At 33.7% G+C, this 136,461-nt stretch overlaps 7 protein-coding genes, 3 long non-coding RNA genes, 1 other non-coding gene and 1 pseudogene across 13 annotated transcripts; 4 read left to right on the forward strand and 8 right to left on the reverse strand.

Annotated features, from left to right (window-relative positions):
- Positions 1 to 3,487: 3,487 nt before the first annotated feature.
- LOC121210959 (equilibrative nucleotide transporter 1) lies at positions 3,488 to 5,786 on the forward strand. The gene is made up of 2 exons (XM_041083016.1): positions 3,488 to 4,071; positions 4,832 to 5,786. Exons 1-2 carry the CDS (start codon positions 3,540 to 3,542, stop codon positions 5,560 to 5,562), a joined length of 1,263 nt encoding a protein of 420 aa, XP_040938950.1. The 5' UTR covers positions 3,488 to 3,539; the 3' UTR covers positions 5,563 to 5,786.
- A 20,887-nt stretch (positions 5,787 to 26,673) lies between these two features.
- LOC121210960 (uncharacterized) lies at positions 26,674 to 28,079 on the forward strand. Its single transcript, XR_005906272.1, has 2 exons — positions 26,674 to 27,406; positions 27,606 to 28,079. It is a non-coding gene; the product is annotated as an uncharacterized lncRNA (long non-coding RNA).
- A 7,512-nt stretch (positions 28,080 to 35,591) lies between these two features.
- Positions 35,592 to 36,456, reverse strand: LOC121210961 (uncharacterized). Its single transcript, XR_005906273.1, has 2 exons — positions 36,311 to 36,456; positions 35,592 to 35,985 (listed from the first exon to the last, which is right to left on the reverse strand). It is a non-coding gene; the product is annotated as an uncharacterized lncRNA (long non-coding RNA).
- Positions 36,457 to 49,349: 12,893 nt separating this feature from the next.
- LOC121210962 (uncharacterized) lies at positions 49,350 to 50,457 on the forward strand. Its single transcript, XR_005906274.1, has 2 exons — positions 49,350 to 49,891; positions 50,222 to 50,457. It is a non-coding gene; the product is annotated as an uncharacterized lncRNA (long non-coding RNA).
- Positions 50,458 to 52,360: 1,903 nt separating this feature from the next.
- Positions 52,361 to 55,939, reverse strand: LOC121210963 (dual-specificity RNA methyltransferase RlmN). The gene is made up of 8 exons (XM_041083017.1): positions 55,550 to 55,939; positions 55,358 to 55,460; positions 55,082 to 55,179; positions 54,777 to 54,907; positions 54,566 to 54,674; positions 53,664 to 53,855; positions 53,333 to 53,469; positions 52,361 to 52,847 (listed from the first exon to the last, which is right to left on the reverse strand). The coding sequence occupies exons 1-8, from the start codon at positions 55,889 to 55,891 to the stop codon at positions 52,559 to 52,561; spliced, it is 1,401 nt and encodes a 466-aa protein (XP_040938951.1). The 5' UTR covers positions 55,892 to 55,939; the 3' UTR covers positions 52,361 to 52,558.
- A 1,537-nt stretch (positions 55,940 to 57,476) lies between these two features.
- Positions 57,477 to 60,298, reverse strand: LOC107946222 (uncharacterized protein At4g28440). The gene is made up of 3 exons (XM_016880455.2): positions 60,120 to 60,298; positions 59,316 to 59,546; positions 57,477 to 58,090 (listed from the first exon to the last, which is right to left on the reverse strand). Exons 2-3 carry the CDS (start codon positions 59,533 to 59,535, stop codon positions 57,900 to 57,902), a joined length of 411 nt encoding a protein of 136 aa, XP_016735944.1. The 5' UTR covers positions 59,536 to 59,546; positions 60,120 to 60,298; the 3' UTR covers positions 57,477 to 57,899.
- Positions 60,299 to 67,921: 7,623 nt separating this feature from the next.
- On the forward strand, positions 67,922 to 67,996 carry TRNAT-AGU (transfer RNA threonine (anticodon AGU)). Its single transcript has one exon. It is a non-coding gene; the product is annotated as a tRNA-Thr (tRNA).
- A 447-nt stretch (positions 67,997 to 68,443) lies between these two features.
- Positions 68,444 to 86,555, reverse strand: LOC121211434 (carbonic anhydrase 2-like; annotated as a pseudogene).
- A 20,341-nt stretch (positions 86,556 to 106,896) lies between these two features.
- On the reverse strand, positions 106,897 to 108,992 carry LOC121210964 (probable inactive poly [ADP-ribose] polymerase SRO2). Of its 2 annotated transcripts, XM_041083019.1 has the most exons (5): positions 108,399 to 108,991; positions 108,074 to 108,318; positions 107,841 to 107,968; positions 107,664 to 107,759; positions 106,897 to 107,165 (listed from the first exon to the last, which is right to left on the reverse strand). In XM_041083019.1, the coding sequence occupies exons 1-5, from the start codon at positions 108,836 to 108,838 to the stop codon at positions 107,157 to 107,159; spliced, it is 918 nt and encodes a 305-aa protein (XP_040938953.1). In that variant the 5' UTR covers positions 108,839 to 108,991; the 3' UTR covers positions 106,897 to 107,156. The 2 variants fall into 2 exon arrangements, with proteins under 2 accessions (XP_040938953.1, XP_040938952.1); XM_041083018.1 differs by lacking the exon at positions 106,897 to 107,165 and having other exon boundaries at positions 107,172 to 107,759; positions 108,399 to 108,992.
- A 1,106-nt stretch (positions 108,993 to 110,098) lies between these two features.
- Positions 110,099 to 113,016, reverse strand: LOC107946224 (transcription factor bHLH90). 2 transcript variants are annotated; one of them, XM_016880458.2, is made up of 8 exons: positions 112,688 to 113,016; positions 112,437 to 112,613; positions 112,253 to 112,340; positions 111,938 to 112,006; positions 111,343 to 111,843; positions 111,031 to 111,255; positions 110,779 to 110,955; positions 110,099 to 110,375 (listed from the first exon to the last, which is right to left on the reverse strand). In XM_016880458.2, exons 1-8 carry the CDS (start codon positions 112,786 to 112,788, stop codon positions 110,301 to 110,303), a joined length of 1,413 nt encoding a protein of 470 aa, XP_016735947.2. In that variant the 5' UTR covers positions 112,789 to 113,016; the 3' UTR covers positions 110,099 to 110,300. The 2 variants fall into 2 exon arrangements, with proteins under 2 accessions (XP_016735947.2, XP_016735948.2); XM_016880459.2 differs by having other exon boundaries at positions 110,099 to 110,383; positions 112,688 to 113,014.
- Positions 113,017 to 120,251: 7,235 nt separating this feature from the next.
- On the reverse strand, positions 120,252 to 123,782 carry LOC121210965 (uncharacterized). The gene is made up of 3 exons (XM_041083020.1): positions 121,905 to 123,782; positions 120,725 to 121,810; positions 120,252 to 120,546 (listed from the first exon to the last, which is right to left on the reverse strand). The coding sequence occupies exon 1, from the start codon at positions 123,184 to 123,186 to the stop codon at positions 122,074 to 122,076; it is 1,113 nt and encodes a 370-aa protein (XP_040938954.1). The 5' UTR covers positions 123,187 to 123,782; the 3' UTR covers positions 120,252 to 120,546; positions 120,725 to 121,810; positions 121,905 to 122,073.
- LOC121211435 (uncharacterized) lies at positions 121,304 to 121,958 on the reverse strand. Its single transcript, XM_041084202.1, has 2 exons — positions 121,905 to 121,958; positions 121,304 to 121,810 (listed from the first exon to the last, which is right to left on the reverse strand). The coding sequence occupies exons 1-2, from the start codon at positions 121,956 to 121,958 to the stop codon at positions 121,304 to 121,306; spliced, it is 561 nt and encodes a 186-aa protein (XP_040940136.1).
- Positions 123,783 to 136,461: the final 12,679 nt, after the last annotated feature.

Here is a 136,461-nt window from a genome sequence, read left to right on the forward strand (position 1 = left end):
ATCGTGCTGGGTTGTGATTTCTCGTTTGCTCAAAACAATCAAATATTCCTTTAGATTTTCACTCATGTTTATTAAAATCCTTTAAAATGAAGACAATATTCGGTGTTTGACAATTCGGGAATCATGCCCTATCGTGCTGGGTTGTGATTTCTCGTTTGCTCAAAACAATCGAATATTCCTTTAGATTTTCACTCATGTTTATTAAAAACCTTTCAAAACGAAGGCGATGTTCGATGTTTGGTGATTTGAGAATCGTGCCCTATCGTGCTGGGTTGCGCTTTTTCATTTGTCCAAAATAATCGAAGATCCCTTCGGAATTTCACTCGTATTTTCTAAGGCGAGGCAATGTTCAATGTTTGGAAATTCGAGAAATCGTGCTCTACTATGCTGGGTTTCAGTTTTTCGTAGGACCAAATAGTTAGGCATCCTTTTGTAATTTTCGAATTATAAACTTTCGGACGTCGAAACAAGAAGATTTTGGCAACCAACTCGGGTTACTCGAATGTTATTAAAAAAGAACCACATTCCAAAAACATTTTTTTTTTATTTTAGACATAATGACAGTATCTAATCGATTTGGTACCAATTTTGGGCGTAGTGAGAGTGCTAATCCTTTCTCATACGTAACCGACTCCCGAGCCCGTTTTCTCGTATTTTCGTAGACTAGGATCGTCGTTTTAGTAAACTAAAATGTTTTATTGAAATAACCAAATTCTTAGGTGACCCGATCACACCAAAACAAAATATCGGTGGCGATTCCATGTTTTCGTTTTTCAAAAAGTCGATTCCCCATTTTTTTTATTAAACGTAAAATTTCAAAAAAGAATGGGATGGTTTCGACACACCGAATATAATATACATACATATATAGTTATATAAAAATACCAGTTATTTTTACCTTTTTGGGCGACCGGAAGCAAGGAAACCGAAAGGTTTTCTCGATTTCTTTCAACGGTCGTGGGTTTTTTTGAGCGTTTGAGACTCAGATCTAAGGTGTGGAGAGCAAAAGGATTAAATTGGGCCATTTTTGCACCACCGGCCGCCGTGCACGGCGGTCGCCAGCGACGGACGGACGGTGGTACGATCGCTGAAAACGGATTGCCGAGAGAGAAATCCTCCCCCCTTTCTTTTTTTTCAAAAAGTATGAATAAATAAGGATTTTAAAATTTTTTCGGGGTTTTATAGCATGTACAATACGGTGTCGTTTTGGATCCGAACTTTAATGGCCAAAACGACACCGTGTTATGCCATACCCGATGACCCGACCCAGATACCCTCAGGATCTGCGCGTTTTTGCGGTGAAGGGATATTTGCGCTCTTAGTCCCTATATTTCACGCTGTCATTTGATTAAGCGCTGTTTCTGTTTTTTTGTATTTTTAATTTTTCCTTGGGATTTACAGACTATTTCAAATTAGTCCGCATTTAAACGTTTTGTTTCGAGATTTGGTTCATTTGTATTTTTAGTCCTCTTTGATTTGTGCGCATTGTGTTTTATCCTTAATTCTGTTTCAAGGGTTTATTTTATTTATTAATTACCCCTTCTAGTTTGTATTTATCTCAATGGAGTTTGTTTATTTTAGTTTATGTAATTCTTTATTTCTTTTAATTTATTTATTATTTAGTTTTTTAAAATTGTTTTAATATATAATTTTGAATTATGTTATCAATTCTACATTGTTTTAGTATGTTATTTTTATACTTGCATTTGTATATATTTTTTATTTGTTTTATTATATAGATATTTATTTTAAAATTCTCTTTTATATTTCTTTGTTTTAAAAATTTATATAATATTCATTTAAATGCTTTTATACATTATTATTTTTATATATTATTTATATTAAACTATTTTTAATTCATGTATATTATTTATTTAAATTAATGTATATTATTTTGTATATTACTTACTTTAATTTTCTTCTTTTGATATTTGTTTTAAAATTCATTTATACATTACTACTTCCTATATTATTTATTTTATTTATTTTATCTTTTTGATCTATTTCAAACTTTAACGTTTATTACTTATTTTAAAATTATATATAAATTAATTTTAAATTATTGTATGTATTATAATTTCAAATGTCTTATTTTTCACATTATTAATTTCAAATTCATTTATCATTGTTTTAAAACTTGTTGCATTTTATTTGTGTTAATTGGCTTTATATTTCTTTTAAAATCGTTTCTTTCATTCATAAGTCCTTGAATGTTAACGTTAGTTTTTGCATAATGTATGATGTGAGCTTATTGCTAATGTGTGTATCTTAATTTGCTTTTTTTATTTTTTTTATTTTCATACTATTGTCATTCATTTGTATAGTATTTTATCCATGTATATTATTCCATGTTTGTAACTTTACCTTTCATTTCCGAGTATCGCATTATATTTGAAATTTCCAACTTATTGGTTCAAAATTGGTCATTTCATTTTTACTTCAAACAAACAGAATAAATGCATTTTGAGTCGATTTTATAATCGCTTATTTGAAAACTTCTCAAAACAAGGCAATATTTTGTGTTTGGAAATTCGAGAAATCGTGCCCTAACGTGTTGGGTTTCGATTCGCCGTTTGACCAAATAACCGAATATCCTTTTAAAATTTCAATGCATGAGTTTTGGAAACCATGAGATGATCTTGGTTTCGAGGGTTTAAATTGTCGTATCCTAACGTACTGGATGTGATATTTTATTCCTTTGAAGCAATAGAATCTTAATATCCAATTCAAGTATATTAAAACATTTTTAAATGGGATTATATTTTAAAATATTTTCAAATTTTCGATATTAGGACATTAATTAATCAATTAGGCACCAATTTTGGGCGTTGCGAGGGTGCTAATCTTTCCTCGTACGTAACCGACTCCCGAACCCGTTTTCTTGAATTTCGTAGGCCAAAATCAATACTTTAATAAAATAAAATGTTTTATTAGGTGATCAGATTACACCTAAACAAAAAGAATAGGTGGCGACTCCATATTTCATTTTAAAGTCAATCTCCGTTTTTCAAATTAAAAATGGTTTCGACAGAAAACATAGAAAAACTATGATAAAAGAAATGAAGAAATAAAGAAAATGGAGAGAGAAGTAGAAGATAATGAATTTTTTTTAAAGAATATAAAAGGAAAAAATTAAATTGCTCAAAATAAAAAAATATAGGAACCAATTGTAGAATTTAAGCTAAAATTTTCGTTTGAAACGATAATTTAACTTACCACATCAGCTTACCATTACACCGTTAACGATAATTAATGGTTCAGTGACTAAAATGTTACAACACGATAACGTAGGTGACTAAAACGTAATATTTCAAACATAAGTGACTAAAATATAATTTGAGACAAATAAAAGTGATTATTTTAATAATCTATCAAAAGAAAAAGAAAGAAAAACGACATCATATTTGCCACTTAAGAAAAATCTCCGCCAACCAACATATCAAACCAAACCTGTTTCTTGGGAATAAGGGTAATTCGACGTTCCAATTTTAGTTGCATTTTAAGAAAAACAAAAAAAACAAAACCAAACAAAAACAGAAATGGGTTTCTCCGATGGATCTGCAATCGGCGGAGACCCAGAACCCGACTCTGAATCCGTCCTCCTCCTCCGCACATCCCTAAAACCAGAAGACAAATTCAATTTGGGCTACATCATCTACTTCACTTTGGGCGTTGGCTTTCTCCTCCCATGGAATAGCTTCATCACTACCGTCGATTACTTTTCCTACCTCTACCCAGAAGCTTCCGTCGACCGTGTTTTCGCCGTCGTTTACATGGTCGTCGGCCTCGCTTGCCTCTTGGTCATTGTATTTTATGCTCACAAGAGTGAAGCTTACATGCGGATCAATCTTGGTTTGGGCATTTTCGTGGTTTCCCTGATCGTCGTGCCTGTTATGGATGCGGTTTATATTAAGGGTCGGGTCGGATTGTATGACGGATTCTACGTCACGGTCGGTCTTCTCGCTCTGGCGGGTATAGGCGATGCACTTGTTCAAGGTGGGCTCATTGGAGCGGCTGGGGAATTGCCTGAACGCTACATGCAGGCTATCGTTGCGGGATCCGGCGGTTCTGGTAATTTAACGAACAAATTTTTGACTAACTGTAGATATGGATGTTAATTTAATTTTGTTGATCCATGAATTCTTGAAAGTTGGTGAAGTTTATTAGATTGGTACTTAAAGGAGTCATTGGTCTATTTCTAAGGAACTTGTTCTTCATTATTTGAAGTCTCAGAAATTTAGCTGTTTAGTAATTGTTTTGGTCTGTTTCCTTCGGTTTCCGGTACCAACAAGAGCCTCGGCTAAGTCCAGAGTTGACCCAGGTCTGACTCCATTTTTGGGAGTAAGCTCGCTCTATGCGGTTTTCTCCATACATAAGATTCAAATTCAAGACTTTGCTTAAGGGCATCGAGCTGTTCAGTAATTACTAATTATTATAGCTGAAGTAGCCCAACCTGTGGTTTGACTTAAGGATAGCTTAATTATATGTTAGTTGTTTTCAAGGTATGTTTTGCTTTAACAGCTTGAAAGTTGCCTTGATTCGCCAGGTACGTAATAAAGCTCTTGATGACACTATGAACTCTGAATCTTGAACGACATGTAACATTTTTCCTCTACCACATATGGTCTATGGCTATGCTTTTTATATGGTGTAATAGAAATTAAACCTTAGTTACTATTAGTACCCATGTGGTCAGTAGTTTCACTTGAATATTCCTGGATACAAAATTCATTTCTTTCATTTTTTATCTTTTGTATTGATCCTATTATATGAAGAACTGTGCTGCTTCCTCGTCTGATGAAATTTTAATTTGTCAAATTGTTGGGCGCAGGGGTCCTTGTTTCAATGCTAAGGATCCTAACCAAAGCTGTATTTCCACAAGATGCTGATGGCCTAAGAAAGAGTGCCTACTTTTACTTTTTTACTAGCATTGTGTTTATGGTCATATGCATAGTCTTGTACAATGTGGCACACAAACTTCCGATTATGCAGTACTATGAGGAGTTAAAGGCTGAGGCTGTAAAGGAGGAAAAAGCAGAGAAAGGTCCCATGACCGGGCCTGTTTGGAGAGCAACCTTGTGGAATATAGTAGGAACAGTCAAGTGGTATGGATTTGGGATCGTCCTCATATATGTTGTGACTTTATCAATATTTCCAGGATACATCACAGAGGATGTGCACTCATTGGTTCTCAAGGACTGGTATCCGGTCCTCCTTATAACAGGCTACAATGTGTTTGACCTGGTTGGCAAATCGTTGACTGCAGTCTATCTCCTTGAAAATGCAACGGTTGCGATTTCTGCTTGTGTTGTGAGGTTACTGTTCTTTCCTCTCTTCATAGGTTGCTTGCACGGTCCTCAGCTCTTCCGAACAGAGTTTCCAGTCTCGTTACTGACTTGCCTTCTAGGGCTAACTAATGGCTACTTGACAAGTGTGTTAATGATCATGGCTCCCAAATCTGTCCAGATACAACACGCAGAGACTTCTGGCATCGTTATGGTGTTGTTTCTAGTAGTTGGTCTGGCATCAGGATCAGTCATAGCTTGGTTCTGGGTCATCTGACCATTAGTCAAGATCTCTCCAACAGGTGGCGGCTATGAATTTGTGCTAATGATGTTTTTACCTTTGTAAAGTTTATCTAAAAGTCGTTTGTAGCAGTGTTTTTCTTCAACTTGTATGATGAATACTGTGCCTGAAGTGTGCATATCTGCTCTCAATGTATGCCTGTATCTTACAAACATGAAAAAGAAAAAATGGAAACATTTGGCTATTATCTGCTTTTAGTCTAGTTTGCTTCCATTGAATTTCTATGATGTTGCAGCAAATATAGTTGTAGAGTTTAAATTGGAAAATCGGAGTGAGCTACGATATTGGTATTCAATTTTATTGTTGGGTTCTTTTTGGGCTACTAACTTTTTATAGATTTTTTTGGAATTACAATATATTTGGCATTTCGTTGCTAACTTTCTGTGCATGTCATGTAATAAACTTAATTTTACGTTTTTAAGTGAAGCAAGAAATAGAACGTAAACTTATAAAATTTTGAAAAAAAATAAATTCTTTTGTAAAATATAACAACAGTCTCTCTCTCTCTCTCTCTCTCCTCTTTTCTTAGTTTTCCGGAATGAGTTGTTCAGGCTTCATTGTTCTTTCGGGTGGTGTTTTGTCATGGAGTTGGATTCCAGTAATCTTTCCGTGGCTGAGAAGGAGGACACGAAATTAGTGGTAGAGTTGGACGTCGATCTTGAGGATGATATCATCTATGAGCTTTGTCCGGTGAGGAAGTTTCTCAAGGAGCGGACCATTAATTTCCCGGCAAGGGAAAGAACTTTGTTGTCACTATGGAGACTGCTTTAAGGGGCAATGATCAAACCGATTGGGGATACGGGCCTGTACTTGATACAGTTTTACCATGCGGTGGATCTGGGAAGATGGTTTCGGGAGTTCGTTGTCTTTTAACAACTGTTTCTTTTTTATACATCAACTATCCAAGGGGAGAATCCAGAGCATATTGAGTTCCGTCATGCCGATTTTTGGGTACATGTACATGACTTGCCTCCTGGTTTCGCATCAGAGAGCTTGGCGTGTAATGGGCAACCTTATGGGTAAGTTCCTCAATTATGACACTACCAACTGATGCAACTATATGAATAACTATACACGGATCCAAGTTCGTTTGAACATTCTTACTCCTTTTATGCGGCAGAAAAAGCTTGGAAAGGCTGGTGGTGAACCTCCTGAAGCCTCATTTAGTTATGAGCAGCTACCGCTTATTTGTTATATTTGCGAGACCATTGGCCATGGCAAGTCGAATAGCAACAAGCTTATTGAGCTTCCGAAGTAAAAAATCTAGCAGGGTTGGCCGGAGGAAATTTGGGCGGAAGCTCGACGTCAAGCTCGGTCAAACTCGGTGCTGTGGAGGAGGGAGGTGGTAGTTTCATGAGAGAGGGCTCTATCTCGATCAACATTATTCAAAATTTAGCATATGAGGGAAGAAACAAACGGATAGATAATGCTTAGATTGTAACAACTTGATTTTCAATAGTGTCGGAAAAGGTGATTTCAGAATTTCATTTTCGTAAACCAAACCTGTAAATATTAAATATGAATATTTATGGGGTTGATATGAAAGAATATTGATGTTTGGCGCATCAATTTTGTCTATTAATTACTTAATTAGGTTACAAGGACTAAATTGTAAAAGTTCAATTGTTATAGGGTTTTAATTGACCAAAAAGGCTTGAAGCCTTAAATGGTAATTAACCATAGGTTCTAAATGGTAAATAAACCATTTTATAACATGATATAGTGGAAGATGTTAGCATATTAATTAAGCATTTTAATGATTAGTTAATTAAGCTAAACATGATTATTAACTTAATTAAGTTTTAATTATCATATAAATAGTTGAAATAGTGGAAGGAAAGAGAAACATTCATCTTTTTCATCCTTCCTTGGCCGAAAACTCATATGAAGGAAAGGAGAAAATTTTTTTAAAGCTTCCATCATTCGGTTATTATTAGCTAAATAAATTTAAGTAATTTTCATGTAATTTTTATATTTTTGAGGTCATAGGGTCTTGATTTAGTTAGCTCATGTACTAATTTGTAAAATTGTTAAAGTTTTTCAAAGTTTTCATTTTTTATTTCTTGAAGAATTTGGTGTGAACTCGAAAGATTTTAACCTTAGATTATGAAAAAGAACTAGATTGTAATATTAAATTGTTAGTTTTGTATATAAGGACTAATGCAACAATTTGATTTCCAGTAGTGTTGGAAAATGTGATTTTGGGACCCCATTTCTGTAAAATAAGTTCGTAAATATTTAATAAAATATTTACGGAATTATTATATAGGTGAATTGAAATTTGGATAGTTAATTTAATCGAAATTATGTTTAATTAGGATTCAGAGATTAAAGTGTAAAAGCCCAATCGCTATAGATTTTTAATTAAGAAATAAATTGAGGACTTAATTTGTAATTAACCTGAGGTCTAAAACAACAATTAGACCATACTAATATTCATGCTAGTGGACGGTATGAATTATGGGCTTATTAAATTGATTAAATAAAATTTGTTAATGTGAAAATTCTAGCTAAAAAAAGACAAGTACTTAAAAGATTTCTTGTTATTTTTTAAAGGACTAAACTGAACTATTTTATAAGTTAAGTGTATTGATATGTTATAAAAAGAATGGACTAAAGTGGTAATGATTAATACTTAGTTCTAGATGTCGAAACCATCCTTTTTTCAAAATTTTAAATTTAATGAAAAATAGGGGAATCGACTTTTGAAAAACAGAAATATGGAGTCGCCACCGATCCTTTTGTTTTGGTGTGATCGGGTCACCTAAAAATTTGGTTATTTTAATAAAACATTTTGGTTTACTAAAACAACGATCCTGGTTTACGAAAATATTAGAAAACAGGCTCGGGAGTCGGTTACGTATGAGGAAGGATTAGCACCCTCACTACGCCCAAAATTGGTACCAAATCGCTTAGATATTGTCCTTATGTCTAAAATTAAAAAATGTTTTTAAAATGTGGTTCTTTTTTAATAACATTTGAGTAACCCGAGTTGGTTGCCAAAATCTTCTTGTTTCGACGTCTGAAAGTTTATAGTTTGAAAATTACAAAAGGATGTCCAATTATTTGGTCCAACGAAAAATCGAAACCCAGCACAGTAGGGCACGATTTTTCGAATTTCCAAACATTGAACATTGCCTCACTTTAGAAAATACGAGTGAAATCCCGAAGGGATATTCGATTATTTGATACAAACGGGAAATTGCAACCCAGCACGATAGGGCACTACTCCCCGAATTGCCAAACGTCGAGTATTTCCCTTGTTTTAAAGAGTTTTAGAAAGCGTGAGTGAAATTCCGAAGGAATCTTCGATTGTTTTGAACAAATGAAAAAGCGCAATCCAGCACAATAGGGCTCGATTCTCAAATCACCAAACATCGAATATCGCCTTCGTTTTGAAGGGTTTTTAATAAACATGAGTGAAATTTTGAAGGGATATTTGATTATTTTAAGCAAACGATAAATTGTAACCCAACACGTTAGGGCACGATTCCACGAATTGCCAAATATCAAATCACATTCGTTTAAGGGATTTTAAAAGACATGAGTGAAATTTTGAAGTGATATTCGATTATTTTGAGCAAACACGAAATTGCAACCTAGCACGTTAGGGCACGATTCCGCGAATTGTCAAATGTCAAATCTAGTCTTCGTTTTAAAGAATTTTTGAATGAATGATTATAAAACTAGCTTAAAACGTATTAATGCTAAGACGAAATTAATCATAAAAATTTAGATTTTATAAAACCACATTTCATAAACCAAGTGGAAAAACGATGATATGGGGTAACATGTATATGCATAAAATACGACAATGGAGGAGTGGAGGCAATATGATTTATTTAACCAACTAACAAACACTTACAACTAGGTATAACTAACTTGTAAATATAGTTCAATTTCAATCATGTATGGAGAATAATTAACATGACAATATGAAACAAATAAATAGATAATATGCAACGAAAACATACATGGCATAAATAAAATGATTACTATTAGATGCACAAAACAAAATACAGATCAAATGAGCAATATGGTGTAAAACTATTTTAAAACAATGATAAGTACATGACACATACTATGTGAATTGATGAATTGATAAGTAAAAAAAACATTTGTTAATGGCAAGCTTAATAAACACACGCAATCATTAAAATATATATAATATAAAATAATAATAATGAAGATATATGACAAGATATAATACACAAAATAGATTTATAAAACATATGTACATGTAAGTTTATAAAAGAAAAGTTGAGAACATATATACGTAAAAAAAATTAATAGATGTTATAAAAACGTTTGGATCAAATAAAATACTAAATATTTAGCCATAAAACATTTACTTAAGGTTGGTAATATCCCTACCATGAGAATAATCTATATAATATATAAGATGTGAAAGGATAATGGATATAAAGCATGTGGCTACATATATATACACAAGCATGAGTAAATCTTGAAGTAATTTATATAAAGATAACATGGAATTAAAATATGAATTATCAATATAAAATAAAATAAAATTGATTTTATCATAAATTATATATATATGTATATAAATAAACTAGAAATAATTACTTGTAAAAAATGCCATAGAAACGTCCTTAAGATTGAATTATTTTTATTATAAATTTTGATGGACTTAAAAGTATACTTTTGTATAAAGAAGACTATGTATATAAAATGTAGGTTTAATAATGTATGTAAATTGAAAATATGTATTAATGTAAATGAATGTAAAATAACTTAAATTTTATGCAAAACATATATACAAAGCATATTCGAATAGCAAAATTATATATTAAAATATATGGATTTAATAATATGTAGATCAAAGGTAGATATCGATATATATATATACACTTGCATAATGATGATTTAAAAGATATATTATAAGAATTATGTAATATAATATAAGAATATATTTGAAGGAAATTATATGTATATAAAATAATACAATATTAATAATATGCATGAAATAAAAATAACTTTGATGTAAAATACATAGGTTTAGTAGTGTATAGATTAAATGTGGGTGTTCACAAATGTATGCACATATAATGATAGTAGCTGAAAAGAATATTACATAGGGTTACATAATGTGCATAAAATAACTTGAATTTTATTATAAAACATATATATAAAATAGTAATATATATACAAGGATATTTATGAAGCATTATGCAAAATGTTGTAATAATATGGCATAAATAAGCAAACAATACAATAATGATTCAAGAAAAGAGAAATAAAATAAAAGCATTAAAATAACCTAAAATATAAATCGTGAAACAAAAATAAAAATGTTGAATGTGCATTTGAAACAAAAATGAATCATGAAATGAAAAGTAAAAATAAAAGGGACTTAATTAAAATAGAATTAAAATAAGAGAGACAAATTATAAACAAAATCAACTAACAAAATACAAAGAGGATCGGCGTGTAACATGCACGAATTCGCAGGGACCGAATCTGGAAATAGTCCAGACCCCAAAACACAATGCTGAGGCATAGACCAAAGTGCAAGCACGCTCAAACAAACGGGCCGAATTAAAAAAACGAGATACGAATAAAAACTGATTAAAAATGCAGCGTAAAGGGAATGACTGATATTGCAAATTCCCCATTTGAGGCGTAGAGCCGGATCCAGGTCCTAGGACGGGTCAACGCGCGGAGCCCCAACCATCTAAACGACGCCGTTTTTGGAGCCACTGAATCAGGCCCAAAACGACGCCGTATTCAGACCTTTAAAAGACCCGAAATTTGGCTATTCAGCCATTCAAAACCCTAGCCCCCATTTTGGTTTTCCAGCCGACCTTCAGCCAAATCATTTGGCTCTCGCCTCCATCGTCACCAACAGCAGGCATACTCGCCTTTTGAAAACCGTTTTCAGCCTCGAGACCCCTCCGCCACCCTCGATTTCGACGAAGCAAGGAGGAGTCCAAGGCGGACTCGCGAGGTAAGCCTCTGTTTTACTTCGTAATGCTAAAAACAAAACAAAAAAAAGATGGAACTGATTCAAAGAAAAGGAATACAAGACGCTTCAAATCACCTTTTGATTGTTTTTTTCTTTGTATTTGGTATGCCAAATGTGTGTCTGTATAGCGTGTGTTCGTAAGGGAACCCTCTTACAATTGAAAAAAAATAGGCTTTATAGCTGAAAAGAAAAGAGAGAAAGCAAAAAAGGAAAATAAAAATAAAAATACAATTTTCCTTCCTCTCCATTTGCTGTTCTGCTATTTTTTGTTTGTATTTGCTGTCGCGTTCGTCCTTCTTGCAGGTACGGGGTGCGTTGTCATCGTATGGAGGCTGTGCTGGCGTACGAGGGCTGTTGACGTAGAGGCATGAGCGTTGTACAGCGCCTGGAGGCTGCTGGGGTTGCTGCGGCGCAAGCAGAGGCTGCTAGGGTTTCTGCCTTGGCTCTTGTTTTAGGCATTGGGCCTATTGGGCCGTCCGGGTTTTGGGTTAAGGTTTTACACTTAGGCTGGTTAGTTTGTATTGGGTCTGGGCTTAGCTATTGGACTTTAAACATTTAATAGACTGTTATAATTATGTATTTGGACTTTTGGGTTTGGGTTTAAGTTTGGGCCATTGGGTTTGGTTTTAGGATATTTGTAAATGGACATTTATTTAATTATTGGGTTTCTTACTATTTGGCTTGAGGTTAATGGGCCGGGCAGATTTGGCCCACTACAGCTGCCCCTCTTTGCTCATTGTCGTGTAATGAGAATAGAGCAAATACTATAAATGGGCCAATTTTGCCAGGACCTGCTGAGTCTCGATTTATTTTGGCGCTTCTTTTCTTCAAGTAACTTCAATATGCCCCACTGCAACTTCAGGGAGACCTGGTTCACGTGTTTTTATCCTGCTCTACTGCAACTTCAAAGAGATGAGGATTGTGACTTCGACCTGCTCCACTGCGACGTCAGGAAGACAAGATCTTGCAATTTTCGGCCTATTGCCCTACTACTTAGGGGGTTAAGGCTTGTTTTCTTCGATCTGCTCTACTGGAGACGAAATCTGCAATCTTCGGCCTACTCCGTTACAACCTTAGGGCGCTAGGATAGTGGCTTGAATCTTGCTTCACTACAATTTCAGGAAGACTAGATTCACCGTCTTTGATCTGCTCTACTGCAACCTCAAGGAGACAAGATCTAAAATTTCAGCCTACTCCGCTACAACTTTAGGAAGCTAGGTTGGTGGCTTAAATCTGCTTCACTATAACTTCAGGAAGCCAAGATTCGCCGTCTTCGATCTACTTCACTGCAACTTCAGGGGAACAAGATCTAAAATTTCAGCCTACTCCACTACAACTTTAGGGAGCTAGGTAGTGGTTTAAATCTGCTTCACTGTAACTTCAGGAAGCCAAGATTCACCGTCTTCGATCTGCTTCACTGTAACTTTAGGGAAACAAGATTTGTAGGATTCGCCAATATCACTACACTTTCTTCTAAAGACATGATTTCTAAAATTGGTTTCCTGTATCTCTGTATGTCTAATAATTAGGATGCTATGATCAAGATGAATCAAATGTCCCTAACTAGATGTGGTGTTTATGTCAAGTAATTAGAATGCTATGACAAAATGAATCAAGTGCTCCTAACTAAATGAATGATTATGAATGTAGAAATGTCATGAGAGTGATTCCTTTTTAAACGCTTAAGGTATCATTGCTCATAATTCATCAGGGTTCTATCATTGATGTGTTGTCACGCCCTCTTGCTTAGTCGTTATCTCTGACAGAAAATTTGAAGAAATAGCCATAATTTGGACTACTCTTTTTCCAATGTTTTCCACTTTCGAGTCTGGTTAATTCTGGATAGTGGCCCTGTTTCAGGTCCTTGTACTATTTAGAGACTTTCCAGAGTAATATGCATAACTTCTTTTATATGAATATTATAAGTCCAAAAATCATAATTTCAACAAAATGCTCGAAAGAGAGTATCATAATGGACAAGATAGAATTTATTGAGTAAAACTCGAAGTGAATACATTAGGATAGCAAATCTGATAAGGTGCAAAATAAAATAAGAAAAAGGTGCCCCACATATTGCAGCACGAGCTTCACTATTCTAATTTCTCAAAGGCTCTTTTGAACTAAATGTGTGTTCAGGAGATCCCGCGTATTTTGTTGATGCTCCAAGGTGTAATGTTCTTCCCTCTTGTTGATTTTGGGAGGATAAGACTACCACATACCCCATATTCAAAATTTGAGCCGCCCGTTCTCGGGTTTTCAACTCAGAACCCCTTTTGGTCTCAAAGTGCTATTTACGGGTTTTCACCTTGGCCTCTCCATCTATTTTCCCTTTTTTTCAGATTTCAAAACGCCCTTTGCAGGTTTTCACTCTGGCCTCTCTTTCTTCAGGTGAAATACTTCTTGACCGAATCCAAGTTTATAGGATTGGGCAAGTTTTTACCATCCATCTCGGCTAGAATCAATGCTCCTTCGGAGAAAGCTTTCTTCACCACGTAAGGCCCTTCCCAATTATGCATCCATTTTCCTCTAAAATCTTTCCGTATGGGAAGGATCTTTTTCAAGACTAGGTCTCTCTCATGGAATTTTCTAGGGCGAACCTTTTTGTCATATGCCCGCATTATTCATTTTTGGTACATCTAACCATGACGGATAACTCTTAGCCTCTTTTCCTCAATTAAGTTCAATTCATCATATCGAGACTGGATACATTCTGCTTCATCCAACTTTAGTTCCAACAACGTTTGAAAGGACGGGATCTCGACTTCGACTGGCAAGACCGCTTCCATTCCGTAGACCAAAGAGAAAGGCATTGCCCCAATCGAGGTTCTAACTGATGTTCGATAAGCAAAGAGGGCAAACGGTAATTTCTCATGCCAATCTTTGTAGGTCTCAATCATCTTCCCCACAATCTTCTTAATGTTTGTATTGGCCGCTTCCACTGCCTCATTCATTTTCGGGTGATACGGTGACGAGTTGTGGTGTCTGATCTTGAATTGACTGCAAACTTTCGCTATCGTACTGTTGTTCAATTTTAATGTGTTGTCAGATATGATCATCTTCGGTATTCCATGTCGACATATGATCTCTTTTTTCAAGAATTTGCTCACTGCCGAATTTGTCACACTAGCATACAAAGCAGCTTCTACCCATTTGGTGAAGTAGTCAATAACCACAAAGATAAACCGATGCCCATTGGAAGCCTTTGGCGATATTGGTCCAACCACATTCATACCCTACATAGAGAAAGACCATGGTGAAGTCATGACATGCAGCGGTGAATGAGGCACATGAATTTTGTCTCCGTAGATTTGGCATTTATGACATCTCTTGGCGTAATTGACACAGTCTCCTTCTATAGTGGACTAATAATACACGAATCTCATAATTTGCCTGGCCATTGTGAAGCCATTAGCGTGCGTCCCACAGACGCCTTCATGGACTTCTTCCAAGATTTTATTAGCTTCTACAGCGTCTACGCATCTTAATAGCACCTGATTCTTTCTCCTTTTGTATAGGATCTCCCCATCTAAGACGTAATTGATGGCCAAGCTTCTCAGCGTTCTTTTGTCATTCTCGCTTGCCTGGTCCGAGTATTCATGATTCTTCACATATTTCAATATATCGTGATACCAAAGGTGATCATCTTTTTCTTCGTCTTCTTCAATACTATAACAGTGGGCCAGAGTTTCATAAATGCTCATCCGGATGGGTTTGACATCTTCTTGTTTGTTCACCTTGATCATAGAAGCTAAGGTAGCCAAAGCATCGGCCATCTGATTTTCATCACGTGGTAGGTAGCGGAAGGTAATGTCATCGAACTCTTTGACCAATTCAAGGACCAGTTTCCGATAATCGATCAATTTGGGATCTCTGGTCTCCCATTCGCCCTTGCGTTGATAAATTACTAGTGCAGAATCCCTATACATCTCTAGCACTTTAATCTTGCGTTCTATGGCTGCGCGAATACCCATGATACACGCTTCGTATTCCGCCATGTTATTCGTACAATCAAAATCCAATTTACTAGTGAATGGATAATGGTCTCTATTTGGGGAAACCAAGACTGCCCCGATTCCATTACCCACTGCATTTGATGCCCCATCGAAGTTTAGTTTCCAAGGAAGTTCTTCCAGAGCACCTTCTTCAGTGGTAGCAACACACATCAGGTCTTCGTTCGGGAAATCGAAGGTTCAAAGGCTCGTATCTTCCAAAGATTTACTGGCCAGAAAATCTGCTATTGCACTCCCTTTTACCTCTTTCTGGTTTACATAAACTATGTCGAATTCAGAGAGCAGAATCTGCCATCGGGCCATCCTTCAATTTAAAGCGGTTGACTCCGTCATGTACTTTAAAGGGTCCAATCTTGATATGAGCCAAGTGGTGTGATACAACATATACTGCCTCAGCCTTCGGGTTGTCCAAATTAGGGCACAACACAGCTTCTCTATCGGCGACTACCTTGTTTCACATTCCGTGAACTTTTTACTGAGATAGTAAATAGCTTTTTCTTTCCTTCCTGACTCATCATGCTGTCCCAATACGCATCCCATGGAATTTTAAAATACTGCTAAATATAGTATTAATGGTTTATCGGGGTTAGGTGGCATCAACACCGGAGCGTTGGATAAGTACTGTTTGACCCTGTCGAAAACCCTTTGGCATTCTTCATCTCATACACCTAGGTTGTGTTTCTTGAAGAGGCGAAAGACAGGGTCACATTTCTCGGTCAGTTGTACAATGAACCGAGCAATATAATTTAATCTTCCCAGAAAGTCTCGAACCTCTTTTGGGGTACATGGCGAAGATAGCTCTAGTATGGCTTTGACTTTGTCTGGATCGATCTCGATCCCTTTCTCACTGACCACGAATCCGAGAAGCTTTCCAGACTTGGCTCCGAAGGTACATTTGGCTGGGTTGAGTTTTAGCTGAAACTTTCTCAACCTCAAGAACAATTTCTCCAGGACTTGTATGTGCTCCTTCTCTGTTCGAGACTTTGTGATCATATCATCGACATAAACCTCGATTTCTTTATGTACCATGTCGTGAAAAAGGGTTACCATGGCTCTTTGATAAGTTGCCCCCGCATTTTTCAGTCCAAACACATCACTTTGTAGCAGAACGTGCCCCACATGGTTACAAATGTGGTCTTTTCCATATCTTTAAGATGCATCTTGATCTGGTTATATCCGTAGAAACTGTCTATGAATGAAAATAGTGAGTGTCCTGCCGTGTTGTCCACTAGGGTGTCGATATGAGGCAGTGGGAAATTGTCTTTCTGGCTAGCTTTATTCAAATCTCTATAGTCTACACACATTCGCACTTTTCCATCTTTCTTAGGGACGAGGACGATATTGGCTACCCAATCTGAGTATTTTACCACCTTTAGGAATCCGGAGTCGAACTGCTTTCGAACCTCTTCTTTTATTTTTAGTAAGACGTCGGGCCTCATTCTTCGGAGTTTTTGCTGAACTGGCTTACATTATTCTTTTATGAAAAGTCGATGCATCATGATGTCAGTGTCCAACCCGGGCATATCTTGGTATGACCATGCGAAGACATCTTTAAATTCTTGAAGTAATTCAATCAGGTCTCGCTTCATCTCTATGGTGATACAAGTTCCGATCCGCACCTCTTGTGCTTCTCCTAAGCTCACAATTTCTACTGATTCCTTGTGAGGCAGGATTTGTTTCTCGTCTTGCTTTACCATTCTCAACAAATCAGGAGATAGGTTACAGCCTTGGTCATCTTCAAAATCCTGAGAATCCTCCATACACACATCTTGCTCAAAAGGAAATTCTGAGTCGCTAGTAGTGTCACTCGTATCATTGATATCTGGGGACCTGTTATGAAGATGAAGGCAGATACAAAGAATTAAAAGAATTCAAAACATTTATTTGTATGGTATGATTATGAATGATGAATAAAAGAATATTTAGAATGTTTCAAGAATAAAAGAATCCGAAAATAATCATTTGTATGGTTATGAATGAAATTGAAAGGATGAGAGAACATTTGCTCAAAAATGATAATAACCATGCATTTTATTGAAATAATGTTTTTAAACATCAGCCTATTTCACAAAAGATTCTTATTACTCCTAGGCCTAGAGCAATAAGTGTATTTTGGACATTACTCTGAATCCGTTCTAAAAACTACAGGAATCTCTTCCGCAGTCTAGTTGTCCAGAACACTTCCAGGTGCGTAGGGGCAAATGCCCGACAAATTTTCTCTTCCAGTCTCCTCTTCGTACATGGCGTTGATGTCCAAGCTTTCTAGCCTTTCTTCTATGGCTCCCTTCATTGGCGTGCCTCTCTCGGGATGAATGATTCCCCTCGGACACAAAAGTTTTCGATATGTGAAGGAATATCATTGGCTCCCACTTTATTTCCTCCCCCATTAACCGTGCTCTCCTTCTTTCTTGCTTCCTTTCTAGCTCCCTTCTCCTTTGTTTCGCATCTGGCTTAAATCCTAAGCCGAAGCGGTCTCTCTTGTCCTTTAGCATTGGCGTTTCTATCCTTCCTTGTAGATGTCTCCCAAGGGTAGGGCCCCTTTTCCAATCGTCAACTGGAGGCTCATCCTCGTATTTTTATACAATTTCGGCACCGGAATTTTGCTTCCCTCGGCGATGAACGTCGCATTAACAAATTTCAAAGATTGAAATGAGCATTCGATTGCTTCGTCATCTGTCTCCAAATAGGGTGCATTATTGCTCATAGTTGCGATGATGTCTTCCTCAACATTGATTGTTATCAACCTCCCCTCTGATACTAGTTTCAACTTTTGATGCAACGAGGAAGGCACTGCCCAGCTGAATGTATCTAGGGCCTCCCCAATAAGCAATTATATGAGGGCTTGATATCCATTACTAGGAAATCCACCTCATATGTGTTTGGCCCGATCTGAAGAGGTACCTCGATTCTGCCCATCACCTTTCTCTCTGTGCCGTTAAATGCTTTCACTATATTCTGGCACTCCTTCATGTGAGAGCTGTCTATAGGTAATCTGTTAAGTGTAGTCAAGGGCAAGACGATCAAGGCCGAACCATTGTCAATCAATACGCCTGGCAGCGTATACCCTTTACAGCATGTGGTGATATGCAAAACTTTAGTCGACCCCATGTCACTAGGTGGTATCTCATCATCATTGAAGAAGATATAGTTGTCGGCACTGATGTTGCTAACCAACCGGTCCAACTTGTTAACGGAGATATCATTGGCAACATATGTTTCATACAAGACCTTCATTAGCGCGCTGCGATGGACTTTCGAGCTTAGAAGTAAGGCCAACATCGAGATACGAGTCGGTTGTTTACGTAGCTATTCCACCACACTGTATTCGTTATGCTTTAGGAATTTTAAAAATTCATTGGCATCTTCTTCGTTAACTGGCTCGTTAATAGGTTTGGTTACTTTTTCTTTCGTTTTCTCAACCACTGGGCTTTTCCTTTTACGGGTTGTACCTCCTCATTTGCTATATCGTAACATCTCTCGCTACGTGTATAGGAGCCCCTATCTTGACCCTCTTTTGAAGCGTCCACCCGGATTTCCTTCCTTGGAATCGTCACGTTGCAATCATAATTCCATGGAAACTTTTTACTGCCTTTGTAGGGGAAGACAGCAGGTCTTTAGATTATGACCCTTGGTGGCATTTGTACTCTGGCTTCTTTATTTTTGGGTCTCGATATAATAACTATGGGATAGTTAGCTGTTTGATTCTGTACTATCGATTCTCCTTCCGATGCACATATATCTCCCCCTATGGGGTCTTCGGTCTCTTCATAAAACTCCATTTCCTTATTATCCATCATGTTCTGTACTAGGGCCCTGAATTCCACACACTCTTGGATTTCATGCCCCACCTCATTGTGGAACTTGCAGCAGTTCCTCTCTTCTTCAGATTCATCCCTCGAATCCAACGCGATCAATCCTCACTTGGCGATCTCCTTCTATACCCGCCTCAACGGGGTCCTGACTTCTGCCACATCATTCTTGATTTTCTTGTTCCTATCTTCACTTATCTCATTCACTTCTTGGTCGGTATGATTGGGGAGTGGGTTTCCTGCTACATTGTCTCACGATCCCCATCTTAATGAGTCTTTCAACTACTTTCTTGAACGCAGTGTAGTTTTCAATTGAGTGCCCAGTGATTCCCGCGTGGTATTCACATTGGGCGTTTATGTCATACCATTTAGGATATGGGGGCTGTAGTGGCTTTAGGTAGAAAAGGGACACCACATGAGCATTAAACAGGTTCTGGTACAACTCCCTATACGTCATGGGTATAGGGATGAATTATGGCCTTTCCGTGTTCTCCCTTGCATTGGATTCCTGTCTTACAAAGCTTTGTTGATTAGTGGTTACTGTCTTGGGTTGATTCACAGTGAATGACTTGGATTGACTCTTGTTGAATGTGCTCGTGTTGTTCACTTCATTGTCTCTTTTCCTCGGGGCCGACTTCCTGGCACTCTCTCCTGATTCTATCTTACCACTCCTCACAGCATTTTCGATCATTTCCCCCATCATCACTATGTCAGAGAAACTCTTGGTGGCGCTTCCTAACATATGAGTGATAAAAGGGGCCTTCAAGGTGTTGATAAAGAGCATCGTCGTTTCCTTTTCTAGAAGCGGCGGCTGAACTTGTATGGCCACCTCTCTCCATCTTTGTGCGTACTGTCTGAAGCTTTCATTTGATTTCTTCTCTATGTTCTGGAGAGTGATTCTGTCGGGGGTCATGTCCGTCACGTGATTGTATTACTTCATAAAGGCCTAAGCCAGGTCTTTCCACGAGTTAATTTTAGAGCGGCTTAATTGGTTGTACCACTTAGACGCCGCCCTGACCAGACTATCTTGAAAGCAGTGGATTAATAGCTGGTCATTGTTAACATACCCCATCATTCGCCTGCAAAACATAGTGATGTGGGCTTCAGGGCAGCTTGTTCCATTGTATTTCTCAAATTTGGGCATTTTGAATTTAAGGGGAAGGACTAAATCTGGGACCAGACTCAGGTCCTTTGCATCAATCCCTTGATGATGATCCGTGCTTTCCATGTATTTAAATTTCTCCTCGAGCCATTTACACCGTTCTTCCAATTGTTTTTGTGAATCCATCCTCGCATTTTCTTCTTCAGCAACTTCATCCAAATCGGGAATGGGCGGATAGTTCGGGTTGTTGACAAAATTAGAGCCTGAGCCAGTTTGGAAGTTCATTGGTATTGAAGCTCTAGCCTGAACCTGGTGGGGCATGATTGTGACAGATGGTTTCGGTAGATCAATCTCAGGCTTCATCAGTACATGTGTCGGAGTGAAGCCAGAGGGGTATTGAGGATCTTCATTAGTTTCTTCAACTTTGTCCATGGGGCCCTTTCCCTTATCCGTTCCTCCCAACAACAATTGAGATGACTAACTCATCATTTCTCTCTGAGATTCCATCATTTGCTCCTTCATCTCTCGCTGAATCTTGGCTAGCTGCTCTTGCATCTGAGACTGCATTTGTTCCTGCATGTCCTTTTGCATTTGCTCCAATTTCTCCAGTCTCTTATCCATTGATTTTTTTCTTGTACCGTAGGGGTGCGTAGTTGGTTGGTTTTCGTTGGTTTCCAGGTTACTGAAATGATTTTTAATTAATTAATTAGAAACCTCTTATGGCCTTTAATGCATAATGATATGATGTAATGCAAATGCATGAATGCAAAGGAGACATCAATTTTGATTCAATTGCTTTTAGAAAATTTCACTTGAAAATAAAATCTTTTACATAAAGTTGAGTTACAGATAAAATTTCGCTCTAACACTCAAAGTCTTAATTTTTCTAAGCAACGAGGCCAGCTCTTGTCCGTGATCCGACTCCAACTCATACTTCATGCTCAATGTGTCTGCCTGTACCGCTAAAGCTTGCAAGTAGTTAGCTACCTCCCGAATCTGGGTTATGGCCTCCCCCATAAGGTAATCTCTGTTTCTAACTTGGTTTTGCGTATGGTGAAGCTGCTCTTTCCAACGATCCTCGTTTGCCTTGAAAAATTGAATCCTCATCTCACAGTTTTGTAGTGACGCCTCTAACTCTTATATTCTTCCTTTCATTTCTTTTATCTTGCTCAAGCTCACCCTCAATTCCATTGCGGTGTTGCAGTTTCGGTACTGATACAGAGATTTCTCGAGTTCTGCCACTCTAGCCCTTAATTCACCTTGCTCATTTTTGCTTCCTGACAGGCTCTTCTCTAAATCTTCGTTTCGTGCCTGAGCTTCTCAGAATTTCCTTTCCCACCAGTCGGCATTGGTCTTTTCTTCTCGAATTTCATGGCGCCATTGTTCGGAAGTCTTACTTAACCCCGCAGTCCTCATAGATAGTCAGTCTTCAAGCTGTCTAGATCTTCTTCAGCCTTAGTTTTCCCTTTTCTCCACTTTTCAGCCTCTGACCTCTAGACATCAGCGTCTAATCTTAGGTACATCTTTTCTTCCTCCAATTGTTCGATCTTCTTCCCAAGCTCCGAATTCTTCTTTTCGAAATATTGCCTTATAATTTCCAATTCTGATGGGGCGACTTGTAATTGTTCTCCCATAGGTCGAGCATTCTCCGAGCTTGGACTAGGAATGTTATCATTAACCCTCTTTTTAAACCATCCCTCATACTCGGGCGTTACCATGGAACTGACTGCCAATCTCTTCATCGAACAAGTTTGCTTCCAAGCATCCGATAGCTCCCGAACTTTCTTCTTATAGTGAGCACCTTTAAAAGATAATTCACTCTGAGCAAGCCCGTAGGTCGTGGGTACAAACTGCCTCGACTTATATTGCCTCAATGCAAGTAATGGAGTATACCCGGTAGCTCCCCAAATTCCTAACAACGGCACCTAATTAAAGTTACCGCACCGGTGCATGATCTCATCAGGAACCATCCAAGAAGCTCTCCACTCGATATCCCCCTCCTTGAGGTTTTAAAGAATTTCCATCCACTTCTACTCTGAGATATCTTCTCTCCTTTGTATATCTGCCTCCTTTTTCAGCGGGGAGTAACCTTCAGAAAAGACCCGATAAGAAACCTTGTCTACCTTCCAAAAGTTCCCATGAAACCATACTATCAGTAATTGTGCACATCCAATAAACCGCCCCTCGCCTGTCTTCCGACATAAGCTCAAAGATCTGAACGTTTCTGCCAATATCACCGGTACCGGTGTAATTCCTTTCTCAAGGCGTTCGAATAGGTCAACGACTGCCTCATCCACGTGCCTTAACGCCTTAGGAAAAATTACCAATCTGTAGATGCTTAGGGCGAAGATGTCGACCCTCTTTCTTTCATCCGGATGCGTCAAAATCAAGTCTCGCAAATTCTCCCAAGGGATACACTTACTATCTCCTTTTTGCTGAATCCGAGCAGTGACCCAAGTCTCACTCATCCCAAAAATGCTCATCAATTTCTTCACGAAAGTCTGGCTACTAAAAACCCGGGCATAAGTTTTCCGGACCTGAATTTTCAGACACCTGAGTAGAGTAGTGTATTCCTCTATGGTAGGTACTAAATCCACTTCTCCAAAAGTGAAACACTTGTACGCAGAATTCTAAAACAGAACTATAATTCGGAATAGATGCTTATCCACTCTAATGTCTAGCGAGTAGGATATGTCTTTGTAGCTTTGATAAAACAACTGCTTGGTCCCTTCATCCCAACTAGCCCAAATGTCTCTCAACTCTTGCAGCTCATTCTGTATTACATTGACGCGAGTGAAATCCTGTAACTCCGATATATACCCTTCTGCCAAGCTATCCCCTCCCTCTGATTGTAGCTTTTTCGACCATGCACGAACGACCGTATTATCCTCGACTTTACTAAGAAATTCATTCTCAATGACAAACTTCCTAACTTAGTAATTGAATACGGATTAACACCTCCTGTAGTATGCAATGTCATACAAAAGAGACAATCAAAACAAAACACAGGTTAGTCTCAAATAATGGCGATAAAATACAAGCACATGAACGATAATTACAACGTATATACAGGTAAGTACTAAGGCTCGACGCGGCTCCACTCAAGGATGGCTCCTAAGGTTCACTATATGTGGTTTAGTTCTAGGGATAAGGTACCCGAACCAGCAGATTCCTCAATCCTCACCCATTATAGGCTCATATAGATCGAGTCTGATTCAGGGGGATACATTTCCCTATGACCATGCGGAGATGAAAATCTTACGAAATCATAGGTACGGATGTACCCCGGAAGCAATCCACTAGCCCATGCGGAGGTGAAAACTTCACGAAAGCGTAGTTTCTTACTCCCATTTAGAAGGTGCGACCACGACGGTCATGTAATGAAATACAGTACTATTCTACGAGATCCGAATCGTAACAACCATACAACAAATGCATTTGAAAGACACGTGATTTTTAAAATAAGTTTTTGATTTTTTGACAAAAGGACAGCAGACAATCGATTTTATGGCTTAACTCTCAAGTCCCCAGTGGAGTCGCCAAGCTGTCGAAACCATCTTTTTCTCAAAATTTTAAATTTAATAAAAAATAGGGGAATCGACTTTTGAAAAATAGAAATATGGAGTCGCCACCGATCCTTTTGTTTTGGTGTGATCAGTTCACCTAAAAATTTGGTTATTTTAATAAAACATTTTGGTTTAGTAAAACAACGATCCTGGTTTATGAAAATATGAGAAAACAGGCTCGGGAGTCAGTTACGTATGAGAAAGGATTAGCACCCTCACTACGCCCAAAATTGGTACCAAATCAATTAGATACTGTCCTTATGTCTAAAATTAAAAAATTTTTTTGAAATGTGGTTCTTTTTTAATAACATTTGAGTAACCCGAGTTGGTTGCCAAAATCTTCTTGTTTCAACGTCTGAAAGTTTATAGTTCGAAAATTACAACACTTTAGAAAATGCGAGAGAAATCCCGAAGGGATATTCGATTATTTGATATAAACGGGAAATTGCAACCCAGCACGATAGGGCACTACTCCCCGAATTTCCAAACGTCGAGTATTTCCTTTGTTTTAAAGCGTTTTAAAAAGCGTGAGTGAAATTCCGAAGGAATCTTCAATTGTTTTGAACAAATGAAAAAGCGCAATCCAGCACGATAGGGCACGATTCTCAAATCACCAAACATCGAACATCGCCTTCGTTTTGAAGGGTTTTTAATAAACATGAGTGAAATTTTGAAGGGATATTTGATTATTTTAAGCAAACGAGAAATTGCAACCCAACACGTTAGGGCACGATTCCACGAATTGCCAAATATCAAATCACCTTCGTTTAAGGGATTTTAAAAGACATGAGTGAAATTTTGAAGTGATATTCGATTATTTTGAGCAAACACGAAATTGCAACCTAGCACGTTAGGGCACAATTCCGCGAATTGCCAAATATCAAATCTCATCTTCGTTTAAAAGAATTTATGAATGAATGATTATAAAACTAGCTTAAAACGTATTAATGCGACTCGAAATAAGACGAAATTAATCATAAAAATTTAGATTTTATAAAACCACATTTCATAAACCAAGTGGAAAAACGATGATATGGGGTAACATGTATATGCATAAAATACGAAAATGGAGGAGTGGAGGCAATATGATTTATTTAACCAACTAACAAACACTTACAACTAGGTATAACTAACTTGTAAATATAGTTCAATTTCAATCATGTATGGAGAGTAATTAACATGACAATATGAAACAAATGAATAGATAATATGCAATGAAAACATACATGGCATAAATAAAATGATTACTATTAGATGCACAAAACAAAATACAAATCAAATGAGCAATATGGTGTAAAACTATTTTAAAACAATGATAAGTACATGACACATACTATGTGAATTGATGAATTGATAAGTAAAAAAAACATTTGTTAATGGCAAGCTTAATAAACACAGGCAATCATTAATATATATATATATATAATATAAAAGAATAATAATGAAGATATATGACAAGATATAATACACAAAATAGATTTATAAAACATATGTACATGTAAGTTTATAAAAGAAAAGTTGAGAACATATATACATAAAAAAAATTAATAGATGTTATAAAAACGTTTGGATCAAATAAATACTAAATATTTAGCCATAAAGCATTTACTTAAGGTTGGTAATATCCCTACCATGAGAATAATCTATATAATATATAAGATGTGAAAGGATAATGGATATAAAGCATGTGGCTACATATATATACACAAGCATGAGTAAATCTTGAAGTAATTTATATAAAGATAACATGGAATTAAAATATGAATTATCAATATAAAATAAAATAAAATTGATTTTATCATAAATTATATATATATGTATATAAATAAACTAGAAATAATTACTTGTAAAAAATGCCATAGAAACGTCCTTAAGATTGAATTATTTTTATTATAAATTTTGATGGACTTAAAAGTATACTTTTGTATAAAGAAGACTATGTATATAAAATGTAGGTTTAATAATGTATGTAAATTGAAAATATGTATTAATGTAAATGAATGTAAAATAACTTAAATTTTATGCAAAACATATATACAAAGCATATTCGAATAGCAAAATTATATATTAAAATATATGGATTTAATAATATGTAGATCAAAGGTAGATATCGATATATATATATACACTTGCATAATGATGATTTAAAAGATATATTATAAGAATTATGTAATATAATATAAGAATATATTTGAAGGAAATTATATGTATATAAAATAATACAATATTAATAATATGCATGAAATAAAAATAACTTTGATGTAAAATACATAGGTTTAGTAGTGTATAGATTAAATGTGGGTGTTCACAAATGTATGCACATATAATGATAGTAGCTGAAAAGAATATTACATAGGGTTACATAATGTGCATAAAATAACTTGAATTTTATTATAAAACATATATATAAAATAGTAATATATATACAAGGATATTTATGAAGCATTATGCAAAATGTTGTAATAATATGGCATAAATAAGCAAACAATACAATAATGATTCAAGAAAAGAGAAATAAAATAAAAGCATTAAAATAACCTAAAATATAAATCGTGAAACAAAAATAAAAATGTTGAATGTGCATTTGAAACAAAAATGAATCATGAAATGAAAAGTAAAAATAAAAGGGACTTAATTAAAATAGAATTAAAATAAGAGAGACAAATTATAAACAAAATCAACTAACAAAATACAAAGAGGATCGGCGTGTAACATGCACGAATTCGCAGGGACCGAATCTGGAAATAGTCCAGACCCCAAAACACAATGCTGAGGCATAGACCAAAGTGCAAGCACGCTCAAACAAACGGGCCGAATTAAAAAAACGAGATACGAATAAAAACTGATTAAAAATGCAGCGTAAAGGGAATGACTGATATTGCAAATTCCCCATTTGAGGCGTAGAGCCGGATCCAGGTCCTAGGACGGGTCAACGCGCGGAGCCCCAACCATCTAAACGACGCCGTTTTTGGAGCCACTGAATCAGGCCCAAAACGACGCCGTATTCAGACCTTTAAAAGACCCGAAATTTGGCTATTCAGCCATTCAAAACCCTAGCCCCCATTTTGGTTTTCCAGCCGACCTTCAGCCAAATCATTTGGCTCTCGCCTCCATCGTCACCAACAGCAGGCATACTCGCCTTTTGAAAACCGTTTTCAGCCTCGAGACCTCTCCTCCACCCTCGATTTCGATGAAGCAAGGAGGAGTCCAAGGCGGACTCGCGAGGCAAGCCTCTGTTTTACTTCGTAATGCTAAAAACAAAACAAAAAAAAAGATGGAACCGATTCAAAGAAAAGGAATACAAGATGCTTCAAATCACCTTTTGATTGTTTTTTTCTTTGTATTTGGTATGCCAAATGTGTGTCTGTATAGCGTGTGTTCGTAAGGGAACCCTCTTACAATTGAAAAAAATAGGCTTTATAGCTGAAAAGAAAAGAGAGAAAGCAAAAAAGGAAAATCAAAATCAAAATACAATTTTTCTTCCTCTCCATTTGCTGTTCTGCTATTTTTTGTTTGTATTTACTGTCACGTTCGTCCTTCTTGCAGGTACGAGGTGCATTGTCATCGTACGGAGGCTGTGCTGGCGTATGAGGGCTGTTGACATGGAGGCATGAGCATTGTACGGCGCCTGGAGGCTGCTGGGGTTGTTGCGACACAAGCAGAGGCTGCTAGGGTTTTTGCCTTGGCTCTTGTTTTATGCATTGGGCCTATTGGGCCATCTGGGTTTTGGGTTAGGGTTTTACACTTAGGCTGGTTAGTTTGTATTGGGTCTGGGCTTAGCTATTGGACTTTAAACATTTAATGGACTGTTATAATTATGTATTTGGACTTTTGGGTTTGGGTTTAAGTTTGGGCCATTGGGTTTGGTTTTAAGTTTGGGCCATTGGGTTTGGTTTTAGGATATTTGTAAATGGACATTTATTAATTATTGGGTTTCTTACTATTTGGTTTGAGGTTAATGGGCTGGGCAGATTTGGCCCACTACACTAGAAATTGGAAAAACAATTTTTTTTAAGAATATGTATAAGTTGTTTGAAAAAAAAATAGTGACTGTGTCTCAATTTTGAAAATTCACAAAAAAATATATAAATTGAGTTAGAGCTTGAGTCGAATATTAAATTGAAGCTTACTGAGTCTAGTTTTGTATAGAAGAAATGATGTAAGTAATGAAAATGTATATTATGAGATAAATAAATTTAAGTAAGACAAGGTCAAATTGTAAAAATAAAATCATTAAAAATCAATTTAAGCCTAGTGAGTCCGGTTCTCCTGTTCTGACTTTAAAAAGTCATTAAAAATAGTAAAAAAATATTTAGGAGATGAAATATATATTTCTAAAAGCTTAATGATCCTATTTTCAAAATAAACAAACGATAACATTAACGAATTCTATACTGAAAGATAAAAAAATTTTAGTGGAGAAGGGTCAAAGCTAACTATCAGCAGAACAATTGAAGATTTAAAGAAAATATTGTGTTAATTGATTTCTGTGAAAATTTTGAAATTTTTATGATAAAAAGTTCATTTATTTTAGTTTCAAAAAGCGAATCTTAATTTTGAATTCTATAGGTTAAGGTATAAATAATTTAGGGATTGTTACTTATGTAAACAGTCTTGTTAAGAGTATAAATGTAAGTAATGAAAGAATAATTAATATTACATATAGGCATGCTATGCTAAAAGCCAAAGGTTCTCATATATATATATACATGTACATATAAGATGTGGAATGAAGAGGAGGAGGAGGAAAGATAGTTAAAGAATATTAAGTTAAGTTTCATGGACAAATCATGAAACAAATGAGAAAGTAAGAACCTAATGTAACAACCTAATTTTCAGTGGTGTCGAAAATAGTGATTCGAGATCACTAAATTCGACAAGTGAGTTTCAAAATTTAAATAAATTAACATTTATGAGTCAAGTATGGCATTAGAAGTATTTTTGAAATAGTGAATTCTATGAATTAAAAGAATTTATTGGGTAATTAATCAAAAAAGACTAAATTGTAAAAGGTGAAAAGTTCAATTAAATGATTAAATTGATCAAATAATAAATAGGAAGGATTTAAAGAGCAATTTGGCCTAAACTTAAATAGGTTGGATGACAGGGACAAGAAAATTAGCAAAGGAACAATGTGAAAAAAGGGCAAAATTGGAAATTTTGTAAAATTAAGCTTAAAAATTTAATTTTCATGAGAAATCTAGACATTTCTTCATATTTCATCAGCCAAAATGCCATAGGAGAGTTCTCAAGTTGTTTTTTCATATTTTTGCACCATATAAAGAAATAGAAGATAAATGAGGAAAATAAAAAGTAGCAGAATAGTCTCTGAATTTTTACAAATTCTACCGAGTGGTCCAGTTAAGTTCATATGGTTGAATTTTATGATTGATTGTTAAAAATTAGAGATTATATAATGTATTATTTCATATCTTTGTTATGGAATTATAATTATGGTGATAAAATGAAAATCGAAGTCAAAGTTCAAATTGAGTAGAAGGTTGGATTGAGTACAATCGTATAGTGACAAGTGATGAATTGACGGATAAAGTCATGGTATAACCATGGCAAAGTGTAAATTTAAGACCATAGATGGGCTATGGCATTTCAGTGAAAAGTCTATAACTAAGTTATGGCACAGTGACGTAAGACCATGGTTGGACCATGGCAGTAAGTTTACATGTATAAGACCATAATCAGGTTATGGCATCATGAGTGAAAGATCATGGTAGGGCCATGGCAATATTCGTGTAACACCATAGTTGGACTATGGCATCAAATCAACGGTATACTCAAATCCGTAAGGCGTTCACTAATTTGAAAAAGTCTGGTAAGTGTTACATGAATTAATATGATAGAACTTTAATAATTATTGGAATTGAGCTCAATAAAGTGAATTCGTCATTTGGAATTGTAAATGACAGGAAATGTTAGCGAAATGTTAGTTAAATGATTTATTAAAGTATGATCTGTAAGATTCACGTTTTATGCCTATGAACTTATTAAGCTTTCATAACCTTACTCTTGTGTGTTTAATGTTTTGTGTAGATTAACAAGAGTTCAGAGGATCGGATCAACACATCGTGCCACACTATCCAGATTTTCTCTGGTAGATTTTGCAAAGTACCTTATGGTTTATATGGTATGTATAGGATGGAATGAAAAGAAAGTAAACTTGTAGTATGGTTATGAAAGGCTTATATACATATATGTGCATATATTTAATAGTATCTATTAGTAGTCCATGAATGGAAATTATATAGTAAGTTTATACAAATGAGTAGTGTAATGACATTTTAGGTTTGAAACTTGAATTTTTGACTTGAATTGGTTTCTTGGTTGAGATATTTTGGTGTGTAAAAATGTTATATGCAGGTAAATTTTGAAAAGGGTGAGAAAAATGGCCTTGAAGTGGCCTATTTTTGTCCACACGGGTAGACACACAGATGTGTGTCTTGACCGTGTGTGACACATGGCTTGGCACATGGGCATGTGGTTTAGCCGTGTGTCCCCTGCACCTTAAATTTGAGATACAGAATGCTCAGGATTGGGCACACGGGCGTGTGTCTCAGCGTGTGTGCTACACGGCCTAGAACACGGGCGTGTGTCTTGGCTGTGTGAAAACTGCACCTTAATGTTTTACAAGTCAGAGAGTTATACGGGTTGGGAACACAGCCATGTGACTTGTGTCACTTGGCCGTGTGAGCCACACGGCCTACCCACACGGGCGTGTGACCCCTGCACATGAGAAAAATTTTGAAATTTTCGTGAAAAATTCCCTGAGATCTCGGTTTAGTCCCAACTTACTTCTAATGTATAATTTGGGCCTCGGTCCATTTGGAGGACAATATGATTAATTATGTTTAATTTCAGATATGAATAGTAAATGTTAAGAATTAATTGTAAATGTTCTGAAAAGCTCTAGTAATGCTCCGTAACCCTGTACCAGCGACGGATACGGGTTAGGGGTGTTACACCTAAAGACATAAGAAAGTGATTTCTAATATAGAATTTAATTATGTTTTAATGTGTTCATTGTAACACCCCGATACCCAACCTGATCGTCGAGTCTAAGCTACAGTGTCACATTCATTTGCAGAAGCAACTATGATCAATTCACGATTAAACTATGCACTTTAATGCTAAAATCAAACAATTATATATATTCAACGTGAAATATAATCATTATCGAGTTTTATACAAGCTTACTAAAGCTCTAAAGTTAAAATTAAATCACTAAAAGACTAAAATGAAAAGTTTCAAAATTTCAAGGTTGACACCGTGACATGAGGGAGTTCCTCGTCACGATATGATTCACTGTCTTAGTCTTGTCACGGCAACAGGGTTCCTCACTACACCATGACTTGGAGCACAATCTCATCTCGATGACTCATATTTGACATCGCAACGAGGCCTTCTCATTGTGACGACATTCGAACGACGTCACCTGTTGCTTTGGTAAAAAGGTGTATGAAAAGGGTACTCAATACTATTCCACATTCCAATTACAATTTCATGCCTAAGTCAAGACTGATTACCTACATTAAACACTTCAAACATTGTCCAAACATGGATATATGATTCACATTCATTCTCTAAACACTTACCAATCCATATTTATCAAGTTTAAACCATATTCATGTTAGCATAAACATACCAAATGCATATCCATTTCACTTCCATCAATTATATGTAATTTATTAACCTATTTCAATCATCATTGTCATACCTATGTACCTTTTAACATTACCAAAACATTTCAACTCAACTAACACATACCTATTCATTTGGCAAGAATTTATTTGTCACAAGCACAACTCAATTAGTAAGCAATTAGCAATCCAGGTCATGTTCAACTTTAATGTCCAAACTAGTAAAGCTATTTTCATGCTTTAACATTTCATTGGGCATTTCCTTGAATAGGCCATTCAACATTTCCATTCCATCCAACTACCAAATTCCAATCACATACTACCTACTAGCATTTTACTTGCATTTGACCAAAAGCATATATCATTAGTGAAACATGTTTTCAAACACATAAATCATACCAAAATGACACAACTTAGGTACATGCCCTTTTTAATACAAAGTAGACATTGAACAAAATTTATTGAGTTCGGGATTGATGTTTGGATATTGATCTGCAGTCTGAAAGCACGAACAAAACCTAAATTGCACACGAAGAATAAAATTGCACGCTAAGTATAACTCAGTGGTATTTCTATAGTTGAACATTATAACATAATATAAATCATGTAAATATATGAATCATCAGTCAAATGTTCAAATATATATCGATATGTCATGTTTTACCACTTTCTCATAAATAATTATTTCATTCATATTCAATTTACTAGCATAAGAACGTAGTCCATTTCATAACATATTTAAAAACTCACAATGGTTGATTGCCACATTATTCATTTTAATTTCCCGACCTTATAATCTAATGAACATAACCAATCATCATTTTATTTCATCTCATGTGCTATTATACTATTTTACATTTTAATTCCCTATTAACCTAACTCAGACTTACACAGATACTCAGATTCAACCAACAAACCAAGTTTGGCACTAAGTGCCTTATCGAACAATTCCGAATATAGCTCAATTTCAAATTCAACATTTTCATTTCATCAACCAATTACCAATATATATAATTACTAGCATAAATCATCCCAATATGAAGTCAATTTTACACTTACATCAATATATGGTATTTCCAAATCTATTCAATTTAGTCATTTATCTCAAATAACAATCAAACCGCATCAATTCACTCGAGTTATCAAATTCAGTTTACCTCATAATCTTAACATGCAAAACATAATATATATATACATGCAACAAATGAAGTGGTTCGAAGTATAGAAATAAAAACTGAAACCTTGTGTCACTCGTTGTCGACCTTCGCCTTCTCTTTTCCTTTCAATGATCCTGCATCATTTTTAGCTACTAATAATAATCTAGTAATAGTATAATATCAATCCAAATCACATTCAATTACAAAACCATGCATATTTTTAACATTATTCAATTTAGTCTCTAAAACCGATATAATCATATCTTTCAAATTTGAGTTTTGATCTTAAAACTGATCTCAATTACATCCTTCTATAGCCCTCTGTTATCTATAATTTCATACATATTACACCAATTTTTAAATTTATGCACTTTAGTCCCTATGTTCAAAAACTAACAGTTTAACTTTATAATATAGTCTTTCTTTTTTCACTTCTAAGCTTAAAATCTAACAATCTAGTACCAATTTCGTCAAGCATTCATCAATGGAAAGTTTTAGAAACTTTAATAGTTCAGTAAAATAGTACACCGGTTAGCTAAATCAATCTCCCACAATCTCAAAAATATAAAATTTACAAGAAAAAGACTTGAAATACCTTAGCAATTGAAGACTGGATGGCGAAAGTTTTCTAAGGATTTCTTTCCTTCAAGTTTAGGCCATGGGAGGTGAATGAATGAGTACGATGATAACTTTTTCTTCCATTCCACTACCTTTTAAACTTTATACCATACTTAAAATTAAATTAATCTTAAATTACTAGTTTAATCTTAATTAACTAACCTTTACCTTAATTAATTAACATTAGTGGATGAAAACATTCAATTCCACTATCTCATAATTAAAATTGGTTAAATTTCTCTTTTGGTCCTAAATCAATTTAAAAATCTATAACAATTTAACTTTAATGATTTAGTCATTATATCTTAATTAACTATCAGTTCGACAAAATTACTATACCAAATGTAAGGCCCAATTTAGCCTAGGCCCGTACAAACACAAAACACAAAAAGAAAAAATTATTATAATAAAAATATTATAACAGTCCAAATTTAAAGCTCTATTTACAGATTTTCGAGCCTAAACCAAGCCAAACCCAAGCATTAAATACCAAACTAACCCCTAACCCAATAAACCTGACCCGAATAACCTAATAATCCTAACCCAAGGAACCCAAAAGCCCAAATGCAGAAATGGCCCAATGGCCCAAATGACCCAAATTCTTGTTTCAGAAAGGGGAACCCTAGCAACAAGGAGCGCCGCAGCCCCCAGCCCATAGCACCGTACGACCGCCACAAGTGACCTTCGTACGCCCTACGCCGAGTGCCACGCACACCTCCATACGCCCCACAGCTAGCCCTGTAGCCCGTACTTGCACACCAAATGCAATAGGACAACAGCAAATACAAAAATAGAAAAAATTGTATTTTTATTTGATTTTTCTTTTCGGCTATAAAGCCAAGAGATTTCATTTTTGTAAGGGGTTACGCACACTGAAATAAAAATACTGAGTAAAAAGCAACGAAATTATCGAAAGGTGATTTCGAGCACCTTATATTTCTTTTTTTGAATCTGTTTTATCTTCTTTCTTTTTGTTTTGTATGTGTTTTAGTATATTGAAACAAAATAGAGGGACTCATCTTGACATTGACCCTTGAATCCTTGCTGGCTTCGTAATAGTCGAAGTATAAGTGAGGATTCCGATGCTCAAGAACAATAAAACCTTCGAGTACGTCTTCAAATAAGGCAAACCATGCCTTTATTTGGTGCGATTCACTGGAATATAGAAGCAAAACAGTGGTGGGGCAAAGAACCATCTAGCTCGGCCGCATGAGAGGAATGAGAAACTTAAGTTTTTGTTTTAATTTTGTTTAAAATAGGGGTTTATTTTTAGGGTTTCCTTTGGTTTGTATGGAGCATAGGGAGTGACGTCGTTTTGAGCCAATCTCAATGGCTTTGAAATGACACCGTCTAGAAACCTTAAACTCGATGACCCGACCCATGCCAAGTTGAGATCTGCGCACTGGGTCCTTGAGGGTTAATTGTGCGTTTGGTCTTCCCTATTCGTACAGTTGTTCAATTGCCTGCTATTTGTTTTATTTCATTTTTTTTAATTCAGTCTTGAAATGTGCACATATTTTCATTTTAGTCCATGCCTTAATGCAGCGTTTCGAGATCGGGGATATTTACATCATTGGTCCCTGTAAATTCGCGCGCATTGCGCATAGGTCCCTATTTCAATCCCAATAGTTTATTCTATTTTTAAATTATCCCTTTTATTTTAATTCAATTTTAATTTAGTTTTCCATTTGTATAACTCACCATTTTAAAATACATTTAATATTTTTTTTGTATATATATATATGTTTATCTATTTCAATATTTTTTTCTTGTGTTTTTTATTTGTAATTAGGTTGAAGTTCTTTTTATATTATATAATTTTAACATTTTGCATAAGTATTTAATTAAAATCTTTTTATATACTTGTACCTATATTATTTTAATCGAGTCTTCTATTTATTATGATTTTGAAAATCCATTTAGTTTTTTATGTGTGTTAAATCATTTTGATAACTTTACTTTATTTTATATAATCTTTGTTTTGAAGTTTATTTTATCTCATATTATTTTAATCATTTATACAAAATTTTGTTTAAATATTTTTGTTATATTTGTGTAATAGCCCAAATTCGCTCGAGCCTTAAACTAAAATAATAAATAATAAATAATAAAGTCCAGTTATTTTATAAACAGTCCGTTTACAGTGCTAAAGCCAAATCCAAACCACTTAAGTTTACTGGACCCATTTATACCCCAAAAATAACCCAACACCTGGACCCAGGTTTACACGGGGCCGAAAAGGCCCAAAGTTGCAAAAGAACAGGCAAGGAAACTCTAGGGTTTCCTGAGAACTTAGCGCCGCAATGAAATTCTGGAAGCTTCGGGCACTCTAAGCGACTCGACCTTTCATTTCGCCCAAATTCAATGGCCCAATCATCACCACCAAGCGAGTCGTGATCAGATGTTGCGCCACCATCGATGCGCAAGTCACGCCAGAATTCAGCGTTGGCTCCATCAGCGCGCAAGCATTAGTGATCGAGTGAGATTCTCGTGGATTACCTGCGAACAAAAGAGGAGACAATGACAGAAAACCAAGGCAAACATGGAAAGAAATCTTTGATTTCTTTCCTAAACCATAACAATCTAAGGCTATAAAGCCTTTCTTCAAATCTGTAAAAAAGTACTTACGATACACACATACAGAGAGAAAAATACCACAAAGATATTGTACATCAAATATTTTGCAATAATATATTAGAGATATTTCACAAGAAACGAAGGTGATTTTTTTATCTCATATTTCGTTTTTTTTCTCTTTTCTTAGACAAATATACAAACTGTTTTTTTTAAAGAAACTAGTAACATTCAAAAGAAAAGGAGTTACCTGTGGAACGATGAAGGTTTTTAAACCCTCAGACCACCGCGTATGACGGCGCGTGAGGCGCGTGTGCAGGCACTGCACTGTAGTTGGAGACCGAAGGCTGGACTACCCCTTCTCTCCTTTTCAGAGAATTTTCAAGTTTTTTTTAAAGTGGGGTACTAAAATGAATTTTGGGTTAAGGTTTTAACATTTATAGTCCTACGTGTCGTTTTGGCTTAGCTTGATAAGCACTAAAACGACATCGTTTCAACAGAGAGGATCCGCGTGTTGACCCGATTACCTGGGGAGGATCCGCGTGTTTTTTGTGAATTGGGTAAATTTCCCAATTGATCCTTCCTCCTTTTTAATATTTACAATTTCATTTTATGTTTATTCAAATTAGCCCTAATTTCTTACATTTAATTCAATTTAGTCCCAATGGCCAGTAAAACTTATTCTGGGAAACGACGTCGTTTTTTAGGATTAGGACTAATTGCCCAGTGAGTCCTCTGAATTTAACGCGCATTTGGAACGAGGCCCAGAATTTTTACTATTTTGCATATTAACCTTAGATTTTCTAATTAAATTCAATTTTAATCCTTTTTATATTTTAATTTACTTTAAATACTTTATATATTTTTATAAATATTAAGTTATATATTATTGTTATTATCCAATACATTATTTTATCATATATTTTATCTATAAATTATATTATATTATATATTTTATTTTATATATTTCTTTATATATTTTTATAAAATTGTATTACTATTTACTAAATTTGTAAATGGCAAATAAATTTTAAAAAAGTTATTAATAAATAATAGTATATATTATCCTTATTTATAACAGTATTCATATTCCATTTATATATATTAAACCTTTTCTTTATTTATATATTTTATATATGTATATTATTTATTTTATAATATTCTTATGAAAATTACTCATATCCTATTTATTTTATAATATACGTATACCATATTATATTTCATTATAATTGTTTATGAATTTTTTATTACATACTATATTTTATTATTTAATATTCCTTATAATATCTATCTTTCTTATATTTTTATATATTATTTTTTTATACTATTTATTTTACTATATTTTATATGCAAATTACTTATTATATTTTTATTATTTTATATTATATTTCCTTATATTTTATTCATATTATATTATTATATATAACTTATTTTAAACATTTTTTAATTTATATTTTAGGTTTTTTTATCAATAATTACTCACTTTATTTTATATTTTAATATATATATTGAACCTTTCTTTATATATGTCAATACATTAGATGTTGGTCTCATAATTTTATTAAATGTTGAGTGCTTGACATATTATTATTTTTATTGTATTTTTTTATATATATGTGTCAAATTGTATATCATGCATCATTTTTATTATCAATATGTTTAAATATACAATGAATTACATGTTTATGTGTTTTTACCTATTCTTCTTAAATATATATCGTGTTTTATGTATATTTTACTTATTTAAAATTTTCCATGTTTCTTATATGTATATGTTAGTTAATGTATGATATTTATTCTATTGTGCTTTTATTTACCTATTACTATAACATGTTATCCCGTATGTTATGTTAATATGCTCCTTTATGCATCGATCTAAAAAACGAGACTTTAAAGCTTTCAAAAATAAAGGCAATACTTAGTGTTTGGAAATTTCGAGAAAAGTAGTGCCCTAACTTATTGGGTTGCAACTTTTCTCGTTGAGTTCGAATAGTCAAGCACCCTTCTAAGTTTTTAAGGTTTTCTAAGTGCAAGCAACTGTCTCAGAACTTCAAGGCATTGTGTCCTAGCTTACTGGATATGGCGTTTCATTGTTTCGAGATAGGGATTTCCAACAACGCTAACTTAGTGTCAGATATCTTAAAAATATTATATCCTAACTTATTGGATGTAATATTTTGATTTATTTGATAGAAGTGAACCCTAATTTTCAAAATCAAAAATATTAAAAGAGGATTGCATCTTAAAATTTTTAAATTTCCGACATTAAAGACACTTGATAATCAATTAGGTACCAATTTTTGGGCGTTACGAGGGTGCTAACCCTTCCTCGTACGTAACCGACCCCGAATCTGTTTTCTCGATTTTCGTAGACCAAAATTAATGTTTTAAAACAAAACATTTTATAAGGTGATCCAATCACACCTAAAAGATTGGTGGCGACTCCCGTTTTCGTTTTTCTTAAAGTCGATTCCCATTTTCCAAAACTCGATTTAAAAATGGTTTTAAAAATTACTATACCAAATGTAAGACCCAATTTTAGCTTAGGCCCGTACAAACACAAAACACAAAAAGAAAAAATTATTATAATAAAAATATTATAACAGTCCAAATTTAAAGGTCTATTTACAGATTTTCGAGCCTAAACCAAGCCAAACCCAAGCATTAAATACCAAACTAACCCCTAACCCAATAAACCTAACCCGAATAACCTAATAATCCTAACCCAAGGAACCCAAAAGCCCAAATGCAGAAATGGCCCAATGGCCCAAATGACCCAAATTCTTGTTTCAGAAAGGGGAACCCTAGCAACAAGGAGCGCCGCAGCCCCCAGCCCATAGCACCGTACGACCGCCACAAGTGACCTTCGTACGCCCTACGCCGAGTGCCACGCACACCTCCGTACGCCCCATAGCTGGCCCCGTAGCCCGTACTTGCACACCAAATGCAATAGGCCAACAGCAAATACAAAAATAGAAAAATTTGTATTTTTATTTGATTTTTCTTTTCGGCTATAAAGCCAAGAGATTTCATTTTTGTAAGGGGTTACACACACTGAAATAAAAATACTGAGTAAAAAGCAACGAAATTATCGAAAGGTGATTTCGAGCACCTTATATTTCTTTCTTTGAATCTGTTTTATCTTCTTTCTTTTCATTTTGTATGTGTTTTAGTATATTGAAACAAAATAGAGGGACTCATCTTGACATTGACCATTGAATCCTTGCTGGCTTCGTAATAGTCGAAGTATAAGTGAGGATTCTGATGCTCAAGAATAGTAAAACCTTCGAGTACGTCTTCAAATAAGGCAAACCATGCCTTCATTTGGTGCGATTCACTGGAATATAGAAGCAAAACAGTGGTGGGGCAAAGAACCATCTAGCTCGGCCGCATGAGAGGAATGGGAAACTTAAGTTTTTGTTTTAATTTTGTTTAAAATAGGGGTTCATTTTTAGGGTTTCCTTTGGTTTGTATGGAGCATAGGGAGTGACGTCGTTTTGAGCCAATCTCAATGGCTTTGAAACGACACCGTCTAGAAACCTTAAACCCGATGACCCGACCCGTGCCAAGTTAAGATCTGCGCACTGGGTCCTTGAGGGTTAATTGTGCGTTTGGTCCTCCCTATTCGCACAGTTGTTCAATTGCCTGCTATTTGTTTTATTTCATTTTTTTAATTCAGTCTTGAAATGTGCGCATATTTTCATTTTAGTCCATGCCTTAATGCAGTGTTTCGGGATCGGGGATATTTACATCATTGGTCCCTGTAAATTCGCGCGCATTGCGCATAGGTCCCTATTTCAATCCCAATAGTTTATTCTATTTTTAAATTATCCCTTTTATTTTAATTCAATTTTAATTTAGTTTTCCATTTGTATAACTCACCATTTTAAAATACATTTAATATTTTTTTGTATATATATATGTTTATCTATTTCAATATTTTTTTTCTTGTGTTTTTTATTTGTAATTAGGTTGAAGTTCTTTTTACATTATATAATTTTAACATTTTGCATAAGTATTTAATTAAAATCTTTTTATATACTTGTACCTATATTATTTTAATCGAGTCTTCTATTTATTATGATTTTGAAAATCCATTTAGTTTTTTATGTGTGTTAAATCATTTTGATAACTTTACTTTATTTTATATAATCTTTGTTTTGAAGTTTATTTTATCTCATATTATTTTAATCATTTATACAAAATTTTGTTTAACTATTTTTGTTATATTTGTACATATATTATTTTAATGGAGTTTTCTATTTAAAACACCTATTGTTTCAAAATTTACTTAATATTTTTACTTATATATGTAGCTATTCTAAAAACTTTGTTTTTGTGTATAAAATTATTATTTTAGAACCCTTCTTTATAATAAGCTATTTTAAAATTTTATATAGTATCACATTTAAATGCTTTGACATATATTTGCACATATATAATTTATAGCATAATTGAGTTAATCTCATAATTCATTTTTTTTAATTCCATGTTATTTTTGCATATAATTGTTTCTAAAATTTATTCACATGTACATATATTTAGTTTCATATTTTATACCCATGCTATTCTTTCATATTTTATGTATTTTTTTAATTATCTTTATTGTATAGATATTGTCAATTTTAAATAAATATTTTATTTCTAAATATTTGGCATTTTATTTGATTCAAATGTTTTTGCAACGTAAATGTTAAAAATTATATATTTATATTCTTAGTTTTTTTTCTTTCATAACTTATTTCAAATCCTAGTATATTTTGCTCGTTAGTCCATCATTTTTAGAAATTATTTTAGTATCATAATGGTTTTATATTGTTTGGTATTTCATTAGTTAATTGTCCTCACGTTATTTCATGTATATTTGCTATATCGCGTTTACTTGTTTTTATGTATTATTAAATCAATTGTTGTTCACCCATGCTTGTAAATTTTGTTGTTTTAAAATAATTATTTGTTTGATTTGATTGGTTAAATAAGGTTATATTATCTTCATTCATCAACTGTTATATTTCATGCATGCATATTATCTCATGTTTTCATTTTTTTTCTCTTGGTTTACAAATGTCGCTTTATAATATCCAACTCTTTAAAATTAATTATTCTATTTTATTTCAAGTCAATACATTTTGAGCTAGTTCTACCATTGTTTATTTGAAAATTTACTAAAACAAAGGTAATGATTGATGTTTGGAAACTCGAGGAATCGTGCCCTACCGTGTTGGGTTTCGATTTTTTGTTCGCCCAAAATAATCAAATATTCCTTTGAAATTTCATCCGTATTTTTTAAATTCTAAAACAAGGCAATGTTCAATGTTTGGAAGTTCGAGAAATCGTGCCCTACCGTGTTGGGTTTCTTTTTTTTTTTCGTTGGACCAAATAAGCGAACATCCTTTTGTAATCTTCAAGTGTATGGGCTTTTAGAAATCGGAATTGATCGTAGTTTTGAGGGTTTAAAGGACCATGTCCTAACGTGCTGGATGTGATACTCTATTCCTTTGAAACAAGCGAATCTTGACGTCCAATTTGAGCCCTTCAAGTGTTTCAAAAGAAATCGTGTTTCAAAATTTTTTTTTAGACATAAGGACATTATTTAATCAAATTCGGTACCAATTTTGGGCGTGGCGAGGGTGCTAATCCTTCCTCGTACGTAACCGGCTCCTGAACCCGTTTTCTCAAATTTCATAGGCCAAAATGGATTTAAATGGAATAAAATATTTTATTAAAGTGATCCAATCACACCAAAATAAAAGATTGGTGGCAACTCCACATTTGGTTTTAAAAAGTCGATCCTCGTTTTTTAAAAAATCAAAAAAATGGTTTTGACAGCAAAATTTAATATATTTCTATTTAACCTCATAAATATTAACATTTAATATTTATTTTCTCGATTTATGGAAACAGGATTCTGAAATTATATTTTCGATACTACTAACTTCCGAGTCATTACAATTTACTTAACTTTAATTTATTTAATCAATCCACTACTAACATCACCAGCCACTAACACCCACTTTGACATGGCCTAATTGCTATTTTAGACCTTAAGTCATTTTCTAATTAAAAATCTATAGCGATTGGATTTTATAATTTAGTCCATAAACCTTAATTAATCGCTAATTTGCCTAAGTTACCTATACAAATTCAAATCACCTATATGATAAGTTTGTAATTACCTTTATTTAATATTTACAGACTTGATTTATGAAAATGGGGTCTCAAACCCATAATTTCTTGTACCACTAGAAATCGGGTCGTTACAATTATGAAGTGAGAGTGAAAAGAAAGTAGTGGAAATATTGTAAACCATATAGAGAAAGTGATATGATTTATAGTATGTGAAGAGAAGCTGCAAGTAAATTCATTTGTAATCTTTAAGGACTAAATTGAATAATAAATAAAGTGTATTGATATGTATGATCAAATGATCTTGTATATAGGGTCCGTTAGTTAAGTGTCAAATGATGGATGAGTGATAAGAGAAAGAATAAGTACAATGAAAGAAATAATTAGTGTTTAAATTGAGGAAATTAATTAATTTCATGGCTAGTTTATGAAATGCATGAGAAGTGAAATTCAAGGAACTAAAATGAATAAATGAAGTCCATACACATCTATAACATGTGCAAATGATTATGAATAATGATTGATTAAAATTTTATGATAATGATAAGTTTAATGTTAATAAATTTGCATTCAAATTAGTTTGAATTGCTCCGACAATGGATTTCTCATATTCAAGTCTGTCTACGGACTGAGTGTGGGGTGTCACAATTTGGGCATCATGGGATAGACTTTGTGTGTAAAAAAAATATGATGGTATGGGCTTTCAGAACCTCTATTGTTTTAAGTTGGAGGATTCTCTCCATTTTAGATTCTCTTCCCAATCACATCCTCAAAGCAAGATATTTTTCGAGGGAAGAGTTGTTATATGCTTCAGAGGGTACTAATCTCTCACTGGTCTGGCGAAGAATCTATAAAGCCAAGGACTTGATGGTTCAAGGTATCCAGTGGAGGTTTGGGGATAGTCGTTATATTCGTATTTTCACGAACCAATGGTTGACGATACATCTAACTTTTTCATTGAACCCACTTCTTTGTTGGGCTTGGATATGCTGCGAGCTTGTGATCTTCTGAATGTGACAGGCATAATTTAGGACAAGGAGCTCATCGACAGTTTTTTGGCTCCTGTAGGTGTCGCCCACATTCTCCAACTCCCGGATGTCCCTTCCAACGCCCGGACAAATTAATTTAGCCTCATGGAAAATCGTGGATATATACTATTAAATTCGCCTATCAGGTTGTATTCAATTTGATAAATAGTACTAAAATATTATTTTAACTTTGAGGGACCATAGCTGAGCATTTGGAATGTTTCCCTATCTCCGAAAGTAAAGGATTTTCTTTGGCAGTGTAAGAGGAACTTTGTTCCGACACATTGTTGACTAGCTAAGAAAGGGTGTTTAGTCCTAACCAATTGCGTTCGTTGTAGGGATTTGAAGGGGTTGGGTCATATGTTGTTGTCGTGCATGGTGGCGATAGGTGTTTGGGACAAGGCCGGGATTGTGCCCCCGTTGTCAATAGTACTTGGCTGGCTCACTTTGCTGCTATAGGATGGTGAAGAAGGGATGATATCTATAGTGGGAGTGTTGTTGTGGAACTTATGCTATTTCCGGAATCTGTCCATTTAGAAGAACGAGCAAGCTACACCGACACAAATTTATGACTTTTTTATCAATACCTCCAAGGTTGCATGCCTCTCATTCAACTTATCGTCTAGTGCAGTAGCATACTCCTCCTCGACCTGAAGCTACTACTGGTTGGTCACCTCCTCCAGTTGGTATCTGCAAATGTAACATCGATGCAATCCCTTTGGGTCGCCAGACCATTCACTTTGTTGTGGTGGTTTGGAACAAGCATGGGGCGTTGTACAAGCTTTATCGGGCTTCATCCTTACTTCTTATTATGATTCTCATCTCGCGAAAGTCATGTTTATTCAGGAAGCCTTTTCATGGCTTAAAGACCAGGGCATGGACAATATGTGGAAACCAATTGTAGGGAAGTTGTGCTTGCCCTTCGTTCAAACAATGAAAACCTCTCGTAATTCAGCCTTGTGGTTAATGATTGTCGAGTGCTGCAAGCTTCATTTTAACATGTCAGTTTCTCTTGGGTCAAGCGAGTCATTAATCAGGTTGCTCATCAGTTGGGTTGGGTGACTTCCTTCTATGCTAACTCGCTTGTGCACGCAACTATTCCTCTGTGCTTATGTGATCTTGTTATGGATGATATCACAATGTAACCACTGTAGAAGGGCTCTAAGGCTTGGGTGTGCGGGGTTTAGCCTGTTAGTTAGGGTAAGTTTGGTCTTTATATGTAGTATTTGTTTATATCGATAGATGAATGTTGTTTTCTTAAAAAAACAATATATCATATATATCATTATAATTTAAAGATGAAGTTTTAAATAAATAACTTTTATTTTAATAAATTTATATTTTAAATTGAAATTTATTCTTAATTAATTAAAAAATCCACAACCTCGTAGAAGCAATCTCGAATTGATTCTTAAGCTTCAATCTGATTTTCTATTTTATTTTATTTTATTTTTTAGAATATTTTAATTTTTTATCAAAGTAATTGAAACAGTTAAATAATACTGTTAATTTTTTGAGGGATTATTTTAGCAATTTAATAAGTAAAAACTTGAATTAGGCACAATGTACACTAGCATTAGGGTATGGTATTTTTCAAACTAAGGCAATAAATAGAAACCCTTCTTTAGTGATTTGAAGAGAAGATTTAAGTCAAATGCAAAGCAAAATAAGGATCAACAAGTGGAAAAGAAGTTCAAACAAATATATGTATAAAAACAACTACGGGAGTGAAAAGAATTAGAAAATTAACAACAATTTATTTATTTATAGTTAATATTGGTTTAACATTTTTTGAGGGCTTTTTCCTCTAGTCCCCTTCTCATGGAAGGTATTTTCATATTTATAAAGCAAAGTTTCTTGATGGGACATGTTAGGGTACAACTAGGTGTCATGCACAATGATATGTTATCCTTCTAGGTTTGATACATAACCTGAGAGGTATCTCTGAAGAGGCCTTCTCGTGAGCAGTCGAGTTAAGAGGTGGAGCTAGAGAATGGTGAACAGACTAGCCGACAAACAGGGAGGTGACTAATTGCAAATCAGCTAGCTGGCAAACATGCGAGTTGGGGAAGGTGGCGAGTTGGAAGCAGAGTGGCGAGCAAACAGAGTGGCAAATTAACGGGGTGGCGAGATAGCGGAATGGTAAATCAGATGACATCCCTTCTTTGATTAGGTCAAGATCTAAATCACCCGGAAGGTGTAACACCCCTCACCCATCTCTGTCGCTGGAATCAGATTATGAGATGCTCTAGTAATAAACAAAACAGGAACATGTGAATTTGATTCAAAACTTCAACATAACATTCATCATATCTTAATCATTCGACAAACATGTTTTGCATACAATTCCGAACTTAAATTGAGCCATGTGATAAACCGTATGTGCAAATATATACCTTATTATGTAAGCTACCAAACCAAATCTTTAACTATATCATGAGTATGCACTTAACCATTCCTTATAACTATTCAAAATGCACAAAACCATTTCCTACTTCTAACCAATATGCCTCAAGGCATCATTGTACAACATTAACCAATTCCAAAGTATATTCCCATTTCATGCCAAATTAGAACGTAGCCATTCATGTGTCTTATATGTAATCAACAAACCAATTTTCTATCATCTAAAAGTTGCAATGTAATAACATATCATTTGACAACAAGCATAAGCTCACTTGTAATACTAATAACATATAATTTGACCATCAAAATGTTATACCATAGCCACCAACAAAATCTCACATTTTCTATCATTCCATATCATCATCAAACCTACCAAAACCCTAATGATAATATATACATCTTTTCACATACTTAACAATTACATTCAAAATTACAATTTCCAAGCCATAAGATATCATATCCACATGCCAACATGCACACATAGTTTATACAATACTATTAAACACTTAACTTTCAATCCAAAAACACGTAAATAAAATTCAACTCTTATTTACATGCCACATAACTAAGTTGAATGATTAAATGTCTACCAAAACGAGGGTTGGATAGTGTGATATTCAGGATAATTCAATTTTTCCAATTTCGCAAAATATCAACTACAAAAAATAGAAAATGAAACAGGGTAAACTTTAAATAAGCTTAGTAAGTTCATAGGATTAAAATGATAATTTACCTCAAATCACATTAATGTATACTGAATTTAACTAATTTATCTATATATCTGTCACAACATATCACATTTACAATGTGAGCATTTCGTACATATAAACTATTAACTATCCATTCATTTCGATATCATTTCTAAGTAACTGTTAAACATATTACTCATCATTTGTTCAATTCAATCATATATCATTTCAATAACCATGTAAACATATCCATTTTCCATGCATTTCAAACATATCAATTTCCATGTATCTCATGGAATCAATCAATACTCTTTCTTTTAAACAATTAGTCCAATGAACTAAATAATAAGATATAGATACGCAGGTAACTCCCCCAGACCAGATAGCTCAATAGAGTGATAACTACACCACACCCAAAGACCGTAATGCAAAGCCCGTAGGCACAAATATCCTATCATGTAATATATTTCATCCCTCCATTACACCAAATGGCTCAAAAAAGAGTTAACTACACCACATCAAGGCATCATAGTGCAAAGCTCGTATGCACAAATATCCTATCATGTAATATATTTCATCCCTTCACCATACCAAATGGCTTAAAAAAGTGTTAACTACACCACACCAAAGCACCATAGTACAAAGCTCGGTAATCCATAACAAATGCAGGATTCCGGCATAAATTGTGATGTCTCCGTCAAATCTTTTACTCCACATCATCTTTTACACATATCCCTTACTGGCGCACAATCAACCCTATTGGCATGCCAATTGTATCTTATCCTACATTCATCCGGACTCTATCAACATATTAAGACATTTTTTTAAAGTTTCGTTCTTTTCTTACATTTGCACAATTCAAATACCATTTCAAAATATAATCAATATGCTATAAGCTATTAAATTAAATCCATTCAACACATTTATAAACATGATTACCCCATATGAACTTATCAAGTATAAATAGCAGTAGAAAAAAGGTCAGGGACTAATCGTAATTTTTTTCTTTTCCTCGGTTATCTACCGGTTGCTTCGATTCTTGATCTATATAATAATTAAGTTCAAGATATCAATTCCATATACTTTATAGTACTCAAATAAAAGCATATGAATCTTTAATTTCATTTTATACAAATTTTCTAAACTTTTACATTTTCTTCAATTTAGTCCCTAAAATCGAAACTATTATATCTTTCAAATTCAAGCTTTATTTTACAATTAAATTTCAATTACATCCCGGTAAAACCCTCTAAATATTAGAAATTTCATATCAAAGTTTACATTATTACATTTTAGTCCTTAAACTTAAAACTAACCAAAAACTACTTTACAAATTAGTCATTAAACACATCTAAGCTTATAATCAAGCTATTAAACATCATAAGCTTCCAATTTCATCAATGAAAACTTTTAAAATATTTAATAGTTTTGAAAACAGAGGTACAAGTTAGCTGAACCTAATTGCAACGATCTCAAAAATATAAAATTTACAAAAAAAAAGGATGGTCGAAGGACTTACATGCATAAGGAAAGGCTTGACCAAACCTTTGTTTTCTCTAATGGTGAAAACCGCAATGAAGGAAGAAGAAAGATGATATGATTTTTTTCGAAACCATTTTTTTGAAAATAGGAATCGACTTTGTTTGAAAGCAAAGATTAAAATGGGAGTCGCCACCGATCTTTATTAGGTGTGATCAGATCACCTTTTTTTTAATAAAACATTTTAGTTTACTAAAACGATGTTTTTTGGTCTATGAAACTTGAAAGAACGGGTTCGGGAGTCGGTTACGTGTGAGGAAGGATTAGCACTTTCGTCACGCTCAAAATTGGTACCGAATTGATTAGTTAGTGTCTTAATGTCGAAAATTGAAAATTGGGAATAGATTTAAGATACGATCCTTTTTTGTCAATGTCGATTTTGAAAACACTTGAATTAGCTCAAAATGATTGCTAAAGATTTCCTTGTCTCGAGATATCGGAGTATCACATCCCGTAAGTTAGGACGCGATACCATGAACTCCCGAGCGCAGGTTTGTCTTTAATTTTAATTGAAATTTCATGTGTTTTGAAACTTAAAAGGATATTTGGCCATTTAGGTATAACGAGAAAACCGAAACCCCGTAAGTTAGGGCACGATTCCTCGAATTTCCTAAAATGCGAAATATTACTTTATTTAGAAAATTTTCTTTTTGAAATATAGCGAGTACGATATTTAACAGCGTACATTTATTTTGTTTGAAATAAAATAAAGCGATCTAAGTTGGATAACTGTGTTGGGGTTTAATTCATGAGGCGATGATATGAAATAAAATATAGTAATGAGTGTGGACAATAATACATGAGTTCAATATTACACAAGCGAACGACAATAATATGAACAAGAATAAACAAATTAGAGAACACACAATGGCAATAGCCTCACGACATACATCATTTAAATACTAGTATTAATAATTAAAGACAAGTGAATTAAATAATACAATTTAAAAATAAATAGTTGAAAGCAAACTAAAATAAAACAATTGCAAAATAAACTTTAAAATGACAATGCATGAATTTAAAACAAATATTGTAATAGGAAAGAAAGTTAAAATCAACAATATACAAAACGGTTCTTTTTTTTTTAGAAAGAATGATATATATATATGGAGAACTTTAAAATAGATAATATGTATATATAAAAATTGTTTGAAATAAATAATGTATAAAATATCTAAAATAAATAATATGTAAAAGAAATTTGAAATAAATAATGTATAAACCGTTTAAATAGAAAATTATGTATATGAATGATCCAAAATGAATAATTTATAAAAGCTTAAAGTAAGAAGATATATATAAATAATCTCAAAATAAATGAGGTGTTATAGCTTGAAATAAATAAAATATGTAGAATTCAAAATGAGTAATAGTTTAGGTATATATACTATGTAAAAAATGATTTGAAATAAATAATATATAAACTTAAAGTGAATAATAAATAATAGTCTTTTTTTTAAATAGAAAAATAAATAAAATAATCAATTAAACAGACTAAGGATTAGGCTGAAATAGAATTAAAATTTAAGGTAAAAACTGTAAATAATGAAAATAAGGCCATCAAGGACCGAAATGAATCATGCTGAAACGGCGAGGGACTGGACAGGAAATATTTCCAGCCTTTATGCGCATAATTTCAGTAGGGACTCAAATGAAATCAGAAGAAAATTATGCGGCCAGATTTATAAAAAATAAATAAATGAATGAAGGGACCAAACTGTGACACGCACAAAGGCAGAAGGACCTCGCGCATAAATATCCCAATAACGGGAAACACGCAGATCCCCCTGGGTACCGGTCGGGTCGCTCACGGGTCACCTTAAACGGCACCGTTTTGGCGCTGGTGACCTAGGTGCAAAATGGCACCGTTTTGTGCCTTCTATAAAAGCAATTTTTTTTTAACCTCATTTCTGCACTTCTTTTTAAAAAAAAACAGGGAGTTCTTTCTTTTCTTTTTTTTTTGCTCTCTCCCTCTCCCTTTTAAAACTCCCCTCCACATCCAGCCTATAAGGCCGCTCGGTACGGCGGTGGAGCGCAACCCAGGTACGCCCTTTTCCTTCTTCTTTTTTAAATCTATGCCTTTTTATTAAAATAGATTTTTTAAAAGAAGGAAATAAATGAATAAACATAAAAAACAAAGATAAACAGAAAATGAAAGAAAGAAAAAAGAAAAAAGAACAAAGCAAAACCTTTTAAAACTTCCGTTTTATTTCTTTTCTGATCTTTGTGTGCGTAAAAAATTACAAAGATGAAGTTTCGGGCTTTATGGCCAGATACAAGATTAGTTTTTGTCCATTTTCATTTTGTTTTCTGCTTTTTTTTTGTCTTTTTCTTCGTTGTTTTTCTTGCTTGCGTGTTCCTCTTGCTTTGCAGGTGACAGAGAAACGCCAGGCACGTGGAGGTGGCGTGCACGGGGGAGCGGTGTGCAAGACAGTCTGCTGATCGTGCGACGGCTAAAGGCAGATGGGGGCAAGGGTTTTTTGTGTTGTAATGTTTTGAGTGGGCTAAGGTTTAGTTTGGGCCTTGTAAATGGGTTTGGGTAGTTTTTTTTTATTGTTTGTTGACTTGGGCCAAAATTTTCTATTACAATTTTCTTGGTTTTCTTTTTCTTTAATGTTTAATACACATATAACTTTAATTAATAAAATTTTAACATATAAAAATAAATAAAATTCAAGCCTTAACCGTCCATGTTATAGGATTATTATCTAAATACTATATAAGTCCTCCCACATTTATTAAATAAGCTATTTAATTAATAAAATCAATAGTGATTAACTTTTACAGTTTTTATGATTTAGTTTTTTTCCTTAATTAACTATCAAATTATCAAAATTTTCGGGCCAAACTTCAATCCACTTATAAAAATATTTACGAGCTCGGTTTATGAAAACGAAATTCCGATACATTATTTTCCAAAACCATTAACCTTCAGTATAAACCACTTGTACTTTAACTAACTGACCAATTAATAAAATCTATCAAATCAAAACTCACAATAACACTATATTTAACTCGTAAATATTAAATAATAATATTTACGAACTAACTCATCGAAATTATGATCCCAAAATCACTGAAAAATGGGTTATTACAGGCAGACCGAATTTTGGGTTTGTAAAGTATTATATAACAACATTATTTTCATATACATTATGATATAATTAAAAATAAACAAATTGTCCTTACCCAAAAAAAAAAAAGTTTAAACTGGCTTCGTCTCTTAATTCATCTTTTGTATCTTCACTTTATCATCAAGTAATGATACCCTTTTCCAAATGGTGAATATTGTTATAATCAAATTTATGGCTTGATGTCTGGTAATAATGAATACTCTTCTTCTCTAGGAAGGGATGAAGAAATCCTTCTACAATTTGTTAATATTGTTCAAAGCCGAGTGTTGAGCTAGGAGATTTATAATAGGTTTCTTGTATATGCTCGAGGAGGAAGTCTACTAGGCTTGATGAATGTATGGTGGTAAAACACTAAGAATGGATGTAAAGTTCTACATCTAGGTGATACTTGAAGGGCTTATTCATCACAAAAAGGCTCGTTCATTTGATCTAAACATGGTATTGGTTTAGCTCCTCTAAAGATTGTCAATTTTGGATTAATTAAACAATATGAGATAAAAGATACAGGTTTGGGTTTTTGAGGTACAAGATATTACATGTCTCTTGAATCAATTGTCAGGAAAGTTAGTGGTGCATTGAATGTATAGAGAGGATTTAAAGAGACTAACTTTTGAGGGAAGAGTCACTAAACATTTAGGAAGACATGCCAATGTTAGAGAAGAATTTTTGATGGAATGCTTTTTATTGATCCAAACCAAAGGTGTTGCTACTATGTCACCCCTATCTTCTTCTCCCAAACCACATGCTTCCTGCAACTCATCCCATTCTTTACCATATCTCCAACAGCAAAAAGTATATTTCAGTCTCGATCTCCAGCAGGTTTTATCATGTTTAATAGATTCTCACTTAAAACGAGAAAGTCTTTCGAGGAAACAAGGATAAGAAAGCGAAGAGCAAAAAGGAGCCACGGGTACTTGTGGGCCTAGTTATGCTTAAAACAATCAATCTAGCAGGAGTATATATGTGGACATGGTCGCACATGCTTCCCTTTTACTTTAGGTTTTATGTCGATGCTTGCCGTGCAGGCTCCCCAGCAAACAATGATCTTATAATCTGAGCTCTTTGTCTACTTCATGGACCTTTTCATTGAAGAAGACCCTCAAGGATTGAAAACAATCTTATGTTCCTCTTCGATCTTCAAAACGCTCTTCTTTTAATTGGTTTTTTTCTTGGTCGTCGATAGAATTAGATTTTTTTTTTTACACCAACTAAGATATTAGCATTTAGCATTATTGTCTAAACCCAACAATTCTTATAATCCCATATCATGCTCATATATTTTAGGTCAAAGTACTTGAAAAATGTCTAATCTAGCTTTACCTGTTCAATCCACCATTAGAATACTACCAAAGAAAATGTAAATTTAGATTTAACCCCATAAAGAAAAAGCACATTTTATTAAACCAATCCACTTCGTATACGACGAGAAGAAGAGTAGAAAAAATACAACAGGCTCTAACATGCCTTCGTTCCTACTCCCCTAATCTGAGGCTTGAGAAATGATTACCATCCCCTCATTTTTGTTTCATCTTTGAAGAAAGATTAAGCAAATCCAGATTGTTTATAATCCAAGAAATCACACGCCCAAGTTTAGAGCCACCCGGAATGGCTCCGGAACACGGAGCAATGGTGCTTGACTTGATCCGGGATTCCCCAGCTGACCACAGGCAGCCATCTGATCATCACCTCTACTGAAGCGCATAAAAACAATGCAACCACCTTCTGCTAAAATATTTCTAAACTCGATCATCTTCTCATCGTTGCTCGGTCTAAATTGAGAACCACAATGAGGATTAAATGAAATAAGATTGATTTTGCATGGAATACCCTCCACAAGATCGATTAACCTCTTTGCATCTTCAATGCTGCAGATAGAAATTAAATCAAAGTCCCATTGGCGGTTAGAATTATATCAATTCAAACTAAAATTGTGAAAACTAATAAACACCTTAGTGGTTTCAGAATATGGCAATCAACGATTCAAAAACAACAGAGATATTATGATAGCTTGACTAGAGTTCTACAATAGACCAACAGGTAGGATATTGAGGTTACATCACTGCAGAGACAAACGGATTGAGACCCACTGAAATTCAATCTGTAGACCGAATATCTATACTTCAGGTCTAAGATAAAGCAAAATGTTTGAGACACAATGTGTTATGTATAATCATATTGTCCAAATCTCAGTTGCACTTGAACTGGCCCTTGAAATTGATACACACACATTAATCGACAGTCCACAAGTTTCAATATTTTAGGGGAAAGGGTGATTGCATACAATCTAACTCTGCATACCCAAACACTTAAACAATATGAAATATTGCTCAAAAGGGAAAGGTTATCTAACCTGTCATTGATTCCCGCTAGCATCACATATTCAAATAGAACTTTGTAGTTATTTTTGAACTTTAGTTCCTCCCTAAGGGTCTCAAGAAGAAAGCTTAATTTATACTTCCGATTAATTGGCATGATCCAATTTCTGACCTGCATGATTTGTCAAAAAAATGTCAGTCTCCCACTTTCTAGATCTCCCCCTCTACATTTATTTGTGCCTTCCTTTAGTGTGCGAGTGTCCACACAAGTGCACTCCTCTCTCCCTTATGTGTATGTGCATGTCTGCATATATTTATGCAAAAGAAAGAGGAGCAGCAATAAGAATATATATGATAATAAAGTACCTCATCAGTTGTAGCATTTAAACTAACAGCTAATGCACATTTTGATTCATGGAGAAAACGTTTCAGCTGAGGGACAAGTCCGCTTGTAGAAACAGTGACCTTGCGAGGGCTAAAGTGAAGGCCTTGTTCATCCACCATGATATCAGCAGCTCTTATGACATTTTCAATATTATGAAATGGTTCACCCATTCCCTACAAATTCACATAGCAACAATAGGATTAGAGTTTCACTGAAAAATCATTGAATACCCATCTCCCAGATAATCTAAGACGACCCTGTTGAACCCACTAGTATTCTGTAGAAAGAGGATTAAATTCCCACAATATTTTCATTTATTACGACCAAAACAGGTAAGCTGGAAACCATTGACTACTCAACTACCATATAATCTAACAAAACCCATTGAGTTTACTACAGCAAAAACAGGATTAAATACCCACAAGATTTACATTGTTCCCCACAAGAATAATTGAAAGAAGCTGATGTGGAAAAGAAAATTGAAACAACAATAGTTCATTTAAAGGGAAATTCTTTTGAGTGTCTATACACAATATAAAGGGTTGACAACTCTACTTGCCATATATAATTAAAACACGCAATAACAGAAGGTCAAAACAGAATTCTTGCAATTATTCCTTAAAGAAATGAAATTTTTTGCTCAAAAACTGACTTTCAAATAACTAGCACTTTATGACTACAGACCAGTTTGATGCTGTTTGCGTAATCATTTCCAGAACAACAAAACTCCATCTAGTAGACACACAACATGCCAAATTATTAATATAAGTACACATTCTAATAGATATAAGAAAAAAGTATGCAGATCCCAACGGGCAAGAGAGCAATTATATTTTCTCAAGCATTACACTCAATGAACACTAGAAACCTACAATAAACATACCATAAATACAACATTCGTAATAGAACCAACATCACCAGAGAGCAATCGCCTTGCATATACTGCTTGCTCTACGATCTCGGCTGCTGTTAAATGCCTCCTCAGACCCATCCTACAATATGGATCCATGAATCAAAGGAATGCACCTTATTGACAAAAGATTTCTAAGAGTCTGAAATTATCTAAATTGCCAATTGAGGAAAATATAATTTACCTGCCAGTATAGCAGAATTGGCAATTCATGGCACAGCCCACTTGACTTGAAACGCAAACAGTTGTCCTGCCCCTATCGCAAGGTATCACAACTGTTTCTATTACCAACCCGTCATCCAGCGCAAACAATATCTGCAACCTCCTGTGTGAGTTTCAAAATCAATGAGAAGATTCTCAAAGTAACGCAAGCAACTGACCCAAGGTGGACATACAAATTTAAGGTTTTACAGAGATGAAAAGCATCCGAGTCAAAACAAATAGTCTAATCACATTGCCAGAGATTGCACATGATTAGATTATGCGTACCTTTCTAGTGCCATCAGATGCAGTGAGAATATCTTTCAAGGACAAGGCCCTAAGTTCAGCATGCTCACTCAGCATTTTCTTGAAATCTTTGTTTAATCCTAAAAGCCACGATTGCACATCAGTTCAATCAGTACAAAAGAAAAGTTACAGGAATAACACGGGAACTAAATCAGTTCGCTCATTAGCAAGATTACAAAAGCAAAAATAAAACAAAAAAAAAGGAAAAACATGGTTCTCTAATGGATGAAGTAAGCTTGATAGAAAGAAAAAAAAAACCTTTTAGTTCATCAATATCATGTGCCCAGATATTGTCTCCATAGAGACGCTTCCATAACATTAAAGCCTGACCAGGCCTGAATCCATGTGATTGAACCCATTCCTGAAAAAGAAACCCCCAATAAGATTAGACACACGGATTCAAAATACAAACTTCAGAACATAAATTGTTCAAATAAAATAAAGACCCACTTGAAACTCGGCATAATTCAGCCCTTTGAGAAGCACCTTGGAGCCCTTGGACAGATGTGTATAGGTTTGGCCACGTTCACCATCAGGGAAATCATGGTTTTCTGGGAGGGAAAGTAGTGAGGAAGCAGAAGAGCAGCAAGAGGGGGTGGAAATAGAAATGGAGCGAGGGCCATAGGAAGAAGGTAAGGAAATGAGGTGAGGCGGTTTGAAACAAGTGAAGGAAAAGAGAGGGTGAGGGGGAAAACAAGGAAGTGTAGTAGCAGAGGAGGAATAAGCCATAGCGAGGGGGAGAGGGTTAACTCCGAATCGGACTCGCCTCATCCACATATAACCCGTCTCCATTTTGTGTTTTGTTGTTTACTGAAAATCCCAGGTTTTTATCAGGGTTTCGTTTCCGATACTATCATCTTACACGACGTCGTAGCTCTTTTTGTTAGCGGAAAAAACCAATGGAAATTAGAATAGAAATGAAAAAAGTAAGATACGTTTTATGGTGAACCATTTTTAATTTTCTTTTCCTTAATAATTAGAATGTATCTCAGACTTTGGACTAATCACCTGGAAGAAATTTATAATAATTTTATTTCTTGCAAAAGTAAGATATTACAAAATCAAATAATATTAAATTTTAGATTATAATCACTATTGCTAGTAAATTTGAAATAAATATATTATTACTTCTTAAATTATTGTTATTTAAGTTTGTTTTACTTTACGAAATAAGGAGTTCAAACATTCGATTTTATCATCTAAAGTTATTTTACTTTAATAAATAATGGATTCATTTATTCTATGTTGCTTGAATTTTTTTTTTAAAAGGAGGTCGATTTGGTTAAAATAAATTTGTGAAGTGGCTACAAAGGTAATAGATTCACAAAATAAGTACTCCATCAAGTATTTGATAATGCAAACCATACACTTTGCGCATAATCACTCGTCAAGGAAATCTCATACTTGCGCTTGACAGGATTTGAACTCAATTATTATATGAAATTCCCCCATTAAAAATAATATCAAACCATCGTCTACTCAAAGCCAATGAACCCCTTAACACATCCGATATCATTGTCAATGAAGAGTGTCTCCCAACTCTAATGAGAGCCTAAATGTCTCAAGAGACGGCGGGTTCACAAAGTGAAAGTGTGCTCATAGGGTATCTGAGAAGGTGAACTATATAGGTTGTGAATGGACAAACATCAAGGAAATCTCCCATTTGCATTTGATGAAATTTGAACCCATATTTTTGAGCAAATCACGCTACAACTTGCTACCATGCGCAAATATAAGATTTTATTGATGGGTAACTATATCCATACTCATGATTCACCTATTTAGGCACCCGATGAAACATTTTTATTCTGTGAACCCATCACATTTTCAAATACCCAAACCTTCGTCAAAGTTAAGAAACTGACACTTTACAAACTTCTCCGGATTGAATCAATCTCCCCTCAGCAAACATAACCAAATACTTAAGAATAAGATTTGAATTTAATACATATTGTTTTGAAGGTAGAAACTAAATGCATATTAGATTTAAATTTTGAAGTAATTATATAAATTCAAATATTAAAAAAATACAAATAAGCAACACTACAAACCCTAAATCTGCTGCGGTTAGGGTTGAAATTCAAGATCTTAAGTAAACATTTTTCCTTTATTTTAAATTATTATTTGAGATTAATAAGTCAATTTTTTTTCCTTCATCAAGAAAAACCACTAGTTTTAGTTAACACATGAATATTTATTAGTTTGATGGGCAGTGAATACAGCAGGTATTGACATGAGCATTTAATAGTCTAGTGACATTAAAGCATTTAGTTCTGCCATTAAATAAAACGATGCTAACAAAGAAAATGAATGGTATTGCCATGAGTATATGACTCAATCGCATGCAACTATTTCCCCTAAATTAACAAAAAGAAGATTAAAAAAAAAGGCCATATCATATCACTTCATTATAACTTGAAAAGATACGACCAGCAAGAAATATATGATTATGAAGTACTTCAGGCCTACATAATATTAAACTTCTCATGTCTAATCTAAACGCAATAAACAGTTGCTACCCAGAATAGAAGAAATAAGTAAACAGGTAAAAGCAAGTACCAAAAGCTAGCTGTTTTTAGCTCTAAAATGTCTGTTTGGAGGTCCAACCAAATGGTTCTGCTGGATTTACAGCAACCATGAGAAACAACTCTGAGCACTACACTAGTTTCCAGATTTCTTCTTCCTAAAATTGCACTTCCATTACCCTTTTGAAGATTGAGATGTAGCATAAGATTAGGGCAACAAGTGCACTGGACTTTATTCTTGGTTCAGAAGTAAAGCAAACACTGCCCACAAAATATCACTCTTCAACAACATTCACCAGCTCATACTCTATCAGTGACAGATTGTTATCTTCCTTCACATTGAAACTGGCAGGTTCATCAACTTCAACACGACCCCACTTGTCCACTGCAAGCCTCATTGATCCTTTAAACATGTCTATTTTCGCGTTGCGGAGTGTTACAGTGGCACCCTCTTTCATTAAGTCCACTACAAAATAAAGATTGTCTTAGCTCTAAGAAACACTGTAATCTTCCAACAAAAAAGCATGTATTATTGTCTTCACCATCAAACAACTCCAAGTAATGAAAACATAATCTTGAAATGATCAAGTAAACATATTCATAATCAATAATCTCATAAGATCTCATATAAAAGAGATATCAATGCTCATATTGGTGAATTTGGTTACATGTGTAAAGTTTTCTTTAATAGTCTGGTCCGTGAACTCCACTACTTGCATTCTTTGTAATGAGTGTATGGAATTGTTGTTCTTTCGTGTAGTTATGGCAGAGCATTTTACATACTAATACAGCAAGGACATGATAGCTGGTCAACTGAGCTTAATTGAGTGATCAACAATTTCAAAGGGAAAAGACCTTAGTCAATCTTATTACACTTGCATGGACAGCACAGAATGCAATCCTAGACGACACTCAGGACAACCAAACTCTCAAGGAACTAGAGACTAGCAGCTACTCGAGCTTTTTTTTTTTTACCATACCTCTTAAATGTATTATTAATCAGTTCATAATGTTCTATTCGAACTATCTGTAGTTCTTCTGTTATATTCCCTAATGATATAAGGGTTCAATTCAGCCAAATTACTAAATTAGTCTTTTAAAGGCCATGACTAGCATTTATTTCATTCTTGCGATTCAAATGAACAACTAGCATTCATTTTATTCCAATTCATGTTTAGCAACAGAAAGCCGAGATCAAACATACAGTAATCAAATAATCATTATGCATAGAAAACCTTCTGTTGTTAAAATTCATAAAATCGGAAGATGCACAATGTTTAAAAGTGTGTGAATTTACATCAGTCATGACATCTGAACACTCAATTTACCAATACGCTAATAGTTTGTAATCATAAGAGCCACAACTAGCATTTATTTCACTCGGCAACACTATCAGCAACCTAAAGATAGACCAGACCTTTCAAGATAAACCGTGTTAAAGGAATCTTGCCAACCACAAATGCTATCACTACTAAAACGAAAAATACTATCACGTCATAGGAAACCAATATTGCAGTAATTGTCTAAAAGAATAAGAGACCTAAATATAAAATGCCGGAAAGATAAAACAATAAAACATAAAACTAACCAAATGCAGTAAGAAGCATGACAAGTAAAACCTCTAGCTATAACAAAAGTAAAACTATTGCCCAATTAAAACCTCCATCCGGAGAAAAATATGAAGAACATACCTTGTTCATTTCTAGCGGTAAAGATAATCATTCCTGTCTCGTCTCCTACCAGGCATTCCGCAATTCGCATTTGACGAACTTGAGGACCATCAGCACGACCCTTCTGCAATACCATCTTTGTGCTGACAACCTTGACAGTAAGAGTGTGACCACTAGTGCCAGGGCGAAGTTGGTCCACCTTGGTGAAAACAGGTTTCCTCAATGACTTCGATTCTGCCATTTCAATAACTTCTGCAAGAACGCCGAGAGAAATAGATGGTGAAAACTAAAAGAAAACCAGCGTTGACCAAAAAAATAAACCACATAGAACTAGCGTCTTAACCATGGGACAAATTACAGCAGATTATTCCACATTTAAAATGTTTTCGAATCTAAATAAAGCTAAATCGTTTTTTTGAAAAAAAAAACCTGCGATATTCCAATTGATGTCAAAACAAAATTAATGATGAAAACAGCCAGATTTAACATCCAAAGGCAATACTTCGATCATTGTAACTTGAAATTCTATCCAACAAGAAAGCATAACTCTAATCATAATCAATAACTTCAGATAGAACAGTAAAATCCCAGACTTTCCCCGGAATAATTACATTTTGGTAGGAAAACAGGCATACGAGAGAATAAGTTGAATCAAATCTAAGGAATCAGAGTCCGATTATCCTGGTTCCTGATCATCTAACAGAATGGTGACGAACGATACTAAAATTTTAAGATGAAATACAAACGAGAAAGAAGTGCAAACTGAAAAGATGATAAATTTAAAGATTAACAGGAAAAAAAACAGAAGAAAGGTTTGAATGTTACCTGGGGAGATCTGGAGAGCGAAGTGGAATCGAGGATTTGAGAGAGAGAGAGTTAAAAAAATAAAAGAAGATTTGTTTGAGAAGAAACACTCCACTTCAAGTCGGCTGAATCTAAGAGGTTTTAGCCGTAGATTTCCGATTGTATTTGTGTATACCTAAATTACCTATTCCTATTCTCTAACGGTGTCGTTTCACTTTTTGGCTTTCCTTCTTTTATGGGTCTCTACTTTGGATTGAAGTTTTGATTAGAGCCTTAGACTCGTGTGGCTCGAGTACTTGAGGCGAGGGAGGAGGGAGATTTGATTCCGTTGGATTGAATTTTTAAATTTTTTAATCGTTCATCCTAATTTTATTCGTTTTTTTCTTATTTCTTAAAGTTATTTTGATAAAATTAATTTTATTTTATCGATTTTGAAAATTATTTCATAAAATTTCAAAAAAAATCATAAATATTTCTAACAAACAATAATTTTTCAACAACTTTTAAATTATCTTCACTATTTTAACTATAAAATATTTATTTTTATATCATAAAAATTAAAATTAATTATATATTAAATAAAAAATACAATTTAGTTTGATTTTGAGTAATCGCAATTTTTGAACTTATATCCCATAAATCGTTCAAATATCTTGGTTAAGATCGATTTTCTTGCTCAGACTTAAGGGTGAATTTATCAAAAGTTTTTTTTTATAATTTCTATTAGCCTTTTTTTTAATTTGAATTATTTTGATTTGAGTAATTTTGGATTTAAAACATTTTAGATGTATGTTTTTTTTTTGAGTTTAGGGTACTAAATAAAATAAAATAATTTTTTTAACAATTTAATCAATTTACATAAAAAGTATATAAATTAAATACTCAATATTATAAAAATAAATGTAAAAAATTGAGTTATTCTTTTAATTTAAAAATAAATATGTTTTTAATGGAACTTTAATTAAGCTAAAATTATTATTATTTTAAGAGAACATAAATTTAAGTACATTAAATAATTATTATCTTTTAATTTAAAGATTTAGAAGCCATTAAATAGTATATCAAAAAATGAATATTTTCTTATTCGAATATAACTCAATAATTTGTTGAATTTGAGGCTTCTTAGCATTACAATATCAAATTCAAATATGTAAATTGATGAAGAAATTAAGGTAAACTAAATTATGTCAGGTTACGTGAGTGGAACAATTATGTGATAAATATATTTATTAAATTTTATATAAGAAGTGAATAAAGTTTTAATTGAAATCGTATGTTATACTCAAATTTTACATAAGTTTTTTTATTGACTTTATAAATATATATATATATGTAAGCTTAATATATTATTTGATATTCAAGTTTCACACTTATTTTTAATGTGGTTTTTATATTATTTTTTGGTCTAATATGGTACTCATATTTAATAAAAGTTATACATTTTGGTACCCCAAAGGTAATTACGCTAATTTTTTAGTGTTTAATTCGAGTTTTCAGGGTTGATTTGATGAAAGTTAATTGCCAATATAATTAAGTTTGAATTTTTTATAATTTTATTAATAGAATAAATTTAGTGTTAGTTGTAAATTTATTTAATTTTATATTAAATTTGTCAAATATAATAAGATGATTGCGATTTAATTCAGGTTTTAGGGTTGATTTGATTGAAAGTTAATTGCTAATATTATTAGTTAATTATAAATTTTCATCAAATTACCTCTAAAACCTAAATTAAACACCAAGAAGTTAATCATGTTACCTTCAATTACCAAAATACATACCTTTTGCCAAATACAAGTACCACATTAGGCCAAAAAATAACACAGATACCACATTAGAAAAAAATGTCATACTCAAGTACCAAATTATGTATTAACTCAAAAATATAAAAAGACAAAAAATATTCTAATAATAATAATATAACTTACTTTGTATATTTTTAGTCAATTCTCAACTAAGTTGATGTAAAATTAACTTGTGACACTAACTCAAAAAAAAACTTAAACATTGTATAGATTAGGGAAAAAACTAAAATAAGTGTTTTAGGTATATCACACGCATTATTTTATTTAGATTTAATTCACAATTTGGCTCCAAAGTACTCATTTTCTCATTTTGGATGCCTAAATTCATTTTAAGCCAATTTAATACTTAAAATACACTCACTTCCCTATTTGGCACTTAAAATATTATTCCATTATATATTTTGGTCCAATTTTTTAACATCATTTAAAAAACATAAGTGACCAATACAAACATGAGGCGTTTTTAATTAAAAATAAATATATATTTATCATATATATATATCAACTTTAAAAATTATAAAAATATATAAAAAAATTCAAAATATATGTAAATAAAAAATTATAAAAAATAAAATTTATAATAATAACTCATTAATTTCATAAATAATTAAATATTTGCAACCTAAAAAATCTAACAAAATTTCTAGGTATTCTTCATCATGTTCTTCAAAGTGAGAAAAGAGAAGAATTAGGAACTTTTATATATTTGTCTACTATAATGTAAAAAAAAATCCAAAATTGTTTACAATTTCCTTAAAGTACATTTACTTTTAATTAAATTAATATTAAGGTTTTTTTTTTTAAGCTTCAAATCAAAACTAAACCAAAAAATTTCTAGATTTTGGCATCAATCTGCCACCACCGGCCGCATGCTCTACTACTGCAGTATTTAATTTATTATATAAAAACTATTTTAAAAGATGTAATTTTATAATAAAAAATATTTTTATTACAGTATTTAAGGGATGCGGTATATTTTTATTACAAAGAAAAGTTTGCCAGGAGAGGATGGTGAAAAGAAAGTAAAAGATTTCTAAAACTATTTTAGGATTTGATGCCTTGTTTAGGCTTCATACATTTTCTTTTATATTAAAATTTCTAAACTCTATTTAATTTTTCTTTAATCCCGCACAGTTTTTCTGATAAGGATCTTGTCTTGTCCTCAACATAGTCGCTTCCACGTTTTTTTGTCTTGTCACATTATTATTTTAATGGTTACTTTCACATTGCAATCTTTTCTGTTTTCATCTGGATGCCTTTTTCTTCAAGTTATCTTCTCTTGTCCACTAGTGTTTCTTGGACATTATTTCTCCACGTGGCTTACATGTTTTGGCTTATCCTTCTTGAATATTATCTAGATTCATTATCTTTATTTTGTCTAGATGTAATGAATTTGGTGACAGTCTTGGTGAGTTCCAAAGCTCCCACATGTTTCTGATTTCCTCTATTATTTGTGATGGAAAATCATCGATCTCCATATCAGCTTATCTTTTTTAATAGTTGTATGGGTTCTTCATCTCTATCGTTCTGGATGATTCCAGTTTCGTCTGCCACTATTCTTCTTCCATCAGTCAAAAGTCTATAACTCTTATATCGAAGGACATGTTGAGCTGTTGTCATTAAATCAATCCCTACTTGGGTCTGATAGTAACTAAAATTATTATAACACTTGTCAATGTTTTTTGTCAAGTGTTCTTTATCTTCTTTAACAACTGATAACTTGAGACTTCCAATCATTATTTGACAAGTGTTCTTTATCTTACTTAACAGCTGATAACTTGGGACTTCCAATCGATAACTTGGGACTTCCAATCATTATTTGACAAGTGTTCTTTATCTTCTTTGACAGCTGATAACTTGGGGCTTCCAATCATTCTTTGAACAATCTAAATTTGATATGGCTGATAAAATTTTTCTTTTTCAGCAATACCATTTAGACTACTTATTTCAATATAAAAATAATAGAAAAAATCATCTTGAATTACTTTTTGTGATAGAAATATTATCTAATATAATTAAATCAGGTTCTTATTAACAAAAATATAGAACAAGAAATAGATTTAAGTCCTTTATATTATGGAAATAGTAATATAATATTAACTTTATCTGAGAAAGAAGACACTTCTTCAGAAGAATCATCTTCTACTAATAAAAGAAGTAAGAATCCTAAAAAACAAAAAAGAAAATATACTCGCCAACAAAAATATGATTTCCAATCTTATAAATAACTTATAGGACATTTGAAATTTAAATTTACTAAAAGTACAGATAAAAATGAAAGAGTGGAATATTTAAAATTAATAGAACAACTTTATGAAAAACATAAAGACTTATTTACTTTATTTAATTATCATTATATGTTAAACTATGACACTACAAACAGTAGTAGTTCTAGTAATTTTGAAAACCTAGAAGACTTAAAGGTTACAAAATCTGATGAAAAAAACACTTCAACGGATGAGGAAGAAAATATAGAAATTCCAGAACCAATGGATACTGAAAATACAGATTCTTATGGAAAGAGAAAAATAAAGTCAGATATTCAAAACGATGATTATCTGTGATCTTTTAATAAAGATTTTGAAAATGTTGAAAGCACAACTAGAATTTTTGGTAATTAAACCGAAAATATAGCTACTAATGAAATTAAAACTGAATATCAAGGAGAGTCATTTAGTCAACCTAAATCACATAGGATTGATGATTTAAATAAAAGAAATGTGGCCCAAGGTGGCATATATTTAGACTTGACTAATATTTCAATATTAGAATATGAAAAAACTATAGATGATTGGGCACAGTCAATGTACTATTGTTGTAAACAACAACAATACTTGGTCAAAAGAAAATTTTTTAAATTATTTTGTCGGAACATTCTAAGGGGATGTTTTACAATTTTTAAGACGATGGGAGGAATCTGAAAATGGAAAACAACAAAAAGGTCAGTTAATTAATCAGGTAGGAACTTCTAAAGATCTTTTAAAAGGACTAATTTTTATTAAAATTCCAAGAAGAATATAAAAATCATTGATATAATATTATAATAAAAAATAGAACAAATTCAATCCTGTAGAAAAATGGGAACCAATGAAAAACCCAATTAGAGCCATAAGAATAGATGATAATGAAACCATAATTCAATTTAAGGCTGGAAATATACCAATTTACATAAATAATGTCAAATTTGTTATTCCTAAAATATTATGTTTTCCTGAAATGCATGGTGACATATTATCAAGAACAGATTAAACAACTAGAAACAGATCATTGGTTGTTTAAAATATTAGAAAATAATTTTAGCGAAGAACCATTAAAATTATGGTAAAATAGTTCTAGATATTGTGAAATTAAATTGGAAAATCCCAATAAAACTATTAGAGTAAAACCTATGATCTATACTAAACAAGATATAGATGAATTTGATATACAAATCAAAGAATTATTAGAAAAATGATTAATAGTCCACAACTAATAGTCCACATTGTAGTCATGCTTTTATAGTAAGAAACCATGCTGAAATAAAAAGAGAAAAAGCTAGGATGATAATTAATTATAAAAGATTAAATCAAAATATTATTTTTAATGGATATTTTATTCCAAGTAAGGATGTTTAATTAATCAGGCTAAACAAGTAAAATATTTAAATATATTTGATTATAATAAAATTTAGTAATAAATATTATTTTGGTAATGATTAGTTAAGTTCATGCTTAAATGATTCATCAAAGAAAATATAAAAATGCAAGGTTGAGAAAATATTAGTGACTCTTGAGAGAGTCTTTGTTAGAGATGATAGCAACACTAATGGTAATGAAAACACAATCAAAGTTGAGACTTTTACGCTTTTGAAAGTTCTTAAAGACAAAATCCATAGGATACTTCAGAGAGAAATCAAAATAACAAAAGAAAGTTTCGTATCTAATTGAAAGGAAGTGAAAGCTATAGTAAAAACAAAGAACAACTAGCTACTAACTAACTAAGTTAAGAAATACTGGAAACCTAAAAATGGTGAAAGGAATAAAAGACAGAACTAAAAAGATGATAAAAAAGGCCCTTTTATGTTTGGCATCAAGTGTGCCTTTAATACATTCAAGTTTACAACCCTAATATTTGACAAAAATCCCCTTGGAGTGCATGAGTTGACTTGAGTTGGTGTTGGGCACAAAATTGCCCCTCCAATTTTTTTCACCTTGTTAAGCTTCAGTGACATAACACCCAAGCTTCGGTGTCAGAACATCCTCTATAGTAAGCACAATCTTGGCTTAGGGGTTCTTGATGTCACGACATAGCTTATTTGTGTCGCGACACCCTCAACTACAACCCTGACTCCTTCACTTCAACCATCAGTAGTGGAGTTGCGACCTCGAAGGTTTGGAGTTGAAACATCAAGACTTTGTGTTGTGACATAGCATACCTGGTTTCAGGACATCTTGACAGCCTACTCCAAGTTGGTCTTTCATTAAAGTTTGCTCCTCTGAGGTGATGGAGGGTTGGTGTCGCGACACACATGTATCAATGCCGTGACACCCAAAGCAGTTGATATTTTCTTCAGGATTTGGCCATAGTCATTTTCCTACACAAACTCAAATAAACCATTAGGTTCCCAATGTCATAGTTTTTCCAATTTGAGTATCAAAAGGATCAAAACGTAAGAAAACCCGCCATAAACACCAGAAACTAAATATCAACAAAAAAACATTAAAGAGACTTGTAATTTACTTGAGAACAAACTCATGAAGTGTTTGAGAGAACTTAATTTAATATATCAAATTACGACAGATCCTACGTGCTCTATTACAATAACAACAATCACTGTCCGTGGGACAAGATTATATTACTAACTTAATTGAAATTAAAAAATCTCTCTTAAATGCTCTCAACAAAATCCTTTCTTCCGCCTGTCTTTTACTGTTTTAGTTTTTCCATGAGCGCCTACCTTACCATCGGGCCATTGCTACTCGCATCTCTGACCATGGTTGTTGGTCTTTTCTTTTCGCCTTTCTCTTCGGTAAAATAACTCAAGTCGCCACCTCCTCGTTTTGACTCTTCGTTGAGGGGGGAAGATGGTGACTTGTTTTTTTCCCGCCAATGGATTGGTTCTAGTATTATTGGCTTATGTTTTGAAGATTTTAATATGACCCCCGCGAAAGGTGGATCACAATTGATGTTTGTCCTTGAAGGATCGCACATGGCAATGTCAAACAAGTTGCACTAGACATGTTCGGTTGTTGACATCCACTCGAAGGCTTGGAATGAAAGCTCAGTTGGTGGGTTTTCCCCTGACGAGCTTCGTTTTGTCGATGATGACCTAGGTTCCTCCTTATCCATAGGCTTGCTAGAACTGGGTACCTCAACGACTGGTTGTGTGGTGGTGTCTAAGGTTTGTTCCCCTTAGGCTTGGGCTTAGCTTGTTTGGTCGTATGCTTAGTGTCTTACTTGTTTGGGCTTATGTGCCTTTTAAGTATGTATCATTTGATTAATGAATTATTGGAAGCTTCAAATAAAACAATCGCGGTTCACGGTTATAAAATAAAGTAAATTAATGATTTATGTTATTAATTTTTTAATAAAATTTATACATAATCAAATTTAAATTTATTTTATTTGTTCAAAATTTCTAGTACATATTATCTTTGAATTTAGATTGAATGATTCCCGTAACAAAATAATAAGTTAATGCAGTGAGGTTTTGAGGTGGGATAATTCATAAGTTAGGGGAAGCCGCATTTCAACTACCTTTTCTTCATGCGTGTTTTTTGTGTGGAAAACAGAGAGAAAGGTAGCAGCAGTATTCAGGGGGAGGAGCACCACCAAAGTTAGTAATGAAATGAAGGGTTGGGTATGTGGAGGTTTTGAAGTTTCCAACTTTGATGATATGAGGTACACAGTAGCAGACTCAAGAAACTTCAGATTTTCACTCATCCTCTATTTCTGCTAATTCTCTTCCGTTTTCACTCTATGCAAACTTTGTTTTAGAAAACCTATAATATTAAAAAAATAGCTTTAAACCCCAGCGAGGCTTTCATAGCTCAGTTGGTTAGAGCACCCCGTTTAGTAAGCGGGAGGTCTTGAGTTCGACTCTTAATGAAAGCATGGATGTTTAAATTTTTAGTTTTTTGCATTCAAAGAACCTTATTTCTGAATCTTATTCGATTACATACTACTTCCATTCACATATGTTGTTTGGTAATAATTTTTGAAGAATCATGAAAATATAAACTTTGAGTTAATTCAGTTGGATCATATCATCTCTTAAACATTTAAAACCCATCATTTAATTTGCAATCATTTCCGTTTCTCAAGTTGCTGCCAACCTTCTTTCCACATTTACTCTTCAACAATAGCAGCTACAATTTGAGAAAAACACTGCGATATAAGCTTAAACCCCATTTTTTTTTTAAAGTTAGTTCTTACCAGAATTTTGTCAACAAAAAAGAAAAAGAATGGGGGCTAAACGCAAAAGTCGGCTTTTTCTTTTTGTGCATCAAAATAGAACATTCAAGTTTCAGTTTTTTTTCTCAGATGATATTAAACACAAAGTGGACCAAAATCAGGCCGGTTTATTCCCTGAGAATGGTATTGATGAAGAAATATACAAAGCAGCATTGCAAAAGAAGGTATGGGGAAAGTGCAAAAATACTCATAGAGCTAGAGTAGATGTAAGCTTGAAGTCGAGATTCCAAAGATCAAAGTTTCCATTAACAAAATCATAATGTGCACCCTTTAACTCAAGGCTTTTCTTTGACACTGCCTCTCTCACAAATGGATATGTGAATCGGTTTCCCAGAGATTCATTCACATCCTCCTGCATCAATTTCTTCAAAACCATATTAATATATCAATCTTATAGTAATGTGTAAGAGTGCAAAAAGATGTTATAATAGATTACCCATGAATCACCTTCTCACAAATGGTACACTGCTCCGAGAAACTCAGCTCTGTCTTCACCTTGGTCTTTTCAGGTGCACATCTCTTCTATGAAATCACTGCAAACTCAAGCATAAGTAAGACAATCATATTATGTATAAACTTTCTTTAGTGTCTTCAATCTGTTCAAAAGTAAGAAAATCATATTAAGTATGAACTCGAGCATTAGACCTTACATGTACTAGAATGGTAATGAAATCCACATTTATATTGGTATATTCCAGAACCCCAAAATAAAATGAAAGTTCAAATTTACAGAACTTGTTCCCCTGCTTTATTCCCCCATTAAACATACCTCAAAGAAAGTGGAGCTAAAGCCAAAAAAAAATTTAAGTTTTTCCAACTTCTTACTTATCAGCTTATTAGTTACTGATAATTCATCAAATACACAGTACAATCTGTTGAAGTTAGTTCCCATGCAGCCCATGCAGATTCAAGCATGTGAAAATTAATGCACTTATGTTATCTGGGTAAAGTATGTGCAAGAATTCATACATACAAGTTACCCGGGTAAAATACATGCAACTGAAGGGGTTAATGCTTCTTTTCTGTCTCAGTTACATTTTGTTACTGTTTAACTATGCTTTTGTAATCTAGTTCATTTTGAAGTTAGTTTAGCCTACATTTGTTATAATTTGATGATATAGGAGCTGATGACCAACTTTGCTTAAGTGTACAAGTTTTGTTTTGTAAGTTCCAATGTATTAGTGGTAGTTGGTATAGATTAGTTGACCACATGTTGATTTTTGATAAGCAAAAAGCTTGATTTATGTATTAGCATTATGCCATTGTTCTTTTAGAATAAAATTATCAGATTTTCTTCCATATGCTCCATTTTTTCTTTGCCTTCAAAAACTTCTAAGTTCTGTTCTTTATTCTTGACAGTAGCTAAAGGCTTAAAGCTTTAAGCATTTTTCCTTCATTTCTTACCCGGGTATAATACGTTGCTGTTGGTGCTCTGTCTGAAATTCTTACTTTACCCGGTTAAAGTGTGTTGAAACTCCAACAATTGGTATCTAGAGCTGCATTCTTAAGGGACCTGTTCTAGCAAACTTTAAAAACGATGGCTTTATCAGGCTTCTCACCAACTGCACCACCAGTCTTTAATGGTGAAGGGTTCCACATATGGCAGGTTAAGATGAGGACTTACCTGCAAGCCTTTGATCTGTGGGATGTTGTCAACTCAGATGTTGAACCAGCACCACTCAGAGCCAACCCCACAGTGGCTCAAATTAGACAGCATGCAGATGAGAGAACTAAAAGACACAAGGCCAAGTCATGCATTCAGAACTGTGTTTCTGATGTTATCTTCACCAGGATCATGGCTTGTGAGACTCCCAAGCAGGCCTGGGACAAGCTCAAGGAGGAGTTCCAAGGTACTAAGAGGACAAGGCAGCAGCAGTTGTTGAATCTGAGAAGGGAGTTTGAGAACTTGAAGATGAAAGAAGAAGAAACTGTCAAGAAGTATTCAGACAGAATCATGGCTATAGTTAATAGCATAAGGCTTCTTGGTGAGCAATTTGATGAGGCAAGGATTTTGGAGAAGGTGCTCTCAACATTACCCGAAAGATATGAGGCTAAGATCTCATCTCTAGAGGATTCGAGAGACTTGGCAACTATCTCCCTAACTGAGCTTATTAATGCCATCTATGCTCAGGAACAAAGGAGAGCCAATAGAATGGAGGAGCACTAGGAGGGTGCTTTCCAAGCTAAGGCCAAAGTAGCCTTGAGCACCTCAGCTTACAAAGGCAAGAAAAACTGGAAAAACAGGCCTAAGCCTAATGCTGCAAGAGGAGGAGATCGACTCTGCAGATTTTGTAAAAGGCCTGGTCATCCAGAGGCCAGATGCTGGTTTAGACCAGATGCTGTGTGCCAACACTACAAGAAGAAGGGCCATGTTGAAAGAGTCTGCAAAGAAAAAGTCAGACCTGGCCAAAACCAACCACAACACAAGAATGAAGAAGCTAGAGTAGCTGAAGATATCAGTGATCATGAAGAACAAGTCTTTGTTGTTTCATGCTCAGCTGACCAAAAGAAAGGTACAAAAGGCTGGTTGCTGGACAGTGGTTACACCAACCACATGTCACCAGATGCAACCATTTTTAAAACCTTGGACAGATCATGCAAAACCAAGGTAAAAATTGTAAATGGTCAGTTAATCAAGGCTGAAGGCAAGGGAGATGTGCAAATATACACTGCCACAGGTGACAAAATCATAAAAAATGTGCTGCTGGGACCTAAGATTGACAAGAACCTACTTAGCATTTCTCAACTACTAGGAAATGGATACTCAGTTGTGTTCAAGGGCCAGGAGTGCCAAATCACTGATCCAAATGGATCAAGCCTCATGACAGTCACCATGAGTGACAAATGCTTTGAAGTCAACTGGTCAGGTGACTCACACTCAGCTCATGTTGCTTCAACAGAAGACACCAAGCTTTGGCATTAAAGACTTGGTCATGCCAACTTCAAATCTATGGATCGAATGGTCAGCAAGGAAATGGTTGAAAACTTCACCAAGACAGTTCAGAATGAAGAAGTTTGTGAGGTTTGTCAAATAGGAAAGTAAGCCAGGCTTCCATTTCCTACAAACACAACCTGGAGAGCTTTAAGCAAGTTGAAATTGGTGCACACTGATGTTTGTGGCCCCATGAGGACTGAATCACTAAGTGGCAACAGTTATTTTATTCTCTTCATTGATGACTGTACCAAATATTGCTGGATTTATTTTTTGAAGCATAAGTCAGAGGTTGTTCAAGTATTTATAAAGTTTAAAACTGCAGTGGAAACAGAAATAGGCTGCAAGATAAAGACTATTAGGTCAGATAATGGAACTGAATACACTTCAGCTCAGTTCCAAGCTTTGTGCAAAGATGCTGGCATCAAACACCAGCTAACCAATGTCTACACACCCCAGCAAAATGGGGTTAGTGAAAGGAAAAATAAGAGCTTGATGGATATGGCCAGATGTTTATTATTTGAGAAGAAGTTGCCCAAGACCATGTGGGCTGAAGCTGTCAACACTACAGTTTACATTCAGAATAGGCTTCCAACCAAAGCACTAGCTCACAAGACACCTTTTGAAGCCTGGTTCAGGTTTAAGCCATCATTGGCTCATATGAAAGTCTTTGGTTGCCTATGTTACAGCCAAGTACCAGCTGTCAAGAGGGACAAGTTGTCCAAAAGAGCTGTTCCTGGTATTTTAACCGGGTATAGTATGATCAAAAAGGGTTATAGGATCTTGGATCCTTTAACCAACAAAATCCAAGTGAGCAGATATGTAGTGTTTGATGAGAAGGCTTGTTGGAATTGGGAAAGAAATGAACCTGAAGCCATCCCTGAAGAACTTATGACAGATCAGTTTGAATCTAATCAAATTGATCCAGAGATGGATGTTGATGATGAACCAGTCAGAGGTACAATGACTTTGGCTGATGTTTATGAAAGGGCCTATGTTGCACAAGAAGAACCATGCAGTTTTGAAGATGCTGAAGCTGATGAAGGATGGAAAAGGGCTGTGGCTGATGAAATTACCATGATTGAGAAGAACCAGACATGGGAATTGGTTCCTAGACCAGCCAGGAGGAAGGTTATTGGAGTAAAGTGGGTCTATCGAGCCAAGCAAAATGCTGATGGGAGCTTGAATAAACTGAAGGCTAGGCTTGTAGTCAAATGATTTAGCCAGAAATATGGCCTGGACTACTTGGAAACATTTGCACCAGTGGCCAGGCTAGACACCATCAGATTGCTGATTGCCTTGGCAGCTCAGAAGTAGTGAACGATACACCAACTTGATGTGAAGCCTGCATTTCTAAATGACATCCTTGAAGAAGAGATCTACATTGACCAACCTCAAGGCTTTGTTGTGACAGGCAAAGAGGATATGGTATACAGGCTCAAGAAGGCCTTGTATGGCCTAAAACAAGCCCCTACAGCTTGGTATGCAAGAATTGACAGCTATCTTATCAGTTTGGGATTTGAGAGAAGCATCAGTGAGCCAACTCTCTATGTAAAAAAAAACAAGCTGAAACACGGCTTATTGTGTCCCTCTATGTTGATGATCTTTTGGTGACAGGAGGAGACCAAAGTATATTGGCTGATTTTAAGGCCAAAATGAAAGACATGTTTGAAATGTCTGACCTGGGACAGATGATTTACTTTCTTGGAATGGAGGTGCAACAAACTCATAGTGGAATCTTCTTGGGGCAGAAGATATTTGCTGCAAAAATTCTAAGCAAATTCTCTATGGAAAACTGCAAGCCAACAAGCACACCTATGGCTGTTAGAGTAAAACTATCAAGTCAAGAAGGCTATGAATAGGTCAGTGAAGCTGATTATAGAAGTCTTGTTGGTTGCTTGTTGTATTTGACAGCAACCAGACCAGACATCATGTTTGCCGTTAGTATGCTGTCGAGGTTTATGCATTGCTGCAACAAACAACACCTTTAAGCAGCAAAGAGAGTGCTCAGGTACATCAAAGGCACCCTGAGCTATGGACTGAAATTCAGCAGAAGTGAAAACCTGAAGCTGATAGGTTACACTGACAGTGACTGGGCCAGTTCAAAGGATGACATGAAAAGCACTTCAGATTATGCATTTACACTTGGTTCAGCAATGTTTTGCTGGAGTTTAAAGAAGCAATCAATAGTTGCTCAGTCCACTGCTGAAGCTGAATATGTAGCAGCTGCTGGAGCTGTAAATCAAGCCATATGGCTTAGAAAGATCTTGGATGACCTCAACTTGCATCAAGAAGAAGCAACAGGGATCATGTGTGACAATCAATCCGCTGTTGCAATTACAAAGAATCTTGTCTTCCATGGTAGAACCAAACATTTCAGCATTAAGTTGCATGTGGTAAGGGAGATGGAACAAGCTCGAGAGATAGAGCTGGTTCATTGCAATTCAGAAGACCAAGTTGTTGATATTTTCACAAAGGGGCTAAGTACTTCAAGGTTTATTAAGTTAAGAAAAGAACTTGGAGTTTGCAGCATGGAAACTAAGGAGGAGTGTTGAAGTTAGTTCCCATGCAGCCCATGCAGATTCAAGCATGTGAAAATTAATGCACTTATGTTATCCGGGTAAAGTATGTGCAAGAATTCATACACACAAGTTACCCGGGTAAAATACATGCAACTGAAAGGGTTGATGCTTCTTTTCTATCTCAGTTACATTTTGTTACCGTTTAACTATGCTTTTGTAATTTAGTTCATTTTGAACTTAGTTTAGCCTACATTTGTTATAATTTGATGATGTAGGAGCTGATGACCAACTTTGCTTAAGTGTACAAGTTTTGTTTTGTAAGTTCCAATGTATTAGTGGTAGTTGGTATAGATTAGTTGACCACATGTTGATTTTGACAAGCAAAAAGCTTGATTTATGTATTAGCATTATGCCATTGTTCTTTTAGAATGAAATTATCAGATTTTCTTCCATATGCCCCATTTTTTCTTTGCCTTCAAAAACTTCTAAGTTCTGTTCTTTATTCTTGACAGTAGCTAAAGGCTTAAAGCTTCAAGTATTTTTCCTTTATATCTTACCCGGGTATAATACGTTGCTGTTGGTGCTCTGTCTGAAATTCTTACTTTACTCGGTTAAAGTGTGTTGAAACTCCAACACAATCACACGGACAAATTACTGAAATGCATTTGGATTTATTTTAATCTAAAGTATATGCTGTACTATGAATGTTTAAGCGCGGTTGAAAAATAAGGTAAATATGGTTTCGAGACACCAATAATGGTTACCTACCAGTGGTCCCATCCTCTGGGATAGACATTACCCCTTTGATACCTCCACAGCAGCTATGTCCAATAACCACAATATTCTCCACCTCAATCAAACCTAACATTATTTCTCTCTTAAATATCCGATTTCCAAAAAGGCTGGAAATTTTTATAGCAAGTTTAGTTGAAAGAAAAGCAAAAGAGCTCCTCACACCACTACAATACTGGCTAATTACTTCTCCATTCTGTACTTTTAATTTGTTTATTATAGTGAATCATCGTTGAAATACAAAAAGTTATGATTGTTTAAAAAATAATGTTGAATATATCCCATTTTAAATAGACAGATTCCTTTCAGAAAGTAAAAGGAAAAAAGGCCATTTGTTTAGAGGTCGTGGGTGGAGCACTTGAGCATGGCTGGTGAGTAGATCAGATCATATGCCCTCTCCCCTCTCATTAAAAATAAAAGAAGAAGCAAATGGTAAAAAAAAATATTCACCTTGAGATGCAAGACTGCATATTCAATGGACCTGAATATTTGGTCTGCAGTCAACAAACTAAATCCAAACATAAAATACATTTAAAGAAGTAATAATAAATGTTTTCCAATGAAATGATAAAAAGTTATTTCCAACATATCGGATAGAGTTATTAGCTAATGGATCTCATCGCGAGCTACATATATAAAGTCCAAGAAATTAAATAAAAAGTACAATTAGGCGAACCTTATCATAGGGCAGGACCATATTGGCTATGTTTCGGACCATAAAAGCCTACCCTGGTTGGAAATCCAGGATGTGCCAAGGGCAGATTCGAGAGTCCGAGCAAGCAAATACCAAAAACTATATCAAAGAGTTAGCTAATAACTATGTTCATCATTCATATTGCGTATGGTAATGGTTATATATTGAATTAAAAAAGATCAGAGATTCTCGGATAGAAAAACATTTCAGTACTGCTATCCACCTGCTACTTAATTTTAAGTAAACACCCAAATCGTAAAAGCTTCTTCACTTTTGTCGATTTCATCATGGGGGAAGGAAAACTATGGCCGGATATCTCTCGTAAATCCTCTGCCAATTCAATCATATATTGACACCTCTATTTAATTAGACTTCCGATTTTACGGTAAAAATAATTAAAATCACAATTGCTTCCTCTTCTCCTCCAGCCGACAAAACAGAAGAGTTAAAAGTTCTGAAGAATAGGTTAATGGTAAAACCTACCTCCATCAACTCGCTTGAAATGAGAATCAAACGAAGCGTTTTAAAAAATTTCAAAGGTTGTGGTTGGTAGCTCGAAACCAATAGTATAATAGCATAAAATCAAGAGAAAATCAAAAGAAAAGAATTCCTTACAGCTGCCATTATCGTCATGTTTAAAGCAAGATAAAAGATAGCTTTTTTTTTTTTAATTCGGGTTGATTGAGGATTTTTATAAATATGATGTTTTGAGCGTCATGGGTTGAACTGATATTTTCGATAAGTCTTTTTCAACAAGGAAGTGATGTTCATAATTCAAGGAGAAATGGGAGTTGGATGCAAATTAGAGGACACTTGGAAACTCAAAGTTGAGATCTATCCTATGAACTCATAATGCTTATTGATGAGAGGAAGAAATTATCAAAGAATAAGAGGTGATAGAAGCTGTCAACATGGTTTTTGGCTGATTTATATGTGGTGTGGGTCATATTGCTTTATTTGAGATCCTGCATGTAATTGATACTGTCAACTTTATTTTGCATTGGGCGTGTAACAATCTAGTTCTTCTACCGGTGTTCTTTTAAAAGCCTTAGATCCAGTTAATGGCAAGTTGACTTTAGGTCTTAGCCAACCGTATTCTTATTTTTTGCCTTCCGAAACTTAATCTTACTCTTCTTCCCGATTACAACCTAACTCCAATTTTGATCTCACCTTCTTACTTTAAACTGAACATGGGGCAGTTAAAAGAAAACCCAGCAAGAGGCAGATTCACCATTAATCTGTTTTTCTGACTTTAAATCTGAAGTTTTGTTGGTTTAAAGAGAACGAAACGGTATTCCAATATTATGTTAGTAAAAAAAAAAAAGTTTAATACACACGTCAACCTATGATTGTTGGGGTACATAAAAGAGAGGGAAAAAATATTTTTGTTCATTTTAGTAAGTGTATTAAAGTTTTAGGGTAAACTATAAAGTAGTCATTTTTGTTTAACTTATATTACATTTTAGTTATTTATATTTGAAATGTTACGTTTTAGTCACTTACGTTATCGTTTTATTACGAAGTGGTTACTTTACTATTAAACTCCCTAACGACAGTCCTATGTGGCAGTCTAAATGTGTTTTAAATGCCAACTTGGATGTCCAGTTGTTGAGATGAAAATATATTTTTAAAATAAATTTAATTTGAACTATTACATAAAACTACCGTTAAAGAAGTAATAGAGCTTAACGGCAAAGTGAATATTGGGAAAATATGAAGGCTTTTGTTTTCAACATCAATTGGATAGGGAATACTGGGGGCAGTTTAGGGTCCCTAAAAAGCTAATGGTTTTATTTATTATTGCATTTATTTTTTTCTTTATTAGTATTTATTATTTTATTGGTTTTCAGGCTGTTTTTGGTGTTTTGTTTTGTTTGGCTGTAATTCTTTTCCACTTTAAATTAAATAAATTCAACAATTATAAAAATAAAATAAAAGCCAAGAAACACGAATCCAATTAATGAAATCACAAAAGCTTAAAAAGAAAAAAATGGACAAACCTTAGGGCTTTGGGCATTGGCAAGTGCACCAAACATATCAGGATGTTTACCGCAAATAATAGATTATTGGGAAAAAAGATAAAGAAAACTGTAGTAATCCAATTTCCCAATTCAGTCGTATAAAGTTTCCCCTTTGCTGCAACTATCAATTTCATAACATTATTTACGAAGGATCGTCGTAACAAGCATCCAAATTTTAACATTCATTTTTAACTTAATTGTAGTTCATCATGCATTCTTTTATTTCTCATTATTTTATCAACCCCCCCAAAAAAAGAATAAAATAAAAAGATATCGCGCATTGGCCAAAGAGAAGAAACTTGTACTACTTGGTTTTTCAAATGAGTTTGTGGTAGATAAATAAGGGTATAATTATAAAAAAAATACCCTCAACATTTATGAATTTTTAGGTTTGAGCTCTTAACATCTTTTTTAGATTAACACTTTTAACGTTATGATTTTTTCAAAAATTAGCCATTTTTAACTATAAATGTGAGTTGGCTCTCAATTAAACTACATGTCAACGTCACATAGGGTAAACAAAACTCGATTCGACTAAAAAAATTAAAAAAAATTTTGAATTTCAAGTTAAATGAATTGAGTTATTCGAGTCCACTCAATTTTTTTTTTGAATTTCGAGTTCGAATGGAATTTAATTCGAATAATTTGAATAAACCGAATACTAAACTATAATATTTTACATTTTTACCTCAAACCCCCAAGCCTTTTTACTTTCCCTCAATAATTTTACTCCCTCTCACTTTCCCCCCAAAACTTTTACTCCCTTCCCATTCCACCCCCATCTACCCCAAACCTATTCCCCTTCCCCCCCCACCGAATTTTTTTTGACTATTTTCCCTCAATTTACTTTCCTTTCAAAAATTTACTCCCTCAACCCTTAAAACTTTTTATTTTCCTCCTAAACTTTTACTTTTCACCTTTTACCCCAAATAAAAAATCATTAAAAAAACCCTAAACCTAAATAGTAATTGTAACACCATTAACCCGAATCTGTCGCCAGAACAAGGTTAAGGAACTTATCGGAGGTTACAAATCAAATAGACAAAAAATGAAAACATTTCATGTCATATAGCATTTATGTCAAAAACCAATCAAAATTATACATATTGCCCCTTATACAAGCCCTCAATGCCCAAAATGCGCATTAGAAACAAATCGGGACTAAATTGGATACTCAAGGAATTTTTCAGAAAACATTGAAAATTTTCAAAGCTGCAGGAGTCACACGGCTGTGTGGTCAGGCCATGTAATTCACACGGTCAAGAACATGCCCATATCTCAGGCCGTGTGGGCATTTGAAATAGGGACACACGACTGTATCCCAGCCCATGTTCGTGTCCGTGTAACTCTCTGACTTGGGTCACACGGCCAAGTCACATACTTGTGCGCTAGGCCGTGTGAGCATACTGACTTGCACTCTTAAGAAGATACAGGGGACACACTATAACACCCCTTAACCCCATACCGTCGCCAGAACAGGGTTAGGAGGCATTACTGAACATATTGGATAATTTACAATTAATTTACAAATAAATAGCATACATATTATAATTTAATGATTTAGTCTCTTTCATGGACCTTCGAGGCCCATTACGTATTAGAAGTGGAACGGGACTTGTTCAAGTACTTCAGAAATTTTTCGTAAATAATTTTTTAAAAACTCAATATAATCCCCTTTATAAACATCTAACTTTCCTTGCAATTTTCAAACCGCAACCAAAAACAATTTATACTCAAATACACTTATATCATAACCAATTCATTAACATAGTAATTTAATAATTAAACATTCATAATATCATTCAAATTGACTAATAACTTCATTTATTTTCCATTCAAATTTAATGCCAAATTTTATAATATACTCTTTACCATTTCACTTAAAACTAAGTTCAAACATTCAAACCATCCATACTTTATAACCAAAATCATACAACATATATATATATGACCTAGGTACATGCCACATTTACCAAAAGGAAAAGAAAATACATCACCAAAGTTGTGCTGAAGTCGGGATTGATCTGGATGCTGAACCGGAACCTTTGATTTCTACTAACTTACGCACGAAAACAATCGTATGCTGAGTATTTCATACTCAATGGTATTACCATAATTCAAACTATATAACTCTAATGAATTAAAAAAATTAATCATATAACACTAAACATGTAAAATTTATAACTCATAAGAACTAATTTACATTCAATTTCATATTTCATATATAATAATTCATCAACAATATCATATCTTAATAACTCGAACTTGATCAATTCATGAACCTTAGGTTCATGTTTCCAAATCTCACATACAATTTCAATTCACAATTCGACTAACAATTTCTTTCTCATACTTTTAGTCATACGATCAATCAAATTTATTCAATTCACTCATTTCGAATATTCACCCTATTAACAAACTCGGACCTTGGCAGATACACGGATTCCAACCAAACACACCGGTACGACACATTATGCCTAAAATGGTACTTAGTACCTGATCAATAAATCAGAAGCAGTATACGACACATAAAGTGCCTAAAACGACACACGTGGTGCCTAATACGACACATATAGCGTTTGATCGACGAAGCTGATAAATTCTCGTACTCTTCCAATCCTATGGCATGCCAACTATATCTGACTCAGCCTGACTAGTTAATAGGGTATTCAAATCATTTCTCAATTTCAATTTCACTTTCAATGTACAATTCAATTCGATACAATTTTCCACTTTCCAACAATATACTATCAAATTTATACATAATCATACTTCATCTCAATTTCATTCAATTCAATATTGATACTTACCTTATAATTTTACTTACCATACACATAAATTTGAATATAACATTTAATAAATAGTAGTTTGAATTATAGTAATACAAACCGTGAATTTTCTCGAGTTTACTCCTTGTCCACCTTTTCTTTTACTTTCTTCGTAGATGCTTCGGGTGCGATGTTAGCTATGAACAATTAAGATAATTTTCATAATCATCAATACAATACTAATTTACATTTAATATTTAAATTTCTTATTAAATTTCTATTCAATTTCTACTTTAATTTTAATTTTAATCTTAACTAAATTCACTTACTTTTCCATCTCAATTCATGCTTTATTTCTACTCAATTCCCTACCAAATTTAACTTAACTATTTAAAATTTCATCATAAATACTTAATTTCGAAATTCTTACAATTTAGTCCCTACTATGCAAAACTTATAGCTTACTTTACAATTTAATCCCTTAATCAATTCTAACTAAAAATTCTATTAATTAAACCCCTAATCCAACAATTTGCTCAACATGAACTATATTAAAAAACCTAAGAACTTTCAAAACTTCAACTTAATTTCAACAAAACTTTGTTCTAAAGTTCCTAAAACATCAAAATTAAGTAAAAATGACTTAATTAACTTACCTTTTAAAGCTTTAAAACTTTAAACCCTAATTTTTCATTTTATTTTTCTTCCTTCCTTCTTTCCTGTTTCCAGTGCTTTTTGTTTCTTTTATGTTTTGTTTCCTTTTTGTTTCTTTTATTACATGCTTTATTTATTTATTAATAATATAATGTAATATAATCATTTAATAAATATCTATTTAATAAATATCTATTTAATAATTAATTATAGTATTACAAGTGTATATATTTTTATTAATACACTTGTATTAAATCACCACCATACATTAGTCATGAATTTAATTTAATTATCATAAAAATATCTTATAATATAATTATTTTAAATTAATTTAATATAATTTATAACTAATATATATATTTTATAATTAAAATTTAAGTAAAAATCTTTCATATACCGCCTCAACTTATGCTAAATGGCATATTTGCTATTTTGGTCCTTTTACTTTCTATTATTCTATAATTCAACTTTTACCCCTTATTCAATTTAGTCCTTTTTCCTAATTACCCTTAATTAAGCTAAATTCACTTAATTAAAACCTAATTAAACACACCATTAGACTCATAAATATTTCTAATAATTATTTACGAACCCATTTCGTTAAGACGGAGGCCCGATAATATACTTTTCTGATGCCCGTGAATTTTGGGTCATTACACACATGGCCATGTGTTGCACACGGCTGAGGCACACGGTCGTGTCACCTGGCCGTGTATTACACACGGCTGAGACACATATCCGTGTCTCTGCCCGTATGGACAAAAATATGTTATTTTCCAAGCTACATTTCTCACCCAATTTCGTACCAACCTAAACACAACAATTTGCACATCAACAAGCCATAACAAGGCATTCAAATCAAGCTAAAATCAAGTCTTAAACATGTATTATCACAACATATAACCAATATGCCCTTAGGCACTTCAAATGACAACTTAAAAACATGTCAACCAAATATCCAAATTTACCTAGATAACCAAATACATATATGCATAATTGTACCAGATATACTTTTTCAAACCAATCATCAATATACCTATAAGTTTTCCATCATTCAACCATATCAAACACATATTAAATATGATAAGGCCATATATATATGCATCAAAATATACCAAACACAAGCCAAATAAGTGATTAATCTCAACAAAACACTTATATGCCAACATTGGCCAAATTAACTTATACATGCCATTATAACCGAAATTAATTTACTAAAAGTACCAAAAGGGCCGATGGATAGTGTGAAATAGCTCCGACAAGCTTCCAACCTGAACGGGCTTCTAAATTACTATAAAATATGGAAAATAACACAGAGTAAGCATTTAAGCTTAGTAAGTTCGTATAACATGGAATTTAACTTACCATATATCCATAAAATAGGTAAGTAAACACAGCATATCTCAACCAATTTGGCCAAAAGCCTAAACACATGATCACCAACATATTAGCCATGAAAGTCACATATAAGATCCAACACACATGGTTGAATTCATCAAATAATCATATTTCATGTATTTCATGTAAATACAATTAATAGTTCATATCGAACTCATATAATCTCATAATAGAATTGTGCCTGTTGAACCATTTAAAATATCGTTGGATACACGCGTAGTACACACTAGGTGTACTGATCTGTAATCCGTCAATTCATATTCATGTATGCTCATACGAGCTATGAATCAGTATGCTCTCATGAGCTATAAATCGGAAAGCTCATACGAGCTGTAGTGTGTCCACAACATATGCAGGATCCAAACCAAATCGGTAACCCTGATGACATTTCATTTGTATCCTACGAATTTTTAAGGTTCAAATGAGACTCGGTAATCTTCGGATATGCGATCAGTATTTATACATAGCAATTATACAAATCACATACATATGATTCAATTAAAACATATAAATACTCAATTTAATTACACAAACTTACATCGACAAGTGTATGTAAACATGGAGGCGACTAATCTGATATTTTATCTTTACATCGATCTAACTCTGTACTAGGTCTGACATGATCTATACGAATAAATTTAACTCATTTCAATATAATTCTCATTCAATTTAATCCAACATGGAATTTTGGCAAAATTACCATTTTTCCCTACACTTTTAATTCCATTGTAATTTAGTCCTTAGGCTCGAAAAATGAAATTCATACAATTTAGTCCTTACTCAAGCCTAGACGATTTTTATACATATTAATAGCACAAAATTCAAAAAATTTACTATAAATTTATCACCTTTTTAAATTTAACCCCTAATTGATAATTTCATCAAGATTCTCTTTACAAAAGTTGTTTATCTAACAACAACCATTCATTTTCTATTATCAAACTTCAAATTCAAGCATATTCATCAATGCAAAAACCCTAATACTTTAAAAATTTTGCAAATTAATCCACGAGCTAGTTAGATTAAGCTACTACGATCTCGGAAGTATAGAAATCATAAAAAAAAGAGACAACAATTCATACCTAATTGAGCAAAATAAGCTTGCCTAAATTTCAAGCTTCCATGGCTAGGTTTTCTTTTCTTTTTCTTTTTTGGTGGATGATGATGAGAATGGATGATAATAGTTTATTTTATTTAATTTATAATAACTTTAATCACTAATTTCCAAAATTAACCTTAATATTTCATTCAATTTCCAATGATGACTATTTATGCTTACCCACTAACAACTTTAATGGCTAATTACTATATAAGAACCTCCAATTTAAAATTCTATAGCTATTTTATACCTTTAGCTATTAGAATTCAACTTTTACACTTTACGCAATTTAGTCCCTTTTATCAAATTAAGTATGTAAATGGTAAAATTTCTTAACAAAATTTTATATGGTATTTCTATCATACTGTAAACCATAAAATAATAATAAAATAATCTTTTTTTCGACTTCAGATTTGTAGTCCCGAAACTACTGTTCTGATTTCACTAAAAACGGGTTGTTATAATAATAATTTTATTTATATCTACTATTTATATTATTAAATTAAATTTCATATTTTATACTATTTATATTATTGAATTGTTTAATCATATTAAATATTTATAAATTTATGTTAAAATTGAATTATTGATGATGCCATAAAATATTCGTGTTAAAATTTAATGTTGGTATCAATTTCACATTTTATCTTTAAGATAACTTTTATTAAAAAATCACATTTTTATATTTAAAATATTTTTTAATTTCAAAATACATTGTAACAAAAATTAGAAAATAATTGAAGCACCTAAGTAAGCAAAAAAGCTAACCCATATATAAAAGATTAATAAATAAATTATGAGGAGATGAAAGTTAATAACAAATTTGATTACGGTAGGCAAATTTGATTATGACGAGTGACAGTGGTTACAATGACCCAAAGTCATTTTTTTAAATTTAACTCGAACAAATATATTTGATTCTATTCGAATTTCATCTCACTTGACTTAATTCGAGAAAATTTCCAATCGAGTTAGGATGATAAAATAGGATTCGTCAACTTGATTAATTGAAAAAAATTCATTCGATTCAATTCAATCGAACGCTCACCCTTAGTGCCACATAAGCACGAGGTCATAAATGACATCATCTTTAAAAACAAAATTGTTTAACAAAATTCTTTTTTTTTTAAATTTTGTTTCCATTTTTGTTCTTCTCCTCTTTCTCTCTTCCCCTCTAACTATTGTTGCCGTTGTGTCCAACCATCGATCGATAAGATTTTCATATTGGCTTATTTATTATAATGTTTGAGAGAGAAAAATCAGAGCCATTGATTTCTAATCCTTTTCTTCCTCTCTTTTTTTCCTGCTAGATCTAGGTATCTAAGATGATTTTCTTTTGTTTTCATTTTGGGTTCTCTTGAGAAGGCAAAACGGCAGAGAGAAGGCTTTGTTGAATGTTGTTTTCTCTTTGTTGGAGGTTTAGGTTACATTTTGGAAAAGCTAAGAAAGGCTGATTAGTGGATTTATGTTAGTTGAGTTTGATTTGGCTTTGGTATTTCCAAAGATTGGATCGTAGAAGAGCAAGCTATACTAAAAAATAAGTTATGATAGTGAGTCCTCATTTTTCTTTTCCTTTATTTTTTTTTTGGTTTCATAGAATTTTGGGTGTTTGATTTAATTGTCTTTTGTAAATAGGCACAATTGTTGAAAATGTCAGACCTTTATGCCACAATGATTTACAAGGATGGCGGCGAAGAAGATGAAAATGAATCATCACTCCTTCCTCTCTTCAAACGTCTTCCTAAAGACTTCAATGGTGGTTTTACAGACTTTGACAATGATGACAATGCCAGAGATTTTGGGATCGTGATCGTGAAATTCGATTACAGATGTAACACTTGCGATCAATAGTCATATTCATTTTAGCCTCTGGTTGCGATTTTGGCGAGCTTAATAAGGGCTGTTGTTGATGATGATGATAATGATGACGAGAAAGAGGAGGAAAAGGAGGAGGTTGAAGATGGAAATATAGATAGAGAAGGTTTTGAGACGTTTGTGGTGAGATCGACAGTGAGGAGTGAGAGGGAAGTAAGCGGTGGTAGGGGTTGAGACGGAGAGGAGTAAGAGGGAAGGCGACGACGGTGGGGGTTTGAATGTGTGGAGAGAAAGGGAAGGGGAATAGGCTTCTTAGAGTTGGAGATGGGTAGACTGCGAGAGCAGAGGAAAAGAAAGAAAGAAATGAGAGAAAGTGTAGGCATATTTGAAATTGGTCAAACATTTTTGACACATCATCTACCTGTGGTTCACTAATGGTCAACTCATATTTCCCATTAAAATTGGGTTGATTTCTGGAAAAATCATAACATTGAGGGTGTCAATCCAAAAAAAAGAAGGGTTAAGGGCTCAAACCCCAAAACCCATAAATATTGAGTGTGTTTTTACAATTATGTCATAAATAAGATCATACATGGTAGCTGTAGCAGTAGATATATAAACTTACTCATATTTCTCTTTTTTGAAGTGACAAAAACCAGTTTCGATCCTTTTGTCCAAGTCAAACTGAGTAGGATTGAAAGTTGCTTCCAAATCGGTTGTTATGTAACACCCCTAACCCGTATCCATCGCCAGAGTAGGGTTACGAGGTATTACCGATCAATTCACAACATATAGCATATATTTATCAAACATAAAGCATTCATTCTCATAAATCATTCAACACAATCACATTGTCCCTTATAAGGGCCTATGAGGCCTTAAACATGCATTAGAAGTGGTTCAAGACTAAACCGATAACATAGAAAATTTTGGAAACTTAAAAAAATTTCAACCATAAAGGGGTCACACACCTGTATGAACAGTCCGTATGCCTCACACGGCTCCAGACACGCCCTTGTCTCAGGCTGTGTGAAAATAGGGCAAACATACTGACTTGAGTCACACGGCCACCCACACACTTGTGTGTCTAGCCCGTGTGCCTTTCGAAATGGCTACACATGCCCGTGTGCCAGGTCATGTGCTAGGCCATGTCAAACCTGTAGGGTATACTGACTTGTACCACACGGTCGGTCACACGCCTGTGTGTGAGACCGTGTGGAGCATACTGACTTCATTTCAATTTCAACACTAGGGGACACGAGACTGTGTAACATAACCGTGTGTCACACACGGCTGAGACACACGCCTGTATCTCTACCGTGTGGACAAAAATAGGCTATTTACCAAGCCATTTTTCCACCCATTTTGCACATACCTAACCAAGCTTAAATGGTACCATTTTTCAAGACACTAATATGCATCCAAATACCATCAATACCAATCACAAATATGCTATAATCAATGCAAATCAACCAATTATACATTAACTACAAACCTTTCTCATGTCTCAAAACATGATCAAATACCATCTCATCGAACTTTCACTATTTAATACTCGAATAGGTTCTATACATACCTGTATTGCCTCATACTAACCTATTTCTCAACCACATCGTTTGTTTAGCTGTTGAACCATTTGGAATAGAAATTGAATACTCGAGAGTCTCGTACAATAAGTACCTATATCATAGCCCATAGTCAAATCAAGGTAACTTACCCGAATAACTATTATCATGGCCCGAAGCTAAATCATCCGATATGAATGGCCCGAAGCCAAATCGGTATAACTTACACCTGAAGTGCTAATATCATGACCCGAATCCAACTCAACTTATCATCTAATAACATGGCACTAGTGTCCAAATCTATTCTTAAAGTTCAACTGGGATTTCTGACTTGTCGATTCCATCGTCGAATGTATCCGTAGATCGTATTTACAATTCATACATTAATGAAAACCTCATAATCACATTTTAGACAATATCAAAGAATTTAACATACATTTATAATGAAATCATCACATACGAACTTACCTCGTATTCGAGATTGACGGATTGAGTCGACTACTTGATAACCTTACTTTTCCCCCGATCTAAATCCGAATTCTTTCTTTCTTGATCTATATGAATTCAAAATTAACTTATTTATTCATCTACTCATTCAATTAATCCAAAAATACAAATTTGTACATTCTTACACATTAGCCTCTAAAATTTCGCATTTAATCAATTTAGTCACTTTTGACATTTTCATCAAAATCACTTAATAAAAGATGTAAAACTATCATCAAGCTTTCATATCTCAACATTAAACATCAAAGAACACACAAATTCAACAATGGAAACTCTCAAAATCTTTAACAGTTTAGAAATTAAAGGTGCGGGCTAGTTAGATTGAGCTGCAATTATTAAAAAAATATAGAAATCATCAAAAATGGAGCTCAAAATTACTTACAATTGGAGCATGCACTAGCCAAACCCTAAAAAGCATCCAAAATTTCTTTTTCCTTTGATATTCGGACACCAAGGAAGAAGATGAACACAATTTCATGTTTTGTTATATTTTAATTAAATTAATTTATCAATTTACTTATTTACCTTTAATGAATAAACATTAGATATTTATAATGCATGTACATTAATGTCCATTAACACTACCAATGGTCTAATATCATCATAAGGACTTTTAATTTAATTAATCATAGCAATTAAGCACTTTAAACAAATAGTATGAAACTTTTGTATTTTATGCGATTAAGTCATTTTATCAAATTTAACATTCAAACAGTAAAATTTATTTATGAAACTTTTCACACATACATTCTATCATGCTGTAAACACATAAAATAATATTAAAATAATTTTTTGACATCGAATTTATGGTTTTTGTAACAACCCAATTTAGACCCTAATCGGAACTGTGGTGTTGGGACCACGAATTTTAGTCAGAAAAATATTTTATATGTTTATTATGTGTGAATTTATATGTGTGAAATTTTCGTGACTTAATTTTGTCGTTTGAGTGTCAGATTTAATAAAAAGGACTTAATCGTGTAAAATGAAAATTTGATGGTTTTATGTGTAAGGATCGAATTGTTGCTGTCTTTTTAATTTGAGGAATTTAAGTTGCAATATTACCATTGGAGTTAGTGATGGATGGTGGTGACCTTTATATATATGTTTTAGTTATTAAATAACAAAGGTTAATTATGTAAAATAGTAATTATGATAATATAATAAAACTTATAATAAAACAACCATGCATTTCATCTTTTATAAATGACCGAATAACAAAATAAAGAAAATAATAAAGCTTAGGGCAATCAACATTATTGAAGCTTGATTCAAGGTTAGTTTTAGTTCGGTTTTTGATAATTTTTACGTTTTTTAGATCATTGCTACATTATCTACAAAGCCCATGCTTGAATTTTTGATTTTGATGAATATTTTGAGTTATGCCATTGATGAATGTTTGAGCTATGTGATGTTAGTTGATGAAATATGAAAGATATGTTTTGGATTAACATGTTTTGTATTGAAATTTTTGGTGATTTTGAGTAATTAGGACTAAATTATAAAAATAGTAAATTGAGGGACTAAAATGTAAAATAAATGAAATTTATGGACTTGTATGAATATAAGGAAGATTCGGCCTAAGCATGATATATTGAAATTTTGCATATTTTGTGTTTTGTGAAATTTAGACTAAATTGTAAAAAGTGTAAAATGTAAGGGGTAAAATGATAATTTTCCTATTTATGTGTTTTTTGACTAAATTGAGTGAAAATATGTTTGAATGAGTTTAATTTGAATATGTTTAGATCAAGAACCAAAGAAATCGAATTTAGATTAGGGGAAAACTAAAGTTGTCGATTAGCCGTCCCGTTCCGATTTTCATCATTCGAGGTAAGTTTATAAGCAAATAGATATCGTTAATTCTAATTATGTATGAGTTTATATGTTGAAATTAAATTATGAGAAATTTTATAAATGAGAGCCGAATGTATATGTGCAAGGGAACTAAGTTTACAACGTCTGACTGAATTACAACGTCCGAAAGTCCCGTACAAACCTTAGGAATAGCAAGGATACATATGTCATGACATAGGATCCAATATGTGTTTTCGTGTAAGACCACATCTTGGACATTGGCATCGATATATGTGGTTACGTGTAAGACCATGTTTGGGACATCGGCGTCGTATTTAATTCGTGTAAGACCCTGTCTGGGACAGTGACATCGATATGTGACAGCATGTAAGACCACGTCTGGGACGTTGGCATTGTATGATATATGTGATTATCCGAGTATCCTATTCAATTCCAAATGGTTCAATGGGCAATAATAATTTGTGAACGAAGGTGTAAAACGAGCTAAAATGATCAAGAATGAGTTAGTTAATTATCTATTTGAAAATAAGGTAAGTTAGCCATTTAATATGTAATATAAATATGTATGTGATTGTTATACTCTGACTTATGAGTATATGCATATAAGGGTATATGTACTTGGTATGATAAAAATATTTTGGCTTGGAAATTGAATGATATTTTGTTAATGTATAAATATATGTTCATTCAGCCATGAATAATTTATATGTGAAAGTGTATATAATACATGAAATTGTAAGCTTAAGATTTAAAGTGATTATGATAGTATAATTTGGTTTAGTTTAAATGAATTAATTATGTCAATTAGTTGTTTATTTGCTTATGACTTACTAAGCTATGATAGCTTACTGTGTGTGTTCATGTTTACCTCTGTTTTATAGATTTTGGATTCAAGTTATGAGTTCGGGGATTGTCAGTAAAGTTTATCACACTATCGACCATTTTTGGTACATTATAATTTTGAACTTGATTTTATGGCATGTATAAGCTAGGTTATGTTTAGTTAAGTTTGAAGTTGTGTACATATTAAGCCATGCGAAAATGGCTAATATGTTAAGTGATTATATGAAACTTTTTGGTCATGTTTATATGTGTTTTATGCTTTGAAAATGGTTGGTGATTTTGGATGTGTATGTTTGGTGGATTCGGCTATGGTACATGCATAGATAAATATATATGTAAAATTGGTTGTTAAGTTTGATTGAGGTGTTATTATGTGAATTGGGATTAAATGATATTTGGTTAAGCTCGAACATGGTAGGAGATTATTTTGATATGTTTGTTATATGGTATGTAAGTTTTGAGTTTTGGACATATATATATTTGGTTAATGACTTATTGTTGAGAAGTATAATTTGTAAGATGAATTGGTTTGGAAATTGTTTATAATGTACTTGTGTATTTGGATATATGATGAAAATCTATAAGATGGTCATAATCAACCCTATGATTCAGTACTTGCATAGATATATATTTTTTGGCACATAATGTATTGACGATATATGCATATATGTTAGCTCAAGGTATATATATATATATGTTATGGTACTTGATATTGTGTTTCGATAATGGGATGAATGATGAATGTTATTGAGTTATAAAATGTAATGCATTAGTTAGTAATATGTATGTTATATATATAGTTTACTTGGTATATGCTCATGGTTTTAAAGTAATGATATAAATAGATTATGGTTGATCATTGTGGAAAGCTTACCATATTGGATATATGTACATACTTATATATTTCGGTTGTGTCTTAAATTTTGGTTTACTTGGAACGCACAATTGGTATTATGAATTAGTTTAAGTTAATAAATTAATACAAAAAATATATGTTTGTTATGTTATTATATGATTCGGTAAAGGAATAATGTTAAGCATAATGAATATTCGGCTATGTTAGTAAATTATTTTATAAGTGTTTTATGGCATGTATTAAGTGATGGATTAGTATGATTCTTGTGTATATGCATATATCTAATGATTGAAATTATGTCCATTTGATTAGTAAAAAGAAATGTTAATTTAATGTTTTTAAATTGAATATTCATAGTAAAATGAATATATTTACCTTTGGTATGAGCATGTATACTTGATTACGTGAGTTTTAATTATGTATAGAATTTAGCATGCAAATGTGTTGTACTATGAGTTATATTTTGTGCTCCTTAAATAATTAATGGTAGCATGATAAAATATGCATTATTTATATATGGTATTAAAGTTATATTCGGCCATATAGTAATGTTTAACACTCTCAAGCTGTGTATGGATAGGTAATGCCTCGTAACTCTAATCCGGCGACGGATACGGGTTAGGAGTGTTACAGTTTTGAAACCACTGTTTCGATTTAGCTAAAATTGAGCTGTTACAACTCTCCCCCCTTAAGGATTTTCGTCCCTGATAATCTTACCTGTGAATAGGTTCGGGTATTGTTTTCTCATAACATCCTCGGGTTCCTATGTAGCTTCTTCAACCCCGTGTCGATGCCGTAATATTTTCACTAATGCGATTCTCTTATTTCTCAGCACTTTGATAGCACGAGCTAAAATTCGAATCGGTTTTTCAAGATATGACATATCAGACTGAATTTCAACCTTGGTCGAGAAAATGACATGTGAAGGGTCAGATCGGTATCGTCGAAGCATCGACACATGAAATACATTATGTATTTTCTCTAACTCAGACGGTAAAGATAGTCGATATGCCACTGGCCCAACTCGCTCAGTAATTTCATATGATCCGATGAATCGTAGATTCAATTTCCCTTTCCGACCAAACCGTAATATCTTTTTCCATGGCGACGCTTTCAAAAACACTTTATTCCCGATCTGAAACTCAATATCTTTCCGTTTCAAGTCTGCGTACAATTTCTGTCTATCCGAAGCTGCTTTCAAACTATCGCGAATTACTTTCAATTTTTCTTTAGTTTCTCTAATCAGACCAACCCTGTGAATCTTATTTTCACTGAGCTCACTCCGGCACAATGGTGTTCGATATTTATGACTGTATAGAGCTTCGTATGGTGCCATCTTTATACTCGATTAGAAGCTATTATTATAAGTAAATTCAATAAATGGTAGATATTTCTCCCAGCTACCTTAAAACTCAAGAATGCAACAACGCAACATATCCTCAAGTATCTGAATAACTTGTTCGAATTGACCATCAACGCAGTGCTAAAATGAAGCTTTGAACCTAAAGCTTCTTGCAGTTTCTTCCAAAATTGCAAAGTAAATCTTGGATCTCTATCCGAAACAATAGATAGGGGAACACCATGTAATCTCACAATTTCAAAAATATAACACCATGTAATCTCACAATTTCGAAAATATACAACTCAATTAATTTATCAAACGAGAAATCTGTACGTACCGAAATGAAATGAGCTGATTTTGTCAATCTGTCAACAACAACCTAGATCGCATTTTTCTTTTTCGAAGATAAGGGCAAACCCGATACGAAATCCATTGTTACTTTATCCCACTTCCACTCATGAATCATAATAGGCTGTAATAAACTTGATGACACTTGATGTTCAGCTTTAACTTGTTGAAAAATCAAACATTTAGAATCAAATTCTAAGATATCTCGTTTCATGCCATGCCACCAATAAAGCTGTTTCAAATCGTTATACATTTTTGTGCTTTCCAGATGTACTGATAAACAACTACCGTGTGCTTCGTTTAGAATCTTTTGAATGAACTCAGAATTTCTTGGTACACATATTCTATCACAAAACATCAAACAATCATCAAGCCCTAATCGAAACTCTGAAATAGAAGTCGACTCACATTGAGCTCGTTTTGCTTACAATTCATTATTAAATTTTTTAGCCTCACAAATATGCTGTAGAAATAATGGTCTCGCTTTCAACTCAGCTACTATTGAACCGTCGTTAGACAAAGCTAATTGTGTGTTCAAAGCACGTAAAGCAACTAAGGAATTTCGGCTGAAAGCATCAGCAACTACGTTCGCTTTCTCCGGATGATAGCCAATCACTAATTCATAGTCTTTTAACAATTCTAACCATCTCCGCTCTCTCAAATTCAAATCTTTTTGATTCATCAGATATTTTAAGCTTTTTTGGTCGGTATAAATGTGACATTTCTCACCAAACAAGCAATGACGTCAAATTTTTAATGCGAACACTATCGTATCTAACTCTAAATCGTGCATCGGATACTTCTTTTCGTGCGGCTTCAATTCTCTCAAGGCATAAGCTACAACTTTGCCTTCCTGCATCAAAACAAAACCCAGGCCATTTAACAATGCATTACTGAAAACTACGAATTCTTTATCCGACTCAGGCTGGACTAACATTGGTGCCTCTGTCAGTAATGCTTTCAACTGCTCGAAGCTCTGCTGACACTTTTTTGACCACTCAAACTTAACATCTTTTTGAAGCAATTGTGTCATTGCAGTCACAATCATCGAGAAGCCTTTCACAAATCATCTATAATAGCCGGCTAGTCCTAGAAAACTAAGAACTTCGGATACATTTCTAGGAGGCTTCCAATCTATAATCGCAGAAATTATACTCGGGTCAACTTGGATACCCGCGGCTGAAACTATATGTCCTAAAAAATCAACCTCTCGTAGCCAAAACTCACATTTGCTGAACTTTTCAAACAACAATTTATCTTTTAAAATTTGTAACATGATTCTCAAATGCTAGACATGGTCAGATTCATTACGAGAGTAAATCAAAATGTTATCAATAAACACAACTATGAATCGGTCTAAGTACGACCTGAAAATCGAGTTCATTAAGTCCATAAAAACAGCAGGTGCATTTGTTAGTCTGAAAGGCATAACAAGAAATTCGTAGTGTCTGTACCTTGTTCTAAATGCAATCTTCGGCACATCTGAGTCTTTAACTCGCAACTGGTAATAACCCGATCTCAAATCAATTTTCGAAAACATTGTTGGCCCTTTTAACTGATCAAAGAAATCATCTATTTGTGGCAAAGGGTACTTATTCTTGATCGTCACTTTGTTGAGCTATCGATAATCTATACACATTCTCATCATGCCATCTTTCTTTTTCACAAATAACACCGGTGCACCTTAGGGAGAGAAACTTGGTCTAGAAAAATCTTTATCTGTCAACTTTTGCAACTGAGCTTTCAATTATTTTAATTCTGTCGGAGCCATTCTGTACGGAGCTATCAATATCAGCATTGTTCCTGGTACTAATTCAATACCAAACTCAACCTCTCTGTTAGGTAGTAAACCCGGTAACTCTTCAGGAAATATATCTAGATACTCGCATACAACTGGTACTAATTTAATCTTTGTTTCTGTCACTTTCGTATCAAGTACATAAGCAAGATAAGTTTCACACCCCTTTTTCACAAATCTCTGAGATAACATAAACGAGATCACAATTGGCAAACTATTCAGATCATCAGATTCAATTCTAATAGTCTCATTATTCTGACATTTCAGTTCAATTGTCTTTCATCTACAATTCACTATAGCATCATGCATTGTTAGCCAATCCATACCCAAAATCACATCAAATTCATCGAATGGAAACAACATCATATTAGCCGGAAAACAGAAATGCCGACTCATTAACGGACAATTCTTGTAGACTTTTTCAACCAAAACACTTTTGGCTAAGGGGTTCGATACTTTAATCATAAATTCAATAGACTCTATAGGTCAAGTCTTACTAGATACTAAATTCATACATATATAAGAATGAGTTGATCCTGGATCTATCAATGCAATCACATTAGTATCATAAAGTGTGAAAGTACCGATGATAACATCTAGATATGACGCTTCTTCACAAGCGCGAATAGCGTAGGCTCTAGCAGGTGCTCTGGCCTCGGATCTCACAGCTAAATTCTTTGTCGCCCCTCTACTACCACTTACATTTTTGGAAATTCTAAGTGGTCTACCTCTATTCGACGTGTTATTTGGTCTCATATTCTGAACTTTATCTTTCTCATCCAGTTCAAGGCAATCTCGGATGAAGTGATCTAGCGAACCATATTTGTAACAAACTTTATTACTTTTATTCCAGCATTCTCCAAAATGTCGTCTCCCACGCCGCTGACACTCGGGTTTGTTGTCTCTCACACTGCCAACACTCACTACTGATGTATCTTGAGCTTTAGAACCTGAGTATTGTTTTCTACGATCTCTGTTCAAATATTCGTTTGAAGCATTTGGGCGAGCATATGAATCTCTGAATTTCTTTGATGAAGATTGATACGGCTTACTCATCGATCTTTTTCTTGAGTCTCTAGTTTTTGAATTCGCTTTTTTCTTTTCTTTGCTAAGATCCTTGGCTTTACAATCTCTTTCAACCAAAATGACAAATTCTTTTAGCTCTAGAATTCGGACTAGTAGTTTTATATCTTCGTTCAACCCGTCAATGAACCGCTTACTCATAATCTTTTCGATAGAAACATACTCCCTAGAATACTTACTCAACCGTACAAATTCTCTTTTATACTCAGTTACAGTCATTCTGCCTTGTTTTAATTCTAGAAACTCTTTGTGCTTTTAATCGAGAAATCTTTGACTGATGTATTTCTTTTAGAATTCGGATTGAAAGAACTCCCAAGTAACCCGTTCTTTTGGAACCACAGATATTAACGTGTTCCACCATTGATACGCAGTGTCTCTCAGTAAAAATACAACACATTTAATACATTCATCAGGAGTACAAGATAATTCATCAAACACTCGAATTGTATTTTCGAGCCAGAACTTAGCTCTCTCAGCATCATCATCAGCAGTAGCTCAGTAATCTTCAGCCCCATGTTTACGAATCTTATCTACTGGTGGCTTGTTCAACCATATCGGATCTATAACTTGAGGAACAATAGGGATTTGTTGAAGGAATAGGTGAGGGTGAAGGTTGTAGAGCAGCTGGATTCGTTCGAATGAACTCTGTGAACCACTTGTTCATCATTTGGAAAAAAAACTTTTTTAGCCTCTCCCTCGTGGCTACTCGCTACAGGCCTAAAACCAGATGGTGTTGCCCCTTAAGCGAAAGCGGTACATCATCAGTTATAGCTCGTTCGGGATCCATTACTATACGAATACACAATTTAAGCTGTCAGGAATCATCACACTATCGCAGAGTATATATGGCATGTATAGCTAGACTCTCACGCAAGCTACGTTAGTCCTAGAATCAGCTAAACTGTAGCTTTGATATCAATAAAATGTAGCACCCCTAAACCGTATCTATCGCCAGAGTAGGGTTACGAGGTATTACCGATCAATTCACAACAGATAGCATACATTTATCAAACATAAACCATTCATTTTCATAAATCATTCAACACAATCACATTGTCCCTTATAAGGGCTTACAAGGCCTTAAACATGCTTTAAAAGTGGTTCGAGACTAAATTAATAACATATGAAAATTTTAGAAACTTAGAAAAATTTCAACCATATAGGGGTCACACGCCCGTGTGAACAGGCTGTGTGCCTCACACGGCTCCAGACACGCCCGTGTCTCAGGCCCTGTGAAAACAGGGCATACATACTGAATTGGGTCACACGACCACCCACACGCCCGTGTGTCTATCCCGTGTGCCTTTCGAAGTAGTCACGCACGCCCGTGTGGCAGCTGTATGCTAGGCCGTGTCAAACCTGTAGGGTATACTGACTTGTACCACATGGCTGGTCACACGCCCGTGTGTGAAACCGTGTGAAGCATATTGACTTCATTTCAATTTCAACACCAGGGGACACACGGCCGTGTAACATAACTGCGTGTCACACACGGCTGAGACACTTTCCCGTGTCTCTGCCTATGTGGACAAAAATAGGTTATTTACCAAGCCATTTTGCCACCCATTTTGCACATACCTAATCAAGCTCAAATGGTACCATTTCAAGACACTAACATGCATCCAAATACCATCAATACCAATCACAAATATGCTATAATTTTCCATCTAATTTCATACCTAAATTCACATATACAATTCAATCAACTAAACCATTCCACATATACATTATCAAGCACCAATTCACAAGCACATAATGTCTCAAATTATCAACTTCAATATCACAATATAGGTCAATTACCAAACTCAAAATATAACCATTTTCACATTTATAAACATCATCAAATTCATCATCTTATGCCAACTCAAATGGCCAAAATACATGTACATCAAACATACCAAAATGACTCAAGCCTATACATGCCATATACCATATATACACAACTCAAAAGTACCAAATAGATGTTTGATAATGCGATAAAGCCTCTGATAATCCCCGGATCTGAGTTAGCTTTAATTCACTATAAATCATAGAAAAATAACACGAAGTAAGCTTTATAGCTTAGTAAGCTCGTATGTGAATAACTTAATTCATCGAATCAATGCAAATCAACTAATTACACATTAACTACAAACCTTTCTCAATTCTCAAAACATGATCAAATACCATCTCATCGAACTTTCACTATTTAATACTCGAATAGGTTTTGTACATACTTGTATCGCCTCATACTAACCTCTTTCTCAACCACATCGTACGTTTACCCGTTGAACCATTCAAAATAGAAATCAGATACTTGGGAGTCTCGTACGATAAGTACCTATACCATGGCCTGTAGCCAAATCAAGGTAACTTATCCGAAGAACTATTATCATGGCCCGAAGCCAAATCATCCGATATGCATGGCCTGAAGCCAAATTGGTATAACTCGCACCCGAAGTGCTAATATCATGAACCGAAGTCAACTCAACTTATCATCTAATAACATGACACTAGTATCCAAATCTATTCCTAAAGTTCAACCGGGATTTCTGACTTATTAATTCCATCGTCGAATGTATCTGTAGATCGTATTTACAATTTATACATTAATGAAAACCTCATAATCACATTTTAGGCAATATCAAAGCATTTAACGTACATTTATAATGAAATCATCACATACGAACTTACCTAGTATTCGGAATTGACGGATTGGGTCGACTACTCGATAACCTTACTTTTCCCCTAATCTAAATCTGGATTCTTTCTTTATTAATCTATATGAATTCAAAATTATTTTATTTATTCATCTACTCATTCAATGGCTGGTCACACGCCCGTGTGTGAAACCGTGTGAAGCATATTGACTTCATTTCAATTTCAACACCAGGGGACACACAGCCGTGTAACATAACTGCGTGTCACACACGGCTGAGACACTTTCCCGTGTCTCTGCCTATGTGGACAAAAATAGGTTATTTACCAAGCCATTTTGCCACCCATTTTGCACATACCTAATCAAGCTCAAATGGTACCATTTCAAGACACTAACATGCATCCAAATACCATCAATACCAATCACAAATATGCTATAATTTTCCATCTAATTTCATACCTAAATTCACATATACAATTCAATCAACTAAACCATTCCACATATACATTATCAAGCACCAATTCACAAGCACATAATGTCTCAAATTATCAACTTCAATATCACAATATAGGTCAATTACCAAACTCAAAATATAACCATTTTCACATTTATAAACATCATCAAATTCATCATCTTATGCCAACTCAAATGGCCAAAATACATGTACATCAAACATACCAAAATGACTCAAGCCTATACATGCCATATACCATATATACACAATTCAAAAGTACCAAATAGATGTTTGATAATGCGGTGAAGCCTCTGATAATCCCCGGATCTGAGTTAGCTTTGATTCACTATAAATCATAGAAAAATAACACGAAGTAAGCTTTATAGCTTAGTAAGCTTGTATGTGAATAACTTAATTCGTCGAATCAATGCAAATCAACCAATTACACATTAACTACAAACCTTTCTCAATTCTCAAAACATGATCAAATACCATCTCATCGAACTTTCACTATTTAATACTCGAATAGGTTTTGTACATACTTGTATCGCCTCATACTAACCTCTTTCTCAACCACATCGTACGTTTATCCGTTGAACCATTCAAAATAGAAATCAGATACTTGGGAGTCTCGTACGATAAGTACCTATACCATGGCCTGTAGCCAAATCAAGGTAACTTATCCGAAGAACTATTATCATGGCCCGAAGCCAAATCATCCGATATGCATAGCCTGAAGCCAAATTGGTATAACTCGCACCCGAAGTGCTAATATCATGAACCGAAGTCAACTCAACTTATCATCTAATAACATGACACTAGTATCCAAATCTATTCCTAAAGTTCAACCGGGATTTCTGACTTATTAATTCCATCGTCGAATGTATCTGTAGATCGTATTTACAATTTATACATTAATGAAAACCTCATAATCACATTTTAGGCAATATCAAAGCATTTAACGTACATTTATAATGAAATCATCACATACGAACTTACCTAGTATTCGGAATTGACGGATTGGGTCGACTACTCGATAACCTTACTTTTCCCCTAATCTAAATCTGGATTCTTTCTTTATTAATCTATATGAATTCAAAATTATTTTATTTATTCATCTACTCATTCAATGGCTGGTCACACGCCCGTGTGTGAAACCGTGTGAAGCATATTGACTTCATTTCAATTTCAACACCAGGGGACACACGGCCGTGTAACATAACTGCGTGTCACACACGGCTGAGACACTTTCCCGTGTCTCTGCCTATGTGGACAAAAATAGGTTATTTACCAAGCCATTTTGCCACCCATTTTGCACATACCTAATCAAGCTCAAATGGTACCATTTCAAGACACTAACATGCATCCAAATACCATCAATACCAATCACAAATATGCTATAATTTTCCATCTAATTTCATACCTAAATTCACATATACAATTCAATCAACTAAACCATTCCACATATACATTATCAAGCACCAATTCACAAGCACATAATGTCTCAAATTATCAACTTCAATATCACAATATAGGTCAATTACCAAACTCAAAATATAACCATTTTCACATTTATAAACATCATCAAATTCATCATCTTATGCCAACTCAAATGGCCAAAATACATGTACATCAAACATACCAAAATGACTCAAGCCTATACATGCCATATACCATATATACACAATTCAAAAGTACCAAATAGATGTTTGATAATGCGATGAAGCCTCTGATAATCCCCGGATCTGAGTTAGCTTTGATTCACTATAAATCATAGAAAAATAACATGAAGTAAGCTTTATAGCTTAGTAAGCTTGTATGTGAATAACTTAATTCGTCGAATCAATGCAAATCAACCAATTACACATTAACTACAAACCTTTCTCAATTCTCAAAACATGATCAAATACCATCTCATCGAACTTTCACTATTTAATACTCGAATAGGTTTTGTACATACTTGTATCGCCTCATACTAACCTCTTTCTCAACCACATCGTACGTTTACCCGTTGAACCATTCAAAATAGAAATCAGATACTTGGGAGTCTCGTACGATAAGTACCTATACCATGGCCTGTAGCCAAATCAAGGTAACTTATCCGAAGAACTATTATCATGGCCCGAAGCCAAATCATCCGATATGCATGGCCTGAAGCCAAATTGGTATAACTCGCACCCGAAGTTCTAATATCATGAACCGAAGTCAACTCAACTTATCATCTAATAACATGACACTAGTATCCAAATCTATTCCTAAAGTTCAACCGGGATTTCTGACTTATTAATTCCATCGTCGAATGTATCTGTAGATCGTATTTACAATTTATACATTAATGAAAACCTCATAATCACATTTTAGGCAATATCAAAGCATTTAACGTACATTTATAATGAAATCATCACATACGAACTTACCTAGTATTCGGAATTGACGGATTGGGTCGACTACTCGATAACCTTATTTTTCCCCTAATCTAAATCTGGATTCTTTCTTTATTAATCTATATGAATTCAAAATTATTTTATTTATTCATCTACTCATTCAATGGCTGGTCACACGCCCGTGTGTGAAACCGTGTGAAGCATATTGACTTCATTTCAATTTCAACACCAGGGGACACACGGCCGTGTAACATAACTGCGTGTCACACACGGCTGAGACACTTTCCCGTGTCTCTGCCTATGTGGACAAAAATAGGTTATTTACCAAGCCATTTTGCCACCCATTTTGCACATACCTAATCAAGCTCAAATGGTACCATTTCAAGACACTAACATGCATCCAAATACCATCAATACCAATCACAAATATGCTATAATTTTCCATCTAATTTCATACCTAAATTCACATATACAATTCAATCAACTAAACCATTCCACATATACATTATCAAGCACCAATTTACAAGCACATAATGTCTCAAATTATCAACTTCAATATCACAATATAGGTCAATTACCAAACTCAAAATATAACCATTTTCACATTTATAAACATCATCAAATTCATCATCTTATGCCAACTCAAATGGCCAAAATACATGTACATCAAACATACCAAAATGACTCAAGCCTATACATGCCATATACCATATATACACAATTCAAAAGTACCAAATAGATGTTTGATAATGCGATGAAGCCTCTGATAATCCCCGGATCTGAGTTAGCTTTGATTCACTATAAATCATAGAAAAATAACACGAAGTAAGCTTTATAGCTTAGTAAGCTTGTATGTGAATAACTTAATTCGTCGAATCAATGCAAATCAACCAATTACACATTAACTACAAACCTTTCTCAATTCTCAAAACATGATCAAATACCATCTCATCGAACTTTCACTATTTAATACTCGAATAGGTTTTGTACATACTTGTATCGCCTCATACTAACCTCTTTCTCAACCACATCGTACGTTTACCCGTAACCATTCAAAATAGAAATCAAATACTTGGAAGTCTCGTACAATAAGTACCTATACCATGACCTATAGCCAAATCAAGGTAACTTATCCGAAGAACTATTATCATGGCCCGAAGCTAAATCATCCGATATGCATGGCCTGAAGCCAAATCGGTATAACTCGCACCCGAAGTGCTAATATCATGAACCGAAGTCAACTCAACTTATCATCTAATAACATGACACTAGTATCCAAATCTATTCCTAAAGTTCAACCGGGATTTCTGACTTATTAATTCCATCGTCGAATGTATCTGTAGATTGTATTTACAATTTATACATTAATGAAAACCTCATAATCACATTTTAGGCAATATCAAAGCATTTAACATACATTTATAATGAAATCATCACATACGAACTTACCTAGTATTCGGAATTAACGGATTGGGTCGACTACTCGATAACCTTACTTTTCCCCTAGTCTAAATCTGGATTCTTTCTTTATTAATCTATATGAATTCAAAATTATTTTATTTATTCATCTACTCATTCAATGGCTGGTCACACGCCCGTGTGTGAAACCGTGTGAAGCATATTGACTTCATTTCAATTTCAACACTAGGGGACACACGGCCGTGTAACATAACTGCGTGTCACACACGGCTGAGACACTTTCTCGTGTCTCTGCCTATGTGGACAAAAATAGGTTATTTACCAAGCCATTTTGCCACCCATTTTGCACATACCTAATCAAGCTCAAATGGTACCATTTCAAGACACTAACATGCATCCAAATACCATCAATACCAATATAACCAATCAACTAAACCATATATATATATTATCAATTCACATATACAATTCATACCTAAATTCACATATACAATTCAATCAACTAAACCATTCCACATATATATTATCAAGCACCAATTCACAAGCACATAACGTCTCAAATTATCAACTTCAATATCACAATATAGGTCAATTACCAAACTCAAAATATAACCATTTTCACATTTATAAGCATCATCAAATTCATCATCTTATGCCAACTCAAATGGCTAAAATACATATACATCAAACATACCAAAATGACTCAAGCCTATACATGCCATATACTATATATACACAACTCAAAAGTACCAAATAGATGTTTGATAATGCGATGAAGCCTCTGATAATCCCCGGATCTGAGTTAGCTTTGATTCACTATAACTCATAGAAAAATAACACGAAGTAAGCTTTATAGCTTAGTAAGCTTGTATGTGAATAACTTAATTCATCGAATCAATGCAAATCAACCAATTACACATTAACTACAAACCTTTCTCAATTCTCAAAACATGATCAAATACCATCTCATCAAACTTTCACTATTTAATACTCGAATAGGTTTTGTACATACTTGTATCGCCTCATACTAACCTCTTTCTCAAACACATCGTACGTTTACCCGTTGAACCATTCGAAATAGAAATCAGATACTTGGGAGTCTCGTACGATAAGTACCTATACCATGGCCTGTAGCCTAATCAAGGTAACTTATCCGAAGAACTATTATCATGGCCCGAAGCTAAATCATCCGATATGCATGGCCTGAAGCCAAATCGGTATAACTCGTACCCTAAGTGCTAATATCATAAACCGAAGTCAACTCAACTTATCATCTAATAACATGACACTAGTATCCAAATCTATTCCTAAAGTTCAACTGGGATTTCTGACTTATTAATTCCATCGTCGAATGTATCTGTAGATCGTATTTACAATTCATACATTAATGAAAACCTCATAATCACATTTTAGGCAATATCAAAGCATTTAACATACATTTATAATGAAATCATCACATACGAACTTACCTAGTATTCAGAATTGACGGATTGGGTCGACTACTCGATAACCTTACTTTTCCCCTAATCTAAATCTGGATTCTTTCTTTATTAATCTATATGAATTCAAAATTATTTTATTTATTCATCTACTCATTCAATTAATCCAAAAATAAACATTTAGATATTTTTACACATTAGCCCCTAAACTTTCGCATTTAATCAATTTAGTCCCTTTTGACATTTTCATAAAAAATCACTTAATAAAACATGTAAAACTATCATTAAGCTTTCATATTTCAACATTAAACATCAAAGAACACAAAGAATCAACAATGGCAACTCTTAAAATCTTTAACAATTTCGAAATTAAAGGTACGAGCTAGCTAGATTGAGCTGCAACGATTACAAAAACATAGAAATCATAAAAAACGGAGCTCAAAATTACTTACAATTGGAGCATGCACTAACACCCTAACAAGCATCCAACCTTTCTTTTTCCTTTGATATTTGGTCACCAAGGAAGAAGATGAACTTAATTTCATGTTTTGTTATATTTTAATTAACTTAATTTATCAATTTACTTATTTACCCTTAATGAATAAACATTAGAAATTTATAATGCATGTCCATTAATGTCCATTAACACTACCAATAGTCTAATATCATCATAAGGACTTTTAATTTAATTAATCATAGCAATTAAGCACTTTAAACAAATAGTATGCAACTTTTGTATTTTACGCGATTAAGTCCTTTTATCAAATTAAACATTCAAAAAGTAAAATTTCTTTACGAAACTTTCACACATGCATGCTATCATGCTGTAAACACATAAAATAGTATTAAAATAGTTTTTTGACATCAGATTTGTGGTTTCAAAACTACTATTCCGATTTAGCTAAAATTGGGTTGTTACATGTTATCTGTTTGATTTTTGCTAAATTAGCTTTATCACTGAAACCAAGGACGCCCACAGTTAAACAAATCGTTATTGTTGGGTGGCAACGGTCCAAAACCTGGGCCCCACTTTCGGACAACGTCGTAATAATAGAAGAAAACAACGAAAACAATTTTCGGTAAAAGTACTATAACTCACAAAATGAAAAGAGAGGTGTCAACAGTGTTAAATAAAAGGAAAGCTTCGATAAAGCAACAATCACCTCCTCTTATTCGTATGACTAACTTTCCATGTCTTCTTCTTTCTGTTAAGAAAAGCAATATTTTATACAAGTTACAAAAATCATCCACATTTGTCAAACTGAATCCCAATTAAAAAGAACAGAAAAAAGTTGATCAAAAAACGATTAATCATAAGAGAAAAAGGAAAGGGAAGAGGAAAAAAGATATTAACATTAGCATTTTTGTTTTAGAAACATCAATATTCCTTTTTGTTTTTGGTCGACTAATTAATAAGGAGAGAAACATTTAAGTTGATAATCGCCCTTTTCCCTTTTAACTATATATCAAGTGTTTTCTTTTATTGTCTATATTTTTATATTTTTTAAAAGATTAAATCAAATTTTTATCATTTTTAAGAGTTAAAATATAATTTTATCATTACTAATTTAAAATTTTATAAATTATAAAAAATCTAAATTGAAGATTTACCATATCTACTAAGCTCCTCCACTGGCTTGTACTAGAGATCGGCAGGCATTTACTTGAACCACCAATCGAAAACCAAAGGCTCACTGCACTCATTCGTCGGTCAATTCGTACGGACTCCAAGGACCGTAGACGCGTTTTGTCTCGTCTTATGAAACCAAAGTTTGCAAGTCTATGAGGAGAAAATGGTACGGTGTTGGGTGGTGCAGACTATATTTATTATTGTAGTTCCTTCGATTGGGTTTTGAGTTGATGATGGTGGGATGATTTGCCACTTCTTAGGACAGCATCATTGTGATTAAAGGGATCGCTGCCTACGAGGCTACGCCTACCAGGTGTTTCCTACGGTCAAAGTCAAATTAAACGACCACACGATTGAATTGCAAACATTTAGTTAAATAAACTCTATTCTATGACTTTTTCCAGTAAAACTAACACACAAAATTGTAGATATCTTCAAGCAAGGCATAGGTAAATCAGTACCTGCAAAAAAAGCCGATCAGACCTAAGAATCAGTGTCTACGTCAAACATAGCCAAATATGCCTCGACCAAACATTTCACCCCATAAAGAAGGACAAATGCTTCGGGGGTCGGACCATCGGTATTCCCACGTCTTGCAGTGCTTCTGCTCAAGCCGCCACAAAACTGCCTTCCTCAACTCATTCCCCAACACAACCCAATAACCCATAATATCACTCCTCTTACCCAGCCATGCATCAACATTCAATTATACAACCTGCTCTTGGAGTTGACCCAAAACTATAAAGAAAAACTCTCTTAGCTTGAATCATAATACTGATATCAGTCATATCAATTAACATTCTTCGTTCCAATAATGAATCAAAATTTTATCAATCTTGCAAGTTTGTTTTATCCCATTTAGCTGTGTACTAGATAGTATATAATCAAGTAAAACAATTACTAGAATAATTTATGATATGGTATTGTTGTTTAATGTATGAGACAATTCTTTTTCTTATTTATTTTGTATTTGTTGAAATATGAATTATATCAATAAAGTTTATTGATACATATTTTATATTTAAATTTATTTATTCTCGATATTTGTAAATATTTTTCAATTAATACATATGATATGATTTTTTTTAAATATCAATACATTCAAAATAATACACTAAAGCATACCGATATATATCAGTAAAACACTTATTCGGGTTTTAACTATTTTGGTGGGGTATGGTATTGGCCAAATTTCATCCGAGATAGCAGCAAAGCAGAGTTATTGATGCAAAAGTTTCCTTGAAAAGTCTGGATGTATACCATGGTTGTGAAATCCATTATGCAGCTGCCAACCTGATTGTCACTTATAGCGTTAAAGATTACTTGGTCATTACGTTTATCTAATAAATACATATTTATATTAGGTGAGAATTTTAAAGAAGAATAACTCTTGATGATGAAGTAATAGGCCTAGTATTAAATCCAGGTTGCCGACCATCTAGTGGTGATGAGAATGGAAGCCATCGACGTGGATGCAAATCTTGCGGTTAAGTTTCATTCCACGACTTGTCCTATTTTTACCATTGTAAGATGTAGCACTCAACTGATGATGAAAATGCCAGTTCATTCATAGGGTTTCTGTGAGCATTGGTAATTTATTTAAGCCCCTTATAAGTAAAATTCAAGTTCAAATTGGTATTGTATTGTACTCAATGGACAAGTTCAACTCAGCTATTGCTGAAATGGATTCATTTTGTAACTCTCGAGAAAGGCTCCCAAAGTTATGAATTTTTTTAAATATCAATACATCCAAAATAATTGATGTTACATTTACCATTTCTTTTACAGAATAGAAAAAGTTACCATCGCAATCATAAATATTAAATTGTTCCGAGCAATCATGCTTGCATCATTCGAACTTGATAATTAAGCTGGCAGCATCATCGAACTATAAATTGTTCCCAACAACCGGGCTGCATCATCAAACTCGCTGCTTGCTGCATCATCCCTGTTGGTGCTGCTAACTTGAATTTCCTGCATATTAATTGATCTAGAAAAAAAGGATAAAAGATGCATTTTTAAAAACTTGTATTTAGTATTGACTAAAGATGTACTATAGTAAAAATTATAAATTTAAAATCAGGAAGCTATATCCGTTAAACAAAATGGAAAATTATGCTCAAGAAGAAACCTGAGCTGCCATTTATGTTAGAAGTTTAAACTTAATCAACTCATGTCCTTAGCAAAGAAGTAAACCCCATTTTTTACACTAAACAAACAAAGAAATGGAAATTGTCAAGAAGACTTTGATGGACCACCCTGACATCAATGGTTTTGCTTTTACAGCAAACATAACACACGTTGACGTGATGTTTTAAAACAATCTTTTCCATGCTATATTATTATCAAATATAAAGTCAACTACCCAAATATATAGCTCAAATCTTGCAGCCCAAGTTGTTGAAGGCAAAAGTACCGTATACAGAAGAGCAAAACCAAGGAGCAGCAAATAAGAACAAAAAAAAACCCATTAAGTCCAAAATTGCACCTTGTTTGTGTACAGTTTCACAACAGCAGATAACAACTGGTTTCCAGCTATTGCTCTCACTCTTTGTATCATTTGCGGCCTTGTAATCTTTTTTTCCTGCCACAGTAAATGATTACGACTCAAGTTGCACATCACATATGGTAATTTTGAATTCGGATGAAAAATCATTAGTCTTACCAGATAATTTGTATACTGCTCTTCAAGGGAAGCCCTTTGTGAATGATCTAGAAAGGGCGAAAGTATAGAGATCAACGTGCCAAAGGTTATCCACGTTTTAGGCTTGATGGTTTTTGGTTCTGTTAACCCTTTGGAGCCAAAACAAAGAAATTAACAGTAGCACATGAAAAAAAATTTGCATGCATCTTAACAAATTAAGAGTCGCACATGACAATTTAAATTAAGCTGCTCACCGCTTAAGCAAAGAGGAGCTTCGAAACTGAGAATGTAACAGGGGAGGATATTACAATTCAAGTGCGTATTCCAAATGATATATCTGGTAGGAGATGAAATATCATCTACGGCAGAATCGAAATCCATTGAACTCGGATGGAACTGATCTCTAGAATCTTCCCTCGCCACTTCTTGTTTTCCTAATATAACTCGGCATAGCAACAAATGCCCCACGCCACTTCCATCCACTTCTGAACACAATACACTGCAACACATGAATCAATTTTCATTATTTCAATAGAAAGCTCCCAAAAATTCATACAACAATTCAACTAAAAAGCTAACCTGTCTAAACCATGCTTTGCAGGAGACACGGAAATGCTATGTCTACGCCAACTAAATCCATGCATCACAGTCTCGCAAATCTCGTTTTTAGAAGCACCGTACCAAGCGTACTTGATATTGGCATCTCCACCACGCGTATCAGCCACCGCCTTTGTGTAAACAGCAAAACTGTGTGCTCGAATTTTCCAACACTGACTAGTGTTGGAATTCTTATGGATTGCCACGATTTTCGTCCTATAGGAGATCCGCGGATTTCGCGATAAACTAGAGAAAAAGCTTGTTTTGATTATATCACCTTCAAAGCTTGATTCATCTATTTTAGAGAAACCATTTGCAACAAAGTGCTGGAAACAATTGTAACATGAATCAAGCTCGTTACTTTCTGACATAGCATCATCAATAGTTATGGAGGTTTGATTTTCTGCACCAATTTGATTCATTGTTTCAGGAAAAGGTATGAAAAAGATTGCAAGGAGCAACAAAGTAAAAATCAAAGACGAAATAAAGATGCAGCTATTTATTTATAGGTTTAAAAAGTTGAATTTAGACCGCCCCTTGTAACTTTTTTAAAAAAATTGTTAATGGGGGAATAAAGAAATATACACAGCTTTCGTGCCGCAGTACAAAACCGTCTATGGCCGTGTCGCTCAAGTATCCCTGGCAACGTTTCGGATTACTTAGGAATTTACATATTTAGCCTTACCTTTTACCGAAAGTATACCTCAATACATAAAAGGAATGCTCTAATCTAAAGGTTTCTTTCAAGGACACGTGTTGCTAACATTTTTATTTTTTAGTCATTATTCGGTAAACGTAAAATTTCGGTTTAGATCCCTCTTCTATACTCACATTTGGGATTTAGGTTTTATATTTTAATTTGACATAATTTAATTATCTAATTTTATAATTATATTAATTAATTCAAATAATTAGTATCCTTAACTTTTCTGATTAAAATGGTGATATAAATTTCTTTTAAAACACCATTCTAACTTTAAAAAATTAGTTTCTTTCAACTTAATAAATTGGAATTGATATTTTTAAGAAAAAAATTTAAGCCTCAACATTTTTAAGTGTTTTGATTTAATGCAAGTTTTGGCATATTTTAAAACTACATCATTTCTAATTAAATTGAATTTTATAAAATTTTAAATGATCTTTTGAATGTTTTGAATCTTTTTATATATTTCCTTGGAGTTTCATACTTTTAATTTAATTGGGAGCGTGATCCCTCATTTCATCTAATCTAAAAAGAGTAATTGCTTTATCAAATCTCTGAACCAACCAATTATTGACTCATTATGATGTATACATAAAAGTTTGATATTTATGCCGTTGGACTAAAGTTTCTTATACAAATTTGACATTTATTCCAATTTGATATTTATTCCATTATGATTGGCAACTCTTATTTATTTTTTCTTTTATTATTACTATTATACAATTATGATTTTCAACATATTAATTTTATTATTTTATCCAAAATTTTATTTAATTTTTTATATTTTTTATAAATATATTTGTTAGAATTTTTTTCACCCATTTCGTAAGGTTTAACAAGTACAACTACTACGATATTGTCGAATACTTTTGACCTGCCATTGTTTTTACTAGGCTAATTAGGCTTGTGCATGTCGAACACAATTATCAGCGAAGGGAAAAAAGAAATAGCTGACATAGGTGAAGAAAGAGAACCAATATGAAAACAAAAACTTCATTGTAATCATAGAGTTAGCAATTTTATATAGAATTTGGTAAAAACCAGAGCTATAAGTAAGAAGCAGCATCAAACCCACTAAAATTTTACAGCCCAAAGTTCCGAGACATGATTGTTGGAGCAGCTTGAACTAAAAGTTGCATGAAGGGAAGGGTTCCAAATCTCTTAGCTGAACTATCCATTTTCTACACTGTATAACGTTGTTTATCTAGTTTGTTAGGTGGGTCAACAAGTCTCTCAATTGCCTGGACTCGAAATCCCTGTTTGCCTTGCACAAGCGGAACAGACAATATAAGCTTATGAAGAAAATGGCAACAGATAAACAAAGTTATTAGTAATTTCTGGTCTGCAATCTTTGCAGTTACTGCCTTTTGGTATTTTGCAAAGCCAAATGGACTAACTGACGGGCGAACCTAGGGCCTGCCAGCCCCTAAAATTTTCCATTTTGCCCTTTAAAATTTTTAAAATTTTAAATTAATAAAGGTAAAATTATACTTTAACCCTCCTAAAATAATAAAATTTTAATTTAATCCTTTAAAAAATACATTTTGACTATGATAAAAATTACAATTTAATTTAAGCCCCTAAAAAGAATTTTCTGGTTTCACCCTACTACCTGAATTCATATTGTTCCATTGACATCAACCATTCAGTGAGTCTTACCTCGACTTTGAAAATGTTGAGCACATTTCCATTAAATGTTGTGATATTAGCATCAATCACCCCAAGTCCCAAAGAATCCATACCCTCCATCAACTTTGCAAACCCACTTCTCTTGTGCTTATAACACAGCTTAATCCAAAACTCTCTTTTGGTTATTTGGTTCACCTCTACATGTACCTGAGAAACGATTCAACACATTAGGCGAGAGTTTCATTGATGATGTTTGCTCCAATGGGCAACACAACCATCTACCTCCATTTTTGCCATTTCAGATATGCCACTGGGAACATGGTTTTCTTCAATGGCAGACATGTTTTTCCTATGTAGCCAGTCTAACTTAGCAGACTTCAGTTCTGCATTGCTCTTTCCACAGTCCCCTTCCTCGGTTTTCTTGAGCTCATTCCGGAGTTTCTTTTCCTCCTCCTGTAAATTTCCTATATATTCGATTGCATCTGTAAGAATAGCAGTTATATCCATCTACAATATTGAACAACAAAAGCATTAGAGATATGAAATAAGAAGAATTAAGTTGGGTATTATAAGTTAGGGAAATTGTGAACCAACCTTGGATATCTTGGGGACTAAAGCTCGTAACTTGAACAACCCATCTTTTATCTTCTTCCTTCTATTCCTCTCTGTGATAAGATTCTTAGAATGGTAATTCACTTTTTCTGGCTGCTTGGCAGTTCTCATTTTGTCATTTACAGAATTAACTTTACAATCCAAAACAAACCCTGCTTCTGTTTCTTGCGCACACACATTTTGGCTGCATCCTAGTCTTTTTGATCCATAATATGTGCCAATTGGCTGTTTCAATCGCTCATCTTGAGAAATATACGCAGAAGCTGAAGAAAAGGGGGGATGTCCAATCGAGGGAATGAATTGTATTCTGGGATTCACGGTTGACAAGCTCATGGAAAATGGTAAGTCTTTTTCTTGCAATGTGTTGAGATACCATTTGTGAAGATTTGCTTTTCTATAGCTTTCTGCTGTTGTGGTTTCTGCTTTTAAAAGTGCATTGCATTCAGTTCTTATTAACTCTATGATGTTTTGATCTTTTGGTATCTGATCAAAAGGGCAAATTTACATGTTTATAAGCTTGGAAGACACAAATTGCATTGCAAAATAATGGAAACTGAGAAAGTCAAAGGAACCTTACATTCTTTGAAGCAAAAAGCTCGATGAGACCGCCAAAAACTGGGATCAGAACGTGGGTTCCCATTGTCTCCTGTCAAAATAACATGGACCATTTCAAAATAGAAAACCAGGTGATGTAACACTTTTAGATGATAAGATACACCATGAATGTGGCTGTCTTGTATAAACACATTTGTGTACATACACAGCAGAAATTAGCTGATTAAACTAAAGCATCAAAGGGGGATTTTTAAGCAAACAAAATCATAGCCAAAAGCATGAACTTGCAAACTTCTGGGTGACAAAAAGAATTTGAGACTGAAACAGAGATGCTCACTTCTGAGGAAAGGGAAGTGGAGATATTGGCATGGTTAAGCCACTTTGGTTGACTTGAAATAGCCACCTCTCCATGAATCCTGTTTTCACTGTAAAAAAAAATAAAATCAGAATGATTGTGCCGTGGCTATAATTTGTGTCCAAAACAGAAAAGAAGTGAGTTTTTGAGAAGAATCAAAGTGTACCCAGAATAGAGAGACACGGTAAAAGGAAAATGGGAGAGGGCTTCACAAGCCTTTGATCTTATGGAATGCTGGAACTGAACATCCCTGCATAGAGGAGGACCCTGATGCTGAAGTTTATCTTGTTCTACTTTGACATTTATACCACCGCTACAGCAACAGTCCTTCCATTCAATAAACCTACAAACAAGCAAGAAAGCTTCATTAGAGTTCAAATCCATCTGCTCCAAAGAAAAAGGGGAGGTTGAAAGTACCTAGAAGGATCATCACCCAATTTCCAAACAACGCAGAAATCCCAAGCATTGCTATAAACAAATGATCTAAGCCATTCCACTGCTCTCTCAAAACCTCTCATCGTCTCTCTCTTTTCAACAACAAACCCCAAATTTTGATTTCTATAGTCTTTTTACTTGCAATATATATAAATAATATAACCACAAGAATAAAGCTGGAGGGAATTGTTGTACAAGACGAGGGTAACCAACTGTTGTTGTTGCAGTGAATTGGTACTAAGTGAGAGATGGAAAAAAAGGATAATCTTAATCGGGTACAAAAGCTGGCAGTGGCAGTTTTAACTATTTTGGGCAGCCTACTTGACCTGAGCCCTGAGTCTTTGAAACTACCATTCCAATGGTTCAAAAGCCTGTGTGTGTGACAGCTACCTGTACCTGCAATCGCTTTATCCCATTTCCATTATTACAATTTTATTACCCTGTTCTTAATAAGGAGCTGTCGAGCATTGGCCTGCAATGCAACAAGAGATCAGTAGCAGTTCAGCATGGAGACTAGCAGCAGCTCAACATGAAGATCAACATTGGAGTTGAACCGAATGCCATAACTTATTTAGTTCATTTTGTTTCTATGTAACTTTATTTAGTTTCCTTGTAATTTGTCCACAAAGTTAGTAGGATTAGATTTTGATTTGAATTTGATGTAATAACTGATATGTCAGCTTACTTTTGTGTGTAATTCAAGCTTGTATTAGTCATGTATTAGTGGGAGCAGTTATGTCATTAGGTCACTGACCAATTGTTTTGTAACTTACATATATTTTCAAATTATCAATGAAAAATCATGGGAGTTTTTCAATTTTCTTCTTGTTCAAATTTTTGGCATCCATTTTCTCTTCTTTATTTTACTCAAAATCCAACATATGTTATCCGGATTACTTGCTTCTGTTTTCTTCCTCTGCTATCAAAACTCCAACAAATGGTAATCAGAGCCTGTCATCTTTGGGGGCCTCTGTTGTTGGTTGCCTTATTGAGAAAACAAAAGCTTGAGAAGAAAGAAATTGAAGCTGTTAAGTTTGTTTCAGTAGAATGAGCTTCACACTGCCTCCACCACCTGTGTCTGTTGGTGAAAACTACCACATTTGGGTGGTTAAGATGAAAACATACCTTCAAGTGCATATGATTTGTGGAACGTGGTTAAGAATGATGTTGAACCACCTCCATTGAGAGCCAATCCAACAATTGCACAGATCAGGCAACACAGTGAAGAGTGTACCAAGAAATACAAAGCAATGGCCTGCTTGCAGAATGGAGTATCCGATGTGATCTTCACTCGGATAATGGCTTGTGACTCACCTAAACAAGCATGGGAGAAGTTGAATGAGGAGTTTATGGGTTCAGATAAGACAAGGCAGCAACAATTGATCAACCTTAGGAGGGATTTTGAAAACCTGAATATGAGAGAGTCAGAGACCATCAAGCAGTACTCAGACAGGATAATGGCCACTGCCAACAGCATAAAGCTCCTTGGAGAAGACTTCAGTGAGAGCAAAGTTGTTGAAAAGGTTATCACCACTCTCCCTAAGAAGTTTGAGTCTAAAATTTCATCACTTGAGGACTCGAGAGACTTGTCAGCTATTTTATTGTCTGAGCTGATAAACTCCTTGTATGCACTTGAGCAAAGGAGGGCCAATAGGCAAGAAGAGCATTCTGAAGGAGTTTTCCAAGCAAAGGCCAAAGAAGGCTCAGGTTCAAGCCATAAAGGAAAGAAGCCTTGGCTCGATAAAAAAGAGAAACCAAGGAGAGATGCAGGCAAGAAGAGGTTTCCACCATGCATTCACTGCAAGAAGACCACACATTTGGAGAAATATTATTGGTATAAGCCAAACATCTAGTGTAGGAGCTGCAAATAGTTTGGCCATATTGAGAAGGTTTGCAAGAACAAAAGGAAGGCTCAAGCTCAGCAGCAAATCCAAGCTCAAGCTGCTGAGGACCTTCAAGCTCAAGAGGAGCATGTTTTTACAGCCTCCTGCTTTGCAACCTCAAAAAAATTCAGATGGAATTGGCTAGTGGATAGTGGCTGCACACATCATATGGCAACTAATAAAAGGCTGTTTAAGGATCTTGATAGAAGCTTTGCCTCAAAGATCAGAATTGGTGATGGGAATTTGATTGAAGCCAAAGGCAGAGGAAATGTGGTGATCAACATTTGTTCAGGTAACAAAGTGATTTCTGTTGTGCTTTTTGTGCTTGATATATATCAGAGTTTACTTAGTGTTAGGCAGCTAATAGAAAAAGGGTACTCACTTGCCTTTAAGAATGATTCCTGTGTTATTGAAGACTCTCATGGCCAAGAACTAGTCATAGTAGCAATGACTGATAGGTGTTTTATGCTTAATATGAATCAACTTGAGAAGAAGGATTACACCAGCCTTACTGATAATGTTGGTCTTTGGCATAGGAGACTAAGACATGTCAATTTTAGATCACTTAATCTATTGTACAAGTTGAATTTGGTAGAAGACATGTCAAAAGTTAAAGTCAGAGACACTGTTTGTGAGGTTTGTCAGCTTGGTAAGTAGGCTAGATTACCTTTTCCAATTAACAAGGCATGGAGAGCTCGAGACAAGCTTGAGTTGGTTCATTCTGATGTTTATGGACCAATGAAGACTCCTTCATTAAATGACAATAAGTATTTTGTGCTGTTTATAGATGATTTACTAGGTTTTGTTGGATTTATTTCTTGAAGCAGAAGTTTGAAGTGTTTGAAGCCTTTAGCAAATTCAAAGCCTTAGATGAAAATCAGACTGGCTGCAAGATCAAGGCTTTGAGAACTGATAATGGCACTAAATACCTATTTAAAAGGTTTCAGAAACTGTGTGAGCAAGCTGGAATTCATCATCAGCTAACAACAATCTATACTCCTCAGCAAAATAGAGTATGTGAGAGGAAGAATAGAACTGAGCTTGATATGGCCAGATGCCTGTTATTTCAGAGCAAACTACCAAGGAAATTTTGGGCTGAGGCTATCAATACCTTAGTGTACCTGTTCAACAAGCTGCCAACACATACTGTGAAGGAAAAGACTCCTTTTGAAGCCTGACATGGACTCAAGCCAACTGTTTCACACATGAAGGTGTTTGGCTGTGTCTGCTATGCTCTCATCCCAATTGAAAAGAGAACCAAGCTTGAAAGAAGGGCTGTTCCAAGGATATTTGTTGGCTACAGCAACACTAAAAAGAGCTACAGGCGTTTGATCCTTCAACAAAGAAGATTCTAGTAAGTAGGGATGTAAGGTTTGATGAAGAAAAGGTTTGGAGCTGGAATGATGCAGATGCAAGGCTAATTGAAGAAGATCAACTTGACACTAGCCTAGAACCAGTTGAAAACGAGCCTAGCAATGAATATTTTGATAATGCTCCTGTGAGAGGCACCAAAACTATTGCTGACATCTACTAAAGATGTGATGTTGCAATAGTGGAACCTTCAGATTTTGAAGAAGCTACCAATGACAAACATTGGAAAAAGGCTATGGAAGCTGAATTAGACATGAGCCACAAAAATGACACTTGGGAATTGGTGGACAGACCAGATCATAAGAAGATTATTGGTGCCAAGTGGGTGTTTAGAGCCAAGTACAATGTTGATGGCTCATTGAACAAGCACAAGGCAAGTCTTGTGGTAAAAGGCTACAGCCAGCAATATGGCATCGATTTCATAGAGACATTTGCTCCAGTAGCAAGGCTAGATACAATTAAACTTTTGTTTACCTTAGCAACTCAGAAGTAATGGAGGGTTCACCAATTAGATGTTAAGTCAGCATTTCTTAATGGCTTTCTCAAGGAGGAGGTTTTTATTGAGCAACCAGATGGATTTAAGGTCCTAGGAGAAGAGGACAAGGTTTATAAGCTGAAAAAGGCACTGTATAGCCTGAAACAGGCACCTAGGTCTTGGTATGACAGGGTTGACACATATCTGTCTAGGCTTGGGTTTGAGAAAAGTGTCAGTGAAGCTATACTTTATGTGAAGAGGTTAGAAAGTGAGACCTTTCTTATTGTGTCACTTTATGTGGATGACTTACTTGTGACTGGAAGCAAAGATGAATTGATTAGTAAATTTAAAGTGCAAATGCAAAAAGTGTTTGAAATGACAGATTTGGGAGTCATGACATACTTCCTTGGTATGGAAGTGAACCAATTTGATCAAGGCATTTTTATTAGCCAAGATGCCTTTACTTTGAAGATTCTCAACAGACTTTGCATGACAAATTGCAAAATAGTCAGGACACCAGTGGCTCAAGGAGAGAAGCTGACTAGTAGTGGAAATCAAGAAAGGGTTGATGAGAAGGAATATCGAAGCCTAGTAGGTTGCTTGTTATACTTAACAGCAACAAGGCCTAACATTATGTTTGGTGTTAGTCTATTATCGAGATTTATGCACTGCTATGATGTGGTTCATTACAAAGCAGCTAAAAGAATCCTCAGATATGTCAAGGGGACTTTGAGCTATGGAGTCAAGTTTGCAAAAGAAAAGGAGCTTAAGTTGACTGGATATTCTGATAGTGATTGGGCTGGCTCTATTGATGACATGAAGAGCACCTTTGGTTACTTCTTTACACTAGGTTCAAGAGTTTTCTGTTGGAGCTCAAAGAAGCAACAAACTGTTGCTCTATCCACAGCTGAAGCAGAGTACATTGCAACTGCTGCAACTGTTAATCAAGCCATTTGGCTTAGGAAGCTTCTATGTGACTTGAATGAAGAACAGATTGAATCAAATGAAATCAGGATTGATAACCAATCAGCAGTTGCTATAGCCAAAAATCCAGTCTTTCATGGCAAGACTAAACATTTCAAGATCAAATTTCACTTTGTTCGAGAGGCTGAGCAATCAAAAGAAGTCAGCCTTGTTCATTGTAGCTCAGAAACCCAATTGGCTGATATTTTAACTAGGCCACTAAGTGCTACTAGATTTGAAGCTTTAAGAAGTAAAATTGGTGTTTGTTGCATACAGTCCAAGGAGGAGTGTCGAGCATTGGCCTGCAATGCAACAAGAGACCAGTAGCAGTTCAGCATGGAGACTAGCAGCAGCTCAACATGAAGATCAACATTGAAGTTGAACCGAATGCCATAACTTATTTAGTTCATTTAGTTCATTTTGTTTCTATGTAACTTTATTTAGTTTCTTTGTAATTTGTCCACAAAGTTAGTAGGATTAGATTTTGATTTGAATTTGATGTAATAACTGATATGTCAGCTTACTTTTGTGTGTAATTCAAGCTTATATTAGTCATGTATTAGTGGGAGCAGTTATGTCATTAGGTAACTATCCAATTGTTATGTAACTTACATATATTTTCAAATTATCAATGAAAAATCATGGGAGTTTTTTAGTTTTCTTCTTGTTCAAATTTTTGGCATCCGTTTTCTCTTCTTCTTTATTTTACTCAAAATCCAACATATGTTATCCGGATTACTTATGTATATGGCATGTTGCTTGTTCAACATTGAAGTTTAACTTTACTTCATCCGAATTACTTGCTTCTGTTTTCTTCCTCTGCTGTCAAAACTCCAACAGGAGAAAGGGGAGGATATTGTGCAAGATGAAATCGAAATCGACATCAATTACAGATTTTGATGGTTTTTACCACTTTGATATCCATTATATTTTTTCTTCATCAGTAAGAAGAAAACAAACAACATTACACAGAAACTAGAAAGGCCAAGATTACTAAAAAAATATTTTACCAATTTGATATGGACTGCATTTGCTATTAGTATCTATATTCTAATATTTATTATTTATCATTTTAAATAAAATTTATTCTAATATTTTTATATATTTTATATAAATTGTTTCACCGCATTGTTTGCATATCTATATTTTTATATTATTATTTAAATGTGTGTCTGAGTTAATGTCACGAGGCAATTTGATACCAACTCAATTAGGAAAATTACTCAAATAACCTTACATATTTTTAATAAGTTATACCATTATGAGGATACTTTTGTTTTTTCCTTATTTAAAAACCAATAAAATAACATATATTAAGATTTAAATCTATGTCTTCAACATCTATACTTTTTTTAATCGCTTCAACTAAAGCTTTATTTTGATATTTTGATAGATTTCAACTTTATTGTACAAATTGTTTCACTCATATTGTTTGTATATCTATTTCAAACCTATGCCATTGAATGCACAAAACCTCAACTTTAGCATTACAACCAAAGCTTCATTTCAATTATTTTTGTTCATTTTAATAGTTTCCACAAAGCTTTTTAAAATCGGATCAATAGTCAAATCGGTTAGGCTATTAGTTTGTTAGTTTGATTGGTTTGGATTATTTAATTAAATAAATAATTAAAAAATCATAAAAATAAAAATATTAAAGATCGACTGAACTGCCATTTCAATAGGTTTTTTAGTTGGTTGAACAGGTTCGTACCGTTTCCCGACTCAATTGGTCCAAAGCCTTTCTCCAGACCAGTACCCTAATTGGTTCTAGGTCCAATTAGTTTGATCACTTGGCTTAGTCTGGTTCAAATAACCATGGTTTTCACCCACATTGTTAGTATCTATACTATTATTTGAACCCTTGACTAAGTTGGTATCTCAAATTAACCAAACATCAAGTTGGTAGCAAAAATTACTAAGCTACATTTACATATTTGAAATAAATTATATTCTTGCATATTTAAACTAATTTTGTATATATTGCTTATGTGTTATTATTAATTTTATTTATTATATGTTATTTTTAAACATATGTATTTTAAATACATGATTTTCAAATGAGTATGATAGAATTTTTAGCTAGACTTAGACTTTGCTTGATAGAGTGGAAAGAAAATTAGAAAGATGAAAAATTAAAAAAGTGAAAAAATAGAAAGATTGAAAATATAAATTTTCTTCTCATAAGTATGATTGATAGGAAAAATGGAAAATTAAAAAGAAAATTACTTTTTCTTTCCATTCATGGCTAAACAATGAAAGGAAAAAAAATTTAAAAATACATAACTTTAAACAAATATACACACCTATTTCACAGTTTTTGGAATTTTCAAATCGTTTATCATAATCTGGTTGGTTTTGATTCTTGATTTTTCCATATTAATTTCTGTTTTTAGATTTTTAGATTTATTTTTTAGAAAATAAATTCTATTTTATAATTTTTGAATATTATTTGACAAAAAATTTCAAATTTTTTCATAAATATTTCTTAAAAAACATAAATTTTCAAATAAAAAAACAATAACTTTTGTATGATATTTTTTCAAAAAATATTTTATAACAACTTTGAAATTATTTTAAATGTCAAACAATTATTTTTATATCATAAAAATTAAAATAATTATAAAATAAATTAAACTGAAATTCAATTATGTTTCAAGTACAGTTGAAACACCTCAATTGTTAGATTTACTAAATCGAAGATGGTTTAATCATTATCAATCATAAGTGTTGATTTGATGCAATTTATCATTATCAATCTTGATTTGATGCAAAATAGAATTAATAAGTGTATCAACCACCAAAATAAAAATGTATTTGTACATATAAAATGTAAAAAATTGTCTAAAATTATCCAAATTTTGTAGGGTATATTTGGCCCAAAATGATTTTGCACGTTTATAATAATTTTTAGGTCTAAACCAGAATTGCTTAAACCTATTTTGTTTTCAAACCTATAGTAGTCTATATCTGTATCTATATACACACAACATACATATGATTAATAATTACTATTAATTAAAACAATGAAGGCCAATGTATTATGAAATACTTTATGAAGGAGAAGATATGCAAAGTTAAATTCCCCTAGTCAGGCTCATCCTTTTCATCCTCTCCCTAGGAACCAAGAATGACACAACTTCTTCTTCCTGAAAAATGATAACAACTCCTTTAGTTTGATACATGCAAATTCAGTTTAGTTAATAATATCCTCTTTATCAACCTTTCCTTCCACAAGTTTAGTAATATCATATTGATTTCAATCGCTTAGCAATAATAAAATTCTTTTAACCTCAAAAGAACATTTATACATAAAGACTTACGTACCTTAGAAAGTGCACAATCTATATGAGCACATTCTTCACAATAGTAGACATGATGGTTTGGGTGTCTTCTTTCTTCACATGCATCACAGTAATGCTCCTCTGAATCATCTTCGATATACGAATCTTTAAGAGTTAAAGGATGGATGTGGCATTTGGATTTGATAATTTGAGGTAAGGATACACATTCTACGTGGAAATTGATGAAACACTCAAGACAACGATAGAAAGACTGCCCACTGCAGATTTCACCACAGTGACTACAAAATAGTCCAGCATAGATATCAATGAAGTCACTGTACATGGCAAAGAATCGATCAAAGTCCGTCCCAAAATAATAAAGATGGTGCATGTGAGAGTCACGTTTCAGAGGGCGTGTTAGGGAAATTGCACATGCAATATGGTAGTTGACGCCACAATCTTTACAACCATAGTTATAACTATTATGATAGCCAGATGGTAACAGCTTTAGTGAACATGCATGGCACCCTCCATATCTCGTGTAGCTTAGAGTCAAAGTGTGTTGGGAATGAAAAGGTACTTGCATTTCATGTGGTAACCTAAGACAAGATTCATGAAGAACTCAACCACATCTCTTGCAATGGTATGTTGGACCAAAGATTTGCAGTCGACAAAGATTGCATCGACTTTCGACTACAGGGTCAGTAATATTGCAAAACAGTAGCTTGTGCTTGTGGGTGAAATGGAATAGCTCAGTTTCCCGCTCCGACTCTTTCAATGTTGTGCGCCCACTTTCGGAGGATGCTCGAGTTGCGCATTTCAGATCGAGCTTCAAATCACACTGCTCGCAAAGATAAGTGAAGCCGAAATAAAAATCTTGACACTTATTACATATATTTTGGTCCAGCGATGGAGTTGTGGCGTAGAGGTTGAGATGATGTTGAGGATGAAGAGGGTGTTGTATCTCATAGGGTAATTTAGCACAGTTTTCATGTAGGATATATAGGCATCCTTTACAGATGTAGCCTGGACCACTAAGTTCTAAACGACAAGCTCCGCAAACCCTTTCTCCCAAGTTTTCAGTTACCTCGCAAAATTTCAATGGATGTTTATGGAGGACTGGTCGGACCTGTACTTGTAAATAAACAACCAACAAACCTGTTAATTCATCATGTTAAATATATGTAAAGACAATATATATAATTCCTTTGTTTCCTACCAACCAGAATCGTTTCAGTCTGCTCCATTTCCTTCAGCTCCGAAGCTTTAGCATCCATGAATATGGGAGGGGAGGATGACGAGTCCTGTTTTGTTGATGTTTCCTCCTAATGTACAGCAAACATTCCATTATTAGAAAACGAGGAATAAAGTAATATATAAAAGTAAAGCAAACTAAAGAAAGGGTGCGACCTGATTGAGCACACATTCAATATGAGCAATATATGTGCATTTTTGGCAATAATAAACTTCATGTGTTGGATCTCGTTCTTTCTCACAAATATCACAGTAATACTCTCCAATCTCATCTTCTCTAACTGGTTGATTAAGGAGGAGTGGATGTCTATGATATCTATGTTTAGCTAAAGGTGGAACTGGAACACATTTAAGGTGGAGATTGAGATCACACTGCACACAACGATAAAAGGTGTCTAAACACAGCTCACGGCAGGAGCTGCATTGGAAATGATATTTGTGAATTGGATCCCTGAAAGTGGGACCAACATAAGTGAGACAGTGGTTGTGGCTCTCATGTTTAAGGGTAGGTAATAGTTTTGCACACCCAAAATCAAGGTTGAAATTGCAAATTTGGCAACCATAGGCGGCGGTGGAGAAGTCTTTACTCGTACCAATCCATTGTGTACAAGCATTGCAAGTTGCGTCAACGAAATCCAAGCGAAGAGGGTGTGATGGATGGAAAGGATGGTTCAATGTTTTAGGTATCTTATCACTGCAAAATTCATGAAGAAAGAAGCCACAACTTTTACAACCGTAGAAAATGCCCGTCAGGGGCTTGTCACACCAACGACAATTATAATCATGTTCTCCCTCATTGCTATGCTTGTAGAGGATCAGCGGGTGGATATGGCAGTAATGCTGCATTATCTGTTTCTCCCTATCTGCATTGGATCTCTGCCTCTTCTTCCTAGCTACATGATCATCACTGCTTGCAAAAGCGCAAACTAAATCGAGCTCGAAGGGGCACCGACAACACCTGTAATTGGTGCCCGAAGAAATCTTCAAACATAAATCACAGGTAAATGGTGCGGCAGGACCAGACCAATCTAACATAAGATGGTGGTGTGAGTGGAGAGGATGTGTAATCTCTCGAGGCAGATATTGTATGGCTTTGGCGCACAATTCATGCAACCAGAGTTCGCAGCTTACACATGGATAGGCTGCACCACAGATTTTCTCCGTGCATTTCTCACACCAGTTATCATCTGTCTCATCATCGAGACAATGATAGCCCATTGAATGCTCATGACTGGCAAGTTTGATCTCCATATCTCAAACAAAGATAAGATTAAATGATAAAAGATAATATGGGAAGAAAACATTTGTTTTCTAATTAATATATATATATATATGTAGGTATTAATAGACACTTCAGTTTCAATCTTTAGTATTACTTTCATCTTTGATAATATGCCATTTATTGAAAGAAATATAGCTTTCAAATAATTATTTATTAATTTATTGGTGATGTATCTTAATATTGTTCATAATAATATAAAAACCTGTCAGTTAATTAAATATAAACTATCATTTCTTTCTACTATTGTAATTTACTAGAATTAGCCAGGACGCCAATAACTTTTTGAACTAATGATAAAAAGTATTAGGTTGTATGTGTAAAAGTTTGAGTTTAATTCTAAACAATCTTATTCCATACTTTAATTATTAAAAAAATGATTAGTGTCTGAAAGTTATTTTATTAATTATGGGTTAAAAAATTTATAATTTTTTTATATAGTAGAAAATATATATTTTTTAATAATAGATACTATCAACTTTTTATAATATTAATATTTAAATATACTATGTAACAGAGTGCGAATCATTAGAACTCAAATATGCTAAATAATTTAAATGTAAATTACCTAGCAATTCCATCCTGCATTTTGCTTACCTAGAGATGGAGGAATTTCTTGTTGATGACACACAAGGAACCAACTTTTTCAAGTATAAAAATAAGTTTTTTCTATTATTATAAATATTTAATTAAATAATTAATTTAATGTCTAACTCAATTATAACTAACTCATCAAAATAAATATGAGAGGAAATCACTCATAAATTACAAAATTAATATTTGAATTTAAGCATTCAAAGTATTTAAAATAATAATTAAATAATTTTTACTTAGGAAACCTTATTTGTATTAAAAAAAACTTTTAACTAATATATATATATATATAAAAGGAAGAGGTTCAATTACATCGATAAATATAAATGAAGAAAATATTGATAATTAAAAAGTACAAGTAGTTTTTTTAAATTTAATTTTGAATTTTAAGATAATAAATATTCACTTTGTGTTTAGAGTACATAGTTTTTACACATATATATGTGATAGAGTTTTTAGTTTAAGATAATATTTTATATAATTATTTTTACTTTTACTTTTTTTTCTTTTTTTTAACTGAATTAATTTTCAGTTAACTCAATTAAAATTATAGAAATGAATAATTTTATGATATAATAACTAATTTATATTTTTTAGAATTAAAATATATTAGGTTGGATTTTAAAGTAGGCATATTTCCCATCATACAAGAAAATAATATTATTTTATGATTTATCACAAAGAAAGTAACATATATTCTTTTTAAAGGCAAATGGCATATTTTTATTTTGGGTAGTACACAACGTTAAGGAATGTATCTTTTTCCTTTTGCTTTTTTGGAATGATTCTATTGTTTGATAATATATCTACTTGTTTAATTAGTATGAAACTTTTTTTTTTAATATGGCAAGGTTTATTGGGATTTAACTTAAGTTTTTATGCTTCATTTTGCTCAAAATTCTCATATATCATGTCAGAGGCGATTCTAGGGGGGCTGGCATGGGCCCCGACCCCTCCTAAAATGAAAAATTGCTATTTAGGCTCTCTAAATTTTTTTAAAATTTTAAATTAATAAAGGTAAAATTACACTTTGCCCCCCTAAAATTATAAAAATTTGATTTAATCCTTTAAAAATTATAAAGATATAAACTATAAAATATTAAAATTTCATTTGACCCCTTAAAAAATTGTTCTGGTTTCACCCCTATATCATGTTAACTTATTATTAGACCATAATATGGATAAGGATAAATATGCTAGTTGTCAAGTACTACTAACTTCTATTTGGTATAATATACCACTCCTTACACTAACAACCAATAAAAATGAAGTTTGGGACCAAACATAGGATCATAAGATAATCTCTCTCTCTCTCTATCTTATCTTCTTCACTAAGTTGAGATATTTTTACTCTCTCCATAACCATGGATCCTTGATTGACTTAAGCATCGGAGAGTGATTGGAGTACCAACTCCAATGCCTCTTAATTTATCCTTTAATCTTGTAGATCGAATTAAGCCCTTCGAAGCACCTCAACAGGCCTAATCCATATTAGCTAAAAAAAGACTAGTATTTGATGTTGTCTATTGGAATTGAACAAAAATCCATGGTTCAATTTTCCCAACTAATCATGCTTCGATTTTTTCATAAAATTTTCAAGCTCCACTTCATCTATTAGAGATATTATAAAGTTGCATTTTTTGAGTTTTTTTTTTTGCAACTTCTTCAATTTTGGGTTTCATAAAACTGCCATTTTGAGTTTCTTAGAGCCCTTTAATGTTGTTGTTGGATTTTGGTGCCTAAGTGTAGTATTTCCATTAAGTACACTTGTAATTTTTCGAATAGATTGGTTAATAAAGTTAATCATGAATTATATTAATATTTTGTTTAATTGTCCTCATATAATTTTTGCACGTAAAACAAATGTTGCTCATTGGTTGTTTGATGTTTAACTAATACTAAGCAATATTATGTGGTCGGATAGTAATACAGAATGACGAATTATATTAGTAGACGAAATGTCTTTAGTCTAATAAAAAAATGAGTAAACCGATTGAAAGACTAATATGTCGACTATCAAGTCTAATTTGGGAGATACTTTGTCTTGGGCAACGGAGTAGATAACTCCCAAAAGATAAAGACACAGATGAGACTGACTGGACTTCTAACACCCCTAACCCATGTCTGTCGTCAAAACAGGGTTACAGAGCATTACTGGAGTTTACAGAATAAATACAGTTAATTCATGTCATTTACTATTCATACTCGAAACCATTCATAATTAATCATATTGTCCTTTAAATAGACCTTCGAGGGCCAATTTATGCGTTAAAAACAAGTCGGGACTATATTGGAAACTCAGAGAATTTTTCATGAAATTCCAAAATTTTTCTTAAGTACAAGGGTCACACACCCATGTAGGTGGGCCGTGTGGCTCACACGGCCAAATGACCCGCCAGTGTCCCGGCCCGTGTCCATACCCGGGTAATTCTCTGACTTGGGTCACACAGCCAGCCACATGCCCGTGTGACACACGGCTGAGACACACACCTATGTGTCTAACCGTGTGGACTAAAATAGGCCATTTTCAAGGCCACTTTTCTCACCAAATATGCCATCAACCTACAACAACACTTGAATACATTTACCAACCAATTCAAGACATTAAAACCAAACGAAAACCAATCTTATGCATGACATATTAACTCATATGTTCATGTATTTAAACATACCAAATTTACACTTATGTTCATAGACAAATTTGATCAATTATACTAATTTAAAACCATTCGTCAATAGGTTTATATACTCTTCACCATATAACCATTTCAACACACATCAAACATGATAAGGCCTTATATAATTACATCAAAGTATGCTTAACACTAGCCATTCCAATGGCTAGTTACAACCAAAATATTTTATCATTTGTTCTATTTTAGCCTATACATGCCAATATATCAAAAGTAAGCTTGTTTCGTTTACCGAGAAGTCTGAGTGATAGTGTGGTTTGACTCCGACTAATTTCCAACCTTCACGAGCCTCCGAGTACTATAAAATAGAAGAAAATAAAACAGAGTAAGCATTTAATGCTTAGTAAATTCGTATAACAGAAAATTAACTTACCATTCATTTATTTTTAAATTAAGCATGCAAAATTCATTCAAATTTTTTTTTTATAATTTGCCTAAACACATATGACCTCAAGAAACTTGTTAGTCATGTATTTCATGTAAACATCAAGAATCAAGTTTGAACTCATCATGTAACAACTTTCATAAACATGTGCTTTTCATATCGTATTTCTATATAACATGTGCATTTCCATAACAAATCATCTTAAGTTCAGTTTAACCATGTCAAAACACTTCTCGTTGAAATTATTTGAAATATCGATGGATACACATGTAGTACACTCGAAGTGTACAAAACTGGAAATCGTCAACTCATATCCAAGGGTATCCAATTAGGGCACATAATCAAGAAGGACTCTCTCGAGCCATATAACAGGATGCTCATGTGAGCCATGTAACGGGAAACTTAACCTGGCTATAATAGGAAACTCATAAGATTTTAAAACAGGAAGCTCATTGAGCTTAACAGGTAACTCTGAAGAGTTATTATTAGAAGCTCCGGATAGCATATAATAGGAAGTTCAAGAGAGCCATATCAGGAAGCTCAAAAAAAACTATATCGGGACGCTCATAAAGAGCTACGGTATGTCCGCAATACATGCTGGATCAATACTGATCATATAAGAGGAAGCTCACAAAGAGCTGTGGTATGTCTACAACACATGTATGATCAATACCGATCAAGATGCTCGCAGGAATCATGTAATGGGAAGCTAGAGAGGGCTTATAACATGATGCTTTTTCAAGCTATGGTGTGTCCGCAACATTTGCATAACCACAACCAATACGGGAAATCTTGTATCCATCGAATTTCATCTATTCAAACGGGACTTATTATTTATCGAGCTTTGTCGGATATGTAATCAATTCCACATAAATAGAAATTACATAATTCACATATACAAAATTTAATTCAAACATATAAATATGCATAATTTAGTGACACGAACGTACCTCGATAATCGTTCGTATACTAGGATCTACTAATCTGACACATTTTCTTTTCCTCAATCTAACTCCTTATTTGATATTTCTGGATCTATATGAGTAAACTTAACTCAATTTAATGAAATTTATATTCAATTCAATCAAATTCACATTTTAGGCAAAAGTACTATTTTGCCCTTATATTTTTTATTAATTCTAATTTCGTCTCTAGGCTCAGAAAATGAAATTTATACAATTTAATCCTTATTCCAAGCCTAACCAATTTTTACATATAACATTCATAGTCCATGTAATTCATAAAAATAAAAAATTTTCCATGAATTTTACATCTTTACAATTTAGTCCCTAAATCACAATTTCATCAAAATTTCATTTACAAAAGTTGTTTATCTATCAACAATCTTTCATTTTCTACCATAAATTTCAAAATTTTAGCATACTCATCCTTGACAAAATTTCAATACTTTGATATCTTTACAAATTGATCCTAAAATAAATAGATTAAGTTATTACATTCTCGGAAATGTAAAAATTACTAAAAACAGGACATGATTCTTTACCCAAGTAGGCTTGCTTGAAGTTCTCTCTCTTAGCTAGGGTTTCCATAGAAATTTTTGGGGAAGATGATGAAATAAGATGATATTAGGCTATTATCATCTTTAATTATTTCAAATTCTAATTTAGTCATTTTCTTTTTCTAATTGTCCATGGATGAATCATCATAACTATCTACTAACTCCATTTAATGGTCTAATTACCATATAAGGACCTCAAATTTTGAATTCTGTAGCTATTTGATACTTATAACCACTAGAACTCAAATTTTATACTTTATGCATTTTGGTCTTTACTAATAATTAAACATAAAATCGGTAAAATTTTCTTAACAAAGTTTTCATACATTATTCCTATCATAATGCAGATCATGCAATAATATTAAAATAAAATTTTCTTTCTGATTTAGATTTGTGGTCCCAAAACCACTGTTCCGATTTCACTGAAAACGGGTTGTTACAACTTTCCCCCTTAAAGAATTTTCGTCCTAAAAAATCTTACTAGTAAATAGGTTCGGATATTTCTTTCTCATTGTTTCCTCTAGTTCCCAGGTAGCTTTTTTTAGCCCATGTCGTTGCCAAAGAACTTTTACTAAAGCTACCTTTTTATTTCATAATTCTTTTGTCTCACGTGCCTGGATTTTAATTGGTTCCTCACTGTAAGTCATGTCAGGTTGAATCTCAACTTCTGTCGGAGAAATAACATGTAAAGGATCTGACCGATACCGTCGTAACATAGACACGTAAAAACATTATGAATTCTGTCAAGCTCTGTTGGTAATGCTAATCAGTATGCAACACGTCCTATTCTTTTTATGATCTCATATGGTCTGATGAACCGTGGACTCAATTTTCCTTTACAGCCAAATCGAAGAACTTTCTTCCAAGGTGATACTTTCAAGAATACTTTATCACCAACCTGAAATTCTATCTCTTTTTGTTTAAAATCGGTATAAGACTTTTGACGATTAGTGGCTGCTTTCAAACTATCTCTAATCACTTTTACTTTTTCTTTAGTTTCACGGGCTAAGTCAACTCCGTATATCTTTTTCTCACTAAGCTCAGTCTAATACAACAGAGTTCTATATTTACGGCCATACAGAGCTTCGTAGGGTGCCATTTTAATACTGGATTGATAATTATTATTGTATGCAAATTCAACTAAAAGTAAATACTTTTCCCAATTACCTTCAAATTCTAGCACACAACACCGAAGCATATCATATAGTATTTGTATTATACGTTCAGATTGACCATCAGTTTGAGGATGGAATGCGGTACTGAAATGTAACTGTGTACCCAAAGCTTCTTGCAACTTACTTCAGAATTGGAATGTAAACCGGAGATCTCTATCGGAAATAATGGAGACTGGTACCCCATGTAATCTAACAATCTCAGAAACATATAATTCAACCAATTTGTCTAAAGAAAAATCCATACGTACCAGAATAAAATGTGCAAATTTCGTTAAACGATCAACTATTACCCAAATAACATCTTTCTTTTTCGAAGATAGTGGTAACCTTGATACAAAGTCCATGATAACTCTTTCTCATTTCCACTGAGGTATGTTAACTGGATGTAAAAATCTCGAAGGCACCTGGTGTTCAACTTTAACTTGCTGACATACAAATATCTAGATACAAATTTAAAAATATCACATTTCATTCCCGTCCACTAGTACATTTTTTTCAAATCATTGTACATTTTTTTAATCCCCGGATGTATAGATATAATACCATTGTGAATTTCATACAAAATCTTCTATACAAGTTCTAAATTCTTTGGTACACAAACTCTGCCTCTGAATAATAGACAATCATCAGGTCCAATTTGAAATTCTAAGTTAGAAGTCGATTCACATTATACCTATTTAACTTGCTACTCATTATCACTTTTCTGAGCTTCACAGATCTATTGCAGAAACATTGGTTTAACTTTTAACTCAACCAAAATTGAACCATCATTAGACAAAGACAACTGGGTATTCATCGCTTGCAAGGCAAACGGGGATTTTCTGCTCAAAGCATCTGCAACCATATTGGCTTTTCCCGGATGATAATCAATAACATAATCATAATATTTTAATAACTCAAGCCACTTGCGGTCTCTCAAATTCAAGTCTTTTTGTAACATCAAATACTTCAAACTTTTATGATCAGTGAATATGTGACATTTTTCACCAAACAGATAGTGTCGCCAAATTTTTAGTGCAAAAACAATGGTTACCAATTCTAAATCATGTATCGGGTAATTCATCTCATGTGGTTTTAGTTGTCTAGAAGTATAGGCTATTACCTTACCTTCTTGCATCAAGATACAACCTAAACCATTTAATGATGCATCACTGTAAATTATAAATTCTTTACCCGATTCAGGCTGAACTAGTATAGATGCTTCAGCCAATAAAGCTTTTAGTCTGTCAAAGCTCTGCTGAAACTTGTCAGACCATTCAAATTTCACATCTTTCTGTAACAAACGAGTCACTAGAGAGGCTATCATCAAGAACCCTTTTATAAACCTCCGATAATATCCAACTAATCCTAAAAAAACTTCTAACTTCAGACATATTCTTCAGTGATTTCCAATTAACAATAGCTGAAATTTTATTCGGATCTACCCTGATTCCTTTAACATATACTATATGTTTAAGAAAACCAACTTCCTGAAGCCAAAATTCACATTTATTAAATTTGGCATACAATTGTTTCTCGCGCAGAGTTTGCAGCACAATCCTCAAAAGATCAACATGTTCATTTTTATCTCGAGAGTATACCAGAATATCATCAATAAAAACCACAACAAATCTATCCAGATATGGTCTAAAAATTCTATTCATTAATTCCATGAATACTGTAGGTACATTAGTCAAGTCGAACGGCATCACAAGAAACTCATAGTATCCATAAATTGTTATGAAAGCTGTCTTTGGTGTATCTGAATCTTTCACCTATAACTAATAGTAATCGAAACGAAAATCAATCTTTGAAAATACGGTGACACCTTTTAATTGATCAAACAAATCATCAATACGAGGCAATGGATACTTATTATTTATTGTAACTTTGTTGAGCTACCTGTAATCAATACATAACCTCAATGATCCATCTTTCATTTTAACAAATAAAACAGGTGCACCCAAAAGTGAGAAACTAGATCGAACAAAGACTCTGTCAATTAGTTCTTGCAACTGTGATTTCAACTCTTTTAATTTCATCGAGCTATTCTGTAGGGTGCTATAGATATCGGTGTTGTCCCCGATACAGGGTCTATAGAAAATTTCACTTCTGTAACTAGTGGTAATTTGGGTAATTTTTCTGGAAATACATTAGGAAACTCACAAACAACCAGCATTGACTTAATCTTCGATCCAGATACTTTAGTGTCCAACACATATGCAAGAAAAGTATTATACCCTTTTCTGACATATTTCTATGTTGATATAGTTGAGATCACATTTAACCCATCCAGTTTATCAGATTCAACACGAAGCAGTTCACTATTCTGACATTTTAACACAATATATTTCTGGTTACAATTTACCACTGCATCATGCTAAGTTACCCTGTCCATTCCCAAAATCACATCAAATTCATCAAATGGTAGTAACATCAAATTAGCCGAGAAAAAGTAACCTTTTACCATCAGGGGAAAATTTTTACAAATTTTATCTAAAAAATAACCTTTTACCATCAGGGGAAAATTTTTACAACTTTTATCTAACATCACATACTGGCCCAAAGGGTTCGAAACTTTTGCCACGAATTCAGTGGATTCGATAGGTAAATTTTTAACAGTGACTAAATCTGTACATATGTATGAATGTGTTGAGCCAGGATTAATCAAAGCAGTAATATCAGTATCAAGAAGAGAAAAAGTACCAGTAATGACGTCTGGTGAAGAGGTATCCTCTCTTGCACAAATAGCATATGTTATTGCTAGTGCTCGTGCTTTAGATTTAACTGTTGAATCTTTTGTAGCACCTCGGCTACCACTGACATTGCAGGGTGACGGGTTGGTCTACCTCTCGAGGCAGGGTTACTTGGCTTCGAAGTCTTAATAGTATCTTTTTTAAGCCTTTTTGGACAATTTCTGAAATAGTAGTTAAGAGAACCACATCTAAATTAGGCTCCGCTTCACATACGACACTCTCCAAAATGAAATTTATTACAATGTTTGCATCTCAATTTGGGGTTTCTGACACTTTCTACACTTGTTACAGATGGGCACAAAAATCTCGGATTAGAGCATTGAGAGCCTCGCTCTTTTCTAAAATACCCGACAGATATGGTAGAACGATCATGGTATTTTTTAAATTTTTTTGAAGCTAACGACTGTGTCATTCTCATAAATCATTTACTAGAAGTCCGAGCTTCCCTTTCTACTTGCCTATTTTCTTTACTTAATTCCTCGACTTTATGTGCTCGGTCAACCAATACAAGAATTTTTTTTAATTCCAGTATCCCAACTAGTAGTTTGATGTCTTCATTTAATCCATCTTCAAACCGTTTACACATGGCAACTTCAGTCGTGATACACTCTCTGGAATATTTACTTAATCTAACAAATTCTCGTTCGTACTCAAATACCGTCATACTCTCCTATTTAAGCTCTAAAAATTCCTTCTTTTTCTAATCAAGAAATTTTTGGCTAATATACTTCTTTCTGAATTCTGTTTGGAAAAGTTCCCAAGTGACGCTCTCCCTTGGTATAATAGAAACCAGAGTATCCCACCACTAATAAGTCGAATCTTTTAACAAAGACACTGCACATTTCAAACATTCAGCAGGTGTGTATGATAATTTATCCAAAACCCTGATAGTATTTTCTAACCAAAATTCATCCCTTTCCGGATTATCTTCAGCAGTGGCCCTAAATTCTTCTACCCCATATTTAAAGATGTTATCTACTGGAAGCTTACCAGTTCTAACAGGTTCAGCATCTTGTGGTATATCAGGAATCGGTTGTGGAACAAGGGGGGGAGGTTGTCGTACAACAAGATTTTTTCTTAACAATTCTGTGAACCACTCATTCATCATTTGAAAGAAGGTTTATTTAGCCTCCTCACATCGGCCCTCATATATGGGCTTTCTACTACTTGATACAACTCTTTAAACTGAAGCTTGAGCATTACTCTCAGCTTCCTCGGATTTAACTCGGTTGGATGACATTACTATATGAAAAACATGTTTGAAATGGTTAGGATATATCACACTATCACAAATTATATAATGGCATGTATAGCTAAACCCATACATGATTCATGATTCAGAATTTCAGTTTAGAACCGATGATTATTTGATGTATCAAAATAGAGTTAATGTACCAAGAAATCCAGAAATTATGCAACAATTTTACATATGGCTCTCAGTGGTAATTATGTGTTCATTCAGGGAGTACTAAAATGTACAATAATATGAGACAGTTGTACTGGTGAATGAGTTTGAAACAAAATACTTCTGACTTTGTATCCAAACGTATGATCTATCAATAAGCTAATGCTGATCATCAAGTGTTTTCAAGATTGTTACAGCATGTATTGCTATCTGAGTGGTAATGAAATAAAATTTCGATGAATTTTGTAAAAGATAGATGTTATCTGAACTATTGTTGATTGTTTCAAGAAGTGTGCATATTTTATCTTCGTACGTACGAATTTCTCTTTTGATAGATTAGCTGAGTTATACATATCAGAGATTCCCAAATCACATAGCGTGCCAGACTCCATTATTTCGGGTAGGACCTGAATTCTATATTGTGATTTGATAGAAAACTATAGTAAGCTTTAAATAAACGGCTTCAATTTAGTACCACATGACATTCTTCAACAGATGACGAATCTGAGGGAGAGATTCAGATTTACAAGGTAATGTTTCGTTATTATGTTTTAAAATTTGAAAACAACTGAGAAAGACATTTACTGTTGAATAAGTTTGCGTATAATAATAGTTTTTATATGAGTATTAAGATAGCATTGTATGAGTGTGGTATGGTTGCAATTACTGAACTTCGTTGTACTGGATCGAATTATGATTAAAGGAATTACGGAGTCGATGTGATTAGAAAGACTGAAGAGAAAATGAAAGTAATTTGGGACAGTCTAAAAGCAGCTTTAGATTGGCTGAAAACATATGCGGGCTTGATATGTAAAAGCACTGAATTTTAGTTAGAAAACTAAATATTTGTGAAAGTATTGCAGTGGAAATAAAATTTCTCGATTTAGCTATAAAGAGAATTTGAGTTCGTGATTCATCAGGCTGTATAAGATTATCATCAGAACTTGAGAAGATCCATAATGTGTTTCTAATATCTATGATGTGATGATTTGGATAAGACCCCTGATTTATAATATCTCTTTCAGAAGTTAAAATTCATCTTGATACGATGTATAGCAGAAAACAGATCAAAATCCTAGCTTGTGAGATTAAGGAGTTGAGAAATCTGAGGCTATGTAAGAAAGCTATGTGAAAGCAAATCTTCAACCAAATCATTGGTAATATTTTCGGGGACAAAAATCCCTAATGGGGGAGAGTTGTAACAGCCAATTTTTAGGGTTAATCAGAACAGTGGTTTCGAGACCATAAATATTAAGTTAAAATATTTATTTTAATATTTTATTATGGATTACAGCATGATATAATTATTGTGTGAAAATTTCATAAAGAAATTTTACCGTTTAAAGGCTTAATTCGGTAAAAAGGACTAAATCGCATAAGGCATAAAGTTGAATTATATAAGCTAAAAGCATTAAATAGTTATGAGATTTCAAAGCTGAGGATTTTAGGTGGTAATTAACCCATTGGAATTATGAATGGACAAATATGTGCTTTATTAAAGAAAATTACAAGGTTAATTAATAAGGTTATAATAGTAATTATGAAATAAATTAAGTTAAATAATAAAAACATGGTGTCATCCTCACCATTTAGTTTCCACCACTAAAAATGCATGAAGAAAAACAGCCATGGATGAATATATATTCGGCCAAGCTTTGAAGATTAATGGGTAAGTGGTTTTTGCTCAGTTTTTAATAATTTCTACGTTTTTGAGATCGTTGCTTCGTAATCTAGCTATCCCGTGCCTCCGATTTCAAAATTGTTAAAGATTTTGATAGTTTCCATTGTTGAGCTTATGTGTTCTTTGATGTTTAATGGTGAAATATGAATATTTGATGTTAGATTTTCATATTTTATAAAGTGATTTTTGATGAAAATGCAAATTAGGGATTAAATTATGAAATATTGAAATTATGTGGTTAAAAGTGTGATTATTTGGAAAATGTGGGCTGTTAAGGCAATAAGAAGAATTCGGCTAAGCATGGGTAGGATGAAATTGCATGAAATTGTGATTTTATGTGATAAGGACTAAATTGCAAAAATGTGAAATAATAAGGGCAAAAGTGTAATTTTGTAAAAATGTGTAACTTTTGTTAAATTAAACGAATTAATGATTAAATAAGTAATTTTTTTTATTATATAGATTGAGAAAAATGAGATTCGGATCTAGAACGGGGAAAATAAAGTATCAGATTAATCGACCTAATTCATTGTTACAGTGAATTGAATTGAATTGAATTATATACGTTATTTGTCATTAAACTGCTATGAATGTCAAATGAACAACTACGAGCAAGAATCGATAGAGTTACGACATCCGAAAGTCCCGTACGAACTTTAGGAATAATATAGAATACAAATTTCATGACATTAGGATTGTCGAGATGAGATTACATGTAAAACCATGTCTGGACATTGGCATTGTATTGTGATTACGTGTAAGACGATGTCTAGAACATTGGCATCGTTATATGATTTTGTGTAAGACCGTGTCTGGGACATTGGCATCTATATGAGATAACATGTAAGACCATATCTGGGATATGGCATTGTATGAGCTTTATGTGATATCCGAGTATCCTTAGCGATTCCGAAGGGTTCAGGGCATAGTCAAGACGAGAATGAAAGTACGATCGAAATAAGTAATACAGGTGCGTACAGAACCTATGTGAGAATCGAATGAAAGTAAATTGGTGAGTTCATATTGTATCATGTATATTAAATAAGAAATAATTGTGTAT

Source organism: Gossypium hirsutum, chromosome A12 (assembly GCF_007990345.1).
Source record: "Gossypium hirsutum isolate 1008001.06 chromosome A12, Gossypium_hirsutum_v2.1, whole genome shotgun sequence".
Lineage (NCBI taxonomy): Eukaryota > Viridiplantae > Streptophyta > Magnoliopsida > Malvales > Malvaceae > Gossypium > Gossypium hirsutum.

Bases quoted from the DNA above. Each gene is read 5' to 3' on its own strand.
- LOC121210959 (XM_041083016.1), top strand. From the start codon at position 3,540: ATGGGTTTCTCCGATGGATCTGCAATCGGCGGAGACCCAGAACCCGAC. The intron at 4,072-4,831 runs GTAATTTAACGA...TGTTGGGCGCAG, and splicing joins TGCGGGATCCGGCGGTTCTG to GGGTCCTTGTTTCAATGCTA.
- LOC121210963 (XM_041083017.1), bottom strand. From the start codon at position 55,891: ATGGAGACGGGTTATATGTGGATGAGGCGAGTCCGATTCGGAGTTAAC. The intron at 54,675-54,776 runs GTAAATTATATT...TCCATATTGTAG, and splicing joins CAATTCTGCTATACTGGCAG to GATGGGTCTGAGGAGGCATT. The intron at 52,848-53,332 runs GTTAGATAACCT...TTCTATCTGCAG, and splicing joins CTAGCGGGAATCAATGACAG to CATTGAAGATGCAAAGAGGT.
- LOC107946222 (XM_016880455.2), bottom strand. From the start codon at position 59,535: ATGGCAGAATCGAAGTCATTGAGGAAACCTGTTTTCACCAAGGTGGAC. The intron at 58,091-59,315 runs GTATGTTCTTCA...TTTATTTTGTAG, and splicing joins TACCGCTAGAAATGAACAAG to TGGACTTAATGAAAGAGGGT.
- LOC121210964 (XM_041083018.1), bottom strand. From the start codon at position 108,838: ATGAATCAAATTGGTGCAGAAAATCAAACCTCCATAACTATTGATGAT. The intron at 107,969-108,073 runs GTGAGCAGCTTA...TTGGCTCCAAAG, and splicing joins AGCTCCTCTTTGCTTAAGCG to GGTTAACAGAACCAAAAACC. The intron at 107,760-107,840 runs GTAAGACTAATG...TTACTGTGGCAG, and splicing joins AGCAGTATACAAATTATCTG to GAAAAAAAGATTACAAGGCC.
- LOC107946224 (XM_016880458.2), bottom strand. From the start codon at position 112,788: ATGAGAGGTTTTGAGAGAGCAGTGGAATGGCTTAGATCATTTGTTTAT. The intron at 112,007-112,252 runs GTGAGCATCTCT...TTATTTTGACAG, and splicing joins CCACTTCCCTTTCCTCAGAA to GAGACAATGGGAACCCACGT. The intron at 111,844-111,937 runs GTAAGGTTCCTT...CCTTTTGATCAG, and splicing joins AGCTTTTTGCTTCAAAGAAT to ATACCAAAAGATCAAAACAT.
- LOC121211435 (XM_041084202.1), bottom strand. From the start codon at position 121,958: ATGGATGCTAAAGCTTCGGAGCTGAAGGAAATGGAGCAGACTGAAACG. The intron at 121,811-121,904 runs GTTGGTAGGAAA...TTACAAGTACAG, and splicing joins AGCAGACTGAAACGATTCTG to GTCCGACCAGTCCTCCATAA.
- LOC121210965 (XM_041083020.1), bottom strand. From the start codon at position 123,186: ATGGAGATCAAACTTGCCAGTCATGAGCATTCAATGGGCTATCATTGT.